The sequence below is a fragment of the Telopea speciosissima genome, chromosome 5 (genome assembly GCF_018873765.1).
Source record: "Telopea speciosissima isolate NSW1024214 ecotype Mountain lineage chromosome 5, Tspe_v1, whole genome shotgun sequence".
In the NCBI taxonomy this organism is placed as follows: Eukaryota; Viridiplantae; Streptophyta; class Magnoliopsida; order Proteales; family Proteaceae; genus Telopea; species Telopea speciosissima.
In genome coordinates this window covers 45,135,459-45,279,637 of record NC_057920.1, presented here as the reverse complement: position 1 = coordinate 45,279,637, position 144,179 = coordinate 45,135,459, and the positions used below count along the sequence as shown (strand labels likewise).

Below are 144,179 nucleotides of genomic sequence, written 5' to 3'. Positions count from 1 at the left end.
ATACTTACTATCAGTAGATCAGCCATTGAGAGGAAGGATCAGGGATTCATTCATCTTCAACAGTGTGGTATGATCTGTAATTGGTTTGTGTACTTTTCCATTGTTTGATCAGTTATTTAATTCTGTGTTTGTCATTATATGCCACATAGATCCTTGTTATTCATTTTTTGTGTGCTTTTGGTGGATCCCATTGAGACCGTTGCCTTCAACGTCTAACCCAAAGGTCCTTTTAACTCAGGCACGAGAGAACCCTACATTCCCTGGTTGAAAGTCAGATAGGCAACAACCCTAGCCCGTTTGAGCCTGCGTCAAAGGCTCTGGCATGCCAGCCCGCTCCATTTTGTGAAAGTGTTGGACATCTTCACCACCAACATTATTCCACCAATCGCTACACACCCTGGTGCAGCAAGTGACTCGTGATTTCATTCTCTCCACCAAAGCAGTTTGGATTTGGAGCATACAAAAGAAGCACAGAGCCATCAGGTGTTTTCCTTTCCTTTGTGATTTTCGTTTCTTTGAAATTCACAAGCTGCAACCTCTTTTCTTTACTTTCACTTCCTCTTGTTAGTTTGCTTTAGAAAATGTTTTATGTTTTTTTGAAGGGTTGTATTGGTCTCTTTTATGCTATCCAAATCCATTTCAGTTTGATTTATGTTCGTCTTTTTTTTTTTCGTTTTTGTTTCAAGATTGATGAGATGGATCTTTTTATTTGAGTGGTGCAGACTCTTTTCAAGACACTTGCAATCTCCTTTTCCATAATGACCTTTTTCACTGGGATAACTCCCCTGTCTGGCTCGAGCTTGCTTTATGCAGGGCCTCAAGTCTGGTGTGGGGATGGGTGGTTGTGTCATTCTTCACCTGGTTCGTTGGAATTGCAATGTCTGAAATCTGCTCCTCTTTTCTGTTTTGGTTACTTTCATTCCTAATGTAAATCTCTGTGATTCCCCTAATTTCATTTCTGTTTCTATTCCCTTAGAAGATAAGAGATTTAGTTTCAGAAGCACAAAATGAATTTGGTGGGTTAAAATGAATTGTCGACATAAATTGAACTTTTACGATTGGTTTAATTTTTATTATAGACCTTAATTAATATGGTTTATGCCGATAGGTGAGTCTTTAGCTCAAAAAGGAAGAGCACCTGGGTTTGTTCCCAGGAGATGATGGTTCGAGTCCATCAAGGCTCGTACAAACCTATGAATAGATAGAACCTCTCCCTTTTTTGTTTTAGGAGAAGTTAATTGTCTTTATTTTAGGAGAGAAGGTTATTTATATGTTCATTCTTGAGCTTTAGTGTGGAATATGGTTGTAGACAGAACTACTGTTATTACAACAAATGCAGAAACTGTGGTTGTTAGGCCGTTTGGACTTCAGGAAGTGATTGATGCTGAAAGTGGTACTATATCATTAGGGCCTTTTATTTTAATGACAATTCTCTTTGTTTGCTTGCTCATTTTAATTTCTGTATCTGTGTTCATGGTCCAGTCCATGAAGTAGTTCAGGCAATAATTGGAAGTTGGAACCACATAAGGCCATGCTGCACACTGGGCCACTTAAGATTTCAGTCACTGTTGGATATATCTTGACTCCAACCATCTCTTGACCATCTGATTGTTAGCTTTCATTTGAAATTTTGTTTAAGGTGTTGAAACAGGGTTTCACTAAATGTCAGGAATTATGTTGTGGATGGTATTGGTCACAATTTTCCATCTTTCAAGGTTACCATTGTTCACACTCAAACGCATGGAGATTGGAAACTGAATAACATAGTGATTTCTGAAGCCCAAATCGCTCTTGTTTGCAGGCCAGACAGGGACTTGGATGCAAAAGTTCCTGCATGAGGAATCCCAGCTTTTTGTTGTAGTTAAAAACACAAGCACAGCCTCAAGACACAGCAAAATTAAACCAGCAACCTATTGGTTGACAGCAACTGTCTAGAGATCTGTAAGCATTAGTTTCATGGCTGGCCGCCATTGTGTGCTCTTCTTGTTTGTCCAACCATGGTGAGTGGGGTATTTGAAACAGCATTTTTCCCCATTTTTTTTTAAGGATATAATGCCAGATTATCATGCCCTTGTTCAGTTTCACACCATCTCAAATGGATCTTTTCTTTTCTTTTTTGGTTTGCATCTACTTAATTTCCAATTTGTTTTGTGCCAAAGTCATGGTTTAGCATTATGGTTTCTATGCAACTCAAAACTATGATTTCTTTTCCTCTTATTTATTTATTTTTTTTTTTTTAGGGGGGGGGGGGGGGGAAGGATAAATAGAAGAAGAAAATATATAATTAGACCATCACCACAACCAACTAAAAAATTGTAGTACATTGTGGTACTGAAGACTTTGCAACAGATATCCTTAACACCTAGGACAGTCCCACACAGAGGTGATAACTTGCTCTTGTCCCCCTCTTTGTACATCTGCAACAACCTCACTCTGCAGCTGCTGATATGTTCACTAAATCTTGAGATTAATTAGCAGATATGGTTGAATTCAGCAGGCATTAATAAAATATTGGTTCTGCATTTTAATTAGATCCAATCTCTCAGGCTTTCTTCCTCATCGAACGCCTTCTCCTTCCACCAAGATTGCAGGTTTTTAGCTGCTCGAAATTTATCTGGTGCAGCTTGCTTGTTGTTGGATAACAGTCTCGCACCCTCGAGAATGACTAGAAAGGGCTCAATAGGAACACAAATTATAACAAGACAAACGACAACCAAGGACTAGAATCAGCACCCCTGATACTCCTACCATCAAGTTATAAATGAGAAATATAAAAAAAGTGGTTCAAAGAAGCTGTGTAGGATGGTGAAGAACCAAAAGAACTTGTTATTGAGGATCGTGAAATTTCTGAACACCAAATTTCACACCGATAAAAAAAAAAGGGAAAAGCAAAGACTCAATATCAAACACATGATGTGGAACACCTAATGAATGACATAAGGAAACCTGCTGGCTGTGGTTTTGCCTCTTCATTGTGGCAAAAGAACACATACTCTCTGCTGGCTTGTTTTTTGCAATTGAGATTTCCATGTTTGCTTGTATAAGATGGAAAATTCAAGATGGACCACATTCAGAAAATATAAGAAAACCTGAAAGACAAACACAGAGCCAAAGACAATAACCTGCACTCCTAAAATAAAAAAGGGAGAGGTTCTATCTATTCATTGATTCGTACGAACACTGATGGATTCGAACCATCATCTCCTGGGAACAAACCCAGGGGCTCTTCCTTTTTGAGCTAAAGACTCACCTATCTAACTGTCTAACATTGTCAGAATGCAAGAAAGGAACAAAAAATAAAGGATAAGAGAAAATTCAGAAATACATGGGAAAATTTGGATTATCTATTTAATACTAACCTGGCTACATGATAGCCAGTAGAACAGGGAAAACAGTGAGTTCTAGGAACTCCATAGAACAGTAAGGAAAATGAGTTGTTATGAATTGGATTTGCAGAATCTCATATCAGCATGTTATTTAAGTCAATTAGCATAACCACAAGAGAAATGCTATTAACCTAATAAAGCTATCATTCATGGTTATTCTCTCTCAGAGATTGGAAATTTTTTACCCTTTAATTCCAACTGTGTAAATCTTCCATGTCAATTCATAGACCAACCAATCCGAACTTTTCAATTACCAACTCTTGAATAGTTAGGCTAATTAGAAAAATTCAATTCATGTCGACAATTCATTTTGTGCTTCTGAAACTAAATCTCTTATCTTCTAAGGGAATAGAAATAGAAATGAAATTAGGGGAATAAAAGAGATTTAAATTAGGAATGAAAGTAAACAAACCAGAAAAGAGGAGCAGATTTCAGACATTGCAATTCCAACGAACCAGGTGAAGAATGACACAACCACCCATCCCCACACCAGACTTGAGGCCCTGCATAAAGCAAGCTCGAGCCAAACAGGGGAGTTATCCTAGTGAAAAAGGTCATTGTGGAAAATGAGATTGCAAGTGTCTTGAGAAGAGTCTGCACCACTCAAACAAAAAGATCCATCTCATCAATCTTGAAACAAAAACGGAAAAAAAAAAAAAAGACGAAGATAAATCAAACTCAATTGGATCTGGATAGCATAAAAGAGACCAATACAACCCTTCAAAAAAAATAAAACATTTTCTAAAGCAAACTAACAAGAGAAAGTGAGAGTAAAGAAAAGAGGCTACTGCTTGTGAATTTCAAAGAAACGAAAATCACAAAGGAATGGAAAACACCTGATGGCTAAGGGCTTCTTTTGTGTGCTCCTGATACACCATATTTTATCCACCCAGTACTAGCGTGACACGTGGAAGCTTGAGACCCAAGAAACACGTTCCGTCCAAGACTCGCATATCACTTGCAGGGTGGTTAAACCAGTATAGACACGTCAGCAGAGACGGTTAAAGAGAATCCTGAAGGAGTTAGGAATGGTAATTGTAATCCACGTAAGGAAAGATTCCTAATTGTTGGAAAATAGGAGAAGATCATTCCTCCTGGGTGGATCCTTGGCCGAGAACGACTCAATCACTTGACAAGGATAGAAAGCGACTTAGCAGATCTTTGTAAAGGGGATTGGAGGGATGAAACTTGTATAAATAGAGGCTATTGAGCCCCATGTAGGGGGAGGTAATCAATCAATTGAGAAATCAAGAAAGCTTCAAGAGAGTTGGTTCTTTATTTCCATTACTAGTTCTTGGGTTGCAGAGAGGGAAACCTCATAGTGGAATAGTATCTTTCTTTGTGCAACATTTTTTGGCGTCGTCTATGGGAACGAAGGGTAAGAAACCTGCAAAGATTCCACGATGACCAACACTCACAACCAGTCGAAGATCTCGAAGGCTGCTGCCACTGCCGCCACGGCCGTCGCTCGTGCCACTGCTCAAGAAGGGGCACCGGAGGGACCCTCTAGCCCTCACGCCGGACGGGATGATGTAATCATAGAAGAGGACGATTCCCAGAAGGAAGATTCTCAACCAAGACTCCCTGGAGATCCACCACGATATGTAACGGTGGAATAGTTCGAAGCAATGCAAACTTAGTGGCAAGACCAGATGAACCAAATGATGGAAATACAGCATAACATCCTCCAGGGAATCCCACCGCAACCTCCACACCCGTCTCAGGCGTAGGAGAGAACCCATTCCCCAAAGCACAGTAAAAATCGTAGTGATGCAAACAATGCTCGAGGAAAGGGTAAAGACGCTTTGGGAGATAACAGAAGACAAGGATCTCAGATGACCAAGGTCGAACAGGCCTTGAATGACAAGGTGATGCATTTGCAGGTTCAGATTCAAGAAGTTTTGAAGGGAAAGAATCATGCTCCAGGGCATGACTTCTAATTCACCACCGATCTCGCCTTCACCGACGAGATCAGAGCGGAGCACCTGCCTAAGGGTTTCAAGATGCCAACTATTGAGCAGTATAGAGGCACGACGAATCCGGAGGACCATCTTGAAAGTTTCAAAACTTTGATGTTCTTTTAAGGAGTAACAGACGCTATTATGTGCCAGGCATTCCCCTCTACCTTGAAGGGTTCAGCAAGACAATGGTTCGTGTACCTGAAGCCACGATCACTCTCTAGCTTCGTGGAGCTCAGACGGGCCTTTCTCGCCAACTTCATGAGTAGTAAAGTCCACAAGAAGACAGCGGCCAATCTTTTGGCCATCAAGCAACGCTCTGATGAAACGATAAGAGACTTTCTCACAAGGTTCAACAATGAGGCACTAGAGGTACAAAATTTGGACCCGATTTTGAAGTTTCAAGCCCTGCGCAATGGCATCAGGGATGTTGAATTGAAGAAGTCCCTGATCATGGACGAGCCAGCTGATATGTATGAACTCTTCTCACGTTGCGAAAAATATATTAATCTTACAGAAGTTCTTACAGTCGAGCAAGAGAAAGAGATAAAACCCGAGAAGAAAAGTCTGGAGAAGAAAGATCCCCAATCTGGGGGAAATGGTCAGAAAGATGGTAAAGACTAGAAAGACGGGAAGAGGAAGAGAGATGATCGGACATGGGTTCCTAGAAGCGATCCGATGCCGGAGCCCACATACACTACTCTCACGCATAACCGGGCATACAACCTTAATGAAGTTAAGGACTAGGTGACCCTGCGTTGGCCAGCAAAGATGATAAAGTCTGCACATGAGCTCAATAGAACAAGTACTGCAGATTCCACCAAAATCATGGTCATGACACGGAGGATTGCAGACAGCTAAAGGATGAAATAGAAGCCCTCATCCAGAGGGGCCGCCTGAGTAGTTTTGTGAAAAAGGAGGGCGGCGACAGAAGACAAGGGAACCGAACCCGAGAACCTAAGGAGAGAGGAAAATCCCCTGCTCGGTTGGGCGATAATGAAGACAGGGCAGATCCAACTGGGCGCATGCGCCATAACGAGAATGCACCCCTCAGAGAGATAACTACAATCTTTGGAGGCTTCTCGAATTCTAAAAAACATCATGCTCGGTACGTGCTCCAAGCTAAAATGCCAGACAAGAAAAGAAGAACCGAGCAGAAAATAACCTTCTCGGATGAAAATCTCTCTGATATCCAATCACCTCATGATGATGCCTTGGTAATCAAGATGACTATCGCCAATTACTTGGTGGCCAGGATACTGGTAGATAACGAAAGCTCGGTGGATGTACTTTATTAGGATGCATTTGAGAAAATGCAACTGAAACCCAAGATGCTGAAAAGGGTGGATTCTCCACTCTAAGGATTTAACGGAGCCCTTGTGCATGTAGAAGGCTCTATTGAGCTATTGGTAACTGTGGGAACTGAGCCTTTACTATCCACAGTGATGATGAACTTTCTGGTGGTGAAGGTTAATTCCACCTTCAATGGAATACTCGGCCAACCAGGCCTCAATGCCTTGCATGCTGTAGTCTCCATTCCCATCCTCGTAATGAAATTCCCCACTGAGGGAGGTGTAAGAGAGTGTCGTGGAAGCCAGATAACCTCAAGAAAATGTTATGAGGGGTATCTGAGAGGAAAAGGGAAGGAGCCACAGATGCTCTAAGTTACGCTCGAAGATGCTCGTGATGATACCAAGCAAGAAAGATCAGAGCCAGTCGAGGACCTAGTTTCGATGGAGATTATTGAAGGGGATGATCGTCGCACCGTGCAAGTAGGTGCAAGCCTGGCGGGAGAGCGAAAGAATTGCATGGTGGAGTTCTTGAGGGCCAATGCAGATGTCTTCGCATGGTCAGCTACTGATATGCCCGAAATTGACCGAGAATTATCCGAGCGCAGGCTGAACGTCTATCCAGCATCGCAGCCAATCTTCCAAAAGAAGAGGACCTTTACACTCGAGGGTTAGGGAAAAGTGGTGGAGGAAGTTGTCAATCTACTAGAGGCAGGATTCATTGAGGAGGTCATTTATCCTGAGTGGCTCTCTAATGTAATTATGGTGCCCAAGCCTAATGGCAAGTGGTGTATGTGTATTGATTTTACTGATTTGAATAAAGTATGCCCTAAAGACTACTACCCGTTGCCTCGTATTGATTTATTGATAGATGCCACAGGAGGCCATGAATTGCTAAGTTTCATGGATGTTGTTACGTACCTAATTATACGGTTATTTATATATATTAACTATTATTTTATATTTATTAATTATTATGTTTGTGTTGTGCGTGAGTTAGTATTGAGTGTGAATTAGTTAGGATAACTACTAGTGTTAGTGGGTTAGTTATTTAGATGTGGAAGGAGTCATGAGTTGCAAGTTATGTAATGGCTATTCAGCCCTATTTAATACTGATTATGAATGAAAAGGCTAGAAGATTATTATCCCCTAAATTATCTCTTAAGAGTTATCTTGAGAAGAGGATTGGCAGCCTCCCAGTTGTGCCAAGACGTCCGATGGCTTCGTCCGTAAAGCCCCAAATTTATCTCTCTCTCCCTTCTTTCTCTCTTATTATTTCTCTTTTATTTTATTTTATCTTCAGATTATCTTGCATATATCAAATGGCATCCAAGCCAGGCGCGGTGGAGGAAATCGACCGTCTCGGGTCTATACGGGAATATCCTCCTATGTTCTATGGCAACAACAAGGTGACCTTCCAATCGTGCAAGATGAAGAAGAGGCTCTCCATCCAAAACCGCAACTTGTGTTGGATCGTCTTCGGAAATTGTTCTACTAAGACTTGGGATCCGGGTGTATTATTTTAATTTTATTTTTTCCTTATCTTCCTTGAGGACAAGGACAATTTCAAGGGAAAAGGAGTTGTTACGTACCTAATTATACGGTTATTTATATATATTAACTATTATTTTATATTTATTAATTATTATGTTTGTGTTGTGCGTGAGTTAGTTAGGATAACTACTAGTGTTAGTGGGTTAGTTATTTAGATGTGGAAGGAGTAATGAGTTGTAAGTTATGTAACGGCTATTCAGCCCTATTTAATAGTGATTATGACTGAAAAGGCTAGCAGATTATTATCCCCTAAATTATCTCTTAAGAGTTATCTTGAGAAGAGGATTGGCAGCCTCCTAATTGTGCCAGGACGTCCGGCGGCTTCATCCGTAAAGCCCCAAATTTATCTCTCTCTCCCTTCTTTCTCTCTTATTATTTCTCTTTTATTTTATTTTATCTTATCTTCAGATTATCTTGCATGTATCAGATGCCTAATTCGGGTATAATCAAATCAAAATGTATGAACCAGACATACTAAAAACCTCCTTCAAAACGGGCAAAGACACATTCTGCTACAAAGTCATGCCTTTTGGGCTAAAGAACGCAGGTGCCACCTATCAACAGTTGGTGAACAAGATTTTTCAAAAGCAAATAGGGCGCAATGTAAAAGTCTATGTGGACGACGTGCTCGTGAAAAGTCTGAAAGCATCAGACCACATAACCAACCTCGCAGAAACATTCCAAGTTTTGAGAAAAAGCAAAATGAAGCTCAATCATGCCAAATGTGCTTTCGGGGTAACTTCTGGTAAATTCTTTGGCTTCATGGTGTCACAAAGAGGGATAGAAGTGAATCCGACCAAGATCAAGGCCATTTTAGATATGGTGCCACCTGGATGAATCAAAGAAGTGTAAGAGCTAACAGGAAGAGTAGCTGTGCTAGGAAGATTCATTTTTGCTTCTGGTGATTGGTGTCTTCCATTCTTCAAAGCACTGAAAAATCGAGCAGCTGAAAGGCAGACCAAAGAGGTAAAGCTAACGTTTGAATGGATGGAAGAATGTCAAAAGGCATTCATAGATCTAAAGAAATACTTGGCCAACCCACCATTGTTGACGAAACCTTACCCCAGGGATGTGCTCCAGCTCTACCTAGCTGTCACCACGGTAGCTGTAAGTGCAATATTGGTAAAAGGTGATGGACGAGTACAAAAACCAATATACTATGTCAGCAAGATGCTCCTAGATGCAGAAGCAAGATATAGCAACATAGAAAAGCACGCTTATGCACTGATAATAGCTGCACGAAAGTTAAGGCCTTACTTTTAAGCTTACTCGATAGTGGTGGTGACGAATCAACCGCTGAAGAAGATTTTATCAAAACCCGATCACTTGGGGCGTCTAGTGGCGTGGTCGATCGAGCTTGGAGAATTCGATGTGCAATACAAACCGTGCACCGCTATAAAAGCATAAACATTAGCAGATTTTGTTGTCAAATGCACCCTACCGAATGATGAGATAGCAGTAGATTCCAATCATGAAGAACAACCAGAGCCTTGGACGTTATATGTGGACGGATCCTCTAGTAGCACTGGATGCGGGGTTGGACTAATTTTGACAAGCCCAAGGGGATTTGTAGTATAATACGCACTGAGATTTTGAATTCTAAACTATAAATAACAGAGCTGAATATGAAGCATTGATAGCTGATTTGGGCCTGGCAAAGAGCCTAATGGTGAAAAATATCATCGTGCATAGTGATTCACAATTGATGGTGAACCAGGTAAAGGGAGAATACGAAGGCAAAGAGCAATGCATGACACAATTTTTAAAGAAGGTACGTGAATTTAATAGCTGAATTTACTTACTTTCAAATATTACAAGTGCCCCGTGCACAGAACACATCTGCAGATGCGCTATCTAAGTTGGCCACGTTAGATTTTCAAGAGTTGGGTCTGTTATCCATGTGTTGAGCAAGTTGCAACACATTTTACTATTGTAATTGGTGTCAACGAAATTGCCATGTCATCATTTTATTGGTACATTTTATGGGCTAGTTCATTTGAGTATCAAGTGTATTGGTTTATTTTAGGTTGGTTCAATTTCAAAGTGATTCAGTTCGAACCAAACCAGTACTGTTTTTGGTTCAATGACATTTTATATGCTTGAGTGGATTAATGATGTCAGCCCACTACCATGTTCTCTTATGAAACATATAATTTCAGAAACTTAGTGGATTGATGATAGGCAACCCACATCTCCTTTGGTCTCGGTCAAGTAGAGGAGTTAAGTTTTATAAGGTCTCTTGACACATGGTGGACAGCATGGGATCATGACATCAGCAAGGTAATGGGGCCATCAAATAGGTCCAAGGAAGTCTTATTATTCAATTAGTTAAGGTGGCAGGATTATATATGAAGTGACTGATGCCACTTAGATGTCTATGCAAGGTAAAATAAGAATTGGACAGCAGCTCCTTGAATATTCTGTGATCAGCTTTGTTTGTGTACTTTCAAAAATCTAAGATTCTATTTTACGAAATCCAAATCAGATTCTAAAAGGCCCAATATAAAGCTTCAATATGTGAATGATGGGTCGGTGTGTTTTTAGAAAGTGAATTTCAGTCAACTACATTCGATTGAAATAAGGAAAGCTTAAGAAATAAGAAATTCTTTTTAGGAATTCTCACCCTCACATATGGATGGCTTGCTGCTGACCTTCCTTCATAAAAGGGGACTTTTCCGGTGTGTAAAGCTTGGAACTCTCTATAGTTGCAGAATAATAAAAAAATGGTAAGAGAATCTGAGGTGCTCTGCGTTTGATTGCAGAACCATATGGAGAAAAGAAGAGAAATAGAGAAGAGAGAAAGTAAGAAAATATTATTCTGGTATGGTGCAGTAAAGGAAATCATTATTGTTGCAGCCTCAAGTTCCACTCTCTATGTTATTATGAAATCCGAATTGCTGCCCTTATGACTCAGATGATTTAAAGAAGAATGATTGATTGAAGAGGAGTTGCTGCCATTGTGTTCAATACTATTGAGTCTATTGCTGTCGTTAGAGATTATGTTGTTGCTATCACTTTGAAGAAGAAGATATAGAGTGGAGGCTTGGTTTCTTGTTGCTGCCTTTGGGAATACAACATTATAAGAAGAGAGATCAAAAGGAGGTAGGCTTGAATCTTGACTGCTGTTATATATTAGTTTGAATTAAAGAACTACCTTTAAATTACTTTGATTGTTGGCTGCCGCATGCATGTCTGAGTTCATGGGCATGATGATGTTCATATTACATACTATCTTATTGATGTGATCATACTGTTATTCTGAGCTTGAAAAAGATACTACTGGTTACATAGTGTGAATCACGGGTATCATTTTGTTGCTATTGTTATGAGCTATTGGTGCTGCCTTGTTCAAGTTTAAGTGCTCTTTATTTATTGATGTTGTTGCTGCCCATATCTGAAGTTATGATCATAATGATGAAAATCTTGTTATATGCTGCCATCTATTGAAGTTGTGATTACTCTACTGCTGCCATATTGTTTCGGGTATTGTCACACCTTGTCTGTGAAAGTGGTGGCTACCTGAAGACATAAAAATCAGAGAGGGTGTCATATTATTGTAATTCTGATTTTTATCTTTTTACATGTATGTTTTACATTGGGCCTTGGGTAGACATCATGTATTAGGGGTTTTCATTGTAAACCTTTATTTATTGGTGATTGGTTGTAAACACTATTACGTGGGTGCTTAACTAGTGTCTTTGGGGTTGTAGCTCCAAACATAGTGGGTGCTGTGTTGAATTTTTGTAAGGGGTGGGTGCTCCTCACTGGTGGGTGCTAGTGGAATTGTTCCGTATCGTGCTTATACATATATGCCACTTTTCGAGTCGATGCTTGAGTGGTCATTGCACCATGGACGTAGCCTTTGGGTGAACCACGTAATTCTCTATGTGCCTTGTGGATTATGTTTGTGCTTTCAGGTATTTGTTGACGAGAGTGGCACGTGAGAGAACGATTTTAGACATCACTAAGTCACCCTTCCTCTCAGTGATCCATTAGGTGTAACAAGTGGTATTAGAGCTGAGGTTCCCTGTGATCGCTTGACCGCGTGAGAAGTATCCTGAGTACCCAATGGCCAGTCGTGAAGGATCGTCATCTAATAAAGCACCATTGTTCGATGGAACAAATTATGCATTCTAGAAGCTCCGGATGCGAACGTACCTGAGGTTACTTGGTTATGATGTCTGGATGTCAGTTGAGGCTGGTTACACAACTGTGGAAGGTCCATTGATAGAGAATGCTCAGAAGAAAGCCTATGAGAATGGCAGTAAGGCTCAAAATGCATTAATGAGTGAACTAGTTGACAGTGAACTTGTGAAAGTCATGGGTTGTACCACTGCCAAACAAATTTGGGACAAGCTATGTAGTGTTCATGAAGGCAACGCCAAGATCAAAGAAGCAAAGCTAAAAACTCACAAAGCCCAGTTTGAGTGCCTAAAGACGGCTGGAGATGAAACTATTGAGGCCTACATGTTAAGGGTTAATGAGGTTGTCAATGCCATTAGAGGACTTGGGGAAGAAATCAAAGACCCTATTGTAGTAAAGAAAGTGTTGAGATCATTGCCACCCGGGTTCAATTCGAAGGTGTCTGCCATTGAAGAAGCAAAGGATCTTGATACGTTTAGCATGGATGAAGTGCACGACTCCCTTTCAGCTTTTGAGATGCGAATTGACAGACCTAAAGCTACTGACAAGACAGCTGCATTCAAGGTTCAGAAGAAAAAGCAGATTGGGCCCAAGTCTGATGAAGATGATATGCTGATAGTGATGATGGTGAAACAAACTTTGTCAGAAAACTGAAGCGACGCAAAGGCAAGTATAGAGGTAAATTACCATTCAAGTGCTTCAATTGTGGAGGTGTTGGTCACTTTGCTGCCAGGTGTCCACACAAGGACAAAGAGGCTGGTGAAGAACCTAAGCAATTCAAAAAGAAAAAACCATTCCTCAAGAAAGGGAAATCAAAGAGTAAGGGACTAATTTCTAAGCACCACAATAGCACTTCAGATGATAGTATGAAGATGAGTCAGATGATGATACTGTAGATGAGTCATTATTCATGGTACTAAGTGATATTATTGAGAAGTCTGATGAGCACCCCACCACTGGTTCTAATAATGATGATGAGGAAGCTGAGGTAGACATAGAAGAAGAGCTTATTGCAGCTCTTGATGAGCTAAAGACTAAACGCAAAAGCCACAAGAAGACTACAAAGCAACTCAAGGAAGCTGAGAAGAAAATACTTGAGATGAAGGTTCAAATTGAAGAGTTCAAGAAGGTTATTGATGAGCTTGAAACTCAACTCTCCCTCAAGTCTAGTGATTACTGTAAGCTCGAAGAAGAAGTTGTTATGCTTAGAAACAAAATGGACATATCTGTTGAGAGCACTCCTTCAGCCAGTGATCCTCAAACAGACAAACTTGATGAGATATTGAGCTGTCAGAGACCTGCACACATCAAGTTTGGCCTAGGTTATGAGGGTGAGTCATCAAAGCAGATGGTGAAAGGTAAAGGTACTATTGAAGATCCCATATAGTTGAAGAAAGTACCCCCCAGACAGAACAGAAGCAAATTGGCACACCAGAAAGCTTGGAGGTATGCACCATCTATATGGTCAGCTGCATCACTCAGGTACACTCTTTTTTATGGCTATTGTTATAATTGCAATACTTATGACCATAGACTTTCTGAGTGTAGGATGAACAGTGCCCCTAGAAACTACTCCATCTTGGAATCATTTTTTCCCTTTGATGCATGGTGTGTTAAGATGCTATAAATGTAACATGTATGAACATATTGCCAAATATTGTAGAAAAATGTTGCATACTAACCACATGCAGGAAAGAAAAAATCCTATTCAGCCCAAAACAACCAATGCGAAAACCATTTGGGTGAAGAAGAAGGATGTTATGGAGGTCAGTTCTATAGTAGTAAAGACAGCTCTCAAAGCTCAGAACAAGCCAATGCCCTGGCTTCTCGATAGTGGTTGCTCACATCATATGACATGTAATAAAGAAATGTTCGAGAAGTACCAGCAGTATGATGGAGGCTCCGTCCGATTCAGCAACAATGATGGAGGAAAAATAATTGGCAAAGGCACAGTTAGTTTTGGAAGAAAAGCAAGGTTCCATGATGTTCTCTACGTGACAGGGTTGAGACATAACTTGCTCTGTATCAGTCAGATCTGTGACAAAGGGCATGATGTCATCTTCAACACCTATGGATGCGAGATCAGGAAATTAAGCAACGACAAGCTTGTAGCAACAGGTACGAGAACTTCTGGAAACCCTTACATGTTGACTGATGAAATGGAAGGTTCTTGTTTGATTGGACAACAAGATGAAAACTGGCTATGGCACAAAAGGCTAGGTCATATCAGCTTTGATAACCTAGTCAAGACCAGTTCGAAGAATGTAATAAGAGACATGCCAAATATCAACAAGCCTGTAGAGTCTATTTGCAGCTCATGTCAGAAAGGCAAGCAGACCAGAGTAACTCACCAGGCAAAGGAACACTACAGTACAGAGCCATTGCAGTTGGTACACACCGACTTGTGTGGACCCATGAGGACATAAAGCTTTAACGGTGACAGGTACTTTATGCTTTGTATTTATGATTATTCTAGAATGACATGGGTACTATTCATGAGACACAAGTCAGAGGCACTACATCGGCTCCAGTTCTTCAAAAATCAGGTTGAGAACATGATTGGTAAAAGGATCAAGTGCTTGAGATGTGACAAAGGTGGTGAATTCACTCTAGATGAGTTCACAGACTATTGCAACAAGCACGGCATCAGAAGACAATTTTCAGCATCCAAGACACCTAAGCATAATGGGGTAGTTGAAAGAAAAAATAGAACAATACAGGAGATGGCTCGCACCATGATGAATGAGAGCAATGTTGCTGCCGCATTTTGGAAGGAAGTAGTCCACACTGCTATTTACATATAGAATAGATGCATGCCAGACCCCATGAGAGAAAAACACCCTACGAGCTATGGTTTGGAAGGAAAGCGATTGTTAAGCACTTTAGAGTGTTAGGTAGTCGATACTACATAAAGAGGCTAGATCAGAATTTAGGGAAATTTGAAGATCAAGCTGATGAAGACATTTTCTTAGGTTACTCCAGTCAGAGCAAGGCATATAGGTGCTACAATAAAATACTGAAGAAGCTTGTTGAAAGTGGTGATGTGACTATTGATGAGAAGAGGGAAGCATCCAAAGACCCGACCAGAGAGCTACCAATGTTCGAGGATTTCACTGATGACCCTAAAGATAGTAAAATCAAGAAGGATAATATACTTGAGTCAGTTGAACTAGCAGATGAAGACTCAAAAGATCAGATAGAAGACACTACCCCCAACAAATGGCAGAGGAATCATCCAAGGCAGCAAATCATTGGTGACCCAAGTGTCGGCATTCAAACCAAGAGGATGAAGACTGCTAACACCTACTATATGTTGTCTCTTGTTGAGCCCAAATCAGTTGTAGAGGTAATATAAGATGCAAGTTGGGTGAAAGCAATGGAAGAGGAGCTTGATCAGATAGAGAAGAACAAGACTTGGACTTTAGTACCAAGACCAATTAATAAGAATATTATTGGTACAAAGTGGGTCTTCAGAAACAAGCTAAATGAAGATGGCCAAGTAGTGAGAAACAAGGCAAGATTGGTATGCAAGGGCTATGCACAGGTAGAAGGCATTAACTTTGAAGAAACCTTTGCTCCAGTTGCAAGAATGGAGGCTATCAGAATGTTCCTAGCTTTGGCAGTGCATCGAGGTTTCAGAGTATATCAGATGGACGTCAAGTCAGCATTCTTGAACGGGATGCTCGAGGAGGAAGTCTATATCGAGCAGCCAGATGGATTCCAACTATGTGAAGATCCTACCATGGTGTGCAGATTGAAGAAAGCACTACATGGACTAAAACAAGCACCGAGAGCATGGTATTCATGCTTGGATACCTATCTATGTCAGTTGGGATCAAGAAAGGGTTCGTGGATAGTAATCTCTACATCAAGTCCAAGAACAACAGTCAGATAGCTGTGGTAGTCTATGTTGACGGCATCATTTTTTGAGGCCACAGGGTGGAGTTGTGTAAGGACTTTGTAGAAAGAATGAAGACAGAGTTTGAGATGTCCATGATCGGTGAGTTATCTTATTTTCTTAGTTTGCAGATTCGTCAGATGAAAGATTACATATTCATTTCTCAAATCAAGTATGTGAAAGAGACACTTAAGAAATTCATGATGGAAGACTGTAAGCCGGTGAGTACACCTATGGCGACATGTTGCAAGTTGAGCAAGGATGATGAGTCACCTCCAGTTGATCAGACAATGTATAGATCCATGATCGGGAGCTTATTGTACCTAACTACATCACGGCCAGATATTTTGCATGTTGTATGCATGGTCGCATGTTATCAAGCCAGTCTAAAGGAGTCACATGTTACAGCAGTTAAACGGATATTTCGATATCTTAGAGGGACCATGGAGCATGGTTTATGGTACCTCAAGGGGAGTGACTTCACACTTACTGCATACTCAGATGCAGACTGGGTAAGCAGTGTAGATGATCGCAAGAGTACGAGTGGTGGAGCTTTCTACTTAAGCAACAGTCTGGTTGCATGGCACGGTAAGAAGCAAGACTCGGTATCTACATCTACTGTAGAGGCAGAGTACATAGCAGCGACATCATGTTGTACACAGATCTTATGGATGCTACAGATGTTGAAGGATCTATGTGTTGAGTAGGTACGACCCATTTCCATATTTTGTGATAATACAAGTGCCATAAGTATCTCCAAAAATCCTGTCATGCACTCTCGTACGAAACATATTGCCATTCGTTATCATTTTCTACGAGAGAAGGTTACTGAAGGTGAGGTTCAGTTAGATTTTGTTCCTACTAAGGAGCAAGTTGCCTATATATTCACCAGACCATTACCCAAGGATGCCTTTGAGTATCTTTGTCAAAAATTGGGTTTGGTTATCCTTCCCCAGTATTGAGGCACTTTGGCGCATGGGAAAGGGGGAGCTCGAGCTTATTGCTTGACATTTTTGCTCCTCCACTTCAATTGGTGAAGGTGGAGTCCAACGAAGCTATTTCTCAAGGTATTTATCTTTCCTTTGAAATTGTTGACAAAGGGGGAGAGAGGCAACTTCAACAAGTTATCTCAGCTAGGGTGAGTTTTGGCTATGCGTAATATGTGTGAGCAATTTCTCCATTTCAACACATAGGATTGGAAAGATGCGGTGGGCACTCCTATGGTTGTCAATTGCTCATGTTTGTTTCTTGAAGTTGTATGTGTTGCCACCAATTCCAAAGGGGGAGATTGTTAGCCACGTGTTGAGCAAGTTGCAACACATTTTACTATTGTAATTGGTGTCAACGAAATTGCCATGTCATCATTTAATTGGTACATTTTATGAGCTGGATCATTTGAGTACCAAGTGTATTGGTTTATTTTAGGTTGGTTCAATTTCAAAGTGATTCAGTTCGAACCAAACCAGTACTGTTTTTTGTTCAAGGACATTTTATATGCTTGAGTGGATTAATGATGTCAGCCCACTACCATGTTCTCTTATGAAACATAGAATTTCATAAATTTAGTGGATTGATGATAGGCAGCCCACATCTCCTTTGGTCTCGGTCAAGTAGAGGAGTTAAGTTTTATAAGGTCTCTTGACACATGGTGGACAGCATGGGATCATGACATCAGCAAGGTAATGGGGTCATCAAATAGGCCCAAGGAAGTCTTATTATTCAATTAGTTAAGGTGGTAGGCTTATACATGAAGTGGTTGCAATCACTTGGATGTCTATGCAAGGTAAAATAAGAATTGGACAACAGCTCCTTAAATATTCAGTGATACGACTTTGTTTGTGTGCATTCAAAAATCTGAGATTCCATTTTAGAAGGTAGCCGAGTAAAAGATCTTTTCTACATGTGATCACTACCTTAATAGGAATCCAAATCAGATTCTAAAAGGCCCAATATAAAGCTTATATATGTGAATGATGGGTTGGTGTGTTTTTAGAAAGTGAATTTCAGTCAGCTATATTCGATTAAAATAAGGAAAGCTTAAGATATAAGAAATTCCTTTTAGGAATTCTCACCCTCACATATGGATGGCTTGCTAACGACCTTCCTTCATAAAAGGGGACCTTTCTAGTGTGTAAAGCGTGGAACTCTCTACAGTGGCAGAATAAAAAAAAAAAAGGGTGAGAGAATCAGAGGTGCTCTGTGTTTAATTGCAGAACTGTGTGGAGAAAAGAAGAGAAATAGAGAAGAGAGAGAGTAAGAAAATATTATTCTGGTATGGTGTAGTAAAGGAAATCATTATTGATGCAGGCTCATGTTCCACTCTCTATGTTATTATGAAATCTGAATTCCTCATGACTCAGATGATTTAAAGAAGAATGATTGATCAAAGAGGAGTTGCTGCCATTGTGTTCAATACTGTTGAGGCTGTTGCTGTCGTTAGAGATTATGTTGCTGCTGTCACTTTGAAGAAGAAGATATAGAGTGGAGGCTTGGTTTCTTGTTGCTGCCTTTGGGAATACAACATTATCTGAAGAGAGATCAAAAGGAGGTAGGCTTGAATCGTAACTGCTGTTATATATTAGTTTGAATTAAAGAACTACCTTTAAATTGCTTTGATTGCTGGCTGCCGCATGCATGTCTGAGTTCATGGCCATGATGATGTTCATATTACATACTATCTTATTGATGTGATCATGCTGTTATTTTGAGCTTGAAAAAGATACTACTGGTTACATAGTGTGAATCACGGGTATCATTTTGTTGCTACTGTTATGACCTATTGGTGTTGCCTCGTTCAAGTTTAAGTGCTCTTTATTTGTTGATGTTGTTGCTACCCATATCTGAAGTTATGACCGTGATGATTAAAATCTTGTTATATGCTGCCATCTATTAAAGTTGTGATTACTCTACTGCTGCCATATTGCTTCAAGTATTGTCACACCTTGTCTGTGAAAGTGGTGGCTGGCTGAAGACATAAAAATCAGAGAGGGTACCATATTATTGTAATTCTGATTTTTATCTTTTTAGATGTATGTTTTACTTTGGGCCTTTGGTAGACATCATGTATTACGGGCTTTCATTGTAAACCTTTATTTATTGGTGATTGGTTGTAAACACTATTACGTAGGTGCGTAACTAGTGTCTTTGGGATTGTAGCTCCAAACCTAGTGGGTGCTGTGTTGAATTTTTGTAAGGGGTGGGTGCTCCTCACTGGTGGGTGCTAGTGGAATTGTTCTGTATCGTGCTTATACATATTGGCCACTTTTCGGGTCGGTGCTCGAGTGGTCATTGTACTGTGGACGTAGCCTTTGGGTGAACCACGTAATTCTCTGATTGCCTTGTGGATTGTGTTTGTACTTTCAGGTATTTGTTGACGAGAGTGGCACGTGAGAGAACGATTTTAGACATCACTGATTCACCCCCCTCTCAGTGATCCATTGGATGTAACAAGGTCAAACAGTGTACATAGACATTCTCGAAGTACTGAGCATTGAATAAACCGAGAATATATTGCCCATTGAAGATGAACCATGCTGGATGGACCCACTCATCGCATATCTCCAAGGGGCCATACATCTGACCAACAAAGAGGATGCCAAGAAGATAAGGATAAGAGTAGCACGATTCATTATGATCGGTGGAGTACTATATAAAAAGGCATACACCATACCATATTTGAAATGTCTCACGCCATTAGAGGCTGAGTACGTCCTTAGAGAGATTCATACAGGCATTTGCACACAACACTTGGGGGGCATAGCATTAGCTCACCAGGTGATCAGACAAGGGTATTTTTGGTTGTACCTGCATAAAGATGCAATGAGTTTTGTATGCAAATGCGTTAAGTGGCAAACATTCGCACCGATCACCCGCCAACCAGCAACCGAGCTCATTACCATCTCAAGCACGTTACCTATTGTACACTGGGGGATGGATATTCTGGGACCATTCCCAAAGGCAACCGAAGGAAGACAGTTTATGGTAGTAGCAGTGGATTACTTTACTAAGTGGGTGGAAGCAGAAGCATTAACAACAATCTCTGCAGCCAACATGTGGAAGTTTTTTTTGCACTCTATCGTCTATAGATATGGAATCCCGATAACCCTTATCATAGATAATGGGAAGTAATTTGAATAGAAATTTAAGGAATTCAGTGATCCATACGAGATTCAGCTGTGCAAGACTTCGGTGGCACATCCACAGTCCAATGGCCTAGCTGAAGCCATGAATAAAATCTTGTCAGATGGAATAAAAAAGAAGTTGGAGAAAGCCAAAGGGCTATGGGCGGAAGAACTAGCGAACATCTTGTGGGCCTACCGGACAACCACAAGACTTGCAACAGGTGAAACCCCATTTATGTTGACATATGGAACTAAAGCGGTAATACCTGTGGAGATTGGAGAAACGTCGCTGAGAGTACAACTCTATAACCCAGAAACCAATGGTGAAGAATTAAGAACAAATTTGGACCTGTTGGAGGAAGTCAGAGAGACAGCATGGGTGAAGAATGCCACGCATCAACAGCGAGTAGCACGCCACTATAATGCCAAAGTGAAATCAAGAATATTTCACTAAGGAGACCTGGTGTTCCGCAAAGTAGAAGCTTCTAATCCAAGGGCCATGGAAAAACTAGCACCAAATTGAGAAGGACCATACAAAATCTCCAAACAAGTGGCTTCAGGAGCTTATCATTTAGAGACTTTGGAGGGGGTACCCATACCATAATCATGGAATTCAGAAAACTTAAGAAAATTTTATCAGTATAGGTCAGTCCTCATGTATTTTAAATTCCAAATGTTCTGGGTACATTTAATAAAGGCATTTTTCATTGAACCATTGTAATATGCAAGTCGTCAATAAATGGCCTACCGACCATAATAGTGATTTGCACCATAGTGGTGAGTTGCACCATAGTAAAAATTAATGGTCTTCCGACGATAATTATGATTTACACCATAGTGGTGAGTTGTACCACAAGGAAAACAATGGTCTATCGACCATAATGGTGATTTGCACCACAATAAAAATTAATGGCCTACCGACCATAATGGTGATTTGCACCATAGTGGTGAATTGCACCACAAGAAAAATAATGGTCTATTGACCATAATGGTGATTTGCACTATAGTGGTGAGTTGCACCACAATGAAAATTAATGGTCTACCGACCATAATGGCGATTTGCACCACAAAGAAAATAATGGTCTACCGACCATAATGGTGATTTGCACCATAGTGGTGAGTTGCACCACAATGAAAATAATGGTCTACCGACATAATGGTGATTTACACCATAGTGGTGAGTTGCACCACAATGAAAGTAATGGTACAGCGACCAGAAGGAGGATGAATGACGTTGACAGCAGGAGGCGAACAAGAAAAAGAATAATCTACAAATAGATAAAGGGGTGAAAATTTCATTACTAAAAGTACAAAAATTTATGGCAAAATATATAAGAAAATGGTTACAAATACATAAGTCTCAGACGCCGAGGATTGGGAGGCAGTTGACGTGGAAGGTTCTCAGGAGGAGGAAAGAAGGGCAAAGAAATAGAAGCAGGCTCCTCTACTGGGACTTTGGGGTTGAAACCCAGTTCAATATTCCCCCACTTAATATAGGGGGCAACCTTCTTCACCTTGTTATACAGTCGTTGAGCACCTTCTTTGGCCTTATCTTCACAGAAGCGTTGGAATACCATCGACTTCAGGAGATGGTCAATGGCCAAGTTTGTTGTAGAGTACTTCTCAACCCAAAGATAGTCAGCAACGTTGTCAACAATATCCCTGGTAAAGTCAAGTCTCTGCAATAGATCATTCTCCCACCTTTCAAGTGACTTGTAGTAGTCCAGCTCCTCTTCGAGACGTGTTTTGAATTTCCTCAACGCAGTGTTTGAGGATTCATATACCCTTAGTCGAGCATGAAGTTCCTCTTCTCGACTCGCACCATCAAATTGCACACCATGCATGGTAAGATAACCCTATATGTAGAATTCAAAGGTCATGTTTGGATTTTGCAAATATAAAGGTGGACAAAAAATAAATATCAGATGAAGGCCATAAAACTTTTCATTAAAATAAACTCTGTGGAGTACAAGGGCAAGACAACAACCCAGAAAAAAGGGAAGAGAGAGCAAACAAGATAAGGGATGAGGCTAAACTAGAGCTTGGTTATTTGTGCCCGGATCCTGAGCATCAGAAGCGGACTTCTCGGTATCTTCAATTGGGGTGGAGGAAGACTCCTTTGACTTGGTAGAGCCCTCCTCAGCTCCTTCTGCCACAATCTTGGCATGCTCACTCTCCTATGCCACAATCTGTTCAGCTTCAGGGGCAGGAATCTTCCCACCAGCACCAGAGCACTTGTTACACCCGCAGCCGAAATATATCCTAATACCCCGGGTCAAATTAGACTTTTACCAACGGGTAATGCCACAATGGCAATGGTCGACACCTGTGACCTTGAACCCAAAATTTTTATTATAAGTGTCCCCTCGAAATCCTGGAAGTACAGGTCAAAGCCTCGCAACGTTCCTTGAGGTTTGGGCCCTGACAACAACAACGAAGTCACGAATGGACTCACTTGACTGGTTTCGTTCGTGGATCTATCCGTACTGTTTCTTTTCCTTTTGAAGTATTTTTGTATGGGACCCACGTCCCCGTGTCCCGGACACCATAACTAGACCTTCGGACAAGATGGACTCCCACCCTTACCATCAATTGGTTAGTTGGGCCATGAAGGTGGGCCCACAAGACTTAAGTTAAATAAATAATGAGTTCTTCTATTTTAGCTTGAACCAAACAAACCTTAAAGACTAATATGCCTTTATAGGACTTAGGGCAGGCCTAAACTTGTCCTAACTAAATAGACTAATTAGGTGGTGGCTTTGGCCAAACAGGCCCTAAGGCCCATTTAAACCCAAAAGACTATCTTGTGTCTTAGAGACACTTAGGCAAACAAGCCCTAAGGCCTCTTTAGGTAATTAAAAGTTAAGGCTTAGCCTCATATTCTTCCATCTCTCCCCCTCCAAGCCAAACCGTGGAGGAGAAGAGACAAGGAAGAAGAAGAAGAAAAAGAAGAAGTAGGAAGAGAAATGGGAGGGAAGGGAAGAAGATGGAAGGCATGCCAAAGGGGTTTGGCTGCCCTACCTTCCTTCTTCCTGTTGTTCGATCAAGGATTGAAGAAAAGAAGAAAAAGGGAAGAAGGAGGAAGAAGATGGTGGATCTTCAAGGCTGGCTTGGGTTGGGATTGGAGCTCCACTCACCAATGTATGTCCTAACTTTTGGTACATCCCTCTCCTCCATTCCCATTCTTGATTTGAAGTAGATTCCTTAAGCTTGAGCTAACCTAGGGTTCCATTTGGGACTCATGGTGAGGCTTAAGCCTTAAATGGAGCTCTAATAGTGAAGACTAACCCCTAATATAGACTCCTATCAACCATTGCAGCCATTGTTTCTGATTCCTTGATTTTAAAACCACCAAACCCTACCCTTGGACCAAATGGAGCCAAATCCTTATGAGATCTCAGATCCATGAGGTAAGCGACCCTAGGGAGGCCTATGATACCCCTCCATGGCCCTAAGTGCCATGTGAGCTCCAGGTTCCAAGCTGGAGGGAAAACCCTAAGAAATCTCAGAAAAGAATTCCGACGGACGCACGAACAGAGTCACCATCGTGGTTCCGTCCGTAGGTCCGTCTAGTGTATCCTAGTAAAAATGGTTCGAACGGATGTAGGAACAGATTTACTCTATTGCCTCCATCCGTGGTTCCGTTCCCTCTCGGGACTGTCTCAGGGATCGAACGGATGCAGGGACAGACTTATAAGGCACTTTCGTCCGTGGTTCCGTCCGCTCTCGGATAAGTCTCAGGAATCGAATGGATGTAGGAATGGATCCAGGTGGAAGTTTCGTCCGTGGATCCATCCCTCATGTTTTGACCTTTTGGCCAGAATTGAGTCAGGGATGGACTCACCCTGTTGCTTCCGTCCATGCTGTCTTGGTTGAAACTTAATTTTAACTTTGGGGGCATAACATAGGACCCCTCTTTACATCTTTGACGTTCGCTCTTGCATTCGTAGGCTACCCAACTCGATGGATAGAAGGTGCACCGGTGAGATTCATGTCAACCACGCCGGGTGACACTTGAGTTCGGTGAGTAGGTTTTGGGTGACTTGTTTGGCCGTAGATATATATATTAAGCAATCATTATCATACTATTATATGAATTATAAGCATCTTGTGCATTGCATTATTCATCTCAAATGTGAACTGTTATGAATGTGATGTGATAATGTTCTCACTATTATACCGGGTTACGGTGTCGGGTGTACTGGTACCGGAACCTAAAATTTAATTATGAAACTTGTTAATTGTCATCCTGATCTGTATGCGTCTGTACCGTGCTGGTACTCGGGTACTAGATGGAATGAAACATTGATGTACCCAGAATATCTCTCGAGACTATAGGACTTGCATATAGTATATCTGCAACTAGGATTCTTGTTCCCTTATGCTACGACCCTTACCAATAGAGATTTATGTTTTGGATAGTCTGAGCACCTATTGCCTGTGGGGGGAGAGAGGCCAGGTCAGAGGTAGTGATGGCTATCAGGGTCTTCCACTGGGTGGTCTGATGGCTTCTACCGGCGTAGGCTCCCTCATGATAATTGAGGTTTCATTGTGGCGATAAGTTAAGTGACCCACAATGTCTCCCGAGTTATCACAGTAGCATACACTTGACTTAGAATTTGTGTGTTAGGTGAAAAATGAATCTAACATTTATATGCATCATGAATTATTTGAAATTGCGTGTTTGTGTGTATGTGCATTCCCCTTTGCTCTCTCACTAGCTTGTGGAGCTAACCCCATTGCGCAACTCCTTTTAGTTGATATGCAGATAATCTCTTGATGCGCACTTATAGATGCAAATCAAGTGGAGCCAGTGGATGGGACTTGGATGTCGATGTACACCAAAAAATGGTGCCCTAGTGGCGTGATTTATTTATTTATTTCTGTATTTATCTTCATTCATGTACGAACTTCATGTGTAAATATACGAAGGTAAATGGATGGTTACGGAATATTGTAATTGTATTATGTGTTATCACTAGAGAACCGATGCTCTATATTTTATATGATTTAAATGAATTTCGCTTCCGCTAACTCTGTAATTGGACGATTTATTCCATTGGATATGTCCTTTGGTGTTATCATGAATTGATAACCGGGTAAACTGTGGCTCGGGACACTGTATCTATTATCCTGGTAGGTTTTGCGATGACACCTGTCATCCCAGTCACCTCCTTTATTGTAAAATATCTTTCATCGGGTTGGAGGCGTGACAACACTCCTCCATAGTTCCCGAGGACTTTGCAATGCCAGAGGAAGTATACGGTTCCGGAATCCTCACCTCTCCCTTGGAAGGTAAAGGAACGAAGGAACCATCCTCCAGCTTGGAGAGCATACTCTCCACCTCGTTCATACCCTTAAAGTTGAAGGTGGGATCTCTTTCCTTCACTTGCCTCCAAAAGGCATATGCATATTACAGAAAGACCTTGGCGAAAGTCTTCAGACGCTCTCATTTATTTTTGTCGGAGCAATATAGGCTTTCACCACCTGACTCCCGACCTCCTTCATAGAGTTCTCTACTCTCTCTAGTTTGATCTTCAAGTTAGAGATCTCCACCTTCTGGGCCTCTACCAGATGGATCTTCTTCTTTGTCTCCTCCTCGGCCACCTTTTGTGATCGGGTAGAATCATCGGTGTGCTTCTCGGCTGCCACTCGAGCAGCCTCACCATCCGTCTTTACCAACGCCAGCGCCTTAACTTCTTTATTGAGCCTATGGATCTGCTTATCACGATCTTCGCAGACCCGCTGGAGTTCCTTGTACTCCCCATCAAGTTTGTTGTATACGGAGGTCTTCCTCCTCTTCCAATATACAACCTCAGCAGCGTAGACCAGTGCCTGGAAATTAGAGGGAGTTAGAAAGATAAAAAAGACCCCATAGTAGTAAAGTGTGATAAGAAAATGGGGATTACCTCATAAGCCCGAGCAAGGGCATTACTCTCCAAGGAATCATCATCCATATCGGAGAGTGCATCCCGATCAGCTAGTGGGATGCAGTTCAACGTCATTTGCTTAGCAGCACTGGCATCACCTAAAACCTTTTGGTCGACTCGTACCGACCATTTTGGAACAAACATTTTCGGAGACATTTTTTCCTTGCCCTTGGACTTGTTCAATGTGTCCACAGGTAAACAAGCTCCACTTTTTAGATGCTGGGGAGGGACGTCATCACGAGCACCAAGATCGGAGGTTCTGATTGTCACTGAGAGTGCCTTTTCCCTACTGTCACAGTGACCATGGCCCTCGGGGACTTTACGGCTCTCGATCGATGACTTTTTGGCTCTCGAGGACTTTGGTAGGTGAGCCATTTTTCTTCCTGAACTCCTTCCTGGGGGTCCCCCCTTACCCAGTTGGAGCTTGCTTCCTCTTCTTCTTTTTCGACGACTGGGAAAAGGTCACTTCATCCCCAGTGATTTTGATGTTCTCCTCGGTGATGAAATCCATTATGGAATCTAAATCAAAATCCACCACATCAAAGTAATGAGGCAAGATCCGTATAATGAAAGAAAATACAAACACACACAAAGTACACTCACAGTCTCACCCTTTTCCAAGTAAGACATTGTCTAAGGCATCAATATCAGCAAGTTCCATGGGACTTTTAGAATCTATTATCAATTGGATGGTTTTTAGATCCTCGTCGTCAAGGAATGGAATCTTATTCCGAGCAGAAGTGTTGGGTGAACACCACTTACTGGGAAATTTGTATCTCGAACATGAAGCCCAAAAGAACCTCTGTTTCCAAGCATGGATAGAGGAAGGAATTTTACTCATGATTGGGATGTTGGATTCACGCTGGCGAAAATAATACCATCCAGGTGAGAAATGAGCGAATTAAGCCGCAGACACCTGATGAACAGTGTAGGGAAGGATGTCGGCATAACTGGGTACATCTGAGGATAAAGGCACCGACGTACCTCCATGAATTTGGAAGTAATTGGCTGGGAGCTACACCATAGTGTCTGAGAAGGCATGAAATGAACTGAGGAACGGGGAGACGAAAATCGGCCTCGAAGGCATCAGAAATTAGGTTGACTTCATTGGGATGCTCGATATTCAACCTATCTTCAGGGCTAGCAGCCCTAGGATCAATAGATTCTAGAATCGAGTAGATTTCTTGAATCTCCACGACATCGGATACACCTAAAACTGAAGGGATATCACCTACACTCTTTCCTATGGTGGGATCAATTTGGGGTTACAAATGTGATGGACCTTCCCGCATGGGCGGCAAATGACTTCTTTGGAGGGTTACCGGAAGAGGTGCCGACGGAAGCACCAAATCAAGTGCGGTGTACCACAGCATACTCCGTAGAAGGGACCATGGCAACACCTCTAGTCACTGAACCATGGTATAATTGGTCAGATTCCTTGAATAAAGAGGCACTGTCCCGCACAGTTTTAGAACTAGAGGCATTCCTAGAACTCGATATTCCTTGGCAATAGAAAGGGAATCAAAGGCGGAAATGAGAAGAGAAGAACTTAGTCGAGTGAGAAGAATCTGGCTGAAGAAGAAGACGCAGAGCAAGAAGACTTCAAGGATTGAAACACAGGCAGAGAATGAAAACTTTCGGGTTTATGAGCTTGGAAACGATGAAGAAGAAGGGCCCAAGGATGTTAGAACTATATATACCTTGGGCAAAAGCTTGGGCACTTCAGATCAATCCAACATGTTCCATTAGACGATCGAGGGGCAACCAAATATTCGAGATGGGACGTGGTGAACACGTGTCAAACTCTTAAGGAAAACTTTGACGACAAGGTAACATCGGGAGCTTAAACGTTCCAAATTCAAACTTTATGATGTCTTTTCAAGTCCCTCCAAAAGACGTGAAATCCAAAAGATATTTCGGGCCCTCGTGCTAGAAACGGCAAATTGCGGCGCACTTTTTGAAAACCTACGCTTTATATCCAGGGATATAACTGTCAACCGGAAAGATGCATCTCATAAGCGAAACAACTTTCTTTTCCAAAGCAATGTTCGACAGTACTGAATACCGACAAGGTTAGTCAAAACTAGTCATCAACGAAGATCTACAGCGAAGATAGCCAACAACCAAGCATGATGATCGGTATAGTGATGCTTGGAAGAATTGTGAGGTTCTCCTTATGTCTTATTCAAGCAAAGGGAGTAGGGGGCAAATGATACACCATATTTTATCCACCCAATCCTAGCGTGACACGTGGAAGCTTGAGACCCAAGAAACACGTTCCATCCAAGACTCGCATATCACGTACAGGGTGGTTAAACTAGTATAGACACTTCAATAGAGATAGTTAAAGAGAATCCATAAGGCTTTAGGAATGGTAACTGTAATCCGCATAAGGAAAGATTTCTAATTGCTGGAAAATAGGAGAAGATCATTCCTCCTAGTGGATCCTAGGCCGAGAATAACTCAATCACTTGACAAGGATGGAAAGCAACTTAGCAGATCTTGGTAAAGTGGATTGGAGGTAAAGTGGATTGGAGGAATGAAACTTGTATAAATAGAGGCTACTGACCCCATGTAGGGGGGAGGTAATCAATCAATTGAGAAATCAAGAAAGCTTCAAGAGAATTGGTTCTTTGTTTCCATTACTAGTTCTTGTGTTGCAGAGAGGGAAACCTCATAGTGGAATAGTATCTTTCTTTGTGCAACAGCTCCAGATCCAAACTGCTTTGGTGGAGAGAATGAAATCATAAGTCACTTGCTGCACCAGGGTGTGTAGCGATTGGTGGAAGAACCGTTGCCGTCGAAGGCTGTTAGGGAGGAGAGGAGCGGTGAGGGTTTGCAGGGTGAGGCACTCGTTGCCTTCTCCGATGGGTACTCCACAAATGCAGAGGAGTGAGAGGCGGAAGTTAGAACAAAAATCTGAGAACTTCTCCCATGGTGTGATGGTCACAACGGTAGAGTATTCTGACAAAGCGAGATGGTGAGAGGTGCTACAGAGGACTTCTCCCGCGGTGTGATGGTCACAGCAGTAGGGTGAGGCCGAGAGAAAGAGGAGAGGAGTGAGGGAGAGGAGTGAGGAAAAGTGGAAAGAAGAGAGAGAAATGCGGGAAAGAGGATTAGGGTTGTTTAATTGGGTGAAATGTGGCTTTCAAATTTGGCTGTTGGATTTTGGGGTGACATGTGTCGATCATCTAAGGGGAAACTTGTGGAACCCGAGGGTGTCAGAAGTTGAGGTATTGTACTGGGCAGGAATCGCAGTAGATAATTTTCCCTTCTTCGCCCCGAACCTTCTTCCTTGAGACACTGACTAACGAAACCAATCCCCTCCTCCCACTTTCCCAGCGGCGCATAGGCCAGAGATTCTCCTAACGGGCTAGAGCAGCGGCACTAGGGCCACTGCCATCCAGAGCAACAGCCGGCAGTGCGACAACATCAAGTCAGCAACACCTGGATTTCGATTCCTCGAGCAGCAACGAACACCGTGGAGGGCCAAGCACCTGGACTCCTCGAGAAGCAGGGAACGCCGTGGAGCATCCAGCAGAGACCTGCGGAAACAGGTAAGAAATCTGAAACCCCCTCTCTGTCTCTCTCCCTCTCTTTGTGGGCTTCAGAGACCTGTGGGATTTGCTCCACGGTAAATGCAATGCCAAAGAGGGAGCCTTTTCTACTCGCTAAAGGAGTATTAGGACTACTCCCGAATTCCTTATGGGATTAGTCAATAGTACCTTTTTTTTTTGCACAAAAGTATTCTAGTCAATACAACTTACGTCTTCTAATTCTGATTCGAATGGTCTTCCCCTTGAAGCCCAAGTCTTGGTTTTTTTTGAACTGAAATTTGTCCAGAACATAACCGGTTCTTTAGCCTCACCCTATTTATTTGCAGTTTTATGTGCACTGAGGTTCACTATCATCAAACAGTTCTAAGTATCAAACTATTGTAGTCATTGAAATGAGCTTCATTTCGTTGTTCATAGTAGCTATCTCAGTTGTTGTTGTCGTTTGTCGTTTTTTTCCTTCTCCTCTTATCGTTCAAAAGTTCGAAATGACCAACAGGACATTGACTTCCTAAGGCTCTCCCCTGGGAGCTTTGGATGGCCACTTCTTAGTGAGACTCCCGCCAGGAATAGAGTGCCGAAGAAGTTTATAACGGATAGGATGCAGGAACTCTCTCGGGTGTAATGAATGGTTTGATTATAATATGTTGGTAGTTGAATTTGTTCGCTGGTGAACGATAGACTTAGCGGCAATATGCAATGCTGCTTTATTGTCATAGTACAAGATGGCTGGTTGAGGATGCTTGATACTACGATCTTTAAGCAAATATGAGAGCCAAGTAATTTAACAAGTAGTGTTAGCCTCGGCGAAAGAGAGAGACACTATGCTTTGTTTATTCCAAGAAATGGGAGAGGCACCTAAAAAACACAATAACCAGTAATGGAGTTGCGGGTATTAGCACAACCAGCCTAGTCGGCATCACAATATGCATGTAGTTGCAGATCACTAGAAGAGAGAAAGTAAATGCCGTGGCGGGGCAGGGCTGAGCAGGGAAGGGAATGGGGAATGGGGTGGGGCGGGGTTGCAGGGAAGGAGAGGGAGGGTGTGGGCAGTGGTGGTGGTGGGGGTCCCGACTGTGTTTGCAAGGATGAGGGTGGGATGGGGTTGGAGGAGAGGGTTAAAATTGGGATTTAAAAAAAAAGAAGGAACCTCAAATGTAATATCGGTAAAATGTGGGTTCCTCAAGCATCATATTATGAAACGTGAAGTATCCCAAATGATAAGATTCCAAACGTTGGGCATTCTTCGTATAATTTCTCCAAACATTAGGTACCCTGGGTGTCATTTACCCTAAACATAATTATATAAAAGTTTTGGGTTGCCTAGTTGCCTTGACAACCATGTACAATAGACATAACTATACCTACCAAGAAAGCCCCTATCATTAACAGAGGGGATTGAAGCTATTTATGGTATTAAGCCCATGTATCGGTAACAGTCTATGATTTCTTTTACGGGTTTTGGAATCCAGCAATTGAATGCACTAGTTTATCTTTGGTGTTGATTTGATTAAAGACCAAAATGCAGCCTCTTTAACCTGGTTTCTCACAGATGTTTTGATTAGGGTACACAAGGTTGTACATGAGAGATGGTTCTATGAGTTTGAAGTATTTTGTCACATTGATGGTGATATCTAGTTTTTGGATGAGCCTATTCTATTTTGCACTTGTTAAAAGGGTATTACCACCACTCTAGGGTTGTTTTGGGTATCCTGTAGTAATTAGTTATGGGTAGTTCTGTACTGTTTAGTTTAGTTTAGTTTCTGTCTTTTCTTGTAATTTCACACTTTAATAGTTATATATTGTTGGCTGTGGGTCTTAGCTAGGTATTCTCTCTAGCCATGACTTCTCAATTCTCTCTCTCTCTATTTCTCTCCCCTCTCCCTTCGTTCTCTCTTATTGTTTCTTCTTCTTCTCTTCCTTGATTGTTTGTGTGCTGGTTTCTTAGTCTCAATACTGTAACAGCCCTAAAGACTACCAGTTACTGGCAAATGGCCTACTCTGATCATTTTGATCAGAGAGCATTAAAAATTTATTTTGTTTAACCCGCTTTATTTGGTTTCAATGCTCATGTCTGTCATTATTGCTGTTTGTAAAGAAATCAGTAATTGTTATTGTGAAATTAGATCAAAATGTTTTATAGCTTTCTAAATGGATCATATTTGTGTGTTTGAGGTCCAGGAAATAACTTTGCTAAACATAGGATGTTGGGTATTGCAGGGGAGAGAATGAAGGTTAAAATACTACGTATCCTTCCTGGCTACTATATTTGTCATTCACAGATGATTTTCTTTTACATCCAGATTTGAGTGCTTCCTTCTTGTTGGCTTTATTATTCTCTTCTTATTCTTTTTCTTATTGTCGTACCCAAACCCCTATTCATTAACAACGTTCGAAAACTCGTCTTGGGGAGGTGCGACCAGGTCGAGACCACTGAGATTTGGCGAGTTTATGTTTTTTTTTTTTTTATGTCTCAGTAATGTTGTTTTGGGGGGCAAATGGCCATAGTTGGCTCCGAAACTTTAAGGGAAGCTTCTTTTAGGCTTAATAAACATGTTTTAATCTTTAAATTGTTAAAAAAACACCCAATTTGGTGTTTTGGATTTGTATTCTTGGTTGGCAATAAACATTGAACCTTTAATGTAAAATTGCCTATTCTGCACATTGTTTGAGTACTACAAGACATAATTGGCTAGTAAAACAAGTAAATTATGCAATAATGGATGAAGACACATAATATTGAATAATTATTTAAGAAATAGTTACAGACTCAAAGTTTCTACTACAAAGTCCTCCATAGTGAAGTGTTCACAATGCATATTACATAGACACCCAACAATGAACAATACATTAGTCATAGACACCCTACTTCGCTAGTCTTCCATGTCCTAACTCCCAACAATACAATCAATCTCGTTGTAGTGATGTGGCAACCCCCGGTAGTGTATCCCAGTTGTATTGAGTGATGATGTGGCCACAAAGTCAAGAAACAAGGTTTACCCCCCCTTCTCTATACAAAAACCCCCTTGTCTGTTGAGTTACATCGAAATTTCGAAGTGTGCCCTCGAGTTGGTGTTTTTTTTATAATGTGGAATGTAGCAGTTATCGTCGTAGTGATGTGGCAACCCCCAGTAGTGTATCCTAGTTGTATTGAGTTTTGATGTGGCCAAAAAGTCAAGAAACAAGGTTCCCCCCCCCCCCCCTTTCTCTATACAGAAAACCCCCTTAGCTGTTGAGTTACATCGAAATTTCGAAGTGTGCTCTCGTGTCGGTGTTTTTGTATAATGTGGAATGTAGCAATTTTCCAAAATTTTGACGAGACAGTACAAAGTACCATAATCTCGCCTAAATTTCGGTCGAGATATTCGAGTTAGTGCATATTCTGTGTCTCGTATGTAAACTCGTCTTGAGGAGCTCAAGATTCTCAAGATTTTTGAAATCTCGCTGAGATTTCGGCAAGATTTGACCATGTCCCCTGAATGGTATGTTTCATAAAGATATGGGAGCCACATTTTGTCTTTCAGTTGGATTTGGAATCGAAGTGTCTGAAAAGCTTGAGGTTAATTTTTGAGTTAATGATCCAGCAAGATTAGCTGTTGGCACTTTGTAGTAGCACAGTTACTCAAACTTGACTACCTAATCCGATCCAATATTTTGCTCCTCTACAGATTCTTTATCAGAACTTTGAGGTTAGTGTTGGTTCTACAACGTTCCCCATTTTGGTAGGAAAAGGCTTAGGTTCCACCTCTTCTTCTCTTGATACATGGAGAAGGCTTAGTTAAGTAGAGTTGAATTAGTTGTTGTTTCTCCAATGTTCATATCGTATACTTCTTTTTCTTTTCATTTTTTGTGCTTCTTATATGCCTTTTGTTTGTATTTGTTAGTTTTTTTGAGTTTCAATATTTTACTATTTATTGCATGTATCAATAGTTATTGAAGGATTTCATGCCTGATTCTTTTGGGTTTCCTTTTTCCAATGTTCAGAATCATTAGCTTTCAACTCTGTTTGAGTCCATTTGCCTGTTTGGATATTTCCATCTGTTTCATCCTTCATGCTTTTCCTTATAACGTTCTTCTTTCCAAATATTGCTGGACTTAACTGGACTTATAAACAGAGTACGTACTCTCTATATCTTGCATCTGTATCATAAATTTCTGGGAGTGCTTGCCCATTGTTTACATATAAAGTGTGGGATTTTCTAAATTACATTTCTTGCATCAAAGTTGATTTTTTTTTTAAAAACTAATTACCTAAGCTTCCCTTTGTTTGTACGGTATCTTGTGTTACTATATCTGTTGTTGATATGGTATTATAGTTGTCTTCTATTTGTCTAAATTATAGGTTGCATGCTGTAGCTTCCTGGACATGGGATGCCCAAGATGAAACATGTGGGATTTGCAGGATGGCTTTTGATGGTTGTTGTCCTAATTGGAAACTTCCAGGGGATGATTGTCCACTAAGTAAGTATTTTAATCACTCGTCATACGTGCTTCATGTTTTCCATTTGGCTGTGTTAGTTCAATTCAAGTGTCTGACAAAGTCCCCTTTTAGTTTTTTAGGTCTCTCATATGTTTTTCTTCTCTTTCTTTTATATGAATTTGTCTGTTTGTTTGATAACCTAAGATTGGATTGATAAATTCTCAAGTTTGCAGCATTGATGGGCTTTAGTGTTTAGTGGATGCAATTGATTATTTAGCACTCTTGAAGCCCCCCCCCCCCTTGGGGGGGGGGGTAGTTAGGGCGTAAAATCCTTATGAATGGTTTTCTAAATGATATAGAAATAACTTTCTTTGTATCTCAGCATCTATAATCAAGGCTGGCTGTTTTTTTTTTTACTGAGTAGTTTATTGGTACAAGTACAAGCTTGCTGGATTACTGGTTGATGCTTGGCATACTTTCTCATTTTCTTTCATTTCCTGTTTACTACTAAGTCATTTTTTTAAGTCTTTCGGGGAGTTGAAAATTTATCATTCAAACAATTTAATTGTTTTTCCTGTAATGAAGGTAGGCCAATGGCCATACTACACTTCAAGAAATCATAGTATAAGGATTTAGCATGGTTCTATATTATGAAACCGAGATGAAACTGATATGCGGTACCGATTTGTACCTGGTTTCAACAGTTTTCAACATGTTTAAGTTATATTTCGGTAGTTTCTCAAGTTTTGACCTGAACCACCCATATAAATTCACTTACCCCCATGGTTTAAAGTATCGGTCTGTATTGTATGGGCCGATACGTATCAGTATCGGTCTGTATCGTATGGGCCGATACGTATCAGTATCGGTTGGTATCGATACGATACTGACTGATACGTCTCTTTTAAAAAAAAAAAAATGAATTGTATCGAATGTATTGATATGTATCGACCGATACGTGTTGATACGATACGATATGGTCGATACGTATCGATACACTCGATACGTACTAATATTACCGTTTGTTTGGGTTTTTAAATGTATCGATACACATGCCTTTTTTCACATTTTACACCAAACATGAACCAGAACCCCCAAATTTTTTTTTGGGGGCATAGCCCCCAAACCTCCCCCCCCCCCCAAAAGAGATTTGTTTGCTTGCTACAGGTTGGGCCTTTCGCTTCATGAACTAAATCTCAACTTTTTCTCCCTTCGGGTCGCGCCACAAAATATGTCGGGTCGGGTCGGATTCACATCGCACTCAAATCCTTGGAATACTAGACATACTCAATACTTGAAGGGAAAGGTAGGTTTTTTTCCAAAAAGCTTGATCTTTTGCTTCAAATCTTGCATTCTAGTTTTTTTTTTTTTTGGCTATGATTCAAGGAGAATAGGTTCAACTAACTATTAGATTAAGGGTGTCAATTTGGAACCGAAACCAAAACCAAACGCATAAAACCGTACCAAACCGTACTGTTACAAAATGGTACGGTAAGGTATAAGAAAACGGTATTGACCTCGGTACGGTATGGTATGGTATCGATTTTTAATTCAATACCGTTGGTATGTACCGAAACCGTACTGTTATACCGAAACTGTACCGAAACCGTACCGTGTTGAGAATAAACTTGTAAAAGTAAAAAAACTACCTTAAGTAAAGCCTAATCCCTAATTCCTTTTAGGCGTTTCAGCCTTTCCCAGTTTCCCTTTCCCCTTCCTGGCTTCCTCGCGGCGCCCAGAGTGGCAGAACCTTCTTCAAGAAATCTGCTTCTCCTTTCCAAGTTTCCCAATTTCCCTTTCCCCTTCCTGGCTTCCTCGCGGCAGAAGTGCAGAACCTTCTTCAACAAATCTGCTTCTTCTCATCACCTACGGCTGCTCTATTTTGTGTAAAAAATCTGACCCTTTCTTCAACAATTCTGCTTCTCATCACCTATGAGATTGTTCTTTCCCACCCTAAAGAGACTCCGATTGCAAAGATTCAAGTCAGACAACTTCAGATCTGGTTAATACAGCTTGAACTGCGAGATTCAAGTCACTGAAATCAGATCTGAGTCTATATTTAACCAGATGTGACTTCAATAACTTAAACTTAATTCATTATCTGATCTTTCGGGTGCTATTCAGTTGGATTCATGATGGGTTCAGAGCTGAGATTCAAACCCTGAATTTTCAGTCTGATAGGATTTCTTTTGGGTGAAAAACTGTATTTCATACCGTTTTTGTACTGAACCGATACTGTTTTCTGTACCGTATTTATACCGTACCGAAGCAGTATGGTACCGGTATTAGAAATGTGTATTTAAATGGTATGGTATGGTATTGGTATCTGGTACCTGTTTTCTGTACCGTACCGAAACCGTACCGGTTGACATCCTTATATTGCATGCTTCATATACATTTGCAAAGATTGGAGCTCAAATCCACTATTTTTCACCCAAAACCGAAAATGGCTTCTTAAGGGTCAGTATTGTGCTTATGTTCAGTCAGTACACAACATCATCCTAGTTGCTCTTATTCTTGAAAACCCTTACAGACATGAGTTTGATCCACCCTGACTTTGCATGTAAGAAATCCCACCTTTTATAACAATTTCAAAGTGTCGCACTTGTCTGGTTATACATTATTCACAATTCTTAGTGTATATGCATGAAATATGACATATATTGCTTGTTTATATTGTTTTTTGTATCAAAAAGTGTATTCGATGTGTATTTTGTTTATTTTCATATGTTTCTGCACCGATCGATACATATCTCTGATACAATACAATACAATACGATACGATACGTCTCTTAAAATCGTCCGACCGATTCAATACCCAATACCGATACTTTAAACCTTGCTTACCCCATCGAAACTTGATGAAACTGGGGAGTTTTGACCTGAACCTGATTGAAACACCTTATTGATGCCAAATATCATTTAAGTAAATGATTCATTTTATTCATAAATAAGGAAATACCCTCCGATTAGAATCCAATAAAAATAGTTAGAAAATCAAATTCCCAAAGGATAAAATGTCAACCACCTAGTTCAAAAAAAAAAAAAAAAAAAAAGGATTTTCGGCTGCAGGCGATGTAACGTCCCAAACCCGGGTAGGGTATTAGGCACCACTCTCCGAGCGCCGACCCATAAGATCATCATCATGAGGGTTTGAAATAGATCGGAATATGGTAGGAGCGGTAAAGGGGGTGGGTGGGTTTGGGTAGTGTTTTTGGTACAGATGGGCTGGAGGTTGGATAATGGGGAGGTTATAAGTGAAGAAGGATTTGGGCTGGGCAGTGGGGCGTGGGTGGGCCTGAGGAATGGGCCCAAAGAAGGTAGAGGAGTAAAGGGAAGGGGAAGGAGGTGTAGGGGCGTGGATGGGCCTGAGGAGTGGGCCCGTAGGAGGTAGGGGAGTAAAGGGTAAGAGGGAGGGCCCAACGATGGATTGAAAGGGATGGGGTTTAGATCGTGAAGGAGTCCACGTGGGTGGGAGGATTAGATAGAAGGGGGGGTAAAATGGGAAAGGGAGAGGATAAAAGGGATTGGGGGGGGGGGGAGAACAATCAGAAAAAGGAAAAGGGGGATCAAACCTTCTCGCAGGAAGCGGGGCCTTAGCACGGTAATGGCAACTTGCGGCCAGGCTCTCCTGGGCTTCGATGATGACAGCGACTGGAGGAACCATAGGGCAGGGCAGCCTACAAGTCCACAGATCAAGTGATGGGAAAGGCATATCGTGTCTTCCAAGCACAGAGCAAGCTTCATCAGGCGTTTGCAAGGACAGCAGCTGCGTTTGATTAGAGGAATGGAAAAATCGTACAAGCAGCAAAAGGATCTTCAGGCATAGAGGTACTTCGTCCAATAAGGTCTTCATGGATCAAAAGGAGATGTTTAGACGTCAGGGGAGTTGATAGAGGAGGAGCCAGAGTAGCAGGGGCTACAGTGTTCTCGGGAACAGAGATCAAGGTCTCCACCATGGATGGAGGAGGGCTGGCGGTGAGACGAACTAAGCGTCGGCGATTGTGTTGGCAATGGCTGTTGCGATGGTGACGAGTAGTGGATCTTCCTCGTCTTGGGGATCTAGAAGGACCAGGAAGAACCGAGGAAGATCTGAGGCGAGACTCATCTCTGGAAGCTTGAACCAGCGAAGGAGCGTCGAGAGAGGGAGAGACTTGATCCAACGTTGGAGGGGTCGACGTTGTTAAGGTAGACTCAGTAGACAAAGGAAGAGTGGGTCCATCAGGAGAAGCCAGAGAAGCTCCGACCGCAGCAAGGGACAGAGGAGTAGAGCCAGCACAATCTTTAGTGAGATGGCCAAAAGTTTTACAATGGCTGCAGTGAGGGGGAATCCACTCAAACTTTACAGGTTGCTCAAAGCTGAAGCCATCATCTTCCAATATGGTAATGGAAGAGGGAGGAGGACTATCAGCAGAAACATCAATGCATAAACGAGCGATAGAGAGGCGATCCATCTTGAGAGTTCGAGCGTCGGTGTGGAGCGGGTAGCCGATGACCGAGCCTAAGCGACTAAGGCATTATTGGGTCCAGTATTGCAGAGGCAGGCCAGGGAGGGTGATCCACAAGGGAATAGTGTTGAGGTCGACCTTGTGGAGCAGGAGATAAGGGGACCATTGGCGGAGGAAAAGTGGTTTGGGGCCAACCATCCAGGGAGTACCATCAAGATCACGGGTCTTAGCCTCATCCGAGAAGAAATGAAAGATGAATACCCCATTGTCAAGAAGGAAAGTGTCCAGGGAACCAGAAGTTCTCCATTGCTTGGAAAGGGAAGCTTTAACGATGTTGAAAGGGGGTCTAGAGCCAAGGAAATGACCCACCAAACAAGACTTCCATTTAGAGATTTCAGGTGTGGGGTTGGAGTCGGGGCAGTGGGCGAAGGGTAAACCAGTCTCAGAGGATGGTTTGACATAGTGGAGTTTGGTACCGGCAGAGGAGGAAGGAGATGGCTGAGGGAAAAGGGAGGTCCATGGTTTAGGACTTGCGGCATTGGGGATGGTGGTGGTGGAGGGGGAAAGGATGGTGGTAGAGACGGAGGAGGTGGAGGCTATGGAGGTCATCGGAGGCAAGGAAGGAGGATGAGGAGGGGTAGGTGGGGTGGGGTGGAGGATTCATCTCATCGGAAAAATGTTTCAGTTGTTTGGGTGTCTACATAATTATATATATATTTTTTTGGGTGAATAAGAAATTCATTATCAAAGAGGAAAAATATACAGGGCCCCTAAAGGGGAGCAACAAAACAAAGAATCAAGAACCTAACCCTCATAAGAGAGGGCTGGAACCAATAAGAGAGACAGAAGAGAGGCCCCAGGAGACAACAATGAGTCTGTTCCTTGGGGTATCAAGACACAAAGGAGGAACAGATGATAATTTCGCCTTAATTTCAGAGGAAATGGAATCCCAAATCTGCTAATAAGACCTAGACTTGGTGGTCCATTTCCTGATATTACGTTCCATCCAAATGTGATTAAGAGTAGCACAAAAAGCAAGCTTTCCAACCGTGTCGCAAATAGAGGAACTTGCAAATGTCATGTCGATCTAGATCCATTCGCGGGAGAAGGGAAGAATTCTTTTAGGGGCCGGCCAGCATTTAGCCAAGATGCCTTTCCAAATTGCTGTCGTAGTAGTGTACTCAAAGAAGAGATGATCAGAGTCTTCCACACAGTTCCAGCAGAGACAACAAGAGGTCGATACTGGAATATGCCGGTGACAGAGGAAAGCCTGGGTTGGGAGACATTTGGAGAAGATTCTCTAAGCAGTGAAGCAATGCCGAGGGATATGATGCTTGAACCAAAGAAGCTTTCTCCAAGGAGCTAATTAACCTTTTAGACGAATAAGATCCCAAGCTGATTTGGAGGAGAAAGAGTTTGAATTGCTTGCCAACCAAGAGACACAGTCGCCTCTACTCAAAAGCCTTCTGGAAATGGAGGGAAGCTCACTCCAGAAGAGAGTAAGCTCTGGAGAGGAGGCAGGAGGAGGGGACCAACCACCATGCTGGTCGAGGATGTCGGCTACCAAGGAGAGCTTGTGAAGACCAGAAGCATAAATGATTCTCGGAGTTATCAAGTGGATGAGGATCCCCCGAGGGTGCCAATGATCAAGCCAGAGATAGGATGACGAGCCATCACCAATCTGAGAGTGAATATTGTGAAGGACTAGATGGCGGGAGTCTAAGGTCTTGTGTCAGACCCAAGAAGAATCTGAGGAAGATGAAGCCGTCCAGATGGAGTCCTGCCGAAGAGGGCCCGAGTAAATCCAGTCAACCCAGATGCTTTTCTGCTTAGAGGCAATCTTCCAAATGAGCTTGATGATTCCAGCGTAATTCACTTCTTTGATTCTTTTAATACCCAAGCCACCCTCCTTTGGAAGACACACAGCAACCCAGTTGATAGGGTGGAGGAACCTTGAAGAATCATTGCCCTTCCAGAGGAAGGAGGCCAAAAGAGTTTCCAAGGACTTGATAGTAGTTTGAGGGAGCCCAAAGCAGCCAGACCAGTAGATATAGGAAGATTCCAAAACTGATCTAATGAGGACCAATCTGCCTGCATAAGAGAGAAGTCTACCTTTCCACAGCTGAAGTCTTTTGAAGATGATATCAAGCATCGGGGAACAATGGTGAGTAGAAAGCCGAGCATGAATTAAAGCGAGCCCCAAATACTTGACAGGAAGGTACCCCTCTTGAAACCCAGATCTGTCAATGAAAGCCACTTTGTCCAAACCGAAACCCCAGCAAAGAACAACAGAGACTTTGAAGGGTTGATGCGAAGGCCTGATAGATCGTGAAAGTGCTGGAAAAAGAGCAAAGCCGAATCAAGAGAAGTAATGGAAGCCTTTGAGAAAATCATCAGGTCGTCAGCAAACGCCAAATGTGTTAGCTTGAGAGCTTTAAACTTTGGCAATGGAGAAATGAAGTGCTGATCAGTACTAATTTGAATTTTCCTAGAGAGGACTTCCATAGCCAAGGTGAACAAGTAAGTGGATAGAGGGCAGCCTTGACGAATCCCCACAGAAGCATCAAAGTACCCCGCTGGGCTGCCATTGACTAAAACTGAGAACCTTGGGGAGGAGATACAGGTCTGAATCCAGTTCACAAAATTAGCCGGAAATCCCATTAAGGTCATAACTTGCCTGATGAAATCCCACCTAAGAGAATCAAAAGCCTTATGGATGTCAATCTTTAGGAGAATAGCAGGAGAGTGATTTTTCCTATTAAACCCTCTGACAATGTCATGGCAAAGAAGAATGTTGTTCGAGATGTTTCTTCCTGGGATGAAGGCAGATTGTTTGTCGCTGACAAGGAGATCCAGTACACTTTTAAGCCTCCGAGCAACAATCTTGGCAATGAATTTGTAAAGCAAATTGCAAAGAGCAATGGGCTTGAAGTCATTCATAGTGGCTGCCCCCTCCTTTTTGGGGATAAGGCAGAGGAAAGTGTGATTGATGCCCTTGACCTGGTTAGGATTAAAGAAGAAACTTTCAAAAGCTGTAATAAGGTCTTGCTTGATGATGTCCCAAGTAGCTAAGAAAAAGCCCATACTAAACCCATCCGGACCCGGAGCACCCGACACCTTGAGGGAATGGCTGGCTGCTACTATTTCATCTTCTTTGGGAATCGAGCTCAAAGATTCAATGGAAGCCAAGGGAATGAACTTGTTGAGCAAGTCATTCGGGATAGGAGAAGAGACCAATTAAGGGCAGCTAAAGAGACCCTTAAAGTGCTGAACTGCCAAGTCTTTTATATCTTTAACTGTTGTAGCAGTAGAACCATCTTGAGCTGTGAGCTTAACAATTGAGTTGTAATTGACTCTGGCTTTCAAAGAATGATGAAAGTAAGCAGTATTGGAGTCTCCTAGGTCTAACCACTTGATTCTGGACTTCTGCTTGAGAAAACTTTCTTCACAAGCAAGCAAGGAGGAGAGCTCAGCTGAAATCTCTTTTTCCTTAGTAGCTAAGGTAGTGTTGAAGTGTTCAGCCTGCAACCGAAGTTGAATAGAGGCAAGCTTTGCCTTGCAATCCATAACCTGCTGGGGAATGTTACCAAAAGTGTTGGTATTCCAATCTTTAAGTGCTACCTTGATATTTCTGAGCTTTTTGGATAGAGCAATAAGGGGAGTGGTGAAAGCAAAGACAGGTTTGGTCCAAGCTTCTAGTACAGTGGGTAAGAAGGAGGGGTGAGGTCCACATGTCAAAAAATTTGAAGGGTTTAGGACCAAAAGAGGTGAAAGGCTGAATAGCAAGGGAGATGGGAGAATGGTCAGATATGTTAGGGTTGTCAAAGGAAGCATGGGAAGAGGGGAAAGCTGAAAGCCAGTCCTCATTGACCAACACTCTATCCAGCTTGCAGGAGATTCGATGAATACCAACCCTTTTGTGCTCCAGGTAAGAGGAAAGCCAGACCACCTCAGGTCATTCACTCCAATGTCTTCAATACAGTCATTGAAAGAATTCATTGCTTCCAAATCCAGATGGTCACCACCTTGCTTTTCACAACTGTATCTGATGACATTGAAGTCACCATCCAAACCCCAAGGTTGAGGACCAATATGGCTAGCAATGGAACGAAGATCAGACCAAAGAGGAAGCCTTTGAGGGTGACAATTGTGGGCATAAACCACAGTGAAGAAGAAGGAAAAGTGGCCCAGGCAATCAGAAAAAGAAAGGTGAAGGTATTGGGAAGAAGAGGAACAAAGAGATGGATAATTTGCAGGGGTCCCAAATAAGCAAAATTCGGCCATTTGGATGGTGGAGGTAGTTGGAGAGAAGAGACCAACCAGGGGCCAGAGAATTAAGGATTTTGCCAGAATTAGGCTCTTTAATATGGGTTTCTAAGAGGCAGCAAAAATTGGCTCGAGAAGACCGAAGCCGAGAGTGCACAGCAGCATGTTTGGAGGGGGAGTTCAAGCCCCTAGTGTTCCAAGTGAAGCCTTGAATCATTGGAAGAGGGAGGGATGGGGCAACAAAGGCTCAGAGAGTCTGGACAGAACAGACCTGGAGCGAGTTTCACTGCGACATCGCCTACGGTAAGAGTAGTCAAAAGGCGTAGCCAAGCAGGCCAGTTTGGAAGAAGAGCTACGTGGGAAAGAAGAACGAAAAGAAGCAATAACAGGTGAAGGAGGGTCACCGGTCGGGTTAAGAGAAGAGGATGGATTTGAGACCCGAAGACCTGAAGCCTAAAAAGGGAGTTTAAGTGAAGGGGGGGGGTCCAGCCCAGGGTCAATAGTGGCTAGGCTAGACAAGGTAAGGAATTGAGAATTTTCTAGTATTCAACAATAATTTGGAGCTAATCCTTAGCTTGTTCTACATCAAAATTTACGAGATACAATCCTAGAGAGATGTGATATCGCTTCGAAGCCCTTTTCTTCATCATCATCGTGGGTTTCTTCCTTGGCAGCCACGTTGATGTTCTTCCTCTTGTTTGGGCGGTCCTTAGCAATATGCCCCTTGTCTTGACAGTAGAAACAAGTGAAGGGTTCATTACGTCCCATAGGAGCTTTGCCCTTATCATCAACACGTGGGGGAGCAACAGGGTGAGAGATGCTGACCTTGTCGTGAGGTGCTAGTGTTGATATAGGCCGGCTTGGAAATAGAACCCGGTTGTTCGCTTGAAGCTAGTAGCTCCTTTGCTTTCAAGGCCTTCTCAAAGCAATCTCGAATGTCTGTAACTTCAACCACCCCAATTGCCCTAATGATCTCACTTGTCAAACCCAACCTGAACTGGGAAAGCATTTGGATGCCCTCCTCCTAAGCCAGTGCGAGAAGAAAGTGCATCGAATCTCTTTATGTACTTAGATACAGTCATAGTCCCTTGGCGAAGGGAGTTGAATTGATCCTGTAACTGAGACCTGAAGTGCCTTGGCAAATACTTCTTACTCAGGTCGTACTTCATGTCTTCCCAAGTGCGGGGTGCTGTTCCATTAAAGTCCATCTCCCTTTCAGTGGTCCTCCACCACTCACGTGTTGGAGATGATTTGAAGAAGCTTGACCTTGATTTGGATGATCATTCCTTGACCTTTAACCATTCATTGGAGATGAAGGCTTTTAAGTTGGGGAGAGCTGATGCCGCACCAAGTGCCCACATTCGTAGGAAGAAGAAGAAGAAAAAGTCTGAAATTAGGGCTTAGTTTGGGAGCCATAGCTTAGGATTGCATTCTAGTATTTTTCCATTCCATACTTAGTTTATTTTTCTGTTTTTTAATTGAACTAGTTCAAATTGGTTGCATCCAATTGGTTCAATTTAAGTTATTTAGTTAAGTGTCTTTTAGTTTAAGTTAGCAGGGTCAGTTAGGTCTTTTTACTTTAAATTTTAAGTTATTTTATGTTTAGCAACACCCTTCCACGATTTTTTAAGGAGTGTTTAAGTTGTAATAGGTTTTGGCCTATGGCCTTTTAATATAAAAACTCAAATCGTGGGAGGCTCCCACACAGTTGAATATTTGAAAAAAAAAACAGAATTGTTGGCTGCCATTGTTGCTGCTCCTTTGCTCCGTGTGAGTGTGCATTCTTGTGGTTCTATCAAGGTGGAAAGGGATCGGTGGAATCCGGTTGACTCCTTACGCCGTGACGGCTGGGAGGATCCTCTACAGCTGGAAGGTGGTTTTATCCTTCTATCACAGAGCTGCTGCCTGCATTGAAGGCTTTCTTCAATCAGTAAGTTATTTAATTAATTTCCTTCATCCCCTTCTTCTCATCCTCTAATTCAGTCCAGCGGATCTGCGTCACCATTCCCTCCATTAACTTCAATCAATCCACAAAACCCTAAATATTCTAGTTTCTGCCCAGACCTATCCCATCAACCAAATCCTTTTAAATTTCAAACATAACTCTTTCACAGCCTCCCCTCCACTCGATCCAACTTGCAGCCCCATTCTCCCACTCCAACCCTAGTTTACCTTGTCTCTGTGAAACCCCAAAAAAACCCTAAAACCTGTCCAGCATTATTTAACCATCCAAATCACCTCAAACTTCAACCGAATTCCCTTCTCATCATTCCTAACACTCGACCAAAGCCTCATCCTTAAAATCCCATTAAAAACCCTAGTTTCAACCTAAGTTCTAAAACCTAAAACCCAAAACCCTAACCCTAATTTTCTGAAATTCAATTTTTTAGTTAATCATCATCAAAACCTACATTATTAGACTCCTTAAAACCTGCATATTAAAACCATATAAGAATTACCCCATTCCCCCAAGCCTAACCCTAGGAATTGACCTAAAAACCCTAATTCTGTCCATTCGAACCAGCAGCCCCTTTGAGATCCTGTTGCTTGGCCTCTAATAGTTCCTTCTCCTATTTAGAGCTACATTACCTATACTAAAAAGGAAAGGCCTTACCCAATCCTTAACCTATTAGGTAACTTAAACTGACTAGGAAACTAAAATACTAAAGGAAACAGACTCAAAATATGGCTGTACTTATAGAGTCCTAATCCAGCCCAACTTAAATAACAATTAAATAGTCACATGACCACTTAAGTTGTCACATGACCACTTAACCAAGTCACATGATCACTTAAGTGATCACATGACCACTAACCAAGGAACTCTACTAACTAATCTCGTATGTAACCTTATTACCCATAGTTTAGGCCCATAAAAGTGGCCTATTACATTTAAAACCCATGGGATCAACGGCTCAACATGTATATAACCCAACCCTAGACTTATTTCTAATAAAAGAAGCCCAATTTGGTGATAAATCCACATCAACTCTACCTTGCTTGAAAAATTTCATCCTTGAATTTTGCAGTGATGAGGGGGAAACAACTTGTAAGTAGCAGCTTTAACCGTCCCCAAACAATTTCCGGTAATGTAGGAATATTAGGAATATAGTCTTCAAGGCATGGAGCTTTCTCTTCAAAGAACCGTGGTGGCAGAACAAACTCTATGTGATCAACTTTTGAATCAATGTCAAGTATGTATGGCATGTTCATAGAGTCTTCAGCAGTGGTATCCTTTTCATCTTTGACTTGAGGCACAAGCTGTACCTCTTCAAGAACAGCATCTTGAATGTTAATAATTTCTTGTGGAGTGTTCTCAACCACCTTTTCATCTTCTGCTGTTTTAGCTTTTTCTACTTTGGTTTCTTCAACATTGACCACTTCAGTAGGATCTTCTACATGTTGACTTTCCATCTTTGAAACTATAGGAGTTGTCTCTTTCTTTTCATCATAATTCACCATCACTTCAGCTTTATTTTTAACTTGCGCTCTCTCAATTTCCTTTAGCAATGAAAATTTGTATTCTCTATACCTGTCTTCCTTGTGATCTCTATTCCTTTCTCTGTCTTCTCTGTAATCCTTGTGCCTCCTAAGAGGTTGGTGGACTTGGGATTCTACCTGATATCTATCCTTGTCCTTGGGTAGATTACTGTCTCTAACAGGAGTAACTTATCGTTGCAGAATTTGTTGTAATTTTTCATTCGTAGTTCTCATTTTTCCAAGTGTAATCCTCTATTCAGCATAGGATTGAGAACTTTTGCAACATCTCAAGTATTGTAGCCATAGGATCGGGTGTTGCTGGCAGCACTAGTCTACCATGTTCATCCATGGCTCTGATACCACTTAAGGTTGTGTTTGGTTGAAGGTGTCCGATGAGTCGGATTCTTAAATTGGATCAGCTTCTTAAGAATCTGGTTCATGTGGATTTGGATTTGAATAAAAAACCTGTTTGGTTACCCTAGGTCTGTCAGATGGAATCCAGCTGAAAAACTGTTTGGTTGCCCTGGTTCTGTCAGGTGGAATCCAGCTGAATCCATATGTAAGACTGTTTGGTTACCATGAGTCTGATAGTTGGATTCTTCCTGAATCCATATTCAAAATTGTTTGGTTACCCATGAATCCATTAGTTGGATTCTACTTGAAATATGTTATTTTTAAATAACTTTAATTTTTTTTTTGGTATACAACATATGCATAAATTTAATTATACTTTATTAAAAATAGATAAAAAATGGATTAAAATTGTAAGTGGTGATATGACACTGCAATAAATGGTCTTTCCCAATTTTTCTTGTATCCATACTAATATAAAAATTTATAGTAAGCAGTGATATGGTACTTCAAATCCACAAAACGCATAGCAATAAGTCATAGCCATATATGGAATACATTGTATTAAATTGAATTTGAAGTACATATATATGGAAAAAAATACATATTCATCTTGTCTTTCCATCTTCTCATAATACGTCACTTGTTAAGATCTAATGTTTTTACAGCATCAAGGATCTCCTACAACGTCTTTGTATGCTGCTCACATAATCTTGTTTGTTGTTTTGAATCTTTGATTTTACTCGTTAGGATTCTCTCCAGATTTTCTTTGGATTGACTTGAAGTTGGTGGGATGGTTGGTTCATGTTTGTCAGTATTCTCCGCTTGGTTGTTTGGGGACGATGTTTCATACTTTGGTTTCTACCTTTTCTCCCTTCCAGTGAAGCGTGGGAAGAAAGATGAGGGCACATTTGCCTCATTTGAACTGTTATGAACACACACTCATTAAAAGTTTTAGTTTGAAATATATAAAAACAATTTGTAGATATCATACCGTTCATATGTAGAATAGAAATAGAAATCAAACCAAAGACAATCTTAGTACTTTTTTGAAAGGGATAAAGTTCTCTACACTGGTGCGCAGGATGCGCCCATACACATGGGGGTGGACGAAATGACCGGCCCACCCCCCGGAATGACAGAAATCCCACCCCTGTCTTCGCAGGCTATTCCCAGATGCGCTCCCATGCAGAGAACATCTCCCCTTTTGAAAATATGGCGAATTTAATCCCATGACTGCAACCATTTAAAATGAATTACTTTGACCCAACCAATATAGCTGGATTTTTACTGCCCATAAGAATGTTGATTCTCTCTTTATGTGAGGATATTTTGTCTCTAAATGAGCATGGACCTGAGCAATACAGACACTTAAATAAGGGACCTATTACAGAGATTTCTGTTATGATCTTTTATCAAATACATTAATCTTCCGAATCAACAATCAAATCCCAATCTGGCCATGGTATTTGACAAACAAATGAAAAAAAAAGAATACAATCAATGAAAGGGGGAAAAAAGTGACTATAATCACTTAAGTGAAACGAATATACATTCCATCATTTAAGTCTACTCACTCCCCATTTGATCGGGATAATGACTTGTATACCTGGAACTACTCCGGATTTTTCTTCAGATCTATGTAGTCTTCTCTGTGCTTGTCTTGCTTCTCTTGGCTAGTAAAGCAAACAGAATTGAAATTAGCAATGGCAGGCAGCTTCTGATATTGCTTAAAAGGCTCCAACTCTTCTTCTCTTGCTAGAGTGGAGTGGGAGAAGACATTCGGATACTCAGCACGTAATGCAGCAATGCTGTTACTACCATAAATCTCCCCTGCAACTATGTAAATGTTTGTGATGGAAGGATAACCCATGGCCTTGAGGAAGAAAGCAGCTTGGGATATTGGGCATCCACCTTTCAGCCATCGTTCATTGCTATCAATCTCTTTTTCCTTCCAGTGCTTCACATTGAACCTCATCATTCGGAGCTCTTTGGCTTCCTCTGAGGTAAGGTTGTGGCTGCAGCCAGTGAATGCAAGCATGTCTTTCTCATATCTGTAATTACAATTGGCATTGTTAGCCCGATTGAATTTACATACCACAAACCTCCTGAAGGTACCATGTCAGTAGGATGAATACCTCAAATGAAGAGCAATGTATGGGTTGCTATTGTTTGTTAGCCTATCAACTAATATCTTCCCAAGTTCCTCTATTTCTCTCCTATACTGCGTTGCCTGGTAATTAGCACGGCACCGGAGCTTCTGGATTGAACTCGAGAGGCCATTATTGGCAAGTCGTGAATCAGTGTGTGTAAACTTTATCACCTTATGAATCTTTAACAAATGTATGTGCCCTCTGTAGTAACTAGCCTGCAGAAATTTAAAAACTATTACAGCTCAAGATGGGAGTAGAATGGAGTAAAATGCATGAAGGGTTTTATTCAAAACACAGTCACAGACCTTGGACCAGGAAACAAGAGCCTTTGAAAGGGGTTTAATAGCTTCATAATTGGGTGGAAGAGACTCTACTATCTCAATATCATCTTTCAGTACTTCTATGAATTGCTTCCAATTAAAAATATCTTTAAAATCACTGCAATGATGTAGAATGAAATCAAGGGCTTGCCTCCTGTTTCATTGATGATGTATTGAAGCCTAAATGTAAACAACAATCCATACCTTGGATCCGTCCAAAAGGAATCATGATCCAGTGAAGGAAGGATCAAAGTGGCATTCATGATCTTTGCTACTGCAACCATATCACATATCTGCATTTTCAATAGCACCAGGAGAAGTTCATGTCAAAGACTATGGAAACCCCAAAAACCTCTTAAAACTTCGTTAATACAGAAAGAGTTCTTACTCCTGTTCTCATCTGATTCAATCCACCATTGGAATGAACTAGAAGATAACCATTAGTGCTCGTTCCTGTCCCTGAAAATTAAATACAATAAGAAAAACCTAGATGTAATTAAAAGAAATCTATCAAGTTCTTAAAATAAGATTGAAATTTGAGAGAGATGAAGCCGCACTTATTCAATGGTTGTCGCTGTTCGGTTTCCTCCAAATTTCAGGTGTCTGTAGAACAAGAAAACCAATATAAATGTTTCTACATATCTTCAATACGACAATCCAGCAAAATAAAACAGAGAAAAAAACAAATTTAATAACCCAATTTGGAAACCAAAAAGAAATTAATAACCCAATTTTTAGGAGGAAAAAAAAATAGCAAAATTTATAAAGGGAAAGAACCAGAATTTCAGTTTTAATGACCCAGAAATGTTCTTGTAAGTTGTAACCATCAAATTAATGGAAGACAGAAAATCGGATTTCAGAACAACTGGAGATAAACAATGACTTCCTTAAATAAAAGGGAGGGGTGGGAGAAAATTCAAAATCCAAAACTTCATAATGCATTAATGGCTATACGGCAATAGAAGGAAAATAAATGAAATTGGGGCGAACTCATTCATCAAAGGAAAAAAAAGAAAGAAATAAAGAACAGAGGATGGCAAAAAAGAAAAAAGAAATCTGTTTTCTCACCAGAAAATCTTCCAACAACTGTTTAGAAGGCACGGCCTCGGTGGGTTCATCTTCCTTCACAACCTTCTGAGCGGTGGCGGAATCATCCTTAAGATTCTGAATAATCAAGAGTCCATTATCTCTTCTCTTCCCATTCGCATCAACACTATTTAATAACGATAACTTAAAAAATGCAGTAAAGACCGCCAATATTATGAGCATTAAGAAAATTCTACGAGCCATATGTTTCCCTGATTTCAACGACTGCAACCCTGAAACCATATGCATATGAGGATGAAAAAACCTTCGTTTGATATTTTGGGGATTTGGGGTAGAAAACGATTGGGGAAATGAGAAAACTTTGGTTTGTGGAACAGGGATACGGAGAAGCAACGGTTCTCGCCATTCAGTTCATTAACTTCGAGTGAATGGAAACCTAGGCTAAAGCGAGAAAGAGAGAGAGGGAGAGAGAGAGAGAGAAGAGGGGTGAATAGAGTGAGGAGCAATGGTTTCGAAGATATACCTGGACACTCGGACGCCTAGTCTAGCAAGTCAGTTGAGTTGCTGAGAGAGAGATGAGCTTCAGCGTTGCGTGCGTATGTTAACCAAGTAATAGAGAGTTGCAGAAGGCTGATTTGTCTTTCAATGGAGTCGATTTGCCTGGGCTTTGAGATGCAGAGGAGTTGCAGAGCTTCTTTGGGTTATCGTGAGAGAGGAACGAGAGAGAGTAGGGTTAGGCTCGATTTTTAGAATCCACAAAAATACGCCTCTTAAATACCTAGGCCAAGAATCCTGGACTCATTTTAGAATTCACCCCTAGAGGTGAATTCTTGTGAATTCTAAAATTACACATAAAATTGGATTCTAGTGGATTCTTGGATTCCAACATGGAACCGTGTTCTGAGAAACCAAACATGCTTTAAAATGTAGAATCCAGATTCCGTCGAATCCGACTCCTCAGAATCCTTCAACCAAACACAACCTAATGTATATAACCAACAGAGTTCTTGCTACTTCTGCCATTAATGATCCTCTTGAACACAAAGCCACTGGTTGTTTTGGAAAATCTTAGTTCTCTTCCAATGGTCTTCGGTCTTAGTTAATGTAGGCTAATCCTGTACCAGAAAATCCAGCAAGAGACTAGTACTTGACAAGATCGCAGAACACGGTTCAAAACCAGAATTGGGAGAAAATTTATAACTTGAGGCAAATCAGAATAACCAAATATTTTGGTTGAGTGATCTATTCTGTTGGTGGAATAGACCTGCAGAATTTGAACTAGTTCTAATAACAGAATAATTAGTTTTAGAAGAATCCTAGTGGTACTGGGACTCACAGTAGCAGATCTAAAACTGTAGTATTCGACCAGAAATTTCAGAAACTATTAACAGAATCTCAGAGAGTTGAACAACAAATTCTTAGGTCTCAGATTATAAGAAAACCGGAACAATAAGTCAATAAAGAGATATTGTAGCAGAGAACAACCTGAAACACAGAAGAAAACAGGGGAACTGCAAACTAGAAGAATTAATAATAAGTAGCAAGAAGAATAGTAGTAGAGAAGAGAGGAAAGATCACTCCTAAAAAGTAAGATGAACATAACTAGAAAGTGGGAGATCAGATCGGGAATACCAATCCTGTATACAGAGCTCAACAGCTCCAAAACTCTTTAAAAAAATTCAAAATTCTTTACTCAATTCATGCTTAACTGATGAGGGTGTATTATATACATAAAAAGACCCTTTTGAAACTCCTAAACTGACTCAAAAAAAGACTCCTAATCACTCTCACACACTGAATAAAGTAAATAGACTAATTATAGAACTCTATCTAGCTAATAACTATCCTAGTTGAACTCAAACGCTTACCTACTAATCTCTTGTACTAACTTCCTCCCTTCCTTATAAGCTTATAATTGAGGTTCATAACAATGAAACCCATGAAATAAAAAGCTCAACCTATATTTTAACTACCTTAACTCAATTTCAGCTCATTGGACTACCACAAGCACCTTGTGGGCCTCCCAAGCTTGCGCCTAGGCCTCCATACAGGATTGAACTGATCTAACCAGTCTAATGCAACCGTATCATTAGTACTCAGGGTGATGATGATTTGGTGAATCATCAATTCTTCTTCATGCCTATCTAGAGCACAACTCCGTTTGAAGGGGGCAACTTAAGGGAAATGAGTACTGAACTATACGAACAAAACATTAGAACATTGGTAGTCATTCCTATGAGCCTCTTCCCTTCATAGTTGTCAAGGCGGCAAAGTGACCCAAGGCGCTGGAGAGGTGTCTAAGCGCTTAGGCGACAAGGCTCCCTCCTAGGCGTCGGTTAGGCGACCAAGGTGCCCCAAGTGTTATTTTTTATTTCCCCCTTTTCTAACATTGTTTATGTCACACCCCCATCCCAATAGGGGATAAAATATTATAAAAGGGGTATGACTAGGATGCTCCCCAACATCCTAATCACCGCCAGGATCTCGATGCAGTGGCTTACCTCACAGTCACACAGTCGAGAATCAGGGCTAATATCAGAGTAGCGGAAGACTTAAAATAAATACCGCTGATTCTCATTCAGGGAATAACTACAGTGATATTATATATATAAAGGATTATCTTTGAGCACAATACATAGCCTAAAAGTTATTACATTTAAAAGATGATTTGAAAATACAAAGAAAAAGAGAACATTACATCAAAATGCAGCAGCACATGCAGCATGAAATACAAAAAATAATTAAAGTATCAACATCCATAATCCTGCTTTCGCCTCCGCATCGTCCAAGTCCTCCATCGCACCTCGATATAGTACTACCTGCATCATAATCTAAAAAGAAAGTTGAACCACACACTAGCCTAATGAGCAGAAAGTTGAACCACACACACACAACAAATATTAGACTACAAGCCGAACCTGATGAGCAACCATCCTTGACGTCCCATACCACCAGTGATGACTTGCACATCAGATCCGGTTTACAGTCATGCAACATACACAACAATATGATATGCAATATGAATAATGATGAACGATGATGATGATGATGATGATGATGATGTAATGTATGCATGAATGCTATGCTGTGTAGAGTAATGGAATTGTATCCCTGGTACTGGAACACACCCTCGATCCCCAACGATACAACACCATTAATCTACGACGTAGTAGGGACATATCCCTGGTACCGGAACACATCCTCGATCCCAAACGATATACCCCTAACTATGTCGGTGGAAGTCTGCCTGTCCAGGAACACACCATCGGTCTCCCAGCAAATCTCCGATAATCTCAACCACGGTATCAGAACACACCCTCGATCCCCGGGCTGGATTACCAATAAGGCGGTCACAGTGTAGGTACTTACACATCTACCACCCATGTCCCTTTAACACAAAATTACAAATGCAATATTGTGCAAAATACTATATGAATCTATCGTATCGAGAGGTATTCCGGGTGCATCAACGTCCCATTCTATCTATCACCCGGGTACCAGCACGACACGGCACATAACATGCCAAATATAATACATGATGAGAGACATTAAACAATCACATTATCATTTCATCCATTTTCAATACAATCACAACATATAACCATCAACTAACATTCACATGATCATAACCATAGTTAAATAATGCAAATATGCGTTATGAATGAAGTATGACAAGTAAAGTGATTGCAAATGAAACATAGCATTTAAACATAGAATCACTCAATAAACAAACAAAGTCTAACCTCCACTCACTGTTTGCTTGCTTGTCGTTCGGTGTGTTTGGTAAGATTTGCCTTGATGTATGTACTCCCGTACTAGTTACGAAGTCTGAGGATGCGTGAGAATATTATTAGAAGTGTATAGGTAGGTCCCATGAGGGGTCCCAACAATTTATTTGAAGTTTGGGTAAAGATAGCAAGGGCGGGTGAAGGAACGGAGTCAGTCAGGTGAGTCCGGTCGTTCCCCCGCCGCCATTCTTTTGAAATCTGAGAAGATTTCTACCTTCAGCCTTTCGTCCATGGAACCACAAGGGTTCCAGGGTTAGGGAGGTGAGTCCAATCCTTCGTTGGGGGTCCAAAATACATAGTCCTTTATAGGACTTAGAGGATTCAAGGGATTGGATCCAACTCCAAGGTTTTCCCCAAGTGTTACTATTGTTAAGTTTGACAAAATAGAACACAAACTTCCTAAGCCAATCACTTTCAATCTTCACCCCTATAGGTGTTATGGCTTTTAGGACCATAAAAGGATCACTTCAAGGTCCAACAAGACCACCAAGGCCTAGTCTAAGCATTAGTCTTGGGATTCACGAGTTTGGAATCACTTTAGGATTTTCCCAATTCTAGGATGAGGTCACAAGTCCCTTAGGACAGCAAGGGGGTTTTGAGGGCATCAAGGATAGACCTTGGCACCCCGGTAGGTCAATTAATTGATATATTTAGGGGGCACTTTAGGTGGTAATTAACCCCTAATAAGATTTATTAAGTCATACACAAGCAGCCACAATGTGGGCGAGGTCATCGGATTACAATCATGTTCTAAAGTTGCTGTCAAAACATATCAGCTAGGTTTGGACCCACTTTTGGGGGTCTTTTATTTCGATTGGGTCCACAGTTCCTTCATAGAAAATGTAGCCCTATGAGTCTATTTTACAACGCAACTTGAATCACGTCGATACGATATGTATAGACAAAGTTATGGCCAAAATACTGAGCAGTGGTCATGCTGTCAACAGCCGGCGGATTCATGAACGGATTCTATTGTGTGAGTCCGCCTGTGCATCCGTTCGAACCCTGAGACACACTCGAGACACATCCCAGAAGGCGGGTCCACGGGCGGATGCACGATTGTGAGTCTGCTGTTGAGTCCGCTCGCAGCAGAAATGAGTTTTTCAACTCCGAATTGCATCCGAATTGGCTCCCAAGGCCCCCACTGGCTTTAAGGGCTTGTAGGGATGACTTCCAAGGTTCATTAGGGTCCCAAATATCCTAATGGCACAATGTATTAAGGCATCTATGGTCTACATCTCATTCCTCAACCCAAACTTGGGTTTTTGGGTGAAATCCATAGGTTTTCATGGCTTGGGTGAATGACATTTCAAAGAGAGGTGCAAGGGTATGCAAAGGCATCTCAAGGGACTAGGATCATGTCCCCAACAAGAGCATTGGGTCCCAAGTGGAACCCAAGCCAAATCCAAACTCCAAAATCCAAAACCCTAAGCTAGAAATTAGAGAAATAGAGAAATGGAGGAGGAGAGATGGCTTACCTTCAATCAAGGCAGCAAGCACAAGGCTAGGTGAGCCTTCTTTAATCTTTCCTTCTCCCTCTTCCTTCTTCTTCTTCTTCTTCTTCTTCTCCTTCTTCCTTCTTTCCTTTCTTTTCTTCTATCCTATCCGGACAGCAAGAGGGGAGGAAGAGGCTGTGATTGAGGGAGTTGATTTCCCTTTCCCCCTCTCTCCTTCTTCTTCTTCTTCTTCCTTTCTTTCCTTTTTTCCTTTTTTCCTCTCCTTCCCACGTTTTGCTCTTTGGAGAAAGGATGAAATGAGAGAATCTTGGGCTAAGCCCTCTCTTTTAAAGAGAAAAAGGGCCTTAAGGCTTGTTTGCTTAGGTCCTTAAACCCCAAAACCCATTTTCACTTAAGTTAGGCCTTAGGGTTAGTTTGGTTTCTTCTTTAAGACCCCAAGTGTTAAGGTCCAATCATAGTTGTCACGGCGTCACGGCGATCCAAGTCAGTGGAGGGGTGTCACGTCGATATATCGACATGTCGCCCACCATGGCGTTGCCATGGCGATCATGTCGACCATGTTTTATTTTTTATTTTTTCAATTTTAATGTCATTTAGTATGCTATAATATATATCCTATAACATAAAAAATCAACATGAAAGTGTACTACTAGAAAAATATCAACTAATTATTTTAACCCCACATAAACTGATCAATGCAGCTGTTGAGAATTGGGATAAGTCCTAAGCTAGGATGGAAAACACAAAATCAAAGGACTGGTTTTTAGCTGATTAACATTAAGCTGAAGGGAAAAAAAAACTGATTTTATGGAGTTGAATATGTGCTTGCTGCTGTTGTGTACATGGTTCGAGAACTCGCGAGATCTCGCCGAGTTTCTCGGTTTTTCAAAAACTTGAGTCGAGATGCCATACGCATTATAAAAATACACTTTCTCGGCGAGATCTCGGTATCGTCTAGACCCAGCCAAATGAGACCAATTTTGAAGTTTTTTTTCTTGATTTTTTACGTTATAAAAATGCAATTTCTCGCCGAGATCTTGGTATCGGGTCTGGATATGGGTTTTGACCCATTTTTTCTTCCCATTTCAACCATCTAACCCATTTTATAAACTAAGCTACATGGACAGAACTCGAAAATCTCGCTGAGTTTTATCCATAGCTCTAAAGAAAGGGAAAACAGCCCATTTTGCTCCATTTTCTTCCTCTTTCCTTCAAATCTTGGGTGGATTGCATGGTTTCAAGTGAGATTCAAGTGCTAAATTGAAGACTCAACTCCAACAGTCCAAGAATCATCACCTATTTCAAGAATTTTCAAAGGTATTTTCTAGTTTTCCCCAAATCTATTTTTTTCAACAAAATTTGTGTAATCCTTGATAGAGTAGGTTGTTTTAGTATGACTCGTCGCCTACCAACCTATGGTCCAAAGTGAAACTCATATTTGGACTTGTTTTTTGGGAAATCTAGGCATGCCATTGTGTTTAAATGGCTTGAAATAGGCTGAATGCCAAGTTGCAGACCCAAAATATATGTGAAACCCACCGAGTTGGGGGTTCGAGTAAAAAAAAAAATGCAGCAACTCGCCGGCGAGATCTCGACTCGTCTCGGTTTTTGGCTGGGCCAAGATGCCACCGAGACCCGAGTTTTAGAACCTTGGTTGTGTACTTGTGTGTGTGAGACTGTGAGTGATCAGTGATGGACTACTGGCTGTCTGGCTATAATAAATCCCTCTCCCCCCTGTCTCTCGACTCTCTCCCTGTCTCTGTGTGTGTATGTGTGGGCCGTGTGGCTGTGTGCAAGGTAAATAGAAGAAAAAAATAAAAAAAAACACCTTCTCTGTGACTGTGCAAGCCTGCAACTGCAAGGCAAGAAGAAGAAAAAAGAAAAAAAAAAACCGAGAGGACCATGGCTATATCTGGAATAAACCCCTCCCCCCCCTCTGTCTCTCGACTATCTCCCTGTCTCTGTGACTGTACAAGTAGTTGCGAAGAAGAAAAAAGAAAAAAGAAAAAAAAACCGAGAGGACTACTAACTGAAATAAATCCCCCCCCTCTGTCTCTCGACTCTCTCCCTGTCTCTGTATGTGTAACTGTGTATGTGTGGCTGTGCAAGGCAAGAAGAAAATAAAAAAAAAACAATACTACTAGTACTGGCTGTAATCATTACCGGAGGCTGGGAGGAGAAGAACTGAAGAAGAAGAAGTTAAGAAGAAGAAGAGGATTGCCTGGGAGGAGAAGAACTGAACTGAAAGATCGAGTTGCCGGAGGACTCAGAGGAGGAAGAAGAACCAAATTAAAAAAAAAATAAAAAATTACTTGCCTGGAATCCTGGAGGTTGCCGGAGGGGTTCGAACTTCGAAGGAGTGAAGAACTCTCTCTGCCGAGAGCTGCAGGAAGCCAGGAACTAAAGCCAAAGTTGCCGCTTGCCGAAGTCTCGATCCTCTGTCTCACGAACTATTCCTTTGTCTCGACTCTCTCCTCTCTCCTCTCGACTCTCGAACTTTCTTTTTTGGCTTTTGCGATTTCTATTTCCCCCAAATTAGGGTATATGTTTAATGTTTTTAATTTTTATGTTAATGTGTATTGGAGGTGTAACTTGAAACGAAAAAGCATCTAAGCTATTAAATGGTTTAAAAAAAAAAAATTTAAGCCTAACTTTTATACATTCAAATGTACAAATATTGACCAATATGCCCATATATTGTGGTCTGGTGTCCATGGCGACGCCATGGAGGCCCTATCGGTCGATATTTATACATTAACCATGGCGGAGCTCGATATGTGGTTTTCTCTAGCTCCAGGACGCCATAACAACTATGGGTCCAATTAGTTAAGGTATGTTTGGCTTAGCTTAAGGCCCAAAAATGTGTTTTAGTCTAGGGCTTGTTTGGCTTGGTCCAAATAAAAGAAAAATCATTATTTGTTTTAGTTCAGCCGTGTGGGCCCCACAACATAGCACAATCAACATTCAAAGGTCAAAGGTGGGGTCCACCATGTCCAGGAGCATAGCCCCGAGGTCCAGGACACAGGGTCGTGGGCCCCACACAAAAAACACATAAAACCAGCATGATAGCACGGACGGATTATCGGTCAGATTCACCAGCAGTGGATCCGGTCGTGGGTCCATTCCTGCTGTCAAGGCCGAAATCAATAATAGGGGATGTGGGGCTTTGACCCGCACTTCAAGGACTTCGAGGGGACACTTATAATAATATTTTAAGTTCACGGTCATAGGTGTTGACCATTGCTACCATGGCATTACCCTTTGGGTAAAGTCTAAATTGCCCCGGGGTATTAGGATATATTTCGGGTGTGGGTGTAACAGTTTAGTATGCTACAATATATACCTTATATCATAAAAAATCAACATTAAGCCTCCACAAGTCATAAAAAATCAACATTAAGCCACGTTAAGTCACATAAAGTCATAAAAAATCAATATTAAGCCACATCAAGTCATCAAAAATCAACATAGAACTCGAAGACTACAGAACTGAAGAAGTAAGCTATTGGAAGTTTGAAACAATCAAACATACATTTGGTTTATACTAGTCTCACATTTGGTTTATATTGTTCTTGGAAAATATGATCTTATCTATAAGTAATCAAATTGTTCTCGATTTAGAGAAGTGTTCTTGTTCTCTAAGAAGTTTGACTAGTTTGATGTTTTTATTTTTACATGAGACTTAGTATTAGGTAGAGCACAAAACTAGGTTTCCAACAAATTCAAAATTGCTTAAATCTGATTTATATTAAAGAAGTTATGTTTCGGTCAAACCTTATTTTGTATGCGCGAATGCTGTCGAAATCGCTTTGAATGAAAATATTTTTTTAGATATCAAAACAAATGAATATTTTACCGCTCTTTTGGTTTTTAGCAATGTTTTACCATATTAAGATTTATAGAATTTTTAGATTTGAGGAAAATCTCAGCATTAGAAAGTTGAAAATTTTACCTACCGTTGAAAATCCAATTTTTATTCTTGAACTAGGGGGTTGACTTTTTATCCTTTTGGAATTTTATTTTTTAACTATTTTTATTGGATTCAAATATGGGGGTATTTGCTTATTTGTGAATAATATCTTAAGTAAATGAAATACCAAATATAAAAACATTTACTTAAATAATTTTTGGCATAAATAAGGGCCAATACCGGGTTCGATACCAATAAAAAACAGTGCACGACGCCTTGCAATAAGGCAGAGGACGCCTTGCAATAAGGCGGAGGTCGCCTAGGCCCCAACAAAACCGCATGGACGCCTAGGCGACGCCTTGACTACTATGCTTCTCATTCAAATTCTTACCTTCTAAAACTGTGAAAATTATCAATGGTCAATAGAATACCGAAGTACACTCTTCACCTGTTTTTGAACATATCACATACCCCTGTGCAGTCTAATGATCAGTAAGGAAACAAAGTCATAAATTGCATTTTGCACTGCTCACTCCTTCACCTCATCTTCTTCTCTGTCCCAGTGTTTCTTGCTGCTGATGCCTCTACACAGGGTACTCTAGGAGTAGTCAGTTGTGGCTGTTGTTTCCATCAGCTAAAACAAGATTCACCCCCTCCTTACTCCCCACCCCCCCTCCAAAAAAAGAAAAAAAGAAGAAAAAAAAAAAAATACATCAGCATTTCTAGCTTATTTATCAGTCCTATCAAGCTCCCCACTGCTCTTGAATATCATTGAAAGGTGTGCTTCCAACCAAGGAACTAAAACTTGTCTCGAGTACAGGTTTCGACCAGTCAAATTTCCGAGTTGGCTCGAGATCTCACTCGAGTTGGGGTAATTATTTTTTCCTCAACTCGATGATTGGTTTTGATGGGTTTTAGACCTATTTTGGGGCTGAAACTTGGTACTCTTTAAATGCAATGGCACTATTAGATTTTGCAAAAACAAAGTCCAAATAGGAGTTTCACGTCGGACCCTAGGTCGGTAAGCGACAACGTACTAATAGGTCCTATTCTACACATAATTTAGTAATTAAAAGCAATCAAATCATACAATTAATGTTAAACAACTTAAATAAACATTACAAATGTAAAGTTCAATGTTAACATATATGAGATACATCTATTCTTCCAAGCCATGTTTCCGACGCCAGTAAGGCTCAGACTGTGCCACATAGCAGCTTCTCCAACGAAATCCAGCTCAAAAATGGTGAAAACCAGTGGCAGCAGCTCCCAAACAACCTCTCAGTTGAGACAAAGTCCAGGTACCGACTCTCTCGCGAGATATGGAACTAATATAAAGTGGGTTGGGTCGAGATCCCGACTGGAGATCTCGACTTGACCCGAGATCTCGCCGAGATGAGGTAGTTTTTTGTTTCATATGAGATCTCGTCTCAAGGTCTTGAAAAACCGAGAATCTCGTCGAGATCTCGCGAGTTTTAGTTCCATGCTTCCAACGCCCTCCATTTGTTCTTCCATTGAAAATGTCCATCACTCAAATCTGTCTTCTTTTGTCATTCTTGAATCTTGATGCATAGGAATTAGGAAATCAGAACAGAATTGAGACACGTGTTTAGAAAGGTCTTTTAATGCAAGAGAATTGTCTACCTAGGTTCTCCTTGTGTGCTCCCATGTCAGCAGGGCATGTTCCAAGTGGTGACAAAAGACACTTGGGGTTCTATCCAGCAAAGAAGAAGGTAGATGTGCAAATTGCAGCATTATTAACTAGTTACTAGGGAAGCTTTTTTGTATTTCCTTATTATCTATTAGAGAGTATAATGCAATCCCGGGTTCGAAAACCCCATCTTAAAGAACATAGGATGCAAATGGTTTTGTATTTATTTAACAGGGACAAACTTGGAAGGGATGATAAAATAAGGACAAATGATAAAGAAGGGAAGGGTATAAAGGGTAAGAAGAAGATTATGGTGTTGTTTAAAATCACTTCACCAAGTTATCTTCTTCCCCATGATATCAGCCACACATGATACCAGAAACCAGCGATTAGTAGCCTGCGATGGATCTCATCAGTATGGGGTCCAAATCTCATGAAATTTCAGTGGGTGAATCCTAACCCACTTTCCCCTAAAATCCAGCCAATAGACTTCTAAAACAATAGGTAATGAGGGGATATTTTCCGACTGAAATTGAACCTGTTTGAAGGGAAGGACCTGGCCTGGTTTCAGATCTATAACTCATGGTATATGATATTCAAGGGACTGATTCGCCCCAAGGTAGCATACTGATTTTCAGAATCTCAGATGGAATGGGCTGTTAATCAAAAAGTTCTAATGAAGTTTTCCCAAAATCCAAAGTACCATTAACAGCATGAAAGAAAGGAAGGAATATCAATAGTAACAGAAAAATAAGCAATGAAGAAGAGAATACTAATGGTGGAGAGAAACGAAGGGAAAGAGGGAGGTCGTACTTGGAGGGAAGAGGAGTCTCCGACCAGAAGTGTCTAGCTGTGGATATCGCTGGGAGCAGATCAGGTGAAGAAGAAAGAGAAGGGAGGAGAGAGAAAGGGAGCAAACAACACTCATACCGTGGGAGTTCTAACTTTAACTTTTCAATATTGCATATTCAAATATGTTCATTATGTTTGATTAAATGGTATTAGGCATAAATAAGTGTCTGTCTTGGTTTCTGGCATAAATAAGTGTCTGTATACCAAGGCTTGCATAGATAGATGTTTGTATACCAAGATTTCTCACTGAGATCTCGAGATCTGGCACTCATATAAAGGAGTTTGGGTCGAGATTCGTATGCCATCTCGTCTCGACCCCTTAGAAAACCGAGATCTCACGAGTTCTCGATCTATGGTTTTAAGCAGTGTTTTGAAGGGATGTCCGGAACACTGTCCGAGACGCTTGGACGCCTGGTGGCAACTCAGATCATCCCCTAAACTGATTGATACAGAACTTCCCAAAGAACAGTGACTTTAAAACCTGACAGCCTCTAATGCGTCTGGAACGTTAGGATGTGCCGGACAGTTAAAAAACATTGGGACAGCCAAAAGTTATCTTCAGAAGTTCATCTACTGTAAACAAAAGTTTTGGCTTCCAAATCGAGTTTCCTGTCTAAAATTAAATTATAAAAAATAGAAATAATAAAAAAAACAGAGAGTGGGTCACCTTGTCGAATATCCTTAGAAAGTACTACGTTGGAGAAGTAAGAGCCATTAACTTCAATGGAGTGAGAGCAAGTGGACAAGTAGATAGAAATGAAATCACACCAGTTATTTCTAGACTCCAGAACCTCCATTATTACATAAATTCTTATGTGATATTATGCTGGTTTTTTTTTTTTTTTTTTTTTTTAACAAATCTATATTTATGTCGAAACAAATGGAGCCTTGGGAAATGGCTGAAACAAGGATGATTTATGATTCTCTGTTGTTATTTTGAAGATTTCCTTGACTTTCAACCACTTGACCTCATATTTCATTACATAGATACAAACAGGAGTACCAGCTAACCCATTTCATTATTTCCTGGGGAAGCGTTTTACGAGTCCCAATGAGGGGTTCACCAGGGTTAGAGACTCATTTTCCTCCTGCAGGTTTTCCCCTGGATGTTTATAGATTTTCCTTCTAAAATTGTGTGTTATTGCTTAGCATATCAATTTTTAATGTTAGAAGAATGCCTCCCCGTTGTGAATCTGAATTTTGAATGGATGCCAATACTCCAAACCCTGGCGCTGACCTCGAGGAAGGAAATTTATTTTGGAAGAGTTTGATGCTCAAGATGGCCCAATCGACTGGGATCCAGTACAATTGGAGAAGTTTTTTAGTGAAAACTGTAAATCTCATCCAGCCATTTCCAACTGTTTTTTTTTTTGTGGGGGGGGGGGGGGTTGTGGTGGTGGTTGTGATTTATTGTGGATTATCCTCGCAAAATAAGTTCAACGCATTTGGCTGTAACTACCAAAAGAACAGAGAATCCTCTCAGCTTAAGAAATGAGATGGGAGCAAGTGGATAAGCATCTAGAAACAATGAACAAATAAGGAGAAAGTCATTGTCAAATACCCCTTGAAGATTGTTGGAGGAAGATCCATTACTTGTTAGATTTAGAGAAATTGAATAAGCAGATAGAAATCAGATCACACCAGTAATTGCATAACCCCCAGAAACACCATTATTGCTCAAAGGCCACATTGAAGCTTGTCCATGGGCTTGAGGCAAGTCAACCGTAACAGCCATGAAACCTTTTTTTTTTTACCTTTGTTCTTTTTAAGAAGTGAAAGATTTAATGGGCAATGATCACATTATTAATGATTTGTCAACCCTATTCTTTTTGGTACAGACATAATAATCCTCACCCCATAACCCATCCTCATCCAAACCCCCCGGTGCTATCAACGGCTAGTGATTTTACCACTGAAACAAGGATTTGTCTCCCCTTGATAGAAGAGAGGGGTGGGGGGAGAAATTTTGTCAACGAGTCTGGTATTAAAACTATTAGCTAATATTATACAAGTTATCACAATTAAGTTGGCTTATCAATATAAATGCCATGACTCCATATTGAACATTATTTTTCAATATACAATCACAACTCTCTCTCTCTCTCTCTCTCTCTCTCTCTGTTAATGCCATCTTCTTGTTTTGCAGTTTGGGGTGCATGCAATCACGCATTCCATCTTCACTGCATCTTGAAATGGGTGAATTCGCAGACTCCTCAAGCACATTGCCCCATGTGTCGTAGGGAATGGCAATTTAAAGGATGATTTAATTGGAGTTGTTTGAACTGTTAGTTTTCCATTGTTTTCTCTGTAATATTTCAGAAGCTGAATGTCTTTATGCTGCATTAAAAACAGGAACATCTTTTTCGCTTGGTAAGAAGTGAATACAACATATGAGGCATTTGAGGTGATCATTCAAAATTAGAGTATTCTTTCCTATACCCATGTGCGAGAAAGCCTTCCAAGGAAAAATGCAAAAGGTTCTTTCAACTGTGGATTGGGTCCTTATTGAATTTTAGAGACCCATTCTATCATTTTAAAACATCCCTCCCCCTGAGGTTCTATTCCCTGTTCTATACTGTGCAGGCTTTTTTGAACCATCAATGGGACTAACAGGCTAGGCTTATAGCTTTTTGTTAGATGGTCAGAGTGTTTTAACATCTGTAGGAATTTCGTGTTCAACTGACACAAAAGAGGCTGAGCTGACAAGATTCTTACAGGGGTGGAAACACGCTCTCAAGGATGGAATCCATCTTAAGGAAATTTGTATTACAAATTATAGCCTCATTAGGATTTTGAACCCTCAAGGATATATGTGCATATCTTGGAATTTAGCTACTGGTTTCTTTGAACTAGCTGAACTAACATCGAACTTAGACTAACATCAAACTTCTCAGCTGTAACTATCTCCCACTAGCAAAACCAATGGACAAAAGCGTTGCGATCTCTAACTCTATGTGCTATTAAGAACAAAGCACATCCCCCCCCTCCCCCCCCTTTTTATGTGATGTACAGACTTTCCTACTGCTTTAATATATTAATTTTATTTTCATAAAAAAAAAAATCCCTCCCCCAGCATTGGCGATTTACCTAGCACTTTTAGCTGTTGATCTGCTTCCAACCATGTTCCCAAAGCATGATTTTTCAAAGGATTTTCAATGTCTTATTAGGCATGGCAATATTAGAGCTACACACGATAACTTCCCTATTAAGAGGATATTTTTCAACTGAAAATGTCGTACCCCCTTCTTTTTTTTTTTTTTATTTTTTTTTTTTATCTGATTAAGTAGGGAATTGTGACTCTTGGATCCTTTACTTTTCATTGATACTTTTTTCTAGGGCCTGGTTGTTTTAGCGATATGTTATAGTAAACTTTTCTAATGTTTGTTTTCATTTATTTTACATCGTAATTTAAAATAATTACATAAGATACCATTTTGAAATCCTAACTTATTTTTTGAAGATTCTGGATCAAACCATAGATGTCTCTTTTAAACATTTCACCATTCTCTGCTTAATTGGTTTAGATGTTTTGTTGCAAATGCCCCCTATACCCCTTGTAGTCTGGACTATTGTACAAATGTGCCCTTCTGATAATTTATAAATTTTTTTATATCCATCAAAAAAATAAAATAAAATTAGTCAATCTATAATATATGGTTGTGAAACAATGTGTTGACATAGGATACACTACATGAGCCTTAAGTGATCCATGTAAGGCAATAAAATTTCCAACAGATGACATGACAACCTTATAGATTATTATTTGGGCTCATCTGAGGGTATACTTGGTTTTAAAATTTAGAATTAGAATTATGTGGGGCACCCATAAGTTAAGCAACTCTGATTTGAGGTCGGTACTGTTTACACATTTGATTTTTTTTTATTTATAATTTTTTACTCAAGAAAATGAACTAAAAAAAAAAAATCTACGTGTAGACATTGCCCACACCTTACATCCAGAGAACCCTTTCCCTTTTGAGAATTATATAATCCGAATCAATCAAAACATGAAGATGACAAGCGTTTACATCATTTATCCATTTATCAAGATTTGCCAATTCTGACTTAGAGAATTTAAAAACCATATCTTAAATATTGACATCTTGATGCATGAGGAATTGAATTTTGCTTTAGATGGATGTTGAAGTGATTCTTATGGTCATGGTGGTTAAAGAATATATTGTCTTCAGTCAATCTCCATGATCGAGCAACATTGGTGAAGATCTTCAAGTGAGCTTTGGGGTCACTAGGCCCATCAAACTTGTCGGGCTTCCACTTGAAATCCCCAAGAACTGCGGAGTTTGAAAAGAAACTCATAGTCTTATCATTAGAGGTATCCTGGCTTTTCCCATTGTGAACAACGGCTTCCAACCTTTCTACCTCCCTCAGCTTTCACTCTTTTTCAGTCTCAGGGCCTTCCTGATGGACCTCAGCCATGATCTCCTCATCTTCCTCTACAATCACTCTAGCAGGAACTCTGGAGGATGCCAGTGTGCTTTAGGGACACGCTTTGGGTTTGCAGAGGTAGGCACAATTTCAGTCCTCTACTGGCCTTGCACTGCTTCCAATAATTGTGCCATCACTTTCATCATCTCAATCATCTCTACCTGTAATTGTTCCATACGCTGACTTTCTTGAGGGTTCGGATGATCCCTGCTCGGTGGGTTCGTATTGCTTCTACGAGAAAATTGCTCTAAAGGGTTTGGAGGAGCCATTGAAGCAGGTGAGACAGGGGTTCTAAAGTCTTGACTTGAAGGACGGGATGAAAACTAGACATGATTAATTTGAATTAATCTATTGTCGTGACAGGTCCAAACAGGTAGCAAGGAATTTTCTTGAGATGAAATTGTGTCTTACCTAAGCAAAAAGAAACTTATTTTAGGACACAAAAATGATCTGACCTACTACTGACAACATTTCGACGCATAAAATATGTACAAACAAGGTCAGTTCATGTACTAACACATTGTTCGCCTTTGATCTACCTTCCTCAGGTAGTCGATGGTATAACTACATTATCACGTAGCAATGGGTATTGCTATCCGTTATTGAATTTAGACCGAATTCCCTTGTGAGAGGAACCAATATGCTCACGCCCTTTTAAAATGCGACTGATGTAGTCATAGCATAAATCCTTCATTGTTGGGTAATTCTTTGTCCATACAGGCGTTATCACACAAAGAACAAACAAAGTGACTTAGATAAGATCGACCCCGTGGTTAACTTTATACTAACATAGGATGCCTTTTTACCAAAGGACAATTTGGCTTCTCTTTTGTAGGCATGTTATGTCAGATAAAGTATGTTCACAAGAGTATTAATCCAACTAGCACACCTGGTGGCTCTGATAAGTATATCCCGGTGGTTAACTCTTTGCTACGGTAGAGTACCTTTTATCGCAGGACATATCAAGCTTCTCTTTTGTAGGCATGCTACAGTAACTAGAGTCTACCAACAAAGATTCTAATTAGAGGCCCCCACACAATCTACAAGTTAGTTTGTAGCGAATCCTAGCCATGTATGGTTTAATTTCCTACATGATGGATGCTAATAGGTAGCTGATAGGACATAAAAGGTCACCTTTTACGAAACCAATATACCTCACTTGTGAAAGCGAGTTGTGTGTACGAGGTTCCTTTGATATACTTGGGGAATAGACTAGTCAGTTTCAGAATGATCAAACTAGTGCCTTTTTTGAGTATCGAATGTACCCCACAATGTATTAGTGACCATTCTCGCTTATTATTCTAAACCCGTACAATAAATATCAAGGGGTGTGACTTAGCTACGAATGACCCATGACTACACATGGGATCCAACGACTAAACCACCTGCCTGAGTGTTTTCCATGCATTGTGTGTGCAATGAGTATAGTACAAAAGCAGTTATCATTTGATCTCAGAATGTCCACTGGGAACATCCTCGTCGCCTGATTTCACTTCAAACACTCTTATCCAGGAAGCGACTATCATTCGATCTCAGAGTACTTATTATGATATGTCTCACCTCCCTGAGGGTAAAGACACAACAGGGAATACCCTTGCCATTTGATTTCACCCCGAGTACGATGCATGATGTAGTTAGTACAATCAAGGTACAAACAAGGTTATCAATCAAGCATATTGTTAAACAAACCAATATATGAGAGAATAATATTTGTATTTAAAACAAAAGAAGCATCTAGTATTGAAAGCTTGACCATAAACTTTCTCTAGCGGAGTCACCATTATGGTTACAACACGCGCCGAACAGGCACCTCTTTGGCGGGGGTGGCTGCAGGACTTATCGGTGAGTTGGTATCCCTTTCTATAGCAACTCAATATTTGAATGTGGTTCTACTAACCGGTGGTGGGGGAATGCACAATTTAAAATAAAAAGAAGGGAGTCGCCACCTAGGTTGTGAAGGGCCTAGAACCCTAAATGTGTAGCCCAAATCGTAATTAAAAGATAGGGCTACTATTGATTCCATATGATCTGGCCAGGGAATGGGTAAGAGGTCAGATCACAGAGATGGAAAGGTTTTACGCACCCCATTCCACCCGGAGGAGTCAGTCTTTCGTATTAGATGCTTGGATTCAAAGATTCTCTCAAAACATAATATCTCATATGAAAAAAATGCAAGATTAATATATGATTGAAACATCATGCATCATAAGAAATTAAATATGCAAACTAACATAAAATGATAAAATTCCCAAAATGCACCTAGAAGGCATAAATGCAGAAAATGCATGAAAAGTCACATTGAAATATCACTATTGATAAGAACATGATTAATTGCATTAATATCATAACTTTAAGGCATTCCAAACACCTAAAATGTGAAATGTCATGAAATAACAATAATTACACAAACACCCCTTGGTGGGTATAATTGACATTTCAAAAAACCATATTTAAACAGCACCATTGATATTAAACATGACTAAATGTATTAATAACATGTATGTAAGGAATTCCAAATACCAAAAATCAAACAAGCATAAGATGACAAAATTACACTGACACCCCCTCGTGGGCATAAAATGCATTAAAATCATATTTGAACATCACCATTGATCAAAATCATGACTACATGCATTAATATCATGTATGTAAGACATTTCTAATGTCTAAAATACAATCTAGCATGAAATTACCATATTTACCAAAATGCCCTTGGAAGGAAAAATTGATATTTTATGTGAGTAAAATCATACTTAATTATCACATTGATTAAAAAATGATTAAAACCATTAATGCATGCATGTAATTACTGTCACGCCCAAATTCCTGTACCATCGAAATCCGTGACCGGAGCATACAAATACGCTTCACACTCCCACCAGGATCACTGATGCAATATTTAAGCTAACTTATCCACACCACATGGGATAAATCAATGGGCAAGATGAAATATATATAACCATAATCAGAGTAGCAGAAACTATGTAGTAACATAAATACATTAATTGTGGTAGTTTATCCAAAGTTAGCATTCCATCACAATAAGATATCAATAGTTATCGATCATTCCCATCAGGACTTATATATTACATAATATTTAGATGATACATCTCTCATGACGGGAATCAAAATAATAAAGTAGCAAGATATCAATGTAGGAAAATATAAAAGTATCAAAATGGGGCCATTGGCCCGGTATCCAATAACGCTACTCCCCCTGGTATTACATCTCGCAGTAGCAGTCTGGTCCTTCCTCCCCTTTCTCAGCGGTCCACCAGTCCTCTCCACTGCCGCCCTCAGGGGCCACATACTGTGAGCCACCCGGCTCTACCATATCTCCATCAACATCTAAAAGGGGGTTTCCTCGAGGAATGAGCTCCACTGAGTCCAATGAACAAATCGAATCATGCAAGCGGGTACAACATGCATGGATGACAAATATCATGATGCATGAATACATTAAATACTTTTCCACCTAAAATCACATCATAAGTCAGGTCTAGTGCTACTGCAACACCCTAGGTAGCATCCCCGACACTCCATCTCTCACACACAGATGGCCTATCTGACGATGTCAAACCCGAGTTGCACTGGGAGCTTGCTGGTCCTGGTCCTCATGTTGGAATTGTCGGTCCCAGTCCTCTCGTCGGAATTGCTAGTTTACCCAGCAAACCCCAAAGTTAATCCCACTGCCACGGTTCCGGTCCTCATGTCGGAATCGCTACTCCTAGTACCTCACGTCGATCTCGCTGGTTTTCCCGTGGAGGATTATCCAACACATAAATCTCTGTTGGCAAGGGTCGTAGCACTGGGTATAGTATCATCCTAACCGGCATACATCTAAATGCATATGAGGGTACGTGCATGCGTAGGCCAGAGGTCGAGTCCATAGTCCCTACACGTCGGGCTCGCTATCCTCTCGTCCCCTCTAGTTTACATGTGCTCATACGGTTAGTTAAATTACTGATCCCGATTCTGACGCACACTTACGGTACTTGGATCCCATCATTCTCGCACATCACATAATCATCAACTGTTTCCGTATTCCAACACATAACCATACCCGTTCTCAACACACATAACCATATTCAATCTCAACACATATAACCATAACAACTCTCCTCGCACATGTCTATCTCATCATTCAATCACATTCGCATTCTCATTCGCATCACACAACTAGGTTCTCATTCAAAATCTCATAACAATAGTATTTCGAAAGTAAAATACATCTTAGCATCTACATTCAATATGGAAGAATTTTTACCAATTTACCTCTAACGAATAGGCATTATTAATCATAAAATCTCAATTATTAAACAAATAAGTACATGTATGGCACACAACGAGGTATAAAGCATTCCAAAATAGGATCGAGTATCCGATTTCCTCACCTTGTTCTTCGAACCGATGATTCTAACCAAAATTTTGATTCCCGCGTGTACCCGTACAGTCCCTTTGGATGGTTGTAGGTACCTAATTTAATATATTTTAGAAGGTATTCATACTTATAGACAACCCCTATTAAAATCCCTCAAGACCCCTACTTAAACATTGTCAAAGTAGGCGAGGTCACTGGAGCAAATTCGATTTTGGTAAAGCTGTCAATGCACATTAGTCATATTTGAACTAAATTTTGAGGGCCTTCCCCTAAAATTTGGCCAAAGGTTTCTTCAGATTAATTATAGCCCTTTAATTTTAGTTTACAAGGCAATTTGAATCGCATCTATTAAGTATGTATCGACCAAGTTGTGGTCGAAATAGTGGGCAAAGGTCTGAAAAACAGCAGGTACATTCTGCCAAACACGGCAGATGCATTTTGACACTATATCTGTCGTTTCTTGGCAGAATAAAAATGGTAGATAGGCTCCTAGGCACATCTACCATTTTTTCCCGACTGTATCTTCCGTTTTTCATAATTTGTACATTTCTTCTATTTTTTGTGTGAGCTTGAGCTTTTAGCTCAAAGTGGGCATACCTAAGAGTCCTCTAAGCATTTTTAATCATAGGGCTCCCCTCCAACTTGGGTTACGTGCCCATCTATTAGTTTGGTTTCCAAACCTTTAGGTTTTTAGTGGATTCCATAACACAACATCAAAGACTAGTATATGGGGTTGTATTGGGAGGTCTAAGGATCCCAACCACTTGAGTTTATAAAACCTATGGTTTTAATTGGTTTAAACATCAACACAAGGGAAGGGAAGTACATGCGAATGTACATAGGGGTAGGAGGACTCAAACAAAGTCCATAAACTTGGCTTATTACATAGTCATAGGAGAAACATTCATAAACCCTAAGAAAGCCCTAAATCACTTGTTCTTAGTCTAGGGTTTTACACAAATAGGTTTGGTTTTTGAATGGAAATGAGAATGAGGATAACATAGGTTAATCTAATCTTTCAATGGGGACATTAATACCTTCCCTTAATGATTTCCTCAATAGTTTGGTGAAACCCATCAATGGTAGAACATTCTCTCTTAAACCAAAATGTACCATAGAGGGAGAAAAAAAATAGAGATAGGAGAAAGAACATGCTCACCAAGGTAGGATGAGTTGAGGTGAGATCCTTCTCTCATTCTCTCCTTCTTCTTCTTCTTCTTCTTCTCCAAATCGATTTAGGTTTCTAATTTGGGGGAGAAATGGGTGAATAGTGCAATGGTCTCTATTTAATACACCTGGCCACTAGGGCATGTTTGGTTAAGCACTATCCTTAGTTTCCTAGGGCATGTTTGGCTAAGGACTAACACCATAGGTCCTTATTTAAGTTATTAGGCCCTTTAACCCACTTAGGTCCACAATCCATATAAAATAAAGAGTAAAGTGGGCCTAATATCCCTAACCTAATTTAATGTCATATAGAGGTAGGTAGGTTCCACTCGGTCTAGGTAGCGTACATGCATATGCTCCGACCAATAACCCTTGTAAACCTTCATTACAAGTACCACACTTGGGGTGAGTTGACCTTAATATCCCTAGACTAAGTTAGCATTAAGTAGGGGTAAGTCCCACTTTGGCCCAGGTGGGGCCCACACCCATTTAATCCAGTCTTAAAGCTTAAATGGCCTATTTTGTCTTGGATCGAGCCGAGACCTTCTCCAATGGCCTATTTTGTCCAATTGTCATCAGTGCTGGGAGGGTGACAAAATTCAGTGTCTACAAAGTCGTGTTTATAACCTACGTCTTGAGTGAAAGGTTGATTAATATAAGGGTGTGAAAGGTCTTGAAGATTCCCCAAACACAACTGAGAAAGTCACCAAAATATGGCCACAGGATGATCTTGCAGTCAGTTACACTGACCGACCGGTCTGGCCTACAGAAGCTCCAAATGGGCCATAGGTCGATGGTGCGGATAATCCCCCTGATCGATCGATCAAGCATCCGAGTGCTGTATTTCAGCAGGGTTTGGTCCAACCTTTGCCTAGGTTATGGTGGGATGCAAGGGGCTTATAAAACATCCTCTCCTCACTTGATTGAGCATAAATGCCTCATCAAACACCTCCAATACATGGAGAGCTGATCCCAACATGATTCCTAACAAACATAAAAACCCTAGGTTTAGGTTAAAAACTCCGAAGTAGATGCTAGGGTTTAGTTCATCACCAATCTAAGCATTAATGTGACTCCAAGGGGTTTGAGAGCAAATCTATTGAGTCAAATACACCAAAGGTTCACCTCCAATGCTTGGAGACATGATCAATTCATTGATCAAGGTCTAGGATTATAGGTATGGGTCATCCTTGCTAATTGGCTAAAGGACCTAGCTACATTGAGGTTGGGGTGTGCAAAGGAGTTCAAAACTCCTAAGGAAGGCACAATGAAATGGTCACAAGTGCAGCCCTCGGTTCCAACCCCAAAACCCTAGGTCTAAATCTCAAGGAGTAAGGGGAGAATGAGTAAGGCATGTACGCTTACCCTTGGGGTTGAGCTTGGATCCAAGAGAATGCTCCTATCTCCCTTCTCCTCCTTTCTCTCCTTTCTTTCTTTCCTTCTTCCTCTTCCCACGTTTTTGGCTTGAGGAGAATGTGAAATGAGCTTTGATAGCTCATGTCTATTTATAGACCAAGGCTCACTGAGGCCTGTTTGGTTGGAAGGTTTATTCCCTTACTTTAAATCACTTTAAACCCAAGTTTGTGTTATGTGGGTCCACCATCAGGGCATAACAAGGGTGTGGTCATCATGGTTATCATTCATACTTCATGGGGACACATAGGGTCGGGTCCATCTCGAAGTCCAGTGGGGCCCACAAGGGAAACTCAGTTCTCAGCACCATAGATCGATCGTGCGGATGATCACCCTGATCAACCGCATGATCGACCTCAAGTTGTTTGATAGCACTTTTGAGGTCTAAAGTGCTTGTTGTCCCAGCTCAAACACAAGGGGCTTCAAGTGGGGTTTCATGCATACCAATGGCACTATGTCAACATGCACTGATAGCTTGATACAACGTGGTTTAAACACATACCATCGATCATTCTGAAATTGGAAGTGGAGTCGAGGCTCTCCTCCTACAAATATCTTCAACCTTACGATGAAGAACAGGCGGCCGAGGAGGGCGATGAAGATGAGTATGCCTATGCCCTCATGCTTAATCAAAGGCGGATTCTATTCGACAGCCTGAGCGGTTGCCCCCTTTTTCTAGGGGAGCGGGTCACTCTTTAGTGGTCCACTATTCACTGGTGCCCCAACTTCCTCCTCCTGATATGCACCTTATGCCCCTGGCACCTGATCTTGCAAAGCTGAGGTTGGGATTCCTGCCTCAGAGCTGGCCTTGCCAGACCAGGATTATCAGACCTATCTTTACTAGGAGACGGTCTACATCCCCTTGACTCGAGAGGGTCTTGCGGTATGCCCTTATACTTCTCATTCCTCAGTATTTCCCTTATCAATTCCTTCTTCTGAAATCCTCTTTTTTTTTTTTTTTTTTTTTTTTTTTGCAGTATCTGGGGCATCCTCTCATCCCAAGTGTCTATGGGTTAGAACTTCCTTCTGGAGGTGGCACTGGATCTTCTCAGCTTGTTCATGGTAAGGGTCCCGCCTTATAGCTTGCTAGTATGAGAGATCACATCTCAGGGTACCGAGGGTGGACTATGCCCTCCATTACAGATGCTCACGCCATCATGCTCTTCTGACTTGCCAGACTCCTGATGAGGACCTAGGGCTCCCTATTCCTTACGATGGGGGTAGGCCACACTTCTTTTGGATTCACCAACTCCTTTCATGATTTTGAATTGACCTTTATTATTGCAGAGTACTAATGATCGCTATGCCAACATGCGCCGGATGTAAGCGAGTACAGATGTGATCCTTCTGAGCGAACAAGCATGCTCCATGATCTGGTGAGTCTTTCCCCACTTTTTGGATTCAATTTCCTAAAGAGAATACTTATGTCCTTTTTGTTAGGGTGACAAGCTGGGCGCTCTGAGAACAGCCCACTACGCATTGGAGGATCATAGCTGAGCTTACACAGGGAAGATAGAGAGGCTCTAGAGACGGATGGAATCTATGGGAGTGGATTAGTCTGTCAACCGAGGCTCAGGACGATGAGCATGACGATGAGGAGATTTCACTCTCCGAGGATGATGATTAGTCATTTTTTTTCTCTTTTTGTTTTTTAGAACATCCTGGGATGACTTGATTCTCTTCTTTTTTTGTTAAAGATTTTAGGATGCTCTTTTCTCCTCTCTTTTTTTTGGGTTTTCTTTGTGACGCAAGAAACAAATATGATCTTATGAAAGAAAGATTTTTTTTCTTCTTTTGAGATAAAAAATGAGGAATCAATATATATATTTTTTGTTTTTGAGATGCAAAAGTAGAAAACAATATTAAAAATCCCTTTTTTGTTCTGAGATGCAAAAATAGAAAACAATATTGAAAAATGAAGAGCAATTTTAAAAATCCATTTTTTTTTTAAGATGCAAAAATAAAAAACAATATTATGCAAATATGAACTTATGAAAAATGAAGAGCAATTTTAAAAATCCCCCCCTTTTTTTTAGATGAAAAAATTAAAAACAATACTATGCAAATATGAACTTATGAAAAATGAAGAGCAATTTTAAAAAGCCTTATTTTTTTTTTTTTGATGCAAGAGTAGAAAACAAGACCATCTTATGCAAACATGAAGAGTAATCTAAAAACAAATTTTTTTTTTATGCAAATGTGTATAACCACAAATAGATAATGATGTTTACCAAATATTTCTCATTCTTTGTCCAACACCTATTCTGCACAAACGGTTAGTACACAATTACATGTGATCAACAAAAAAAAAAAAAAAAAAAAAACCTTTGGATTCTCTAACTTGTGGAGATGATCTGTGAGTCCTTTAAGCATTTTGAAAATCCATGGTTATTTGCATTCTTACTCAGTAATGCACAATACTTAATAGTCATACTATTCACATCCCTATTACATATGTAGGCTCGATAAACACTAAGGGGCCAAGATTGAATGGGTAGAACTTTGCCCCAGTGAGTCAGAATGGCTATGAACAAGATGGGTGGATAGATCATTTTTCTCTTCTTCCATGGGTAGCATTGCCCTTCCCTTCTGCATGGCCATTTCGTCCTTTTAGACCGAGACTCTTCAATGATTGTGAATCAATCCTTATGGATAACATGTCTATTTTATTCCAGATGTTCTTGCCTGGTAGACTGCCCCAAGGAAATAAACTTTCTTCCTCATGGCCCCATCCTCCTCCTTATCTTAGATAGAGATTGCCCCAACGACAACTTGATTCATCTTTTGGTATTCCCCTAGTTACTTTGTCGGTTAAAAGGATGAGTACACTGTTGCTGACATTCCGATCCTCAGGACTTTATAAGCCATAAATTCCCTTGATCTTAGTAGACAAGGTCCTTCTTTTTCTTTTTCTTTTTTTTTGTTGTATCATTGGGCCGCATCAAAGAGAGAGATATTGACACAGAAGAAGATAGAGCATAAATGTGTAAATGGAAAACATAAAAATGGGGAAAGAGGTGGATGAACTGACAACTGTACATGTGGGAGGATTGAACTTGATGGTTTCTTTTATTAAGTTGCCTACGTACCCTAACTAAGGATCAGGTCAAACGTAGTTCAGAACCAAGAAATCTTAATGTCAAAGTGTTGATAATTAAGTTCCATCATAGTCGACTGAGCTCGAAGCTGTTGATGAGAATCTAACCATCGTTTAGCCCGAGTGGACTTTACTAGGTTGTAATGGGGCTTTGGACTGGGTTCCAAAGGATGGTAAATGCTTAAATGTGCCCCTAGGGTCTAACCATGACTTGACATTTTTGCTCCCAGACATTTCTGCTCCCAAAAATTCAACCGGGAATCTTGTAATTGAACTTATTGGGGGATTTTGACAAATTTTCTTTTCTTTCTAGAAGTGTAATTGAGAAGTTTGGGTAATTCCTCTCATGCTTCAATTGAAGGCTTTGGCAATTTCATCCGTGAAGATTGGCAAAATTTTTTGATGATTCCATTTGAAGGAAAATTGTCAATTTTTGCCCGATGGTTTTATTGCTCCTAATTGTTTGTAAGATCTTGAGCCAATGCATCCTCTCAACAATTTTTTTTTTGCTTTCTTATTTTTGAAATCTCATACCCTCATTTTTTCTCTCTTTTTTGGTCTCTTGTTTTTTTGAGATTGGCCCAACTTTGGTTGTGGAGACGGAGAATTTTTTTTTTTTTTTGAGAAACATATTGCCCTTGAAATCTTACCGGAGGTCTCTTCCAATTAGACCCTAGAAGCTGATGGGACATTTGACAAGTAGGAGGATGTATGGATAATGAGGTGTAGGTGGGCCAAGATGAGTTTCTTAAAGGAAAAGGCTAAGGTACAACTGGGGGACTAGCAGATTTTGCTGTCTCAGGATTTATCTGGGATGATTGGCGGCCAAAGGGAGCCTCCCTTAATAGGCTGCATAAGGTGAAATTTTCATCTAAGCTTCCGGCTCGTTGGAAGGGAATCTAATGTATGGAAAGCTCAAGATCTTTGACCATTAAGACTTTGACATTGGGAAAAGGGGTAATGATTTTGTTTTATTTTTTACTTTTTTTTACTAATAGGCATGAAATCATGACAATCTGCTATTTAGATGAAAGTCAAAAGAAAGAGATTGGATGGACAGAAAAGAAAACATATTAATTGATAGTTAATGGAAAATACACCGTGGATAAGATTACAGAAGGAAATTGGACTGAATGCAAAAACCCTAAAGACCTAAGGGATGCAGACTCAACGATATCTTCAGTGCGATCTTGCCTACACAAGAGTAAAGTACTGTTGCCACTTTGTCATCAAACTGTGCAGTTCGTACCATCAAAAGTTCCCTTCTAACCGAAGCTAGGTTTTGGATTCGCTTACAAGACTGATACTCATCAAGTTAATTACTGTAGTTTAACGCCTTTAGGCGATAATGATGCCTTCAATCAGTATTTGCCCTTGTCTTATCGGAGGAATATGAAGAACTTACTTTGACAATTCTGTCTTCTTGTAACCTCACAATATCCTGGGTAACTGTCTTTGATGGAGGCATTTGATCTGTCGTGACCCCTTCTGAAGGAACCGACAAAGTTCGAGTAAAGAAGGTGGGATCAAACCCTTTTAAATCTTCTTCAAGCATATTGAATGTTCAACCATTAGGCTGCTGCTTCGCCCTCAATTTAAACCTTCCTACTTCCAGTAGGTCCTGGATAGCATGCCCGAGTGCAATGCATTCATCAGTAGGGTGTCCCTTGGGTGTGATAGTCACAATACTGAACTGAGTCATACTAAGATGGTGGAGGATCCCTGACTGGTCGTGGTCGAACTGTGCCCAAAAGCCCTAGTTTCTTCAATTCAGCATATGCCATATGTTAGTGGCGACGGAAGCAATGGGATTCTCATGTAATCACAAAATTTTATGAGCATGCAAGGACCTCAATAAACACATTAATGTACTAACCTCAAGGGGAGAGCAAGGTCACCTCGAACACTCAAATGGTGTGTTCCTCCAAAGGAATGCAACACTTGAAGAAGATCTCCCAAGCTTGCTTCACCTCCAATAACCAATAGTGCTTGAGGAAGAAGAAGACTCTCTTTTTCTCTCTCTAAGCTCTCTCATAATTTTTGTGTAAAATGTTCTAATGATTTTTTCTCTATATTATCATCAATCATCTTTGGCCTTAGGTCTCTTTATATATATAGAGAGACCTAATTGAGGAGGTGGCAAACCTACGATCTAGATCTAACCAAGTGGTGTGATCCTAAAGGGTAGCCCATAAGATTATCCTAAATTGTACATAAGGACAAAACTTATCAAAAATCATAATAAAGGATGATCCTACCAGGGTGTAACCTGAAAAACCCCTTGCGGTAGGTAATTTTATTACATTTTCTCCCCACACTACTAACACCTATAATGGGCCATTGCAACCATGGAATAAATGTCACCATCACAATTTTGGTCCCTTATAATTTATCACGAGTATGGAGGACTTTGATTGGCTATAAAACTCTTTGAAAAATCTTTTCCAAAATACATTTAATTTAATATTAATAAAATAAAATACTCTTTGTAAACACTTTACAAAATACCAAGGCCTTGGATTTGGCACAATCAAATCCCTTCATTCTCTTTTGGGTGTTCTCCCTTTACGGGCAGTGAAAACTTTATTGAGCATCACATCCATAACTATGTACATTGTGCACACCAAGCGGCCGATATATAGTCAGTCCTTTGGGTAGACATCAACCATTGACACACCACAAATGTACAGAACATAAATAAAATGGCAAGTGTCTCTCAAGTATAAAGAAAATAACTACCAGAGATTCCCGTTACAAATATAACTTGATGGTGAATAATTCAGGAATCCCCGTGGATCATGTTCAACATGAAATGTGCCTATATTTACATTTCGGTCCAATCACTATTGTACGAACGTAAAATATAGCAATCATAGAACAGATTGCCCAAATCTATCTGTAGTTGTGAATAAAATGGTTTGAATTGTGCAGATGCAATATACAATTATGACAAGCACATAATTAAATAAAACTAAATTAATTAATTTAATCAAATTAAATTGGGTTTGATGGACACATAAACGTTACATCCAACAATCTCCCACTTGTACATTAAACCCAATGTCCAACATATTTTATCCCCATGTTCTCAACATGTCTATTAAATACTACTGGAGTAAGTCCCTTGGTTAAGGGGTCAAACAAATTATCTACAGAATCAACTTTGGCAATCGATACGTTCCCTCTTTGTATTATCTCTCGAATGAGATGATACTTACGCTCCATGTGTTTGTTCTTCTGATTTGCTCTTGATTCCTTAGCTTGAGCAATGGCTCCTTTGTTATCACGTAACAAAGTCATGGGGTCTTTAACGAGGTCAGGTACTACCTCCATGTCAGCGAGAAATTTTCTCAGCCATAACCCTTCCTTAGCTGCTTCATAAGCTGCTAAGTATTCAGCCTCATTTGTGGAATCCACCGTTGACTTTTGCATTGCACTCTTCCATATGACAACCCCTCCTCCTAGCATAAATATCATGCTAGATGTTGATTTTCGGTCATCTTTATCTGACTAAAAATCTGAGTCTATGTACCGTACTACTGATAAGTTATTTGCACCATAAACAAGGAAATAATCCTTTGTTCTTCTCAAGTACTTCATGCACTTAGCAACTGTCCAATGTTCCTGTCCAGGGTTTGATTGGAATCGACTAACCATACCAACTGCATGACAAATATCTGGTCTGGTACATAGCATTACATACATAAGGCTTCCAACGGCCGAAGCATATGGAATCCCTTTCATAGTTTCTATGTCCTCAGGGGTCTATGGACATTGTGACTTAGAAAGTGCTATGCCATGTCTAAAGGGAACATTTTCTCTTTTAGAATCTTTCATTCTAAACCTCTCCAAAACTTTGTCTATGTAATTAGCTTGGGACAGACCTAAAATTTTGCGTTTCCTATCTCTGACTATCTTGATGCCTAGTATATACGTGGCATCACCCAGGTCTTTCATTGAGAAGTTGGTAGAAAGCCATTTCTTAACAGAAGTGAGCATTCCAACATCATTCTCAATGAGAAGTATGTCATCTACATACAAGACAAGGAAACAAACCGAACTCCCACTGAATTTCTTGTAGACACATGGCTCATAAACGTTCTGATCAAAACCAAACTCTTTGATCGTTTGATCAAACCTGATGTTCCAGCTTCTAGATGCTTATATAAGTCCATATATTGACTTCAACAATTTGCACACTTTGTTCTCTTCCCCATGGGAAATGAACCCCTCTGGCTGAGACAAATAAAAATTTCCTCATTAAGACGTCCATTTAGGAAGGCTGTCTGGACATCCATCTACCAGATCTCATAATCGAAGTGTGCCGTTATGGCAAGTAAAATCCGAATGGATTTTAACATTGCGACTGGCGAGAAGGTCTCCTCAGAGTCTATGCCTTCTCTTTGGGTATCGCCCTTGGCTACCAGCCTTGCCTTATATCTCTCCACGCTTCCATCGGCACCTTTCTTCTTCTTGTAGATCCATTTGCATCCTATAGACTTAATGCCTTTAGGTGGATCCACTAGAGTCCAAACGCCATTGGAGTACATGGAGTCCATTTCAGCTTTTATAGCATCTAACCATCTAGTTGCATCCACATCTCCTATAGCCTCTTGGTAGGTGTAGGGATCCGTATCCGAAGTATCGATGACCATGTAGAACTATTCTACTTTGTTTGATTCCTCGCTAAAGAAAACCAAATAGTCAGGAGCCCTGATTGTTCTCCCACTGCGCCTAGGCTCTATAGGGTTCATCACCGGTGGTGAAGTTTCAACGGGTGGTGGTGTAGGGACCATCTGAGTATCCATGTTATCCAACTCTTGAATTACAACCGGCTCAGTTCTGGGTGCAATTTGGTCATCCTTGAGAAACATGGCATGTTTACTTATAAACACCTTTTTCTTTGTTGGGTGATAGAAATAGTAGCCCATAATGCCTTTGGGGTAGCCTAGGAAATGGCATCCATCAGTCCTGGGTTCAAGCTTGTCTGCATGTTGTCGTTTCACATGTGAAACACAACCCCATACCTTAAAGTGTCGTAGACTAGGCCTGCGCCGTGTCCATAACTCATATGGTGTCTTGGGCACAGACTTGCTTGGATCCCTGCTTAGAATTTGTATAGCCATTTCCAATGCATATCCCCAAAATGACAAGTGCAGCTGAGAATAGGTGAGCATGGATCAAACCATGTTTAACAGAGTTTTGTTTTTACGCTCTGACACACCATTTTGTTGTGGTGTGCCTAGTGCCGTTAGCTGTGATAAGATCCCCTTATCTTGTAAGTGGTCCAAGAATTCGTTGGATAAGTATTCACCTTCTCGATCGGATCTAAGGCATTTAATACACCTATCTAATTGGTTCTCAACCTCGGCTTGGAACTCTTTGAACTTTTCAAAGGTTTTCGATTTGTGATGCATTAGATAAACATAGCCATAACGTGAATAGTCATCGGTGAAAGTGACGAAGTACTGATATCCCTGCCTAGCAGTGATATTCATTGGTCCACAAACGTCTGAGTGGATTAAATCTAACATTCCGTTGGCTCTTCCTCCTTTCTTAGGAAAGGGTAACTTGGCCACTTTACCTTGTAGACATGTTTCATAGGTTGGAAATGGCAGAACCCCTAGACTTTCAAGAGGCCATCCTTAACTAACCTGTTTATCCTGTCTATCCCTATGTGGCCTAGTCTTAGATGCCATAAATACATTTGATTATCTGGAGAGTACTTTCTTTTCATTATATTAACATTCATGCTGGAGTCATCGGATTCTTTCAAGACAGAATTGAGAAAGTAAAGGCCATTCAATTTAAACCCAGAGGCAATAAACTTGCCCTAAAGAGTAATGATCATCAATAAGTCTTGAAACCAAAATCAAATTCCCACTAAATCCAGGTACGTAATAACAATTATTAAGTTTTAAATAACCAGCATTGCTAAAATAAATGAAAAAAAGTTCCTACAGCTACTACTTCAGCTTCATCTCCAGTTCCAACTTTGAGGGTGATCTCATTCCTTCTTGTCCTTCTACTCTCCTAAAACCCCTGCAACTTATTGCAAATGTGTGCGGTGGACCCAGAGTCAACACCACATGTTAGTTGGTCCAACCAACATAAGAGATTCAGAAACAACAAAAGATTCAAAATTACCTGTCTCTGGCTTGTCCTTCTTCAAGGAAGCTAGGTACTCTTGGCAGTTTCTTTTCCAGTGTTCAGTCTTACCACAATGGAAACACTTTCCTTTGTTATCTTTGGCCTTTTTCTTCTGCACTCCTCCCTCTTTCACACCAGTTGAATTGCCTTTCTTGCTTTTCTTAGTCCTCTTCTTTTTCTTGTTCTTTGAACACTGAGAACTCTTCTTAGTAACAAGAGAAACAACCTTATTTTTCTTAAGCATACTTTCTACTTCTATAAGCATGTTAGTAAGCTCAGAGACGTTAACCACTACTTTATTCATGTGAAAATTCATGATAAAGGAGTTATAGGCATCAGGAAGTGAGGCAAAGATAATCTCTATCTTGAAGTCCAACTCAAATAGAGTACCCTTATTCTCCAATCCAGAGAAGAGCTTGGTAAGCTTCATCATATGATCCTAGATTGTGGTACTGTCATGCATCTTTGCTGAGAATAGCGTTGAGGAGATTTGTTGGCGTGCAAGATGATCTTGCTTGCCAAAAGTCTGCTCTAAGTGTTCCATCACATCCTTGGCCGATTCTAGGTCATCACATGAGCTCTGGAGATTCTTATCAATGGAGCTAAGAATATATGCGGTGGCCAAAGCGTCCTTCTCTTTGAAGGTCTCCCAAGCCACATAGTTATCACCTTCAGTGGTGTAGGGTAAGGGAGGTCCATCAGTAGAACTGACATGGTGGATCTGTTGCCTTCAGAACGAGTATAAGCTTTCGCTTCTACTCAGGGTAATTAGTCCCGATCAGTCTATTGTCATTAAGTAGGGAATTGAGGGTGGCGTTGTTGGTCATATTGATGGCAGTTAGGGTCTACAAATAATGTACAAACAATTAATTAGCAACCATACCATTGAAATAATTAAGGAAACATGCATCACATTCCAATGGTTACTCACAAAATCAACATCCCTCTCAGTCAAAAATGTGAATTGGAGTCTTCTAAGCCTTTAATATGCATAGCTTAGCCTTTCGGAGTTCACTATGTATATACTTTGCTATCAGTATGCTAATATAAGGGTTGGCCTCCAATATACTTTGGCCACCTGAGTGACAGCTTAGCCTTTCGGAGTTCACTACATACTCAAGTCAAGTACGTATCTATCTCCTCAAAACAATTCATGGCTCTTAGGTAATGCTGACACTCAGGCTATACCTATTTGCTATGATTGTTTCTATCACACCGGAGATGGGAGGATGCTACTTATCCACTGATCACTAAGGTTAGCCTTTTGGAGTTTTCGAAGTGGTCTATGGATAGTCCATTCTCTCATCGAGATAGGAGACCACGGGATTCTAACCGTTAAAGATTCCCGCACTATTACTTGCTTTGCTTAGTCGAGGGCAATAAGGTAATTTTAACATTACTACGCATTAACCATGTTACTCCTAACCATCATACATCACATGCATCTAGTAACGTGCACAAGCAAATATTACCCTATGTACTAACATGTAGCAGTTCCCCTTCCATCATTGCATATGGGAATATAGAAAGTAAAAAAGGAAAAGGCATGACCAGAAGAATTGTGTGAAATAAGTGAATTTATCCAGTTTGGTCCTGATAAAGCCCAATTTATTGCTTCTTCTCCACCAATAATGCCCACCCCCTCAACTCGTTCCAAAAAAATGGGATTCTGCGTAATAAGCTTTTGATAAATGCCCAATAATATGATCTAAAAAAGATCTATATGTAAAGGTTGGGTCTTAACCCTTCCTGTTTAATATTGTTTATGATGAAGGACAGGTGATTATCAAGAAAATCCTGATGAACAGCGGAGTGAAGTATACGAAGCGAGTGTGCTAGAGAATGAAATCACTCATTCATTAAGAAAAGTATTAGGGCTTGCTAATGCCCCTACGATATCGGAGCAAGGAACAGTTTGAATAGACTCTATCTTCTTTCCCTTCATGAGTACTATCTTTGGGCGGCCAGAAGGTTGCCATGAGTAAGTAAGTTTGGGGGACCGATGGCTGTTTTCAGTGCATCGGACATGTAGCTTACCGAATCAGTTGCGACACGGATGGGAATGCATGCTATGAAAGAAAGGGTCAAGTCTGATACATCAACCGTCTACTCAATATCCTTGTACGAGTCCACTTTCCTCCGTTCACTCCTCTCCTAATGCAGGCAAGGCAAGCAATTGATTGATTGCGCATTAGAGACCGAGGTAGTATTCTTCTAGAGAAGGAAAAGGAAAGAAAACAAGCAACAAGGGATGCCTTTAAGCAAGAGGAAGCATGCCTGAGCTAACACAAGGCAAGAGCAAATGAAGTTAACGTCACTGAGTAGCTCGAGCAGGAGTTTATGAAAGAAAAACTGGAAGATTGGGGCATAGTGGAAACCAGAAACAGAAAACGACGGTCACAAGGCAAGGGAGGACGGAACCCCTTGGTTCTCTGTCATGGTAAATGGTTGTCAATGTGGCCATTTCTTGGGCACCAGAGGAATTCATCAAGGTGACCCCCTCTCCCCCACTTTATTCGTTTTTGCGAAAGAGGTCCAACCGGAGGGTGGTCTCATCCCTCCCTAGATAAGGAATAAGACACAAAAGAAGAAATGAAAGATCCATCAAATTGAAAAGAAGGGTGTTGTGTATAGATAGCTCATGTGTGTCTCTCATAAGTAGGTTCGATTAGGCCGATTAGCCGGTGCAAATTTGTTGTGGATAAAGAAGGGGTTGCTTGCGAGATAAAACCGTCAGGCACCTTTAAAGGTCGTGGCCGCTTCGTTGGTATTGGTCAAGTGTTGGATAGGGCACTGCTGGTTCCTGCCCATGAATCCGCTGGTGGATGGCATACCGTTCTTGCCTCTGACATCTTGTCTAGTCGTGGGAGAACTCCCCCTTCCGTCACTTCTGGCTACGCATCTTTCGGCGGAGGAAAGGAGGCAACTAGTTGCTTCTGGCAAAGCAGGGAGTTAATGAGCAAGTGACTGAACGAGCCAGCTCTTAAGAAAGAATCGTTCGTTCAAGGAAAAGTCCACTTCGCTTCTTTTTTCGTAAATAGACTAAGTCCCAGATCTTCCTAAGAAGCTGTGGAAAGGAAGCCCAACAACCAAGCAACTATGAGCTAGTTGATCGTAGACCACCAAAAGAAGGTCAACGGGGGATACTAAAGTAGCTCTCACTGACACCATCTACGAGAAGGTGAGGTCGTCTTTCTTTCTAGCTGCCATACGGTTCGACCGAGAGGAGCAGTTATCTATGTAATTACGGTGGCCGTTGTTCCAGTCGAGCACTCTCTTTTCTTTGTCCAATTGCGTCTTACCAACCCGCGAAGGGTTGTGCTGCAGGTCTTTCATCCCCTATGTTTTATTCAATGAGAGTACCCAATAGTGATAAAGAAAGGGGAGAAAGGAAGAGCACAACAAATATTTTTGAGGTGTCTTGATGAGTCCGAAGCCCATAAAGTGTTGCAAGAAATGCATGATAGAATATGTTGAGTGTGAGGTAATAGCCAGAGTAGTACGTCTACTTCACTGTTTAACGGTTAGCTGTTTAAAAAAAAGTATTTCCTCTACGACTTTTCATTTGAATTGATTTCTACAATCGGTAATTCAACAAAGCATCAGTAACTGAATGCAGACCAATCAGGCATTTTAGAGAAGGGAAGGGAATAGGATCTGATCGAGTAGGCATGTGGAAGACAAAAACAGAAAGAAAGATGGGAGAAAAGGTTATTGTTTCCAATGCCTACTCCTTGACCATTTTAGATCAGAAATCACCTATTCAATCAGTTGGGAGTCAGCCCACCACTCGCCAGACATCTTCCTCGTCCTCTATTTTATATTCTAAGAACTTCAGGAGCTTTTTTTTTTTCCTTCGCGATTCCCTGGATTCCTCATCGATTCTTACCCACGTTCTTTTTCTTTTCTCTGGAACATCTCACTTTAAATGAAATGCATTCTTTTCGATACAGTAGGGTACACTGAACTGTACCCACCGAAGTGAGCTAAGCCACATAGACCAGGAGAGAGAGACGGGCGGTCCTCCACAAACCGAGCTATAGTTGACAAGGTATGTAATTGTAGTTACCCTAGGAGAGAGCAAGAGAGAGAGATTGACTAACCTTCTCACCCTATAAGGTGGTCCACCCACACTTGAGTGAGCTATCAGGCTCCACACATTTGTCGGCCAACCAACCATCAGTCGAACTATACGAATTCTCTGTCTTCAAGGAATGTCACACTTTTGAAAGCGACTCAAGCGAGAAAATGGAGGGTGTGCTAGCGCGCTCCGGCTTTCTTCGAATGCTTCCTATATATTAGAAGTTGTGATTGATTCTTATAATCAGTCTTAATACCTATAGTAGTAGCTACCGATCTAATAAATGATAAGAAATCAGACTAAAGGATCATCATGATGTGTTAGTTAGTTATTTATCTTTCTTTGTTAACTAGCATGAAACCAATCTATGCCAGAACCATACCCTTATTTTTGAATTGATATGCTTTTGCTTTTTGTGATACCGGTGAATGCTGAATACGGAGGAATACAATGAAATTAGAACAGAGTAGGTAGACCAAGCGAGCTTACAAAAATAGGGGAATTCTAACTCAGAATAAGCTCTCCGAAGGATGGAGCATACAAAGTCAATTGTGCACCTGTCATGTGACCTGTTGGTCCTAAGCAATGTCTTTCGTGAAGTAACCCACAACTGCACAACTCTACTTTATGTTAGGGGGGCACTCAAATGGAACTTCGATCGGATGCTGGTGTCCAATCCCGTCGTTGAGATCATCTCTCTTATCTTGGGGCAAGGGCCAAGGGTTCGAGGCATGCCTGGCACCACCTCGATCAGCAGTTCTTGGTGAACCATAGATGCCTGAATGATAGTGAATTGAGGCATTATTCAATCTGCCTCTTGAACTTATGGAGTAGAACCAACAACCTCGCTTGAATATCTCAGCCTGGGAAGTTATAGAACGGGGCAGTGAAGGCTCGCGAAGTAGACAGCAGGCAACAAGCAACAACTTTTCCGTCGTAGCGTGCTGGCCGTACCTGGACTCGAATCAATCAGTGTATGATTCCTGCATCTATCATCTATCTTTATATATATCTATTTGTGTCCATGCGTGCTTCCCATCGTGTGAAGCACTTAGCCCTTCATGGTGACAACTTGTTCAGCAGATGCTTGCTTAAGACCATATTGAATCCCCCGATCTCACGTTTAGTTTATTAGGGCTGGTGTGGCGCGCCATACACAAGGGCGGTGGGCTAAGAAGGAAGCAGGCAATTGCATGATAGAAAATAGCAAAGAAAGCTCCTAGTGCTACAAACACGATAGCGAACTAAGGGGGGGGGGGGAAGAGAAAGAGGGTCTTATGGAGGGAGGGGGAACATTCGGGCGCATTTATCAAAATCCTCCACTGCATCTAGGATCACAAGTGGAACGCATTGTAGGGGTGGGGAGCCTGCGAGCTCCGCTTGAAAAGTGAAGTGAGCCTATCAGAGAAAGCAAATGATTACGAAATACAAAAGAAAAAGCACGATTGATGCGTTTTGGAAGAAGTTAAAGTTGGATAAATTCACACGATGGTTAAGCAAGGTGCAGATGGAATGCTTATACTTTCACTTTCCCTTCTTACCCGGATTGGTTTGGTTTTTAATCTCAATTTTTTCCTAGCCCATCTGGGTTTGTCTCCTATTATTCCACCCATCGTGGTAGCTGAATGTGAAAATTCTTCTTCTGAAGAATCAGACTGCCCTTCCTACTCTACCTCGACTCAAACCGTAAAACCGCATAGGTATATTTCCTTGCAGATAGACAATAGTCTGGCTCAACCAGCGGCCTAAGCAGCCTTTGGGATAAATTATGTTGTAAAAGAAAGAAATAAAAAAGAAATATAATGGCTATTCAATAAATACAATTGTACACAAGCTTCAACTCCAGGATATTCACTAGGGCTCCGTCAAGCTAAGGATACGAGCTACTAGAGATTTCAAACTTAACTAGCTAGTTAGGAAAGCAGCATTAATACACCTTTAGATGAAGAAGGTTCCTCTTGAACTCAGCTAACAAAAAGAGGTCCTTTGAGTTGGACAACGTTTTCGGAATGAAGGTTTCTAAGGCCAAGTTGCTACTAGCTTACTGTGTTCTACGATAAGGAGGGGAAGCAAGAATTTATTTGATTGATGGAGCTCCTTACTAATGAACCTCTCTATCTTTCTATGACTACTCTGGAAAAGGAAGTTTCACTACTCAACGGCTTTCGATCTTCTTTCCCTGGTAATAACTGCAGACCCAGTGGGTGGAGTCATTAGCGCAACGAGCCAATAGCGAATGGAGTGCATAAGCCACCATAAGCTATAAGGGCGAGCCAGCTTTGAACAGCCAGCCCGGGAGTCCCCTTCAATCCACAATTGAGTGGCTCAACTTTCAATAGAAGATGCTTTGGCCGTAATGTAATCTTGAAGCATTATATGATGAAAGCCTACGACAGATTGGAGTGGGACTTTCTCCTAGCTGTCCTTCAGAAATTTTGGTTCAATGACAGGATGGTGCTGCTCACTTTACTAAACCAAATAAGGGCGCTAGCTTTAGCTAGCGCGCCCTGTAGTTTTTCAGTCAGGCGAGACCCTTCTCTTATTTATTATGTCAATATAGTATGTTGAATCACTTGTGAAGTTTTAGGTTCTGCATGAACATTGGCAAGAAAGGCACAATCTTTGGGATTTTAGAGGGTTCCAAACCTCTCCTTCAATAGGATTTTTAATGCGAGAAGACCCCCACTTACTCCATAGGGCCTCAGGAGAGATAGGGTTTGGAGACAAGGAAGATGATGTAGAGATAGTAGGTTGGGTTCTCGTGGTCCAAAGTAAAAAAAAATAAGAGTTTGGACCATTGAATAGCTTGTATCCATAGAACATCTGACGTGACATAGATAATGAATAAATAGGAGTTAATATCATTCCAATTGCCATTACTAAAGTAATTAGTATTTTTGCCATTAAAAGATATTTGGGGCTAGTAAGTATTCCAAAAAACACTATCAATTCCGTAGAGAAAGCAGCGCAACCAAAGTTCTCCGGGGGGCGGAGCACTAAGAAAGAGAAAGCGTTATCACCATACGAAATGAAGTAGCGGCTAGCACGCTATGATCAACCACTTGGAGAACGCGGAGCCTTTCTTTCTCCTCCGTAATACCTCATCAGACAGGTAGCGAAAGCTTTAATATAAAGACCGGTGTTCAGCCACCCGGTCCCAAGTCTTCTCAAGTCTTTGAATCTATTTATTTTAATATTTATAGGCTATCTAAATTGTTTCTTCCTTCTTTCCTTCCTCTATCTTTCTTGTCTTCCTACTTACTTGGAAAGAGTTGAGGCACGAGTCAGAACTCTGCCACCAGTCATGGTAAATTACTAGTGATGTGGGCTTATAGTCATTTGACTGAATTTTCCATTTCACATCAGAGAACTCCATACCAAGCACAAACTCAAAGTCATCCATGGGCACCACCGACAGATCTATAGTGCCCCTCCATGTCCCGATGCATAACTCGACCCCTCGAGCCACACCATGAATGGGACAAGCCTGCGAATTGACAACCTTGAGCTTGCAAGCTACTCATCTCCAACACCGGATCAAGAGTTCCGGATAGCCCCTACCCTATGGTGATTCGTCTATCATCCATGGTCAGCTCTTGCTGCCACTCTCGTCGATGGGAAGCTCTTGTCTGGCGACTAAATCTCTTTTATTGACATTACCTTTGGTTTCCTCACCTACTCGTCCTCAATTAACATTCCAACAAGAGTTTGTATGTGGATCGACTCATCAAGTTCCCATTGAAATAGAATCCACACATTGGGGGATTGGATGCAGTTACTAATTCATGATCTCGCTTGTACAGATAGATTGATGACCTGGCTTGTAAGAAAATTACTACCATTTTTAAAGTCTGTGCTAGTTCTATTTGTCAAGCGAGAGATGAACTGAATCGTATGTCATCAAGTGAATGAACTTCTTCCTCCTGTAAAAAATATCTTCCAAGAGCAGCCCCTTCCCATAAAATAGATAGTCGTGATACTACTCGCTCCATAAGATTAGACACTCGATTGTTGCATTGAAGATTCGACTGATTGTTTGTCATTTCTATTTAACAGCATGCCTGAAGCATGCTTTTCTAGTATGTGCTTCCCTCTCCTTGACTACGGAGCTGCTTTAGGATATAGCGGAGAGTTGGGGGGCGCTCATCGTCTTGATTGAAGCTATTCAAAGAGATTTCTTATAGAGTGGCCAAGACCTTGGATCTTACATGTACTTAATGCGGTGGGAAGTAGTTTTTTGATCAACTCTTCTTTTGGGTGCGGCTATGATGTCATTGTTGACATTTTGTTAGTTGTATTGTATGTAAACTCTATGTGATAGTAACTACTGGTTAGATGATGATGACGCTATGGTGAAATATCCAGTCAGAAGACTTGGATTGTTGGAGGAAGATGCTAGAAAAGTGCGAGTTTTCGCCATTCCAAATTCCTTAAAGCAAGCAGGCTTTACTGCGTCCTGCACATGATTGGTGCATGAAGGTTCTTCATACCATACAAATGGGTGGGAATAAAGGAAAGCAAACTAAGTTGCTTGAGTGCGCTAAGCTAGTGCATTGAGCCTTCTTATTCTGTTGTGCCCAAAGCAAGCGCGCGTCATGGTGAATTCGCATATATTATGTAATGGTTCTTCCCCTGAACAAAGCGAAGCGACACTCCTATCGGAGCTTTGTGCGCATCAATGGATCATTCCAGGAGCAGTAGTCATTCAGCATAAGAAGATGAAGCAGCAGTCGTCGGTCCCCTATATTTGTATTTGCTTTTCTCCATAGTCTTTCATTCCTCTCACCCGACTATGAACCAGGCTTTGCTACACCAGCCAGCCCTTTCACTAGCACCACCAATGGCAGGGGAAGTAGCACCAGTGAACCTGCTGAATCAGAACATGAAAATCAAAACCACGTCCAGCGTGGAAATAAAGATTTGAATATGGTGCAATGAAACCATGTTCATCATGTCACAAACCGTCTGCCAAAGAAAGAGAGGGAACTCCATGAAAGTCTTGCATCTCATGTGGAAAGAAACGATGCTGCCAAAGCTTGCTGACATCTTTCTTTGGGATGGGTACTATATTGGCCAGCCATTCTGGGTATTCAAAAACTTCTAATAATCCAGTGTTGAGTTGCTTTATGATTTATTCTTTTATCTTTAGAGTCCACTCAGGCCTCATTTTAACTTTTCTATTAATATAATATTAAGAAAATTATATTAATAGAAAAATTTTCCTAATAATATTAATATTAATGAAATTAATATAACCAATAAATATATTAATATAATAATCATCGATTTTATAATATAATTGTTCATTTTAAATTTCTATTTTACTGGCTCGGATCGTGGCAGGATCATCATCATCTTCGTCTTTGGGTTTCTTTGTACCCGAACTCTCCCCTCTAAACCGGCTCCTTCTCGGAAGCTGAGGCAGACCCGCTCGTGTCCTCATCCATTCTTTATATCCCACAGTTGGAGCGTCTAGCGGCTCTACAGGATTTGCGAATGAATGCTGGGTTGGGCCACCTCGAATGGCATGACCCGCATGCGGGGAGACCCGCACGTACGGTTTTTAGGGGACTAAATGCCCTTATGCGAGCTGAACGACGTACTATAGAAGGATCTGTAACAGGCTCTGACGGCTCTGGTGAAGAGGATGGGGGCAACTCTGAAGACGTGATTGAGGCACAGCTGTCATAACTGAAGTATCTTTAACCTGAGGAGCGCAGCAACCACGGTGGAAACAGTTGTCGAGGTCTCGAAGATGTCCTAGAATTAAAGTACCTTTGGTGCCAAAGAAGGACTTGATTGTTCTGGTGCGCGCCTGACTCAAATAGGGGCTCATCCCTTGCTTGGTTCTCACTTGGTCCGACTCGTAATTCACTTCTGACCCCGTGTTCGATAGCCCGACCGTCGTGATGTTAATTGTGATTACATCCATAAGTAGCTTGGTCCATCTTTATTCCATTTCATATATGTCCGAGGTCTAGTCATGAAGCTAATTGTTTCATACCCTAGACAAGTTTATGTTCATCCAATCCCAGTTGTAGTTGATCCAATCAATCTAGAACTAGTTTACCTCATTGACCGGTAGTTTTCAAAAGCATCCGAGCTAGTGATCATTACATAGCGGCTAAGGGGGTGCAATACTTCCAAATGAGGGCAAGCTGGTCTTGCTTCTCCACAACCCGGGTTCTAGCCGAAGATGCAACCTGCAGGACGTCTCGCAGAGCGACTCTCGACGAGGACGTTGAGACTTTTCGAGTTAAAAAAAATGTTTTTTGGCTTAATCCGCCTTTACTAAAGATCAAGGGGAACACTTGTACTCCGCCTAATTAATAAGGGAAAGGTTTTCTTTGCCGCACCTCCTATCTGGTCGTAGACCAGCCTCGCTTCGTTTAGGATGCGTTGCAAAGATGTGTGGTTTAGTGGTCTTGTTATGAACGGGACAGGGACGGTTGCTATCAGAACTGAATGGGCTTCCCTGCGGAGGCGATCTAGAAAAGAAGACCTAGATCCCACCTAAACGATAGGTAGGCGGCGGATGTGTGACGTTTGGAGTTGTGGTTCGTGCACCTGTCCCAAATGGAAGAATGAGTGATCCATTCCCCTGCAAATCATGGCCTTACCACCCAGGTACGGAGTTAAGAGATGGGGCTAAGTGAACATTTATAGATCGCTGGGAAAGGCATTTTGCAAGCATAAACTGAGTTGTTTCGGGCCAGGGTCTGAAACATGCGATTTCCTGGGCGTTCTGCCCCCTTGTCAAAGGAATTTTTGAATTGCCCGGGAATCCCTACTTTTTTGATCCTTCATCGAGCTAGATGCATATGGTGCTTTGTGTACTTATTGGTCATCTGTCTCTGCATAAGTACTACATCGATTGCTTACCTCCAGCACCTGGTGCGCCACGGACTATTGGGAAGCGGGATAAAGAAAGCAGCTATACTGCCTTGCCGCGGAATAGTCCTCTTACTGGGCAGCCGCCCCCTGTCTTCTCGTCTTAGTTCTTTTTTTTCACCAGGCTGCTTTTATTTATTTTTATTATTATTATTAGGGAAAATTACACTGCAACCCCCTAAGGTTTGTCTTAAATACAGAGCGACCCCTTGTATTTCTAAATTATACAGCCACACCCCCTGAGTTTAGGTTAAGTTGTTACAGTCAGCCCCATTTTGTTAGTTAGGTGTTACAGTGTTGGTTAAGTTGCCTTCAAATGACTAATATACCCCTTCCAAGGTGTGAGGTTACCATTTTACCCATAGGCATCCCTAACTTCACACCTCCCCTTCCCTTGTTACTCGAATCAGAAAGAGAGTTTAGGGTTTTCCGGAGCATAAGCTCCCTTAGCTATGGCGGCTGTACGGTTCTTCTTCAGTGGTTGTTTCATCTCTCTGGTTCTCCTCTTCCATTTGGATTGCTTTATATCCCCGAGTACCGAACGTACTTCAACGAAGAAGTGAAAGCTTTCTCCTCTCTCTCGCCCTCTACTCCATCTCGTCTTTCAGAAGACGCAGCTTCCCATGCCCAATCTGCGGCGAAGTCTTTCAGAAGATGCAACTTCTAGCACAGCTCCAATCGATGGTATGAAACCTTGAGGGCATAAATGGATAAACACAGCAGCAGAAGCAGAGAAATTCTGGAAAGGCATTGAATGGAGGCAGAAACGGCAAAAGACATCGTAATCTGCAAAAAAAAAGAAAAAGAAAACGCTAAACTCCAGATGAGATCTTCCCATTTGAAATATATTACAATATTACGTAACAGTAAATAAACACCAAAAAAAAAAAAAAAAACTGAAGAGAAAGGCTTACTTTTGGACATGCTAGCATCTATTGCTCTGCACCTTGAGAAGGGGGTTCGAATGGAGTCTTGAGGCGATCTGAGATCTGGTTTGTTTATTATCCCAAATGTCCCTAAACTGAGCCCTAGATCAAGATTTCTCATATCTCAGTACTGAATCATTAGATCGATTTGAAAATTTTAGAGCTTTATTCCCTCTGTTAGAGCTTCATTTGATTGCAATATTGGGGCTATTTGCTCACTTTTAAATCTGTTCTTCATTTCTGATCTGAAACTCTAAGTGGCCCTAATCTATAGGTCCAATTTGGGTACTGTTTTTCCTACTGTAATTAATATCTGAATCTGAAATTGGGTATTACCGTTGAGAGTTCAAAAGGGTGATGCTTTGATTGTAAGGAGTGGGACGAAGGTTGCAGCGGTGGTGGGGCGGTGGTTGAAGAAGAAGAGGAAGAAATAGTAGTGGGTCCCACTTTTTTATGTTAGAAAAATAAAACATTAGAATAGAGTTATTTTAATTAAAGGGCAAAATTGCCATTTGAATAGGTTTTTGGTTTATGATCTTAGAAGAGGGTAAAGTTGGTATTTTATATTGTATTATTTAACACCATCCATTCAGGGGGTGCGGTTGTATAATTTAAAAACAAAGGGAGTTGCCCTGTATTTAGTACAAATCTCAGGGGGTGACAGTATAATTTTTCCTTATTATTATCAATATATGTTTGATATCAGATTCCTTTTCTTTCATTGGAACTTCATGTGTTCTGCCTAGTGAGGGCCAACGTCTAGACTTTTTATCTGAATCTTCCTGGGCGGAATTGTTTGATTTTAAAGGAGATCTTCTATAATTTCACACGTGAGGGGTTATTTCTTGGTTTTGTCCAGTCATTAATAACTTGATCATTTTTAGATAATAGTAGATAGAAAGAACGCTCGTAAGGAGTCCTATTGAAACCAAGAAATATAGAGGCCCCCCTCTTCACTAAGAGGGGGGGAAAGTCTTGAACTCAGCCCGGGTGTGGAGGGGCTAGACGGCATCTGGTCGGACAATGACTAATCTTCTTTTTTTTATTGACTTGACTCTTATATGTACTCTCTTACCGACCAGTGTTTTCTTAGCAGAGGAAAAGACATGAAAGAGCTCAGTCAAGGAAATGAAAAAGAAAATTTGAATTGAGATTTATGGATAAATGAAAGTGGGAAAGCCAGTTACAGTACATAAGAGAATGATCCAAGTTCTGCACTTCCGTTTTCTTCGCTTCAGCCCCAACTCTAAACCTTTTAAGGGCTTGACAGTGCCTTTTTTTATATAGGGCTAAGGCTTTTCTACGCTGGGTACATTACCTCTTTGAGTGAAGAAGAGAAGGGCATAGACACTGAAGAGCCCCACTTTATTTCTTATAAAGTGTTGTACAGTGTTTATTTGGACCTTCTGTTGCATCAGCCATTGTAAACTCGACGTTGGGGCAACATGTGTTTGATTTTCCTCAAATACGGTCCTATTGTCTAGTTTGCTATGTTGTTGCTGCATAGTAGAAGGGCCCCAGGGTTGGGTTCTCTGGGGTTCCAAGATGCGTCGGGCTGCTCGAAAGACTCCACGAAAAAAAAGTTGCGTAAATGGTTAGCCCGATGAAATGGCTCTGTGGAAAAGGGGCTTGGGATCCATGGGATTCAACAATGCTATAGAAAGAAGGGAGAAGAGCAGGGTTAAGAAAGGTTCAGGACGGTAACAGTATTTGTGGCGGGAATGCATGAGGGTCTGCAAGACAATGGACATAAGGAGGCTTGAGCTGCTCTCTCTTTGTGTTACAGTTAATCCACGAAGGGGACATGCCAACAAGAGGACAAAAGATCGAATAGGCTCTTATCTTAGGCTACGCACGTTGTGTTGAAAGACGAAAGTCGGGTCATTCTAGGATGAAAGAAAGGGCTGTTGCTAGCGTTCCTGTTGTTAGTGAGTCTTCGATTGAGTTTTCGAAGTTGAGTTGACCACCTTGCCAGTTGATGGATGCGAAACCACTGCTCAAGTCCGACAGTAGTCTTTGATGAGCTGGGTCATTCGAGATCAATCAACTGGGACACACAATAGGAACTATTCCAAATGTAGAGTTGCAGGAGCTGTGGAACTATAAAAAAGCCGGATGGCTCGCATTTCTTAGATCGCTACGTCGCTTATAGAAAGAATGATCATGAATGGTTTATGTTGATTCTTTGATATATACCTAATGATGGGACCTTTGATCAAACGTTACCATTGTGAAGCCTAATGGGTTGTAAACATTGTTTTAGTTTTGATTTAAATTCGAAAAAAAGGAGGAAGGCAAAGTGGAAGGTTCGTCTAGGGGAGTATCGTAATCATTACCGCTCCTTCAACCCTTCAATGCCGCCTATCATTCGTCATTATCCACTTCATAGGGGCGGTTTCCATCGGGTTATCCCTCTGGGCTTGCACCTGGGGTAGGCCAGGCCCTACCTTCCTACCTGAAAGGGATATCCGTGATCTCCCCTTTGTGTCTATATGAATCTCTGACCGCGCAGAATCTCCATAGCCAATTTTCCATTTTTGATTATGAAATCAGAGGGTGCCTTTGCTACTACTCTTATTTCACACGATCCAGGAACTTCCGTCTCTAAGGGGGCTTACGAACGAGTGGAGTTGCACGGAACAAAGGCACAGATTATATACCAAGTCTTTCCTATTCTCCTAGTCTCGCAGTTGTTAGCTCCAACACTTTGGTTTTAGCTACTTGGCTTGTTTGTGTTCGGACTTTCAAGTTGGATATCACCATACACTAGTGCTAGTGCGGGTGAAAGCCTCTATGGGAGAGGAAGGGATCATTGAGGGCATTCCTGGTCTTACAGTGCATTCATGGAATTTGTATCATTTCAAATCCCTATTCTTATCGAAGAGAAGGAACGAGAAAAACCGAAATCTTCCTATTCGAACAAGAACTCCTATAGTTAACAACTCTTCTTTATATAGTAATTTGACCTATTGCTCTGGATCCCCCCATTAGTTTACTAGGAAGAGAAGAATCAAAAGGATCAAACTACCTACTCCAAGGATTCAATCCAGCCACAGGTTCCCCTACAGCTACCTTGTTACGACTTCACCCCAGTCGAAGACCCCACCATGGTATGCGCCAATAAGACCACCAAAAGCCTTTGTGGCACTAGTGGTACACAAAAGGAATGGGTGATCATTGGTCCGATGCTTCGGGAGAAACCAATTCCCAAGGTGTTACTTGAGTAGGGGCTCATGGAGTTTCTTCTTTGGCCGGCTGCAAAAAAGGTCAAGGTATTAGCCGGCCGGCTTACTGACGGATGGGAACTCCACGAGGTTTTTATTCCAAGTGTTTTTAGCCTCTCTTAACAACATTCATATTCTGAGCCTACGTCTTATCAAGAGGCCGCCAGTCATCCTTGTTGGCAGGCAGGAAAAGCTTCAAGCTTTAGAAAAGGCAAACGAAGTTTGACTTGGTTACTGATGAAGCGGCAGGCATCGGTCCGTAGAACCTATAAAAAAGAGATGGTTGTGATGCGAAGTACTCTTGTGCACCTATGTCACTCTGCTCGCGCGCAACCCCGCCCCATTATGTTATGGAAGAATTGAGCTCATTGCTGGGCTGGTTACTTAGAGCCAGCAATTGGCTGCTGGATTTCGTCCAACTCTTATTTGTATTTTACTTTTTATTGGTGCTGCTGGGAAATCTGCACAGATAGGATCGCATACTTGGTCACCCGATACTATGGAGGGTCCCACTCGAGTATTCTCTTCGATTCATGCAACTACTATGGTAACAACTGGCATTTTCATGATAGCAAGGTGCTCCCCTTTATTTGAATACCCACCTTCAGCAAATGATTCAGGTTCATGAGAAGATTGAATTGGCATGAGGTAAGCTCGATGTTTTGGGGAAAATGATTCATAAGATAAGACACAAATCCTTCAATGGGATAAGAAACTTTAGAGGGCTCTATACGAGCACCTGAGAGAGGGATCCAGAATCTGAGGAAGCGACTGGAAGGGAAGCAACTGGGCTATTTGTTCTTTGGTTATTTACCGTAATCGGCTAGATCTATAGAAGCTATTATGGAATTGAGATAGACTGGAAGTTTGAGGATCAGACCTGCGCCCCATCCAGAACTCAATCTACGGCAGAATCCCAACCGTCCATAGGCACAACACATTGCCCAGTATCAAGCAAGAGGTTCTGGCACACCAAACCTTCAGTTTCTCCTTGAAGTATCCATGAAATTACTGTCATAGAGTCTCCTTTAAGCCAGATAAACTTGGCACATTTAGGTTTTGATCTTCTCCTTCGGACCCTCAGGACCCAACACAACTATGAATCCTTTAAAAGATGCCCAACGAAATAGGCTAGCACAGATCCCTCTCTCCAGTTAAGTACCTACCCGTGAGATTAGAGTAGATTCGCTTGTCTTTGTATTATGTTACATCAACTGCACTTTATTAATCTATCTGCTATCAGTTGAATCTCAATCCCTATTACGCTTAATAAACAACCTATTATGCTAGGATTCACTCTTTACGCTCAATAAACAACCTATTATGGTCAATAAGTAATAGGTTGTTTATATGTGAGTAATAAAAAGAAATGATGCTGATAGAGATACAAAGGTAGACACCCTAATTGATACTTGCCTTGCCTTGCCTTTGATGCCAGCAAACTACGGATCGAAGAAAACGGAAGCCCTGATCTACGACCACCCTGTATTTTTCTTCGCGCTAAACGCCCTAGCTGATCTACGACCACCATCCTCTTTTGACGGTTTTTTTCTAAGTGTAAAAACTTGAACCTATACAGAAGGTTTTTCCATACCAGTTCCTTCTACCTTTACCATAGTTGAAGCACCTAAAGGAAAATTTGATGTCTTTCTGGTCAGTAATGGAAGCAATCGTCCCTACCGTCGTAAAATAAAAGCACCTAGCTCTGCCCATTCACAAGGACTCGATTCTAGAAATATAAACTTAAGTATTAAGTTAAGTATTATGTAAGTTAAGGTTAAGATTTAATATTTTATTTATGATACTATAATATAAATATATAATTATATATATATATATATATATGATACTATAGTAATTTAGCATACATAGAAATTAGGCGAAAGCTCTGCGGGACCACCTACTACTAGTCTTCGCTGGAGGGGTTTATTGCACAAAAACGCCAGGACGCAGGCTCCCGAAGAGGGAAGCCCGACTGGCATGCCTTCAATCTCTCTTGCTAGTGGCCCTTATGTGCCTCACTTATGCATGGGTGACATTTCCTATCGGTCAGATGCCTTTTTCTCTCTGACCACGGGGTTTTGTTCTTATGGTTGGCATTTCCAAATATTGCAATTCACAATGTCAAGTCGGTTAAGAAGAGAGAATCATTGGTTCAATGGGCTCAAATATGGGCCTGTTGCGTGGTGCAGGAGTGGAGCGTAACGAGCTAGTAAGCGAGTGACCGATCTCGTATTGGGCATATTGAGTCGAATGTGTTCAAGGCTCCTATGCTTTCTATGATATCTTCTTTCTGGCTACCAAACATGCTAATTGGTCAAAAGAGCTTATTCTGAGTTAGAATTCCCCTATTTCTGTAAGCTCTCTTGGTCTACCTGCTTTGTTCTAATTTCATTATATTCCTCCATATTCAGCATTCACAGGTGTCACAAAAAGAAAAAGCATATCAATTCGTTGAGGTAACTAGTCGCCAAGCAGCTAGGAAGAAATGTAGAGAACGAGAATTGTTGAAACTAGCATACATATTGGAAGATCAATTGGCCAAAATAACCATGAGCAGCTACGATACGCCAAGGATCTAATTAGAGTCAAACTTTTTTTTGAAAAGAAAACCTTTCCCTTATTAGTCGGAGTACAAGTGTTCCCCTTGATCTTTAGTAAAGGCGGATTAAGCCAAAAAACATTTTTTTCAATCAAAAAGTCTCAACATCCTCGTTAAGACTCGCTCTGCGAGACGTCCAGTAGTCTCTGACTTGGTCTTCGAATCGTAATACTGTCTCAGCCCGTTCCCAGCTTGCCTTGCTCTCAGGTTGGCTAGGAGAGCCCCTGATCTATCAATAGAGGGAGCAAAAAATAGGCTTTGCTCCCCTTTACAATATGAAGAAAGAAATAAGGGTCAAAGTTTAGACCGCTCACAGTAGTTCTACCTATAGAAAAAATTGTCTTATCACTCGGAATCGCATTCTATCACACTGGTCACACTGGTGGTACTTTTTGTTGAATTAAAAGATTGGATTAGTCTTTCTCTACCCACCCACCTGCCACCCCTGTTTGAGAGTGATTCAATATTAATGGGGGAGCCTCAAAATAAGGTCTGAGCACCAATAATCGAGTAATCAAAAGTGAGAGTCTAAGGTTCCGAAGGCCTCACTTGACAGGCATAATCTGTATAGTTCCTTCTTTTCTCTTTACCAGGATAACAAAAAATGAAAAAAACCATTCGAGCACACCAAGCAGAAACCTGACCTGACCAACTAAGCACCAGCTTGACTTGGGGGGGGTGGTGATTTAGTAGCAGTAGGCGGCAAAGTCGCTTTGTTACCTATTCCATTAGGAACTGCAGATTTTTTGTGAAAGTTTACCAATCGAAGCCGGATACTGGTCAATAACAACTTTAAGAGAGCTTGCCACAGACTTAAAGGTATCCACCTTCCTAAAAACCAGAGAACGGGAAAGACTCCACAGGACCCCATTTCCCCCAAAACACTATCACATGCCAATGAAAAAGAACCTAAACCAATGTGCTTTCTTGGGCTAACCTTCTTTCTATTTGTTGATGGGACATTTCCACGAGATCCTTGCCCCTTTGTCTTTGTCATCAGCGAAGGTAGCTCTCTAAGAAGTACTCTTTTTTTATGCGTTAGCTTGAGACGAAAGGAACAAGCAACGGATGAGCGCTAGTTGATCTACGACCACCCTTGGAACTTGATTCAAGTAAGTGGAAGGAAGAATGCATTTCAAAATTGGGGATTTAGTGCTCAAGAAGATCCTAGGAAGACCTACGGGGAAAATTCAAGTCAAACTAAGAAGGTCCCTATTTTTTTGGTAAAAAAGGTATTTTCTGGAGACGCGCTTATTCTTACCTGTATGGATGGATTTGAACTTCCTGAGCCAGTAAACTCCACTCCATGATGGTAAAAAAATATGCTATAGAAGCGGCTATTAGCATTTTATCTGCATCTTCCCGACTAGGAATGGGTTCGCTTTGTTTGGGATGAACTCGCAAAGACTCGACCCGAGGACTTCCCTCGTAGAGTGGCTTTATAAGACTCTTTTTTTTAGTTCCAATGAAAAAAAAAAAAGAGTTTGAGCTCTCTTGGCTTACTTTTAGCTGGAAACTCAAGTGGATAAGTGAAGCCTCTCAACGTCTTTAGGGTGGCTAGCAATAATTTTAGTCACCTTAACAAGCAGAACAGAGACGTAAGGTCAGAATTTATATCATTCGTGTCGTGTTACAACACGGCGAAACTAAATGATTCGAATGAAATCCAATGAATAATTCTAATTTTTTTTAGGCTATACACCTAATTTTCTAGGATTGTAGTTCAATCGGTCAGAGAACCTCGCAGACCATCCTCGGCCTTCTTCATTTTCGATGAAAAGCAAATCCAATCTCGATCTCCGAAAGCATTTTCCCAGATCAAGGGCCCTTCGTCGAGCCTTTCCTTTAGTGGTTGGGGGAAGCATTCCCTTATTTGAACCTGGCGGGCATTCTTTCACTATGGGTGGGGACAATATATCTATCTCATCAAAATGAATTGCGTCCCATCGTTTATAGCCTCAGAAGCGACTAGACAAAGAAAAGACAAGCCAACTCGAGAGCTCCTACTCCTGTTCTTGTGGCTTATGCTGCTTGATGAGCACATTTATGTGTGAAATCTTAGGGCATAAAGCATACATTTTACCACATTGGACAGAGTTACTCGGTGCTTTCTTGTGCTTTTCAGGGTTTAGGTGAATTATTGTGAAAATGGAGGAGATGATGCTAAGGAGATGTTTTTAAGCTTTTTAGAGGTGTAAATAGTATGGATGCATAGCCCATCGAGTCAGCTTCGCAACGGTTCAAACGGCACTTGATTCCGAGTTGAAACGAAGAAGTTATGGTCGTTTTCGTAACGACGCGCGAAAATGGTCTGTAGGGGTTTATTTATAATTATTGACAGTCGAACGGGGACAAAGTGAAGCGGAAGTTTGGATTCTAGGAGCCTTAACGTAATTATCAGAAGTTACTTTACTGTACCTGAAAGATTCCATTTGGAAGGCTCTGGACAATCCAACTTCTACTTGAGATATCTTGGGCTCCCCAACTCCGAATTGGACGAAATTTGGGTCTATTTTGGGTGATTTTTCGCAAGGAACACAATGGTGAGGCCTATATAAGTACCCCATGCTCCACGTTTTCTGAAGGACAGAATGGGTATTTTATTTATTCTTAAAGGAATCCTAGTCATCACCCTTACTCTCTCTCTCCTTCAACTTCTCAAGGGCACTTCTGGAATTCTACTTGGGATAGATTTATATTTTCTCATCTATGAAAGGTTGAAAAATCAAAGATGCTTTGATTTTATTGCTTGGAGAAGATATCTACAAAGAAAAGGAAGTACTTGTTAGAATTGGAAGTTTACTTTTCTAGAAATAGAAGGTCTATGTAAACAATCTTCTCTTCTTCTTCTTTTTATTTGTTTTCTTTTTTCTTAGGATTCAAGGCATTGTAAAAGAGGAAAGAGAAGAGAATATTCTCTTTTCTTAGGGAATATTTCTCCTACACTTCCATCTTCTCTCTTCTCCTCTCTTCCACCTATAAATACCCCCTACCTCTCTTGTAAAAATTGCTCATTCACTTAGTGAAATTTCTTCTCTTCTTCTCCTTCTAATTTGTGATTTTTGGCTTTTCTAAGTTCTAGTTTGTTTTTTTGATTTTCATTTAATGGTTATAATAGGTTTAGTTTATGCTTTAATTTCAATTTAAGTCTTCAATTGGGTTGTAATTTCTTAATTCTAGTTTAGGTTTTAAGCCTTCTAGTCTAAGTTCTTAAGTTGATCACAAGACTTGAAGATTTAGAAGAGGAGGCCATGGTAAGTTTATGCAAGTATTCAAGCTTTTCAATTACATTCATATAAGCACATCCAGGTTTTACTATCTAAACTCTCAATCTCATTCTCCATCTCCTCTATCTCTCTCTATCTTCTTTTTCTTCCCCCTCTATTTCTTTTATTTTAATTTTATATGGTTGTGGTTTATGGATGCATTTTTATTCTCTTATTTCTTTTTATGTGGTTAGTATGTGTGGCTGCATTTTTATTTCTTTCAATTCGCTTTAGTTTGATAGGTTAGATGCTCATGTGTTAGCACGTCGATTTAATCCCTTAATTTTGTTAGATGCTTATGAGTTAGGATGCATTGATTTTTGTTAGTTTAATTAGTTTAATTTAACACTTTAATTTGGTTCACTTTGCATTACTTGTAAGTTAGTTAAATAGAGTGGCATATATCTCCTCGTGTTCGACCCGTAGCTACGATTGACCCGTACGCTTGCGGTTTTATTTTAACTCAAACACTGCTTATTTAGTTCGGTTGCTTGTTATTATTCCGATTCAGAAGCCAGGGGATTCAGTGGATGGAGGAGCCTGCCAGGGCAGGCCAATCAAATCGACCATAGATAGGGATCGGTCCCCTATGTATGGAGTAAGGGGGTTAAGCAGTATCCGTTGATCAACTCTAGTCTCTGGGAGGGAATTCATGAGAGGCAGGCCATGCTAACGCGTCTTAGTAATAGGTTTGTGAGCTGATCGTAGAGCACCCTTGCTTCTTTGGTCGTAGGTCAGCTAGCACTCAGGAGTTTGTTCTTTGCTGGGTGTAGCGAAGAAATAGAATCGGAGTGCTATTTAGATGTACATATACAAGAATTTACAGAAAATAATTATAGATTGATCACTCGGCCCGCGTTAGAGGGGAAGATTCACAAAGCAGGAAAAGACAGAGGGAGGCATCTTATTTGATTCTCTTGGTAGGTGGAGCCAACAACCCACTAAGACTAATGTATCTACAACTACATCCCCGAGCAGCAGTCAAACGGGACGTGAATGCGAGATGCCAGCGGAATGATCGGCCGGACAGAGGCTAGGGCTGAGACCTCGGTTCGGCCTTTTCGTTATAATTATTCCCCCTCTTAGTTTAGCAAAGGGTGAGGAGATTTAATTGGCTCGACCAAGAAGGAGAGGAGCTACTAAAACAAAACTAAACAAGACAGCCAACCCCTCTTCAATGGATAGGGAATCGTTGATGATCCTCTTTAGCCTATATAATATTGGTCGCCTCTCTTTCTCACCTTATTGTTCACGTGACGCTTTCCCCCGATCGGTGGTTGGGGGGTAGTGGGGCTATGGGGAACTACCACCACTGCTTCCCCTCAGTCAAGGAAATGAAAAAGAAAAATTGAATTAAGATTTATGGATAAATGAAAGCGGGAAATCCAGTTATAGTATAGAAGAGAATGATCCAAGTTCCTCTTTTAGGGATTGATTGTTTTCGTACATGTCAAGTGGGCAAGCTAGAGCGGAGCCAGTTGCTTAGCCAGTCCCAGCTCCTTAGTTAGCAGTGTATGCGGTAGTAGTAGCAGCACATCAAGTAGGTCAAAATGATGTTCTGTATGAGAGGTATTTAAGAAATGCCCTGAAAGACTTCACTGAAACAGAAGTTGAGGCCTTACCTTGATTTCAAGGATAAGACTATGATGGGTCGAGTGAAGGTTGTTGAAGTGAAGAGAATAGAAGAGATGAAGTCCCTCCCTTAGCCTAGTCTATATCCACAGTTGACACAACTCCTTACCGATGCCTCACTACTACTTAAAAAATGAATCAACGGCTAAGCGATTTCATAACCTGAGCTTTCCTTAACCAGCTGACCTTGATCCTTAGGCTATATAGCATGGAGCAGGCAGAGAGATGAAAGAGCCACCTTCTCCTGCTTGCTTGATTGGAATCGATTTTATGATTGAATAGCAGAAGTGCTACAACACTTAATAGTTGAAACACAGAGAGACAGACAGAGAGGGGACTCTCTATACCTGCTAACTCCTAGGATGAGAAGTAGGTCCCTTGTTTTTGGCAGGAATAGTTCCAGCCCCATCTCGTTGATACGTCATAGAGTGAAGAACCTGCTTCGGTTTGTTACGACCACTTAATCCACCAATAGGGCTCTTTTGATTTTGCATCCTTGGTGTGTGTCCGGAATCAGCATCGATAGCATCTCCAGATGGATAAAACCTATGTGAAGTAGACTTAATGATTTCTTTTCTTCCTCAACTCTCAAGGTCGGTTGGAACTGTTTTATTCGGGTGCTTTGGGTTCGAGTAGCGGTCTGAAAAGTTGATACAAACCATGTGAAACCAATTTCAATGAAATGGAATTGGTGTTCAGTCTACCCTACTGTATCGAAAAGAATGCTTTCGCCTCTTCAGAAGACATGTTGTTTATTTAGTTATGATTTGTCTTCTGCAACTGATCGCTTCCCTCTCAATATGCAAGCTGTCATAATTTAAGTGATCTGGAATTATTTACTTGCTTTTACATGGGTTGAGAAAGCAATTTGACCCGGAGCTTCCCTTTCATTACTTCTTTCATGACAAGGGAATTGCGTCCGCATCAGTCGAAGTGGTGGAACGCCCCCTGAGTCAAAGGGGGGGAGCTTCTACACCTCTTTCTCAGAGATACAATTCGGTATCTGAATCGGCTTCCAGAAAGTGAAGAGGCGGCTACTCTCCCAGGCTGGTCAATCTCAGAGATCTTATCAGCCAGCAAACCAGAGACGGACGACCACGGTCCCAACCTTACTAGCACTAGAGGTTTACTAATCAATGAACCCCCAAAACCTACTTTCTTTTCTGACAAAGTCAACCAAGCGAAGCTCAGAAAAGCCTTGGCTTAGCCATAACGAGATCAATCACTCAGTCTTCGCTACAGAAGGTGCCTCTATCTAAGCTGGAGCTTGAAACCAAACCAGAAGCGGCAGCCTAAGCTCCCTTGATAAATAGGGATCCGGAAATGGAATGGAAGTTGCAATTCGGTGGGAAATGTTATTCATTTTAGATAATGAAACCATTCCATTACTACCAACCCAAAGAAATACGACCTCTCTGAGATATACAGTTTATGCCAAAAAGGTATGAAGTTGGACTAATTTGGAAACATTGGCCAATTTACTTTATCCCTACTATTCCATCTATCCGTTTAAGCTGAGTGACCGATGTGGACAACTTAGCCCTTTCACCGCTCCGTGGGCTTTCCTGTGGCTCATCAAGGAAGACTTACTCTGGCATAGATGTCAATCGAAAGTTATGCCTAAGCCAATATTGCCCGTAGCTCGAAACCAACCATGCCCTACCGACCAAACCCATTGAGCGATACTCTGTTCGATTCCCCTTTGATCTGATGCCTACTACCTATCATAAAGGTAGCTACCAGTCCATGGTTGGTTGACATATCACGGTTTCACCATCAGAGGGAGGGGATGGAAAGAAAGGTCAGTCCAGCGGTTATGGTTCGTATCCTCGGTTAGTCTAGCGGTAAGAGTAGTTATCCTAGTAGTCCATTACTTAAAAGGTCAGAGGTCTATCAGCTAACCGTATCTAACGGTGAGGAAAGAGAGCTAAGGCACTCTCGGGGAATAATAAATGAAATGAACCCTTGGATGAAGAGAAAATAGCCCATGCAGTGGGAGCCCCGAGACCTGGTCGTGATGATACCTTTCTTAGTGGAAGATCAAAAATTCTCTTGAGACTTATCGGATCTCCCATAGACACCCGAGAGACCTCAACAAGTTGGTTCAGGAAGCTTTGGCATCGGGAAGCATTAAGCAAGAGCGAAGCGATAACTTAGTGTTGTGTTTTTTGGAAACACCTACTTTTTCTTGTCCTAAGATCTAAAATAGAGGAGAGCTTGCCTGCGCTCCCGATCTATTTGGCTCGGTAAACCTATTCACTTCTCTACTAAACTAACCACCTGAGCTAGCAACAGCGTATGAGGGTGTTTAGAGCTTCATCACCAACAACAAAATAGACTCCAGCTGCCTCGGAGATATCAGGGTTTGTCATGGCTTCCTTTCCATGGTGTTCATTTGCAGCAGCGGTGTGAACCCAGTCAACCGATTGAGAGAGGCTAGCTTTCAGTGGTTACATACTTTAATCCCTAACCTATTTAAGATCGCGGGAGGATCGAACTCCCCCTTCCCTTCAGTCCTCTCTGTGCTTATCTCCTCAGTCTAAAAAAGAATAGGATCTAAAGGCCTTCACTCTTGATCTTTTTCTTTTAAGCGAAATGAGACTTTCATCTTAGGTGAGTACCCAAAAGGTATAGGCCATAGCTCCTTTAATAAGGGTAAATGGGATCGTCTGTGACAACTTTTGTCCTGTGCTTTACCTTAAATTGGTTTTAGTGACATTGTCCCAATTCACCAAATGAGTTTTCCTTTTCTCATCCGTGGTGCCCCAAAGGAAATTCCTATTGACTCTATCAAGCTCCTCAAAAATGCTCGAAGGGAGTTTTGTGGCTTGCATGTAATAGTTAGGGATGGCTGCCATCACAAAAGTGATGAGAGTAGTCCTACTCGCTAAAGAGAGAACTTGAAAGTCCCAAGAAGCATCAAACATTTCCAATGAGATCCATGGAGCAATTCCTAGATAGCTCTCGGTGCGACTTCTTAAAAACCAATCAAAGATAAGATCGAAGAGAATGAAACGCATGTTGTGGTCACTCCGGATCAAATGCCGGTGGGTTGGATGTCGCTAATCTATCCACTGGATTTATAGGGAGCGCCTTTCAATTTGTCGTATGAATGCACTCAAAAGTCAAGATGTTCTTGAATTCACGAGACTTTCATGTTAGGCATTTTTGGAGGTTGTAGATAATAACATTCCTTTCGACAGGCAGTTCAGAGATCAGAGTTTGATTCTCTTAGGATAGTGGAGGTCAGAGAGACTAGGCTTGGACGGTAGTGAAAGTTAAGTCAATCACAGGGCTTTTTCTTACGTCAAGAAAGTCATGAGCGAAGCATGCAACTAGCATTGGTAGACCAGGGAGGTACTTGCCAGAAACTAAAAGAGTGGAAGTCCAAATGCTTCCTGGCCAATACTGCCAAGCACTTAGAGAGGTCTTCGGCCAATGAAGAAACTCCAACAACATAAGCCAGTACCAGCGGAAGAAAGAGACCCCCACCTGAAATTGAGACCCATGCCGCTACCCGCATAGACTATGTGTGCTACCGAGTCATGAGTCACGAGTAACGAGCTATGCTACCGAGCCTACTACAACTATTGTACCTATTTACCGATGCTACCATTGTTCCTGCTCCTCCTGATTGACCGCACCTGCTATAGAGGGATTGATTGAAAATAAAGAAATCGGTTTCCTACCACCACCGCACCCCTGAGAGAGGGATAGACTGGAAAACAGATATTGCTTTCCCACACCCACGTTGAGGAGAGGGTTGATCATGCATGAAGCACCATACCGATTCCCTCGTTGAGCCCTTACCATGCCATGAAGCACGTTGGAGCGGGTTAGAGCCCTTACTGAGCCCACATGAGCCCATACCGAATGCCCTTATCAAGGCCTCGCAATCTGCAGTTTTACACTTTAGGGAAGAAATGTTCTTGGTTGATGCAGGACCTGGGACCCCCAGAATTTGTCTGCAAGATGAGCCTACAGGAGTGCCAATCAATTGAGCCACCAAGTTTGGAAAGCCTTTATTGATTTGATATAAAATCACTCACCCGGTGATTGTAGACTACCCTTGCTCCAGTCAATCTTTCGCCTTTATTGATATGTATAAAACACCACCATCTTTCATGTCTTTTCCTCTGGGTTGTTCTAGCTATAGTTGATTCCTCTTCGAGTCGGCAATGTGAGCCCCATTGGTGGGCCGTGTTTCCCAGTCCTTTTCTTTTAGTGCTTTGACCCGAAGCGATAGCTTCTAGCTAGTTCAGTGGATAAGATGGTTGCGCTCCAGCTCACTCAAGAATGGGATGGCAGTGGTCTGCCAGCCTTCGCTCAATGAGAAAATGGGTCAGATTCTATAGGATCAGATCAAACTTATAGGACTTAAGGAATGATGGAAGGGAATAAAAAGTAAAAAGAAAAGAGAGCCCGGAAGCCATCCGACTTATAGCCGTCAGTGACCGCCTTCTTGTACTGGTGTATAATCGATAGTTATATTCTGAACCTTCTTCCTTGTCTTCAACCGATGGATGTAAAACTGAGTCTCATTGCCAAACCTTACCAAGATGACAAGGGGCATCAGGCTCCGAGCTCCCTGAAAATCCTTAGTGAGTCTGTCATAGTCTGGTCCTATTGCCTAGCAGAAGCCTGTTGCGCATGATTCTTTCTTTCTTCGTTCGATTATTCTCCACACTTTTTCTAGGAAAAAAAAGAACCTCTTTGTGTCCATCCCATTGATGAGAGGAATTTCCCTGGCTGTCACCCATGAAGTTAGATCTCTAACAAGTGAAGAGTAGCACAGTAACAGGTCTCCTAAAGACTTCTTGTCGAGGGACGGGTACCTCTTTTCTTTTGTGATCCCAAACCTACTTAGATGAAGCAACAAGGCATATGAAGGGAGCGACGATCCTTCTTGGAGATAACTCCAAAAGATCAACCAAACCTGGCCCACCCTACTTAAACAACCCATAGGCTTGGCCCGATCTGAAGGAAAAAGGAAGGTGCGGAAGTAGATCCTTGATTTGCTCCTTCTGCTGCCGCTGCAAGCTGCCCCTGGTTTGGCACGGATTGACCCTCCCCCGGTAACACCATAAAAATTACAACCTCATTTGTTAGCGCTCCCACGTCGATGACACTAACCAAGTTCAGGTCGAAATACCTGGCCTGATTCCATGTTAGGTTACTTGACGTGGTGGACACGGACCTAATCCAAAGAGATAGGCTATAGTGAGAGGTCTGCCGTGTCCCTACTACAAACAACAGGGAACAGGAACAGTCGGAGGCTGCCATGACTTATACTTCGACGTTGTAGGCAATAACAGTAAATGGACCAGAACAGTTGGGAAACATTCAAGTACCTAAAAGAGCTAGCTATATCATAGCTATTATGCTGGAACTAAGTCGTATAGCTTCTCATTTGTTATGGCTTGGTCCTTTTATGGTAGATATCGGTGCCCAGACACCTTTTTTCTCGCTCCCATTTCCTTCCTTCCGTAGTTGCGGTCTCATTGTACCCATGATCCTGCAACTTTGACTTATTCCACCAGGAGGGGTTCGAACTCGTGACTTCTGGCATAACGGACCAGGACTCTAACCAACGTAGCGATTTCTTTCCGAAACGCTCTATCAATGACAGCTAATACTCAAAAAAACAAAAAGGAAACCTGGTGCCTTGTTCTACCAAGAGATGAACTAAGGAGCGGGAAACTAAGAACCTTTGAATGACCAAACAATCTCTGAGCTTGATCAAAGAGAAATCAAATTCAAAATCATGACCACTAGGACCTATGGGTCTTCGATGAGTTCCACGAGCCCAGTGCGGATAGCAGAGTGATCGGAGTCAGAGAAGCAGGAACAGCCTTCGCGAATACAATGTTAAAGGTGCTCGACAGGAAACAAACTCGACTGTTTGATGAGGTGGGTCATACCTCCATTCATCTTTGGGTTGGTTCAGCTACATTTGCATGTGCCTCCCTAGGCTTATTTATCTATCTGGATATCTATATCTTTTGCTCGGCTTTGGTCTCGCTTCCGAGAAGAGGTAGATAGGCCGAAAACCCCTTTGATCTATAGAATCGAATAGATCATCAATTCTCTCCCCCTTTTTTAGCCAACACCATTAACAACTATTGTATTGGTCAAATAAAAAAATCTGATGAATAGAAGGAAAGGAGATTAGAAAGATACACGGACGACTTGAATATTGTATAGGTCGGATGTTTCCGTGAGCAGTAAGCAGCAGATCTCGACAGAAGAACACCCAACCTAAAGATGCACACTCGTTCATGTGAAATATGAATCTTCATTGGAGCTTTTTGGTAGTAGTCAAGACCAACAGCCATCAGCTGTCGGCTCGTTGGTGAGGCGAGAGCTTCTTGAAGTCCAGTGTACTCTTCCTTATATCATAACCCTAATGCACCAAGGGCTATTGTATGAGTTCACACCAGTTGTAGCAACTGGAGGACGGGATAACATATCTGCTATCTCATTTTGAGCACCTTTACCACACCTTATAATCAGATGGAACTGGATTGTTTCCTTTAATAGTGGGCGGTTTAATAAATGGTTTATTGTTGCTCGATAGTGGCCTTTATCAATAAAGGGAAAGGTGCACCCGTTTAAGTGTAGATTCGTCGGGATTAATAAGAGTTAGGGCTCCCTTTAGTAACTAGGTAAGCCCCACCCCTAAGCCCGTCACTCACTGAAACCGGGGAATCCTCTCTCTTTAGGAGTCATTTCCAGTCTCGGTCAATTGAATCTGACTGAGCTTGCTTTGCCTATTTCATAACCTTGCCTTTCCTATTCTTTTCTCTGATTATTGAACTGGTGTCTGAAAGACAACAAAAGGAGGGTAGTGGCTTTCACTCCTAATTTAGGTCTCTTCCTCTTCTTTAATGGATGGGAACACATCAAATGTAGACCCTTAAGAGCTTTGGTTTGATTGCTGGATGCTTCTGATCAATAGAACAGGAAGAGGAGTCAGCCAAAAACTAGTCGTCAATCTGAAGTCGGTAGGGTGGAGAATTTGTTAAAGTGAAGCAAAGTAATTCCATACCATTTCCAAACAATTCAAATTATTAATTATGAGTACTCCTTTGCCCTGGGGAGATGGAAGAGATCGAACATGGGAATAAGAAGGATTTCATCTCCTTTTTGATCATTTTGATAGAGGGGGATGGAGAAAGTGGACAAAACAGACTCACATTTCCCAACAAGCAACGGATGAGCCCCTATTTGAGTAAGGTTGGTGAACTAGAGCTGGAAGACTGCCCTCGTTCCAACGGGGTGATTGAGCTTTAATAATCAAGTGTTCCGCATGTGGCTCTTTCTTCTCGCTGATCGCTCTCGGATTTACTAAGATCAGGGCAGCAGTCAAGGGTTCAGGAAAAGAGAAAAAGCTGCGTACCTAACCTAGTCTTAGTCATTTGATTGCAGCCCTTCTGTTGACTGTAACACACCCAGTCAGCCATCTACGCACTCAAATAAGAAGACCCATGCTTGATGCGCCCAGGCTTCTGGCTTTTCAAGCTTGTCAATTCTTGGTGTAATAATACTAACTCATAAATTATTGGGTGCAAATCTAGTTCAGTAAAAAAAAGAACAGATGGTGAATAGCGACAGAAAAGAAGGAAACGATTTGCCCTCCCTCTATACATAAGGGCCTGGCAATTAGACGAACTCTAACCACGAGTTGGCCCTCAACCATAAACGTGATTGCACTACTTCAACTGTATACCTCATGACTCGATCCGGTAACGGACGTGGACAAGGATGCTGATGAATCAAATCATAGCACCGAAACAGAAGATGTTCATATTGGAGTATTTGCTGATTTCAGCATCACATCAAGGTGACAGGATTTGAACTTATGGCCCTCTGTACCCAAAACAAATGCGCTGACCAGACTGCGCTACACCTGTTCTCACCCCCCGGAGTTTGACCACCCGATCGATGAACACTCGAACTGAACTCGCCCATCCTTTTTGGGCACAGGGACGCAAGAACCAATCCTAGTAGCCATGAGTTTTGTACTGCCATTAGGATCAAATCAGAAGGAAGTTTTTTACGGATTTATTTGACTTTTATCAATCGCCCAATGCGACTGTAGAAGTCCAAAAAAGAATATAGATTGGAAGATCTATTAGAGATGAAGATCAGCTAAGGAAGTAGTTCTCTCTATAAAATATATACTGATTAGAGGTGCATAATGAATGAAAATGCAACAGGAAGGCAGGAATGATTGAATCAAGTCAAATTGCCCTTCAAATCTACAATGACTTATTTTTCATGAAGATACCATCCTTCTTCTCTGAGATGATGAGGAATTGCTTGCAGCTCATTAAGAAGGGTGCGGAGAAGGCTAATCCGGTGATGAAGTTTGCCCACCTCGTGTTGATTCCACTGACGAAGAACTTTGGTGAGGTTGAAGAGCTTCTATTGGAGGATATGAGATGGAGATCCAGAGGCTTGAGCGGTCCAAGCCTCCGCATCTGCAATCTTTCGTTCTTTATCTCAGGCCTGCTTAGTGTCCTACTGGAACCGACTTGGCTTTTTTTGCTACAGCTTTCACTACGGTTCTCCGTCTGGGTGCTAACTATGGTTGGCGTACGTCACCCCCAAAGCCTGGGGCATAGCAGGATGAACCAATGTGAATGACTGTAAGCTTCGTTGCACAAACACGATTGGTGCTGACCACACTAGGTGCTACCATGGTAGCAACAGAGGCCAGGCGGTGACAATTGAGAGGTTGTCACTGAGCATCCAGATATTCTTTCTTCTAAGTAGCACAAATGTTAGATCTTTCGATACGTCTTTCTCAAAGGGAGAAGGTGGGGATCACTTCTCATAGATTATTCATTTTTACTATTTAGGAAAAGAGCTCTCTCGAACCCCCCCACCCTTCTTGAAAGAAAGGCAACTTTGACACAAAACAAACATCAACTTCCTCTACGCCCGTGATGAGCACATTTATATGTGAAATCTTAGGGCATAAAGCATACATTTTACCACATTGGACAGAGTTACTTTGGTGTTTTCTTGTGCTTTTCAGGTTTTAGGTAAATTCTTGTGAAAATAGAACAAAAGATGCTAAGAATAGCTAGAAACGCCCAGGAATCGAGAAAATAAAGTTTGGATTGAACACTGAAAGAATCATGCCAATCAATCAAATTTGAATGTGATTATAGTGGGCCCCTTAGCATAATTTGAGGTGTTAATAGTATGGATGAGTAGTCCGTCGAGTCAGCTCCGCAACAGTTCAAACGACACTTGATTCCGAGTTGAAATGAAGAAGTTACGTCCGTTTTCGTGGATAGGGGTTTATTTGTAATTATTAATAGTCGTCCGGGGACAAAGTAAAGTGGAAGTTCGGATTATAGGGCCTCAGAGAAAATATCAAAAGTTATCTTTCTGTCAGCTGAAAGATTCCATTTGGAAGGCTCTGGAGCAGTCCAACTTCAACTTGAGATATTTTGGGCTCCCGAACTCCAAATTGGACGAAATTTGGGTCTGTTTTGGGTGATTTTTCGTAAGGAATACAACAGTGAGGCCCATGTAAGCATCCCATGCTCCACGTTTTTTGAAGGACAAATTTGACATTTCATTAATTGTGAGTGGAATTCTAGTCATCACTCTTGCTCTCTCTCTCCTCCAACTTTTTAAGGGCATTTTTGGAATTCTATTAGGGGTAGATTTCTTTTGAAAGATATTCTCTCAACTATGAAAGGTTGAAAAGTCAAAGATGCCTTGATCTCGTTGCTTGGAGAAGACACCTACAAAGAAAAGGAAGCACAAGTTAGAATTAGAAAGTTATTTTTTAATAAATAGAAGGATTATGTATCTAGGATTCTTTTCTCTCTCTCTTTCTATTTTTTTTCTTTTTTCTTGGGATTCAAGGCAATGTAAAGGAGGAAGGAGAAAAGAATATTCTCTTTTCTTAGGGAATATTTCTCCTACCACTTCCTTCTTCTCTCTTCTCCCTTCCTCCTATAAATACCCCTTGCCCTTTGGGTTGTAAGAAGTTAGTTTTTATTTAGTTTTTAGTTAGTTTCTAGTTCAATTTTAATTCAGTTTTTAGTGTAATTTTTAGTTCAATTAATTAGTGAAATTTCTTCTTCTCTTCTTCTAGTTTTTGGCTTTCTAAGTTCTAGTTTGAGTTCATGCTTTCAATTTCATGGTTGTGATGCTTTTGATTCATGCTTTAATTTTATGTCTTCAATATGGTTGTAATAATTTTAGTTTAGTTTCAAGCTTTCTGGTCTAAGTTTCTAAGTTGATGACAAGACTTGGAGATTTAGAAGAGGAAGCAATTTTAGTCCTGTTCAAGCACATCCAGGTTTTCATTCTCTAAACCCTTAATGTCATTCTCCCTCTCCTCTATCTCTCTCTATCTTCTTTTTCTCCCTCTATTTCTTTTATTTTTTTTATATGGTTGTGGTTTGTGGATGCAATTTTATTCCCTTATTCTTTTTTATGTGGTTATTATGTGTGGCTGCATTTTTATTCCTTTCAATTTGCGTTAGTTTGATAGGTTAGATACTAATGTGTTAGGACGCCAATTTAATCCCTTAATTTTGTTAGATGCTTATGAGTTAGGTTACATTAATTTTCATTAGTTTAATTTAACACTTTAATTTGGTTCACTTTGCATTACTTTTAAGTTAGTTAAATAGAGTGGCGTATATCTCCTCGTGTTCGACCCGTACGCTTGCGTATTATTTTAACTCAAACAAGTTTTTGGAGCCGTTGTCGGGGAGATTATTGTCCACTTTATTTTTTTGATTTTTAAGTAATTCGAAGTGCTTTATTTTATTTTACCTTTTCTTCTAAAAAAAAAAAAAAAAAAAAAATCAGTTTTTGAAAACCTCATCTTGTTTTTCTTCTGTTTCAAAGACTGTGCGCCTAATCTAAAGTCCTTCTTATGCTCAAACCCAACCTCTTTTGGTGTCCCTCATAGGATTTGGTTACCTATGACGCTGCATCTTGACTTGGTTGGGTGGAATGGCATATGACTTATCTTTGGAGGTGACCAACTTTGATAACAAGAAAGTGACATAGTGAGTGCCTTGGAAACAAAAACGTATAGTAGTCCTCCACTCTACATTAGAATCCAATTGGAGTCGCCCATAGGTGGCTCTTGAAGACTATACGGGTTCCCTTGCTTTCAACCTATATGGCAACCTTACAGCTTTGGAATCATTGTTTCGATTTTTGAGGGCAATGCACCAACTGTCTATTTATTCCCTCATGTTTTTAGTGAATTTTTTTTTTTTATCTTTAATTTTTCTAAGGGAGACCTCAATTTGGGATAGGTGATTAGTTTAGAATAATAGGAGATACACTTCCACCTATGACTTTGGGGGAAAGGTAGAACTATGCTAAGACAACCATAACTTTGGGGGAAATGTTTAAACAGACTAGGGTGGTTAAAAGTAGAGAGTTAGAGAATAACTTTGCACCACCCCAGTACAATTTTGTTCCCCAACCCAACTATGGGCTTTCAGAAAATTTTGACTGGTCTCATCCCCAAGCTATCCATGTTATGGACGGATGCTCTAATCTTTATGGGGGGAGCTATGGTGATGAGCATGTGAGTCCCCTATTTCAATACAATTCTTTTGGCACTAACAATCAGGGGTGGAGTGATCATCCCAATTTCTCGTGGGTTCAATGGAATAACCAAGCTGGACTACCCAATTTCTAATACCATGGTTAGTTTGGTCCTCCAATGCCCAACCCTCCACTGAATCTCAATGAGCCACCTCTCCTTCAACCATATCACCAACCCCCTAAGTTTCAAAGCATGAGTGAGGAGGCCAGACTGAGTGAGCGTGAGAAACACATAGCCCTTCTCACGACAAACCAAAATACCATGGAGAAGCAAGTCTCTCAACTGATAACCATGGTGCAAGAGGAGGAAACGGGTACATTACCTAGTCAGTTTGAACCACCCCATCCCCAGTTTAATGATGTTGAAAGTCCACCACCCCAGTTTGAGGTTAATGAGAGTCACTCCCAACACAATGATTTTTAAGATGATTTATTTGTTGAGATTGAGTCTCCTGAACATGTTAGTAAAGCGAGATTTTTGATTTTAGTGCGCCTAGTGTTTCTACTAATTTAGAATCAGATTTTCATGATAGCATAGAAACCCTGAAAATTCGATCTCCCTCTCTCTCTTTGGAAAACCCAGTTGACTGTCATACTGAAGATTGTTTTGTCCCACATATTGATTTGTCCAAACCTCCTAGGTTTGATGATTTTATTGGGGAGGACAATGTTAGTCATGATGCTTTTGAAGCAAATTATCGTGATCCTTATTTGGCAAACCAAGTTATGAAAAGGGCGGATAGTTATATTGCTAGGATTGATTTGAGTACACCTCCCATTTTTTATGATTATTTTGATGAGGCTATTTATAATCCTTTTTATGCTTACTGTGATCCGTTTTTGGTTGATTTTTTTAAACATGACATGTATTCTACATTGTAAATGGGAGAGAAAGGGAGGACTTATGGTATGAGTTTTAATTCCTTCATTTTCCACTGTTCCATGAGGACAGATTTTTCTATTGGATATTTCTCAGTTGTGCTTAACTTCTATATTATTTCTCGCTTTATTAAAATTCATGGTCGAATGTTTTCTGGTTCTGAAACTATGTTTGAGTTAAAATAAAACCGCAAGCGTACGGGTCAATCGTAGCTACGGGTCGAACACGAGGAGATATACGCCACTCTATTTAACTAACTTAAAAGTAATGCCAAGTGAACTAAATTAAAGTGTTAAATTAAACTACTTAAACTAACAAAAATCAATGTATCCTAACTCATAAGCATCTAACAAAATTAAGGGATTAAATCGGCGTCCTAACACATGAGCATCTAACCTATCAAACTAAAGCGAATTGAAAGGAATAAAAATGCAGCCACACATACTAACCACATAAAAAGAAATAAGGGAATAAAAATGCATCCATAAACCACAACCATATAAAATTAAAATAAAAGAAATAGAGGGGGAAAAAGAAGAAGATAGAGAGAGATAGAGGAGATGGAGAATGAGATTGAGAGTTTAGATAGTAAAACCTAGATGTGCTTGCATGAATGTAATTGAAAAGCTTGAATACTTGCATAAACTTACCATGGCCTCCTCTTCTAAATCTTCAAGTCTTGTCATCAACTTAAAAACTTAGACTAGAAGGCTTAAAACCTAAACTAGAATTAAGAAATTACAACCCAATTGAAGACTTAAATTGAAATTAAAGCATAAACTAAACCTATTATAACCATTAACTAAAAATCATAAAAGCAAACTAGAACTTTGAAAAGCCAAAAATCACAAATTAGAAGGAGAAGAAGAGAAGAAATTTCACTAAGTGAATGAGCAATTTTTACAAGAGAGGTAGCGGTTCAAACGGCATAGCCCATCGAGTTAGCTTCGCAACGGTTCAAACGGCACTTGATTCCGAGTTGAAACGAAGAAGTTATGGCCGTTTCTGTGGATAGGGTGTATTTGTAATTATTGACAGTCGGCCGGGGATAAAGTAAAGCAAAAATTCGGATTTTAGGGGCCTTAGCGCAATTATCAGAAGTTATCTTTCTATCAGCCGAAAGATTCCATTTGGAAGGCTCTGGAGTAGTCCAACTTCAACTTGAGATATCTTGGGCTCCCGAACTCCAAATTGGACGAAATTTGAGCCTATTTTGGGTGATTTTTCGTAAGGAATACAACAGTAAGACCCATATAAGCATCTCATGCTCTATGTTTTTTGAAGGACAGATTTGATATTTTATTAATTGTGAGTGGAATCCTAGTCATCACCCTTGCTCTCTCTCTCGTCCAACTTTTCAAGGGCACTTTTGGAATTCTACTTGGGATAAATTTCTTTTGAAAGATATTCTCTCATCTATGGAAGGTTGAAAAGTCAAAGATGCCTTGATCTCATTGCTTGGAGAAGACACCTACAAAGAAAAGGAAGCACAAGTTAGAATTAGAAAATTACTTTTTAATAAATAGAAGGTTTATGTATCTAGGATTCTTTTCTCTCCCTCTTTCTATTTTTTTTCTTTTTTCTTGGGATTCAAAGCAATGTAAAGGAGGAAGGAGAAGAGAATATTCTCTTTTCTTAGGGAATATTTCTCCTACCATTTCCCTCTTCTCTCTTCTCCCTTCTCCCTATAAATACCCCTTGCCCTTTGGGTTGTAAGAAGTTAGTTTTTAGTTCAGTTTTTAATTAGTTTCTAATTCAATTTTAATTCAGTTTTTAGTGTAGTTTTTAGTTCAATTAATTAGTGAAATTTCTTCTTCTCTTCTTCTAGTTTTTGGCTTTCTAAGTTCTAGTTTGAGTTCATGCTTTCAATTTCATGGTTGTGATGCTTTTGATTCATGCTTTAATTTTATGTCTTCACTATGGTTGTAATAATTCTAGTTTAGTTTCAAGCTTTCTAGTCTAAGTTTCTAAGTTGATGACAAGACTTAGAGATTTAGAAGAGGAAGCAATTTCAGTCCGGTTCACGTACATCCAGGTTTTCATTCTCTAAACCCTTAATCTCATTCTCCCTCTCTATCTCTCTCTATCTTCTTCTTCTCCCTCTATTTCTTTTATTTTTTTTTTATGGTTGTGGTTTGTGGATGCACTTTTATTCTCTTATTCCTTTTTATGTGGTTATTATGTGTGGCTGCATTTTTATTCCTTTCAATTTGCGTTAGTTTGATAGGTTAGATGCTAATGTGTTAGGACTCCAATCTAATCCCTTAATTTTGTTAGATGCTTATGAGTTAGGTTGCATTAATTTTCATTAGTTTAATTTAACATTTTAATTTGGTTCACTTTGTATTACATTTAAGTTAGTTAAATAGAGTGGCGTATATCTCCTCATGTTCGACCCGTAGCTACGATTGACCCTTACGCTTGCGGTATTATTTTAACTCAAACAGCGCTTGGTTCTCATGCACTAGGTGCACCCGGTCGATTCCAACGATGGCCTAAGAGGTTACCTTCCATCTCGCATCCTAAACAGAGCGAGGAAGTTTGAGGCCTTTGGCAGAGCCTATCTAACGACAATGTGGTCAATTAATCGTGGTTGGGGTTGTCCTCCTCCACACAACAATTTACCTCTCGTATCGACGAATCAAAAGAGATGTCAACCAGCAACCGTATCTGGAAACAACGATTAGTGGATATTGGTACTATCACTGCACAACAAGTAAAGGATTGGGGGTTCGCTGCTGCTTCAGTTTCAAAAGGGCCTTATTTGATCCAAATTTAGGGCGGTTTACGATCAACAGCAAGTAAGAAGGCGGATGCGCTACGAACAAGAAGCATACAAAGAAAGCCCTGATCTACGACCACCCTGTAGTTTTCTTTGCTTGCTATCCTTCCTTCCGTTCAATAAGACTTCCAATCGGCTAGTGCATTAAGGAGGTGCAAAATCAATAGGATCGATCCGGAGTAGGAACTATCACATCAGCTGGAGTGGCATTAGGCAATGGAAAGGTGCTTAGTCGATTTTTTTTAAAGAAGTAAATTGGGTATGGTAGACATCGAATGATGGTACTGTTTATCGCGGATTCCATCACCATAAATAGAAAAATCGATATGCCTTGCTTCCCCGCCCTGCCTCTTGTGCTTTGCGGTATACTTTCCTATTTTCTCTATGTTCTGTGTTTACCTTGTTTCCTAGTTAACTATTCGGTGAGTTTTTCTCTCATGGAGTATTTCTAACTTGCTCTTATTCAAGAACCATCAGGACCGCCACATGCTTTGCCTTCACCTTGAATAGCTCCTCTGTTATTCAAAACTAGATTGCACACATCTTGGCATTGAATTTTGATAAGCATCACCATGAATGGATGGGTGCTCTCATGGCCAGTGTCATTTGGCATATTTGGCTGGCATATAACAATGCCCGCATGGGAAATCATCAAGGATGACTTTGTTGGCGAAACGAAGGGTGGTCATAGATAACCAGTGATTCTTTGAGCTGGTCTGGATTTCCAACACCTCGGGAAACTGGTCGAGATAGATGAAAGCACCTTTTTCCCCTCTTCCTTATTGGGAGGTCTTCGAACCTTCACCTCTTGCCCGGCTCAAAAAAAGAAGTGCACGCTAGCGCACTCTGACTTTCTTCGCATGCTTGGGTGAACACTCGGCCCAGTGGGCGAACATGCCGGGCTACGGCTCCGTGCACCTATTGACAGCAAAAAAAAGAACTAAGACGAGAAGATGGAAAATGCGAAGTGCAAAAAATAGATTGAACATGTGGGAGGATCCGAATGAATTCTTTTTTCTTTCATTTCCAATTAAAGGGCAAGCACTAAGTTACTTACGAAACAACAATTTCTTTAGCACAAAAAGATAGAAAGGAGGTCATGATGGAATATGGATCGTAATAAGGAGACTTACCAGCGACTAGGACAAGATCACAAGGATTCTAAACGGCAGAAGGCATTCGGAGAATGAACGAATTCTATAGTGTTTGAGCTTAAATAATCAAGTATTCGGCATGTGGCTCTTTCTTCTCACTGATTGCTCTCGGATTTGCTAAGATCAGGGTAGCAATCAAGGGTTCAGGAAAAGAGAAAAAGTTGTGTACCTAACCTAGTCTTAGTCATTTGATCGCAGCATGTCGGCCGTCTCCAAATCGGATCAGGAGTTTCGGATAGCCTCTACCCTATGGTGATTCGTCTATCATCCATGGTCAGCTTTTGTTTCCACTCTCGTCGATGGGAAGCTCTTGTCTGGTGACTAAACCTCTTGTATTGACATTACCTTTGGTTTCTTCACCTACTCATCCTCAATTAACATTCCCTTCTCTTCCCTTCTCCTACTCCCAGATCTACGACCACCCTTTTCTTCTTGCTCTTTCCACTGCAAGGTCTAAAGACGCCTTTCCATTTAAATAAGTTTGATTCTTTATCGGGTCGTAAAAACCTACTTTCCAAAAATCTCTTCCTTCTCTTCGGGATCGAACATCCATTGCAACGATTCGATAGATGGCTCATTGGGATAGATATAGATGAATAATAAGGAGGGAGAATGCAGAGCTTCTCTAATAGTGATATCAGAACTAAAATTAGCAAGGATCTCCAGCTCAAGCTCCAATCAGTTTTCTTTCCAGAATTGAGTGTTGCCTTTTCCAAGAATCCATTTGCTATGATCAAACACAGACGGAAATTGCTCCACTCCGAAAGAGAAGAAACGGAAAGAGCAGGTGGCATCTCTCGTTGCCTTCATGGATTTTTGCATCTGAATGACCGAAAAAAGAGAGTCGAACTATGTTTGTTTTGGGATCGGAAAGGTCGACCGATCAGGATCAAAGATGACTGACTAGCAAGGTTTATTACTTGCTAGGAAGACCCGCCTTTCAGAAAAGATAGATACAAGGAACGCGAGGAAGAAGGCGACATGAAAAGGAAATCGCCCTCCTAGAACTCTTACAGCGCCTCTTACGGACTTGATAGCTTCAATGTACGAGGACCCGGGCTGAGACCATATAGATAGATCACCATAAGTCTCAGGAGGGGTCATCCCCATGGTAGGAAACACGTCCCAATTCCTTACCTCCAATTACCTAGCGTCACTCCTTACCCCTGACCCCGTACCATACCATTAAAGCCCTACCTTACCATACAACTACCACAATATCAAACCCCCCAAAAATAGCGGTAAGTGCTTGCCCAAATGGAAAAACTAACTATTAGAAGCATGTTACCAATCCTTTTCTAAGTCACCTGGTATACGCCCCAGCCCTGATCCGAACAGGACAACCAAAACTTCAGGAGACAAGCGTCCTGTCTGTTCTGGCTGCTGAGCCAAGATTCCATTTTTTGATCCGGTCCAACAGGCTTTGACTTTGTTGAGCTTCTTTGATAAAGTAGCTAGGCGTACCGCCTTACTCATAAAGGGGGCTTTACCCTCACGCCAGATAGCGTAAGTAGTCGGGCAAGTTTCAAGATCTCCCGCAATGAGAATCTAACACATGGTTTATTGATAGTAAGTTGATTAAATAAATGGATCATAGGTTGGTTGAATATTTAGTTCCGCTTAGGCTATGTGTTCTATTCATGCGCTACCTACACCAAAGGGAATAATCTTTTCATCCCAAGGTGGAAAAACATACGTAGGGACTCATTGAAGGAGTGTCACGACACTCGCTGGGCCGAACATCCTGGTCAGCACCGAACAATGATGTTGCTTGGCGCTCATTTTTATTGGCCTCAGATGAAAGAAGATGCGGAAAGTTATGTCCAAACCTGTCTTGTATGTGCGTCGTGGTGGAAAAATATGGGTACGTATATTACCAGACAAACCCGTTACAGTAAGACCTACAAAAACACGTATGGGTTCGGGGAAAGGATCTCCTGAATATTGGGTATCTGTCATTAAACTGGGTCGAATACTTTATGAAATGGGTGGAGTATTTGAAATTCTAGCCAGAGAAGCTATTTCAATAGTTGCGTCCAAAATGCCCATACGAACCCAATTCGTTATTGTATGGTGTGAGTTTGTCAAATACTCAACAAGCCGCTACATTAGCAGCGCATAAACCATGTTCGTCTCGAGTGGAGACTGACTGATCATCCTTTCCCCCCACAATCTGAGGAGTGGGGGCCAAGATCTCATCCATAGCCTGTGGCACGTGCCATTGTTCCAACCATCGGGCTTTGAGCCGACCGACTCTCCCTTCCCCAATTGTTTTTGGAATTCTTCAACGAACCGGCTTTGGTTGAACTGCCTTTCACTGGGCCGGTCTACACTTTGGATAATAGATAGATTGGACAACATCGAATCGAAGAGAGATTGGATCGCTTCCTGTCCTCCCCAAACTGGCTCGCAGCGAATCCACATGCAATTGTCCAGCACTAACAAGTCACCAGTTTAGATCACATTTACAACACGGCAAAACTAAATGGTTCGAATGAAATCTAATGAATAATTCTAATTTTTTTTAGGCTGTACACCTAGTTTTCTAGGATTGTAGTTCAATCGGTCAGAGCAGACAGCAAGGGAATAGCTCAACTTCCCAACTGGAATACCTGCTGATCTACGCCAGAGCGGGAACTCCACTCAAGAGGAAAGGAAAGACCTCCACCGATCTCTCAAGGTCAAGCACAACTTGCTTTCCTTTTGAACTGCTTCCCCCTCTTAGTCAAGCACAAGCTCCACTTCAACCCTAAACAAGCAACGGCCTTACTCTACTATTTACTCTAAGGGGGGGCGCGCTAGCGCGCCTGCTATGAAACAAGTCTGCGGTAGTTCAAAACTGGAATTGGCACAATATCACGAAGTGGCCGCCCTTGCTCAATTTGGGTCAGACCTTGATGCTGCGACTCAGGCATTACCTAATAGAGGTGCAAGGCTTACAGAAGTACCAAAACAACCACAATATGCACCACTACCAACAGAAGAAACTCCCTTGACTTCTTGAAACAGGAACTCCAACTCTTTAATAGTTTAACCCTTTAGCGTTACTTCACTGCTCTAATGGACGAGAAGCACGCCAAACCCCCTAACTCACTTAAAGCTGCTGGTTACACTTCGACAATAGCGAAGCTCTGGAGGAGTAGTGGATTTGCTTTTTATAAAGAGTGTTTCCATGTCCCGAATCAATAGCGATTGAAGCGAACGGAACTTTGAGTCGAGAAGTGAGCCTATATATCCCCTATTTCAGATGGCAATAAAGAGTACATTTTAGTAGCAGAATTGTGAACGTACCCCTACCCTCTTGCTTTAGCGGCTACAGCTGAAGTTGATGTGTGTGAGCGGCTTTAGCTGAGCCTGACATGCTACCACCTAACATTAGGGAAGTAGGACTAGAAGGAGGCCTAGGGAAGCCTCCAGATGGTCCTTTTCTCAAGCTTAATACGGATGGATCCTCCACAGATAACATAGCTGCAGGTGGTGGAGTAGTTAGGGATTGCTCAGTCTCATTGCATGTTGCTTTCTCTTAAAATTTCGGCACTTGAAGCTTGAAGGATGGAAGGCTAGGCTGCTCTCTTTTGGTGGTAAAATGACTATCATTAAAAGTTTTATTTCTGCCATGCCCATTCATATCATGTCAGTGTTGAAAGTCCCTAAAAATGTGCTTTATTCTTTGCAAGCTGCCTTTACCAATTTTCTATGGAGTTCCAATGGAGAGTCTAGACATAGTTGGGTTGAATGGGACAACATTTCTCTTCCTTTTGAAGAAGGAGGTCTTGGCATTAAGAGTTTAGCTCAAACTAGGCTTTCTCTCCATTGTAATCGGGGGGCTTTTCTATAATTAGGGACTAAATATGGTAAATAGATATTTTTAGAGGGGTAAATCTTGAGTTAGGAAACTAACAAAATAAAAAAAAAAGAAACTCAGAATCTACGATCAGCTTTACTCTGCCCAAGTGTGCGAGCTGTATTTTCTCAGCTGGGTGGGACCGAGAGAAAGAAGGGACCGGGGGCAACCATGCATGGCACTTCTCGAAGTCCTCCACTGCTACCTTGACTGAGGTTGGACTTATCTGATTGTCTGATTCAGCCTATACTAGTTTACGACTCTATCACATACATTTCCCTAGGTATACCTCTACAAAGAGATTACAGAAAGAGAACCATTTCACCGATAGCAATGAGATCCGCATCTTCACGGAGAATTCAATTTCACCAGGTCCATGTCGAAGACAGCAGGGCAATCATTGCACCATTGGTGCAGGTCGCTACTTATGCGATAAGGAATTTCGCTACCTTAGGACAGTTAGAGTTACTGTCGCCGTTTATCGGGGCTTCCATTCAAAGCTTATAACACTTCTCCTTCCGACCTTCCAGCAAACTTCTACTATTACAGTATAGTTGGTAGCTCCTCACTTGACCCACCCCCATCTAGCACAGCCACAAAGGTTTCTTTGCCCTTCTTGACTCCCTTGACAAGCTGAAGCTGCAAGGAGATAGTGCGGCTTTCTTTGTTCTCATGGCAGAGTGAGTCGTCCATAGTGTCTGCCAATGGAGCCGGCTTTTAGTGAAGATCCGCTCATGCTGCATGAGGGGAGGCAAAAGGCGGCTTTGCTCATGAGTTAGCGGTCAAGCAAAAAAGGACCTACTGGGCTTTTGTAAATGCCTGTCCATTTCCTTTTGTGGCCTAGGTTGTCAGGAAGTGAGCCCGAAAGGGGCGTCCAGATGCGGGTCAAGTATGAATGCTTCCTTTATCCAAACAAGCTTTACTATTCCTTTTCCACCGACCTTGGCTCATTTTTTTCACCATTCATTAGCTAGGGGAGTAGGGTCTTTCCCAAAACCCATAGGAGAGGAGGGGATTTCCAAGATACACAGATAATTTATATAATTGATGGTTCCTCAATAGAGGTTTGATATGATACTTTAACCCTTGAGTAGTAAAATATTTCATTAAAAGCGTCAGTTGGGGGTGGGGTTAGGCTTTTACGTCCTGTAACTTCTTTTTTATTATTAAGAAACTGGTAGGGGTCCTCGCCTAAGCCCCCAAAAGAGAGTATGGATCACTATGTCTCAAAAATGCATCTTGCTTAGTAAGGCGCTTAGGGCGGTATAGTGCCCCTTCGGCGTTTAGTGGTAACGAGTGGCGCTATCAAGCCCACAAGCAGCAAGCAACAAGCAACAAGCACTTGGGCGGAGTAAAGTGGATCTACGAGCACCGTTGCGCACTGTAGTTTTTCAGTAGGTCATGGAACTACTATCGAGATTCTTTGGACCATATTTCCTATTATCTTCCTGATGTTCAGTGCTATACCATCATTTTCTCTGTTATACTCAATGGACGAGGTAGAGCGCGTCACGCTCAAGCATGCGAAGAAAGCCAGAGCGCGCTAGCACACAATCAATGGCTTTCGCACTAGCAGCAATCAAACTACTGCACTTGCTAACGTGCACAAATTCCGCAATTGTGGCTTCTCTAGGATTTCTTATAATTTGTAGATGCTATTTTGGGGTCAATCTATTAGGAATAGGGTTACATAGTTATGGTTCATTCACATTAACAGCTAATTGTAGAAAGGATCTGACGAATCCAATATATAGGAAGAGAGGCCTAGAACTCTAGATGATGGTACCTCTGCCGCTTTGTTTGGCTTTTAGCTTTACTTTATGGCGCGCTTCACTCGTAGCAAAAGCCGTATTACAAAAACCCTTAAAGGCGCTTGGAGTGGTCTATGATCAGCAGCAAGAAAAGGTTGGTCATAGATCACTAACGCGCAATGGTGCTCTACGATCAGCTTACTAATAATTGGGCACATGTAGCCTTGTCTTTGTTGTTCTGGCGTGCTAGCCATTGTATATAGCTGATCGACTGCTTCCTTGGATCTAGATAACACGAAGCAATGAGTTGGTTATAAGTTCTATAGTTATTAGTTCATACTATGGGCAGGTCCTTTTTTTTTTGAATCCTAGCCCTACCCTAAAAAAAATCAATGAGAGTCTGAGTGGTTGAGTGAATTGATGAACGAGCTATAGACAGAACTTGGTGGAGCCTTTGGAACTCGTATCCATAACCGTGAAGTTCAGTCTATGGGATAGAGACTTCTATAAGTACCGTGGTCCTCGCTTCTTTGACGAGGGTTCCTCAACCTTAGTGGGGTGCAGGCATATTAATGCTGGGTAATATTATCAAATGTTTAAGAATAATATCAGAGGTTTGGGATCATGCATAATATACTAAAATAATGTGAAGTCGCTACCTAGGGTTAGGGCCTAGGACCCATTAGGTGTAGCCCTATCTGTTGAGAATAGTATCGGGCTACGTGTCTCCATATGGTCCGACCAGAGGTCCAGGTAAGGGGTCAGGTTACGAGTGTGGAAAGGTGTTAGGCACCCACCTCGCCAGATCAAAACCGGTCTCTCTGTAATAGATGCTACAAAACGACGAACATTCTCTCCTAATAATATGTTCTATATTAACATGCAAGGATAAATCATGATAAAGAACGAAAAAATCATTTATTATGTACACTAAAACGAACTACTTTAATTGTCTACATTATGCCAAAAAATAATGAGAAAGAAAGAGATAAATATCTGTCAAGAAATACAAGAAAAGAGTAAAAATGCACCAAGATATGCAATATATGATGTCCCATGGCTCAGGTGGAGACGGACAATCGGCTTGCCTCTCTCTTGTCGGACAGAGTAAGGACTAAATGAGATAGGTTTCGCTACTCAAACTTTGGGCAGAGTAACAGCTTTATAAAAGACTCTCGTCACCTGGATGCAAACAGAGTAACGGCTCCTGTTTATAGGGGAGGGGGACCCTCCTATTTATAGGGGAAAATCTTCCCTTCACGGTGTCGTCCAGATGTCCACGGCGTCGTGGGGGACTTTTCCCCGGCGCCATGGGTGACGTCAGCAGGCTGATGTCACCCCCCCTCACGACACCGTGGAAAAAGTACAGTGGTGCCAGCGTGGGCCTCCACGGTGCCGTGGAGATTTCCACGGCGCCGTGGGAGGGTGAGCAGTACCTCCTTCAATGTTCAGTAAAGGGTCTTATGAGTCATTTTATGGATGTTAGGGTGACAAGAGTCCTTCTTGAGAGAGATACCGATGTCTGTCTGTGTTCCGTTATCATTATCGTCGGGGGGGTGACAAAATTCAGTATCTACAACTTCATTCACAGCGGAACTTTCTATATTCCGCTATTCCCTTTGGTTTTGAGGTGAACTAAGAGAGGAGTGAACGGAGGAAAGAAGAGTTATGGCATCTGAGTTGAGTTAGTTAGCCTGAAGGACAACGGTTGGCATTTCATTTAGTAATTCCGAGAGAGATCCCAATTCCGTGTATCCGGTGTTGCAAGCCCTGCTGCCTGCTTCCACCCAGCAAACTCCGGAGCAAAGAAAAGAAGAAACTGCATGAGCGAACAAGCAACGGATGAGCCCCAGCAAGAAAACCAAAACTCAATAGGGGCGTCAGCGGTAAATCAGCTCGACCACCAGGGGAGCATCCGATCAAAGTTTCATTTGAGTTCCCCCCTAACATAAAGGAGAGCTATGTAGATGTGGGTCACTTCGCGAAAGACATTGCTTAGGACCAACGGGTCACACGACAGGTGCATGATCGACTTTGCACGCTCTATCCTTTGACCCTTTGCCTATCGGCTTGGCAGGCAAGCTATATAGCTCTCTTTCCTCACCTTTAGATATGGTTAGCTGATAGACCTCTGACCTCTAAAGTAATGCACTACTAGGATAACTGCTCTTACCACTAGACTAACGGAGGATAAGAACCACAACCACTGGACTAAGAGTTTGATTGGTGGTCCTACTGCCCGCCCCACTTGAAGAATAGCCGTGATGAAGGCAGTAATGAGAAATGAATGCCATCAATCCACCAGTCAATTCATGATCAATCATTTACCTTCAATCCAATCAATAGAAACTCTTGGACTCCCATCATCTATCTTCTTCGAAATAGGTAGCATTGCTATTTCGTACTGTACAATTCCTTTGTTTGTGGAAAAAGGATCCCACAAGAGACAAAGAAAATAATTATGACAAACCATCTGCCAAAGAAAGAGAGGGAACTCCATGAAAGTCTTGCATCTCATGTGGAAAGAAATGATGATGCCAAAGCTTGCTGCAATTGAGGCTGCTGCGAAGGGTGCAAAGCTCGTTGTTACGTAGGAGAAAGAAAAGAACCGCCATTGTTACCGGAACTGCCAATGACGAATCCATGCTCTTTCCCGCTAGGTATTCGGCCTCGTTGTTAGTGCAGGCGAAGTTCAAGGAAATCAGAATATAAGCATCTTTGGGTGATATGACTTTGTCTCCTACTCCACTGCCATTTTGATTCATTGCTCCATCAAAGTTTTGTTTTTAGGCCTAGCGTTCGCAGTCTCTCTGTATCGTTAAGCGACACCTCTTTGGTCTAGTGGCTAATTTCTTTAATTGGTCGAAGCGTAAAGTTACCCTCTTCAAACTCTACGATCGCTCCCTCTCTCTATCACACTATCATTCAGCTTCCTTATGCCTCCATTTCCTTAAGCATCAACCCAACTTGCACACCATAAGGGCCTAAAGGGCCCCTGCCCAGCAAGAAAACGGAAGGACATTCAATGTACTGAAAATAGAACTCTATCATACGTAGATAATCCAAGTGGCTATCTTTCTTCAAGTGAGAGATCGGATCGAAAAACCATCGACCAAAGGGTGTTGCTTCGGTCACCGATGGTGTTCTAGAAGCGAACTTTAGGTAAGTAAGTAGTCCCGTATGAAATTCATAAAACATTCATATCAGGCACTTGAGGTTGGTCTATGATCTACGTTCGCGGAGTCGGAGATCCTTACTAACTTCGCACACTAATTTAGCTATCGGTCATGTCTCTTTTCAATGAGGAGGCGCTGTAAGCGCTTGGGTCTCGCCGGTGTCTTCACCAACATCGTCACCAAGAGCCTCCCTTGCATCATCACCTCGATCGCTCGGGAGTGGTCCCATCGCTGTAATGGCCACTGATGCTACCCAGGGCACATCAGGATCGAATCTCAAGGAACGCCTCGCTCAATTAGAGGCCACCCAAGGATATCGATGTGTGGTAATGGGATATCATCTTTAGGGCTTGCTTTATTCAGGTCCCTAAAATCCATGCACATTCTAACCCTGCCATCTCTCTTTGGGACGGGTACTATATTGGCCAGCCATTCTGGGTATTCAGAAACTTTTAATAATCCAGCGCTAAAGATTTCATTTTAATATAGAATGAAAAGAAAATAAGATACTCACTGAACCAACCCATAGTAATATTTTGACTTAAGCTTAAGTAAAAAAAAATTGGCAAAAATGCAACTCTTATGTGAGTAAAAAATTACTAAACTATAAACTAAACGATGGAGCAATACCAACCCTATTGATAAAACAGGTCGTAGATCAGCTAGTCGTTGCTTCTTTGGTCTACGATCAGCTAAGGCGCGGAATCGAGCCTTTGGCTTGCCTTGTTCTAGCGCGCACCTTACTCAAATAGGGGCGGAAGGACTTTCTTCTTGGTTTAGAGTTGGGCCCAGTCATAAGACGAATCTGAAGCAAGCGCTACAGGAAAAGTTTACCACCACCCAAAAGTGAAATAGTCCCTCTAAAAACTTTTGCGGAGTAGGAGTTCGCTTCAGTTGAGTGCTTTGTTTTGCTAGTTACTCACGAGCTCTTTCTTCTCCTGATTGCCTTCTTTTCTTTCGTGCTTACTTATGGCAGGCCCTTACTGAGGGGTGGGTTGAAAACGTTGGATCGATCGGATGAATTTTTAATGTTTTTGGAGAACCTGTTGATAATTAGGTCCTATAGATACCCGCACAACATCTCCTATTCATATATCCGCGCCTGCCTTTATACAATTAGATACCAAATTATCTATTTTTTTTCTAAACTGCTTCGAAGTATATTCCCCACCAACACTTACTCTATAGGGGTGAATACACTTTAAAGGTTTTCCTCTTTCCCTTTCAACTTTAGCATGAAAATGTTGAAAAATCTCAAAGACATCATCTCAAGTGGCTCGTATAAATCAAGCAGTTTTTGGGATGGCGGAAGGCCTTTGGTTAAAAATGAAAGGTCTCATCTGGTAGGCGAGTCAAGTTATGAGCAAGCAGAAGCTTAGATGGAGGAGCTTTCAGAAAATGCCCTAGATCACAGGGATAGCTCAGGAAGGCAGAAGCCAGCGAAGAAAACTACAGGTTGCTTTGCCACCAACCTAGCGAAGCCAGCGAAGAAAAGCTGATCTATGACCACCCTATATAAAAGAAGAAGACTGAGACGCAACAAGCATTACTCCAACTCATCAATGCAATTTTAGACAAGGCTATATTGACTGAAAACTAGATTCGGACAAAGACATTTCGACTGAGAATCACATCTTATTCATTCTGCAAAACACACGAGTCTAAAAAGATAGTCCCTTCGGAGCGGACATCCCGTCTTTAGAGATAAAGAAGGACATGAGCTTTTTGTATGCCATATGCCAACTTTTTTTTGGAACATTTCCAGTAGTTTTGGTAGACGGAGATGGAATTGTGAGAGCCGATGTTCCTTTTAGAAGACTCCAACCGGGACTCAAACTGAAGAACAAATTGCAAGATATAAAAGCATTGATTTATCAATGTTTTTAAAAGATACATTTTTTTAAATGCATGAATTTTCTGGTCTGTTCTTGTGAACATCAATGTTCTTTGATTGGTTGGCGCATATGGGGCAGGGCCCTCTGTATAGTGCAGGAAAACCTTAACCACTTTCATACGGGGGATGAATGAACTTCGTGGAAACTATCAAATCTGACAGAAAACTTGTATGGGAGATGGCCCTACAACAGCTATAGGGGATTATACTGCAGTGGAAAAAAGAGTTGGTGACGCAGCCCTTTTAGGGGTTCCTTAGGGACCGATTCACTCTGCGTAGATTGACTGAACGCAAAAAGCCTTCTATTGGTAGGTGATCGTGTTTTTCACAGGCTTCGCTTGGAGAGAAAAATTATTTTATCGCGCTCCACATCTAATGAGATTTTTGTTCCAGCTCGGACTTTAGTTCATCAGTTCATCGAGGAAAGGAGAATTTACTACGAGAGTGTCCCGGTGAATATCGGGGTCTATTTGGAGAGATTTCGGGTCAAGGTGACGCTAGCTGGAGATTTCGGTCGAATTCTCACGTTGCTTGAACCTGTTATGATGCAAACTATGGAGCGAAGAAAATACCTTACCTTTATATAAAGAATGAACTCCATGAGCCAAATTATGAGTCAGGCGCGCACAACCTATAAGCGCGCTCCGGCATCAATGCATGCTAACGCCCCGGTGGGTTGTGGTGGCGGGTGGGGAAGGGAAAGAGAACTCAGAAATTTTATATACATAGACAAGAGAGAAGTTCTTGTCTGCTTTTCAAGTCTTGGATTAGAGGGCTAAAGGTAGTCGGTCTGCCTCTGAACCTACGTGCCTATGACTTCGTTTCCCAGGCAATCCGTGCAGCGGAAGATCCTGAATTTGAGACTTTCTACACCAAAAGTATTCTCTTAAACGAAGGTATTCGTGCTTGGACTGCTTTCGCTTCCTTAGATGCTGTTAATGGACCTAGAAGATTTGGCTATGGATTTTTATCCTGATCTGGTCTACTGGTGCAACATCCGCTTAGTCAACTCATGGTAGTGCTACTGCTGAAGCAGCTACTTTCGAAGTAACAGAAAGAAAAGCAATGACTGGAGTGGGAGAGTCAGAGTCGAAAAGAGGATTCCTCACTTCTTTCTCTCATTCAAAACTGATCCAGTGCTGGCCTTGCCGGATCATGCTAAGCCGTTCGAGGTACATACCGATGCTTCAAATTATTCCATGAAGACAAAGAATTCGGATAGTTCAACTAATAGTTGGTTGGCCGACGAATGTGTGGAGCCTAATAGCTCAATCAAGTATGGGTGGACCACCTTATAGGGTGAGAAGTTAGGAATAAAAACCTACACTGAAATAAGTCAACTCTCGTTCGGGCTTCTGAAATGAACCAAACGCCATTGACTCCAAAGACCAAGAGACCCCTGACTGCTGCTCTGATCTTAGAAAATCCAAGAGCGATCAGTGAGAAGAAAGAGACACATGTGAAACACTTGATTATTTAAGCTCAAACACCCCGTTGGAACGAGGGCAGTCTTCCAGCTCTAGTTCACACCGGAAGGAACCCTAAAGATGAAATCACCATATGTCTAATCAAGGATCTAATTCAGAAGCATTTTCAAGAAGGAGAATAATGAAACATGAGGCTTCCTTCAGGTTGACTTTGAAAAGTGCTCAAAAAAAGAAAGCACGAGATCCACCAGCAAGGCATTTTATCGAATCGACACAAGATTCGGGGATATGTGCTTTACCCTGACGGCTCCCCTGTGAACATAAAAACGTTGAATTGTTATTTAAATCAAATAAAACATTATCCTCTCGAGAGCACTCCAACTAAAATAATAAAAATTGCCAGCCAAAACCTTGTTTGGCGCCTTGCTCGGGCGAGTCGCTCAGTCTACGATTCATTCTGCGTTGAGCCCTTGAAGCTGTGGCGTGATGCAAGGCATGCATGGCTTGCTTAAGCTGCTAGGGTTTCTTTTTTTTTCTTTTTTCTTATGAAATAATCGAGATAAATGAATTTTTTACCATATAAAGAATTCCTTTCCTATATTTCTTTCTTTTCTACAGATATGGGTTTTACTAATCAGTAATTCTTCTTCCCATTCTCACTTCTGTAGGTTTCCCGGTAATAGGGAGATCTGCGAGAACTCTCACCCATATCTTACCATTTCGATAGTTCAAACAACTTTCTTTGGGTATGCATCTAGTCTCATTCAATAATGCCAGTTTTCTTTCAATTAAAAGAACATTCTTTTGTGAAAAATAAAAGATTTTGATCAACTAATAGCGTGGTGTATTGTGTAAGTAATCACTGAACGTACGTTGTAAATGGGGAGAAGGCTTCATCGTCCTGCTCCTCATAAATGATGTTAGGATCAATCGGCTCATCCTCAAAATTTGAAAAGAAATAGAGACAGAATAGAAGTACTTTGTTTCATATACATATATAATCAGACAGAATAGAATTTGAAGAGCTGTCACGATAGTTCACATCAAATTCAGTAGGCAGGAAGGGCACGAAAGCTACCCTTTGATGAATGCAAGCAAGGATGGTCTATGATCAGCTTACGGCTGCTGCTTTAATTTCACAAGGACCTTATTTGATCCAAATTTAGGGCGGTCTATGATCAGCAGCAAGTAAGAAGGTGGATGCGCTATGAACAAGGCTTTTAAAAAGGGGTTTACAGGAGGGGTCCAGTGCTCTCTTAGTGGCAAAGAGGTTCACTCAACAATATGGGCTTGATTATGAGGAGACGTTCAGCCCTGTTGCTAAGATTACCATGGTTCGTCTCCTTATTGCCATTGCTACAGCAAGGCATGGGCCTTTATATCAACTAGGCTCTCAGCTATAGGAGGGGTCAAAAGTGGCCACAACCCCCTTGTCCTCTATTTTATTGAATCGAGGCACCCATCTTCATTCGACCAATAATGCATTTCTTGCTTGATGAAGCTTCGCCTATCGAAGAAGAAAAATTCTTTCTGGTGTAGGCCAAAAAAAAACTCAACCTGCCTTCTAGCTTAGAATGCCTATAGACTAGAAACTAACCGCTAGAAGCTCACCCTTCAAGTGGCGCTTCCAGCGCAGGAGGCCAAGCATTCTGCCAGATGTCCCGGCCTGAGAGCCCCATTTGCTTATGGAAGTGGTGCGGGCACATAGAGATGTGGGTAGAGGAAGCCTTAAAAAGCGAAGGCCGAGCTATGGGTCATGTGTCCTGCATCGATAAGGGGGCTGACTGGGCTTTCTCCTTGATCAAAGCGGCGATAGGCGAGCTTGCCCCATTGGTCGGTTGAATCAGCTTTTGAGCCTCCACTTGCTGGGTAATGCATGTAGAGAGCATAGATCGAGCTGGGCCCAATGGGAGCGGCGAGGTTGCATCATATAAATGACGTGGAACACAGGGATGGATGGGAACACATAGATCAATCAATCATTTAGGGTGCCTGGTTCCCAAAGCATTGAAAGAAGACAAGGAGTGGACCTACCTAGAGGAGACTTCCTTCTACTATCAAATCATACTTTCAGATAAGGGTCTACTACAGCTGAGACTGGAAACATGAATTTAAAACAGACATGAGTGGGACCACCTTAGGTGAACCACGCGAGCTGGTTAGATGCATGGGGCAGAGGGCTCGTAGTACCCCCTTTTCTTGATCCAGCCTTTTCTTCGCTTAGGTAGTGAATCACCGACTAAAAATAGGGGCAGGCCTGCACACCCCTATTTTTATAATAAAGCAAGCAGGCGGTGGACTCCCTACTAAAGTAGTGATGCCTCTTGACCAACAGAAGAGGCCCTCCCTGCCCTCCACCTATCGATTCTTGAGATGCTCAATCTTCCCCTGACTCCTAAATCAGCTTTATGTTTACCATTTCTGCCTATAAATATAGATGGGAGGTAGGCGAGGGTAGCTTGCTTCTCTTCTCCTAGGCTACCTGCACATGTTATTCGCAAAGAAAAGGCAACGAGTGGTTCTTCGCTTAGTAGAGCTACCGGCCGCCGGATGATGACCGCTTCTTGTTCTCGCCCAGCCGCTTCTTTTGATTTCTGAGATTATTCCCTGAGAGCTTGTCAAGTACCACCAGTACCAGAAATGCATCTCCTTTGCCTAGCATGATAGCTCTACCTGGCGCTGGCGTGCCACCTTGCATGTAAGTGAAGCACTATTGGCGGCAATAAATAGCTCACTAAGAGATGATTGATGCAGTCAATCAGTGCCCTCGATTGTTCCAGAGAGAAGGATCATGGCGCCCCAGAACTGTGACATCCAGCAGCAGAATCTTCAGTAGGGGCCTATAGTATTTTGATTAGAGTGGGGGTCGCGAGAGAGCATAACATACCGCCCTACCATAGTCGCGAGTCTGTTTATAGTCGCGACTATTGTCATAGTCAACAAGGTTGAAACTTCCAAGAAAAAACTTCACCGGGTGACGAATGGAAGACCACTTTCAAGATGCGAGATGGACTTGATGAATGGATTGGTTTGACCTTTTGCCTCTCCAATGCTCCAAGTACTTAAATGCAGATGATGAACCAAGTGCTCCCTTCAACACTCTACTAAGCTCTGTCTATTGAAAGATTCTCTGAAGCAGTAGCCTTGCATTGTCACTTTAGTAACCCGCCCTGCTCTTAGACTTTACGTAGCGCCCAGGTGGTTAAAAGAACTATGGGAATGGAAAGAAAGGACCTACATTCAAAAATTCTTCAATATTAGCTGTGATTCTATTCTATTCTCTTTTTTTATCATTCCCATCTGGATATCTCCTACTTATAAATCTAAAAAATTCTTTATTTATTAATAAATATATAAAAAAATAATAAAACAATCAGGAGGAGCAAGAGTAACGGTAGCATCGGTAAATAGGTACAATAGTTGTAGTAGGCTCGGTAGCATAGCTCTTTACTCGTGACTCGTGATCCATAGAGAAGTCAACTGCCAGTCGACACTAAGCCATTTTCGAAAGGAAAGCGGCCGGTCAATATCAATTGGTGAGAATGCTACAATGATGGCCTTACTCTTTTACTTTTATTTTGAAATAAGGACCACTTTTTAATTGCAGCCAAGGCTAGAATGACACGAATGGTGGTCATTTTAGCAACCTAGGGCAAATCTTTTCAAAGTTTTGACTCAATATTTTTTTTAGCTATTAATGATGCTTTGTATCTCTCTCATTCGGATTGCTCTTTCTAGGATCGATTTCCAGTTGCTTTGTCCAAAAAAACCACCGGATAGGGGTCTCCCCATCTCAAGGAGGGCCTATACTTCTCTTTCCTAGTCGATCTTGCTCTTTAAAGTGGTTGTCAAATGTGAGGCGGAGAGCGAGAGCGATTCTATTTTTCAGTTTCTTCTTTCCAACTTCTAGCAAAAAAAAAAGATCTTTATTTATATTCCCCAATTTGGAAGATATTTATTTCATTTTAATTTAGGATGAACTAAGCCAATAAGATAGGATGAACCAAAAGAGTTCTGCATCATGAACTTTGTTTAGTCTTGGGGTGAAGGGGAATGCTAAGAATTGCCAGATTTTAGAGAAGAAGAGCTCTAGTTGCTCTGGAGTCTATCTTTTGTTCCTAAATGTGGGTTTATTGCTAACCAGATTCCCCATGCTATATGCGGTGGCAATGCAATTCTCCAGAGAGTGAGTTGTTGATCATAATGCCCGCCCCCTTAAACCAACCAGGCTAGCGACTTTTTACTTCTTTCTTTCTATATTTATTTATTTTTCTTTTTGTGATGATCCCTCTTTTCATTGGTGTTTTCTGGAAGGGTTTGGAGGCCGAAGATGGCTGACAAAGAAAATAGCTTTTCAATATGTGGAAATACACTTCGGAATGGAACCTATTTTGTTTGAAATAACTTTCGGACTTCTTTCTTTCGGGAACCTTTCTTGCACCTTCAAAAATACATCATGAATAACCAAATTCCAATTGAAATGAAATCTTTAGGAGGAATCAATGAAACAGGAATCAATGAAAGGACATCAATTCAAATCCTGGATCTTCGAATTAAGAGAGATATTGAGAGACCAGCCAGTGAAGTGATCTTGTAACATATGATTTGTTGGATGACACAGGTGGAGCATGTGGAGTGAGCCATGCCAGGGAAGGAAGATCCCAGCTTAGAAGAAAGTGGATATGCCGATTCTATGTCTGAAATAGCCGATTTTCGATTCATTGGATGACTCAACTGACACTTCCTACACCTACCTGGTCTCAAGCATTCCTCTCTCACTTAATCATTGCCCAGGGGTGCCCCTCCTCGGTCTCAAGAACTCTCATGCTCTCACTGCACTAAAGGTTTAAAAACTCCCCCTTGAATTGAGATAGACTGGGAGGTCGATGATCAGACCTGTGCCCCAATCCAGAACTCGATCTACGGTAGAATCCCAACCGTCCATAGGCACAACACTTAAGGCAAGGGCCGTGATCGACAGAAGGCGCTTGTAGAGCCCTCTACCTGCTTCCATTGGGACTTCATTCCGTAACCTGGGGGAAGTGGACTGCCATTACGCCTTGTCACGGAAGGCTGTCCAAGACAAACACCTTCAGTTGTGCTCTCTTGCTTCTTTCCGTGCTATTGCTCTCTAAGCAAGCCCACCTTCCGCATCGAGCTGAACGAGTCTGTCTTGCCGAACCACCAAGTCAAGTCAATCATCAAGCTAGTTTTCCTTCTTATCCTTCTACTCTCCTAAAACCCCTGCAACTTATTACAAATGTGTGTGGTGGACCCAGAGTCCACACCACATGTTAGTTGGTCCAACCAACATAAGAGATTCAGAAACAACAAAAGATTTAAAAATACCTGTCTCTGGCTTGTCCTTCTTCAAGGAAGCTAGGTACTCTTGGTAGATTCTTTTCCAGTGTCCAGTCTTGCCACAATGGAAACACTTTCCTTTGTCAGCTTTGGCCGTTTTCTTCTGCACTCCTCCCTCTTTCACACCAGTTGACTTGCTTTTCTTGCTTTTCTTAGTCCTCTTCTTTTTCTTGTTCTTTGAACCCTGAGAACTCTTCTCAGTAACAAGAGAAACAACCTTATTTTTCTTAAGCGTACTTTCTGCTTCTATAAGCATGTTAGTAAGCTCAGAGACGTTGTTGACCACCACTTTATTCATGTGGAAGTTCATGATAAAGGAGCTATAGGCGTCAGGAAGTGAGGCAAAGATAATCTCTATCTTGAAGTCCAACTCAAATAGAGTACCCTTATTATCCAATCCAAAGAAGAGCTTGGTAAGCTTCATCATATGATCCTAGATTATAGTACTGTCATGCATCTTTACTGAGAATAGCGCTGAGGAGATTTGTTGGCATGCAAGACGATCTTGCCTGCCAAAAGTCTACTCTAAGTGTTCCATCACATCCCTGGCCGATTCCAGGTCATCACATGAGCTCTGGAGGCTCTTATCAATGGAGCTAAGAATATAGGCGGTGGCTAAAGTGTCCTTCTCTTTGAAGGTCTCCCGAGCCATATAGTTGTCACCTTCAGTGGTGTGGGGTAAGGGAGGTCCATCAGTAGAACTAACATGGTGGATCTTCTTTGCCTTCAAAACGGGTATAAGCTTTCGCTTCCACTCGGGGTAATTAGTCCCCGTCATTCTATTGTCATTAAGTAGGGAATTGAGGGCGGCATTATTGGTCATATTGATGGCAGTTAGGGTCTACAAATAATGTACAAGCAATTAATTAGCAACCATACCATCGAAATAATTAAGGAAACATGCATCACATTCCAATGGTAACTCACAAAATCAACATCCCTCTTAGTCGAAAATGTGAATTGGAGTCTTCTAAGCCTTTAATATGCATAGCTTAGCTTTTTGGAGTTCACTATGTATATACTTTGTTGTCAATACAATAATATAAGGGTTGACCTCCAATATACTTTGGCCACTTGAGTGACAGCTTAGCCTTTCGGAGTTCACTGCACACTCAAGTCAAGTAGATACCTATCTCCTCAAAACAATTCATGGCTCTTAGGTAATGTTGACACTCAGGCTATACCTATTTGCTATGATTGTTTCTATCACACCGGAGATGGGAGGGTGCTACTTATCCACTGATCACTAAGGTTAGCCTTTCGGAGTTCCCAAAGTGGTCTATGGATAGTCCATTGTCTCATCGAGATAGGAGGCCACGGGATTCTAACCGTTAAAGATTCCCGCACTATTACTTGATTTACTTAGTCGAGGGCAATAAGGTAATTTTAACATTACTACACATTAACCATGTTACTCCTAACCATCATACATCACATACATCTAGTAACGCGCACAAGCAAATATTACCCTATGCACTAACATGTAGCAAACCATATAAAGCAAATAAAGTAAGCAATAGTAAAGCAAATAAAGTATGCAGTAATATGGTATGGTCATGGGACTCTCAAAGGTCTTCAACTCCTTCAAACTTGAGAAGCTCCCACTCAAAACTTTGTCTTCCTTGAAGTCACGTTCCTCTTCTTTCATCTCAAAGATCATCACATGTCTTCAAGCAGTTACATCCATTGGACTTTAAGATTAAATTACATCTCATGAATTTAAAATAAAGATTAAAATTTTACAACCATTTAGAAAACCTTGGGAAACCAACTCTCCAATTATAGGGCTGCCCAAGGGGGATATAACCATTTAGAATGAGGTAAGAAGTGAGGGGGGGGGGAAATTAAGAAGTGACATAAATACAAAACAACCATCACATACTTAAGCCCATGATCATTCCATGCTACAAAACAAATGGTTAGATCAATTGCTCAAAATCAAAGTGCTAGTATCACATGAATCTCATAATCCCACTTTTAACTCTTTAAAAATGATTCAAGTATCAACTTTAATACCGAACACTTGGATATGCAATCTATACATGATAGGTAGCCATGTACTCAAGAAAGCATTGCATTCTCTATATTATCTCATAATAAAATGCAATGAGGGTAAAATTATAATTTCACACATACTTGTTTAATTACATAATTTCAAGAACTATTCTAAAATTTCTTTAATTACACGATGTTAGAATGAAAATGCATTTCGGTTCTCATAAAACTCGATGTCCAATCAATTCTCAATTAATCACACCAAGTGGAACCTTAAATTAAAAAATAAAATTTGCATATATTTCATTCAAAACAAATTTTTTTTTTTATATTTACAATTCGAGTCGGCCCATGGGTCGACCCAAGTGGTCCAATCCACATGGACCGGCCTATGGGTCAAACCCATGTGGGTCGGCCCTTAGTTCGGCCCAAGGCCGAACCATGTGGGTGCCATGGGTCCAATCCATGTATTAATAAAGTGGGTCCCATGGGTTCAACCCATGTATTAATAAAGTGGATCCCATGGGTCAATTTGCAATTAAATAGAATCCTATTTTAATTTGGACTTTCCTAATCAAGTTAGGATTCCTATTTAATATCAATTTCCATTCATGAGAAAAAATAGTTAGAGTTTGATTCCAGATAGGAAATCAGAATCCCACTCCTTTTAAATTCTCATTATATTGTGAACAACTTAATTAGATTTAGATTCCTATCCAAAATAGAAAATTAATTCAAATACAAGTTTCCTAATCGAACTAGGCAATCTTGCTCACAAATCCAATTTTTCTAATCTAATTAGGAAACTTTGCTAAAAGTCTTATTGTGTTCAAAACACAATTAGAGCATCTTCAAGCAATCTCCATTAAAATAGTTTCAACTAGAACTCCATTAATGGAGCTTACAAGATGGAATTTGACATGAAGAAGATGAACTTTTTAAATCTACATCACAAACACATAAAAAATTTCAAAAATCATCATCTTCCCAAACCCCCATGAACCCTCTTTTTTTTTTTTTTTTGAGATGCAAGGGTCGCTGCCCAGGCAGCGCATGGTAGCAGGCCGCTGCCTGCGCGGGTGTTGGCCGTGGCCTATAGCCGCACAGCACGTAGGGCTGCCCCCTACACATGACCGCCCGCCCCATACTTGCTGACAAGTTGGCCAGCACCAGCCGTGCCTACTTGCCATGGCTACCGGCCGGCGGTTCTGGCTGGTGTGGCCTCTTCTCCTTCGTTACTTTGAATTTTGTGTACAATACTCAAAATTCAAAAAACTCAAAACACAATAATGGAGGAAGAAGAAGAAGAAGAAGATTGCAAGTTGATTTTGACATGTGTTTAATAAAGAACTTATGCTCTTATGCCAATTGTTAGTGGCGGCGGAAGCGATGGGATTCTCATGTAAGCACAAAATTTTATGAGCATGCAAGGATCTTAATAAACACATTAATGTACTAACCTCAAGGGGAGAGCAAGGTCACCTAGAACATTTAAATGGTGTGTTTCTCCAAAGGAATGCAACACTTGAAGAAGATCTCCCAAGCTTGCTTCACCTCCAATGGCCAATAATGCTTGAGGAAGAAGAAGACTCTCTTTTTCCCTCTCTAAGCTCTTTCACAATTTTTGTGCAAATTGTTCTAATGATTTTTTCTCTATATCATCATCAATCATCTTTGGCCTTAGGTCTCTTTATATATATAGAGACCTAATTGAGGAGGTGGCAAACCTACGGTCCAGATCTAACCAAGTGGTGTGATCCTAAAGGGTAGCCCATAAAATTATCTTAAATTGCACATAAAGATAAAACTTATCCAAAATCATAGTAAAGGACGAACCTACTAGGGCGTAACCTAAAAAACCCCTTGCGGTAGGTAATTTTATTACATTTTCTCCCCACATTACTAACACCTATAATGGGCCATTGCAACCATGGAATAAATGTCACTACCATAATTTCGATCTATTATAATTTATCACGAGAGTATGAAGGACTTTGATTGACCATAAAACTCTTTGAAAACTCTTTTCCAAAATACATTTAATTTAATATTAATAAAATAAAATACTCTTTGCAAATACTCTACAAAATACCAAGGCCTTGGATTTGACACAATCAAATCCGTTCACTCTCTTTTGGGTGTTCTCCCTTTACGGACAGTGAAAACTTTATTGAGCATCACATCTATAACTATTTACATTGTGCACACCGAGCAACCGATATATAGTCAGTCCTTTCGGTAGACATCAACCATTCACACACCACAAATGTACAGAACATAAATAAAATGGCAAGTGTCTCTCAAGTATAGAGAAAATAACTACCGGAGATTCCCATTGCAACTACAACTTGACGGTGAATTATTCAGGAATCCCCATGGATCATGTTCAATACGAAATGTGTCACACCCCAACCCCAGTGCCCAGGGAAATGTGACAAGAATAACCCTGTATTCCACCTGAACAACAGGATCGACAAACTTTGTTGTGTCATGTACACTACCCGGCTTCTCATTCAATGAATAAGAAGAAGTCAGAGTTATGGCGGAAGAATATAAACATAATGATCACAATTAATTAGGAGTTCTATGTGATATCTTATAAGTAAATTAAACAGTTTAGCAATTAAACAGTTTAGCTCAAATATCTCAATTCACAAGTATAACGCCAATACTAATCACCACATAAGAGTAAGAGAAGAAAGTCAAGTATTATGTCATTATTACATTCATCCTTAAATTCACGAGCACTTCAAGCCTCCAAGTCCTCGCCAAAGGGTAGCGCCGAATCACCCTCAACTGTGTCTGCTGTCCCTGTATCTACATCTAAAAACAAGGGTTCCCGAGGGATGAGCGTACAAAGCCTAGCGAGCGATCAAACCATTCACAATACAACAATAGATACACCATCAATGCATGCTAAAGTATGCACATCACATATGATGCATGGATGCTTTTGTTCAATTTTTCACCTAGCAACAAGATTCTAAGTCAGGTCAAGTACTACAATAACACAGGCAGCATCGTCGGTAAATGGTACCATAAACAGATGGCAATAAACGGTG

The 144,179-nt window shown here is 41.2% G+C and overlaps 2 protein-coding genes and 1 long non-coding RNA gene across 3 annotated transcripts; 1 reads left to right on the top strand and 2 right to left on the bottom strand.

The window, feature by feature from the left end:
- The first annotated feature begins 29,146 nt into the window (after positions 1 to 29,146).
- Positions 29,147 to 64,416, top strand: LOC122663003 (anaphase-promoting complex subunit 11-like). The gene is made up of 3 exons (XM_043858710.1): positions 29,147 to 29,259; positions 34,176 to 34,294; positions 64,123 to 64,416. The coding sequence occupies exons 1-3, from the start codon at positions 29,147 to 29,149 to the stop codon at positions 64,236 to 64,238; spliced, it is 348 nt and encodes a 115-aa protein (XP_043714645.1). The 3' UTR covers positions 64,239 to 64,416.
- Positions 64,417 to 86,484: 22,068 nt separating this feature from the next.
- On the bottom strand, positions 86,485 to 105,227 carry LOC122663430. The gene is made up of 4 exons (XR_006333112.1): positions 105,215 to 105,227; positions 103,299 to 103,306; positions 101,446 to 101,449; positions 86,485 to 86,597 (listed from the first exon to the last, which is right to left on the bottom strand). It is a non-coding gene; the product is annotated as an uncharacterized LOC122663430 (long non-coding RNA).
- Positions 105,228 to 139,015: 33,788 nt separating this feature from the next.
- LOC122663002 lies at positions 139,016 to 139,546 on the bottom strand. Its single transcript, XM_043858709.1, has one exon. It carries the CDS (start codon positions 139,544 to 139,546, stop codon positions 139,016 to 139,018), a length of 531 nt encoding a protein of 176 aa, XP_043714644.1.
- Between the last annotated feature and the right edge of the window lie 4,633 nt (positions 139,547 to 144,179).

Excerpts from the sequence above, each read along its gene's own strand:
- LOC122663002 (XM_043858709.1), bottom strand. The coding sequence starts at position 139,546 with ATGAAGCTTACCAAGCTCTTCTTTGGATTGGATAATAAGGGTACTCTA.
- LOC122663003 (XM_043858710.1), top strand. The coding sequence starts at position 29,147 with ATGGGTACTCCACAAATGCAGAGGAGTGAGAGGCGGAAGTTAGAACAA. Across the intron at positions 29,260-34,175 it reads TATTCTGACAAAGCGAGATG|GTTGCATGCTGTAGCTTCCT; the intron begins GTGAGAGGTGCT and ends TCTAAATTATAG. Across the intron at positions 34,295-64,122 it reads AGGGGATGATTGTCCACTAA|TTTGGGGTGCATGCAATCAC; the intron begins GTAAGTATTTTA and ends CTTGTTTTGCAG.